This window comes from Nuphar pumila, chromosome 4, assembly GCF_984573655.1.
Source record: "Nuphar pumila chromosome 4, dmNupPumi1.hap1.1, whole genome shotgun sequence".
Classification (NCBI taxonomy): domain Eukaryota; kingdom Viridiplantae; phylum Streptophyta; class Magnoliopsida; order Nymphaeales; family Nymphaeaceae; genus Nuphar; species Nuphar pumila.
Genome location: NC_143252.1, coordinates 7,748,053 through 7,892,231, shown reverse-complemented (window position 1 = coordinate 7,892,231; position 144,179 = coordinate 7,748,053). Strand labels below are relative to the sequence as shown.

At 36.6% G+C, this 144,179-nt stretch overlaps 6 protein-coding genes across 12 annotated transcripts in view; 4 read left to right on the top strand and 2 right to left on the bottom strand.

The window, feature by feature from the left end:
• Positions 1-31,257, top strand: part of SCC3 (sister-chromatid cohesion protein 3) — a 45,172-nt gene extending 13,915 nt beyond the window's left edge. The window contains exons 17-22 of one of the 2 annotated variants that reach the window (XM_090002395.1): positions 609-718; positions 18,533-18,673; positions 18,856-19,121; positions 19,207-19,331; positions 20,660-20,980; positions 31,121-31,257. In XM_090002395.1, coding sequence (XP_089858521.1) covers positions 609-718; positions 18,533-18,673; positions 18,856-19,121; positions 19,207-19,331; positions 20,660-20,970 — 953 coding nt within the window. In that variant the 3' untranslated portion in view covers positions 20,971-20,980; positions 31,121-31,257. Of the gene's footprint in view, positions 1-608; positions 719-18,532; positions 18,674-18,855; positions 19,122-19,206; positions 19,332-20,659; positions 21,088-31,120 lie in introns of those variants that run through there. The other variant, XM_090002394.1, reaches the window with a different exon arrangement.
• A 3,033-nt stretch (positions 31,258-34,290) lies between these two features.
• Positions 34,291-36,882, top strand: LOC149839237 (uncharacterized). Its single transcript, XM_090003953.1, has one exon. It carries the CDS (start codon positions 34,291-34,293, stop codon positions 36,880-36,882), a length of 2,592 nt encoding a protein of 863 aa, XP_089860079.1.
• Positions 36,883-40,754: 3,872 nt separating this feature from the next.
• On the bottom strand, positions 40,755-42,042 carry LOC149839236 (uncharacterized). 2 transcript variants are annotated; one of them, XM_090004049.1, is made up of 2 exons: positions 41,952-42,042; positions 40,755-41,184 (listed from the first exon to the last, which is right to left on the bottom strand). In XM_090004049.1, the coding sequence occupies exon 2, from the start codon at positions 41,146-41,148 to the stop codon at positions 40,975-40,977; it is 174 nt and encodes a 57-aa protein (XP_089860175.1). In that variant the 5' UTR covers positions 41,149-41,184; positions 41,952-42,042; the 3' UTR covers positions 40,755-40,974. The 2 variants fall into 2 exon arrangements, with proteins under 2 accessions (XP_089860175.1, XP_089860176.1); XM_090004050.1 differs by having other exon boundaries at positions 41,940-42,025.
• Positions 42,043-43,549: 1,507 nt separating this feature from the next.
• LOC149839235 (vesicle transport v-SNARE 13-like) lies at positions 43,550-50,411 on the top strand. 4 transcript variants are annotated; one of them, XM_090004048.1, is made up of 6 exons: positions 43,550-43,828; positions 45,869-45,991; positions 47,899-47,957; positions 48,054-48,239; positions 48,472-48,642; positions 49,981-50,089. In XM_090004048.1, exons 2-6 carry the CDS (start codon positions 45,898-45,900, stop codon positions 50,002-50,004), a joined length of 534 nt encoding a protein of 177 aa, XP_089860174.1. In that variant the 5' UTR covers positions 43,550-43,828; positions 45,869-45,897; the 3' UTR covers positions 50,005-50,089. The 4 variants fall into 4 exon arrangements, with proteins under 4 accessions (XP_089860174.1, XP_089860171.1, XP_089860172.1 ...); XM_090004045.1 differs by having other exon boundaries at positions 43,567-43,828; positions 50,011-50,411; XM_090004046.1 differs by having other exon boundaries at positions 43,567-43,921; positions 50,011-50,411.
• A 17,656-nt stretch (positions 50,412-68,067) lies between these two features.
• On the top strand, positions 68,068-115,380 carry LOC149839234 (NADH dehydrogenase [ubiquinone] 1 alpha subcomplex subunit 8-B-like). 2 transcript variants are annotated; one of them, XM_090002393.1, is made up of 3 exons: positions 68,068-68,279; positions 68,767-68,870; positions 68,972-69,325. In XM_090002393.1, the coding sequence occupies exons 1-2, from the start codon at positions 68,077-68,079 to the stop codon at positions 68,819-68,821; spliced, it is 258 nt and encodes an 85-aa protein (XP_089858519.1). In that variant the 5' UTR covers positions 68,068-68,076; the 3' UTR covers positions 68,822-68,870; positions 68,972-69,325. The 2 variants fall into 2 exon arrangements, with proteins under 2 accessions (XP_089858519.1, XP_089858518.1); XM_090002392.1 differs by lacking the exons at positions 68,767-68,870; positions 68,972-69,325 and adding an exon at positions 115,063-115,380.
• Positions 115,381-116,262: 882 nt separating this feature from the next.
• On the bottom strand, positions 116,263-121,685 carry LOC149839233 (alkaline ceramidase-like). Its single transcript, XM_090004044.1, has 3 exons — positions 121,508-121,685; positions 121,090-121,378; positions 116,263-117,006 (listed from the first exon to the last, which is right to left on the bottom strand). The coding sequence occupies exons 2-3, from the start codon at positions 121,344-121,346 to the stop codon at positions 116,493-116,495; spliced, it is 771 nt and encodes a 256-aa protein (XP_089860170.1). The 5' UTR covers positions 121,347-121,378; positions 121,508-121,685; the 3' UTR covers positions 116,263-116,492.
• Between the last annotated feature and the right edge of the window lie 22,494 nt (positions 121,686-144,179).

Below are 144,179 nucleotides of genomic sequence, written 5' to 3'. Positions count from 1 at the left end.
CTCATTAACTGGGGCTTCTTATGGCTACAAGAGTCAAGCCAAGCTTGAGAATGAGCTGTCTGAGCTACGCACGTAAAATGCCAGGTTCAAGATGGAGCTGAACTTGGCTCACTCGGAGAGAGAGAGACCCATCACCTCTTCCAAATGAGAAACTGTCCTTGTGGTTGCACCAAAACATCCACTAAAGCCCATGGAAATCGACAACACACACACAGAGCCACCATGATTGAAATGAGAGACTCATGTGCAGGTGCTACTTCCTCTATGTTGGGAGGTTTCTTGTCAGTTGCCATCTGTGAGTGTCTGCATGCATGCCTGTGAGTGTGTGGTGGATAACAAGAAACTACCCATGTTTTGCTTACGCTTTTGCCACTGCTTTGATCATCGCTGTTTCTGGAAGGTTTTGGCCTTTCTTCTTCCTTTTTTTCTTTTTTTACTGCAGCACATTTTGTGTATATTAACATTGCACGTGTGGGTGCATGCTTGTATCAGTGTTTGTAAGGATGCATTTGTGTATGCTGAAGAAATGGATGTGTTACGTGCAGCTTCTCATTTCTTGCCTATATCTTTTGGAAGGACTAATTTATAGTCTGTCTGTGTCCTTTCAGATGATTTGGATGATGAAGATGCAAATGAAGAATCAATTGATGAAATTAACCGGCAAGATGCAATAATGATTGCAGCAGCCAAATTGGTAGCCAACGATGTGGTTCCAAAAGTAAGAGTTCTTTCATTTGATATGCTGATGATGATGTCATCTAACAAATGATAATTTGTCTTCACATTGTGGTTTCTATCAATTGTGATCCAAAACCAAAACATTTGTTTGTTGTGGACTATGGGTATGTATGGCCATTCCAATAGATAAGCTGGAGCTCGCAAATATATATATATATATATATATATATATATATGATAAAAAGTTGTAAAAAGCATATCTTAACTCATATTGGTCCAGTTCAAAATAAGATACCTATCGTATCGTATAGTACAAAATCGTATGTTTTAGATACATCTAAAAATAAAAAAAAAATCAGGAAAATTACTAAAAATATCATAACACAAGAAACACCGAAGAATTGTATAAGATGAGACTATAATATCACACAACAAAACAATTATATGTTATAAATGGAGTGCATACAACATCAAACATTAAATAATCAAGATAATATGTCTATGAATAACATGCATATCTCAAAAGAAAAATGCAAACTATGACATAATATGCATATTAAACAACAAAATTAAGCTAACAAGTCACAAGATTCATAGTAGTGTGTGTTTATATAAACAAAAACAATATCATAAAGTGTTTTTCAGTACTTACAAATTTTACATAACTGAGCTTTTTCAAAATTTAAACAAAAATGAACTAGATAACGTAATCAAGTTTATCCTCATCAGCTTCCTTTTTTTTGTAAGAAATGGTCCCAAAACACTCTTAAGCTCTTTATGAATGAGCATAAACTGGCTCTAACATGCCTTATATGTGAAAAAATTCAAAACAAGTGTGACTTGAACAACATTTATTGTTACCGTAAGATATGCTCATAAGCTATGTCACATGGGTGCGAGTGCGGGTGCGTCACTTTAAAAAAACTTGGGTGCGGGGTGTGGCAAAAATATAAAAAAATTATATATATATATATATATATATATATATATATATAATCCAAAAGTTGGACATAAATGACCCTGGGTGCGTTGACTGCACCCAGGGTCAGGTTGACCGCATCGGGTGCGGCACCTAGTTGAAGAGTCCCTGTGACATAGCTCATAAGATATTGGGAGTGTATCATAAGATACACCCGATACGGGTCGTATCAAGATATGGTTGTGTATCGTACGATACACTACGGTACTTACAACACTGATATGATATACAAATATAAATATATAAGTATATTTGTGTGTGTATCCTACACCCGATCCACCGAATGGCCAATGGATATCACACAAGCATGAAATTAGGGAAATTTCAATGAAAAGGAAGAAAGAGGGGAGAAGGAACACCAAAACTTCATTAGCAGGAAAAGATACATCTTAAAGGGGGACACCCCTCATGGCTAGGCTACAAGACAAAATTGGTTAACCCTCTACCTATCATCTAAAAGACAAGAATGCCCCTCGTAAATAATAGTATATACAAGAATAAGAGAGGATAGCATAAAGAATACAAATACAAATATGATACAACCATATTACACTTCTCAACACTCCCCCTTAAACTTGGGATAATGCTAACAGAATCATCCCAAGTTTGGAAAGAAAGGACTGAAAATGTGTAGGAGCCAAACTTTTGGTCAATATATCAACAACTTGCTTCTTTGAGCTCACATGCTCTAACGAAATAACTCCATCTTCATAAGCTTTCCTTGTAAAGTGACAATCAATCTAAATGTGCTTGGCTTTCTCGTGAAATTCATGATTTTTGTCTATATGGATTGCACTCATGTTGTCACAATACAATGAGGTACTTCCACAAACTTTCACTCCAAGCTCATTAAGAAGCCATTTTATCCAAACTGTTTCTACAATAGCTTGTGCCATGACTATGCATTCTGCCTCGGCAATAGACCAAGTAACACATTGTTGCTTCTTGCCCTTCCAAGATATCAAAGTACTACCAAGAAAAACACAAAGATTGGTAGTTGAAAGACAATCCTTATTTGATCCACCAAAATCCGAATCACAGTATGCTCTGACATCTGTAGTGGATGAAGCTGAAAAGAACATGCCAAATTGCATAATGTCTCACATACCAAACTATTTTGAGCACAACTGCTAGATAAACTGAGGTGGGGGCACTCATAAACTGATTAACTGCGTGCACTGCATATGTAATGTCAGGTTTAGTGAAATAGTTAAGTATATCAAACTACCCACAAGTTGTCTGTAGAATACAAGATCGTCAAGTTTGTTACCATCTGTAGCTCACATTCTGACACTTGCTTCCATAGGAGTAGCCACTCTCTTACGGTCATCTGCAAGTCTAGCCTTCATCACTGGATCTGTTGCATACTCATATTGAGACAAATATAACCCTCTTTTTGAGTATGCTACTTTCAAACCTAGGAAATACTTCAAATATTCCAAATCCTTCATCTTAAATATGGTAGTCAGGTGTCCACAATTTTTTGCACATCATCTCGAGTGATTATCATATCATCAACATACAAAAAACAGTATACATTTCCCATGCTTGGCAGAGGATATAAACAAAGCAGAGTTTGTTAAAACATAAAATGTATCATATATATATAATATGATATGTTATTATTATATATATTTTTTATATTATTATTTTTCTTTTCGTTATTTTTTGGTTTCTATTTTCTAGTTCAAATTGAGCTAGAATTAGAAACTAGTCAAGTTCCAACTAGGAACTTGACTAGTATTATAGACGTAGGACTGTAGTCCAACGGCTATAATAAGAGCCGTTAGACTAGATTCCAACGACTCTTTTGAAGATAGCTCAAAGTGAGCTCTCTTCTCTCTCTCTCTCTTGTATAAATTGTGGTGATGCCCTTTAACATTTGTATCAATGCTTCTTAAGCATTTTTGTGATAAATAAAGGTTCATTTATTTTATTTGTGTTCTTTTACTTATACCCTTTTATGGGTTTTGTTTGAAGTGTTTTAATAGACATTCTTTTGAGAGATTTGTGTGCTTTGTGGAAGACCACCATTTCATTACATAGTATCAGAGCCATGTAGATTCTAGATCTTGAAGAACTTTTGCCTCTTTTGCAAAAGGTATTTTATCACCTTGTTCATGACTCAAAAAGATTCTTTTGAAAAAAGAAGGCAATTAAAGGATTTTTTTGTGGCGTTTCTCATTCATTCCCTCTCTTTTCTCTCTCTCTCTCTCTTTTCTCTTCTGTCATCTATTTTTTTCTTTTCTCACCCTTGTAAAAGATGGATGCCCGCCCATGAAATTAAATGATACTAATTATGTAATGTGGGCTTCGATTATGAAGTACCATATTTGGGGAAAATGGTTGTGGGGTATGGTGGATGGTTTCGATTCGGAACCTAAACTAGCTCTCACAAAATTTGCGGGTGATAAAGAAGTTCCTCTAACAGGAGAGAAGAGTAAGGATTTGGCCACTTATGAAAAAAAGTAGAAAGAGTGGAGGATAGGTCATGCAAAAATTATGTCGTAACTAATTAATAGTGTGAACATTAAGAAATGCTCTAGTCTTGCTAAGTTTGAACGTGTCGATAAAACTTGGCAATACCTTAAAAACATGTACTCCCTTAAAGATATTGCACATGTGTGCAATTTGCAAGACAAAGTTCGAACAATGACTAAAAAAAAACTATTAGAGAGTGTTACAATGAGTTGTCCGAACTTTGGGAAGAATTAACTCTTCTTGAACCCAAATGTCATTGTGCCGAAGATATCGAGCTTTACCAAAAGCAACTCAATATGAAACATTTCTATTAATTCATAAATGGTTTAAGGCTAAAATTTGAGCCCACCAAATCGACCCTTTTACATCATGAAAAGGTTCCTTCTATTGTTGATACTATAGAAAAACTGACTATGGAGGAAAATAGACTTAGAAAAAATACTCCAAAAACTTATGATGACTCCATTCTAGTTGTGTCTAGACCGGAAAATTATGTTCGCACTTATAAGCCTCCTCATTTTGGTAAACAGAATGGTGACTTTGACAAAAAAAAGTCATTTGTCACCAGTGTTATAAAAAATGTGCCTTGAGGCGCAAAAGGTGCGCCTCGCCTTGAGGTGTGGCCCTTTGTGCCTCAAGGCGCAAGCATGAGGCGTGAGGCAATTTTTTTTTGTACAACAAGATTTTCAAGACATAATCAACAAAATTTTTGTAAGTTAATCTCATATATTTTCTAGTTATTTCAGTTATGTAATCAATTTCTTAGTATATTTTAACTTTTGTTGGTTAATCTCGTATATTTTCTTGTTATGTAATCAGTTTTTAGTTACTTTTATATGTTAATCTCATATTTTTTAGAATAATCTCATATATTTTTCTGTTATTTCAGTTATGTAATCAATTTCTTAGTATATTTTAACTTTTGTTGGTTAATCTCGTATATTTTCTTGTTATGTAATCAGTTTTTAGTTACTTTTATATGTTAATCTCATATTTTTTAGAATAATCTCATATATTTTTCAGTTATTTCAGTTATGTAATCAATTTCTTAGTATATTTTAACTTTTGTTGGTTAATCTCATATATTTTTCAGTTATGTAATAAGTTTTTGTTACTTTTATATGTTAATCTCATATTTTTAGTACTTATTTGAGATTTTCTATTTCTTACTGGTTGTTATTTCATTAATAAAGCATTTCTTTATTTATTTGTATTTTTAAATATTTTTTTTTAAGTTTTCAAATTTTTTTTTGAAGCTTACGCTTTACGCCTCGCCTCGGTTTTTAGTGGAGTGTTTCGCTACGCCTCAACGCTTTTCACAACACTGTTTGTCACCATTGTCATGAACCGGGGCACTATAGGCCTCAATGTTCAAAGTTAAAGAGAAGAGAAGAAAAGAAAGTTGCATCCGTTAAAACAGAATCAAAAGAACAAGATACACCTGTATCTATGGCTCGATCAATGGAGATTCTTCAACCTCTTCTCAAAGGGGCATCCGCCTTAACTGGAGCGACTGTTGCATCTTTTTCTGATCCCGATAACTTTCCTTAAGACTCTGGTGCTTCGTTTCACATGACCTCGAATGTCAATAGCCTATCTAAATGTCTTAAAATAACTTAAATGTGATAAAGGTTTTTACAGCTGATGGTACATCTCTTGAAATAAAAGGAGTAAGATGTTTTGAAAATTTTCATAAATCTATTTTTTTTATCCCAGAAGTTAGATATATCTTTAAACTAAATATGAATCTTTTATCTGTTTCTCAACTATGGGTGTAATATCTCTTTCTCTTCTTATGGATGTTGGGTACATGATTGTCAGTCAGAGAAGCTGATTGGGGAAGGCCATAGAAGAGGACTCTATTATATGGATTTTTTAGAATTGCCCAAGAATGCATTTTGCTATAATGTTCAGAAAGTAGAATTAGATTTATGACACAAAAGACTTGGCCATCCTCACATGTTTAAAATTCAACATTTTCCAAGTTTAGAAAATTTTTGTAATTCTAAAAGTTTTACTTGTAAAGACTGCATTTTTGGTAAAATAAAAAGATTGTCGTTTCATAGTAGAACTTTTGTTTCTTCTAGACTAGTGAAGTTAATACATTCAGAAGTTTGAGGTCCTGCACTAGTCATTTCGAAAGGTGGTTATGCATATTATGTTATTTTTGTTGATGACTTTTCTAGACATACTTGGATTTATTTTCTTAAACATAAATCTGAAGTCTTTACTCACTTTCAAATATTTCATAAAATGATTAAAAGTAAATTTCAAAATGTTATTTTCATTTTTCGCACTGATTCAGGGGAAAAGTTTATATCTAAAGAATTCAAAGACTATCTTAATTCACATGGCATTACACATCAAAGATCGTGTCTACATACTCCATAACAGAATGACATGACCGAACGTAAACATCGACACATTATGGAAACTATTAGGACTTTGTTAATTGCAAATCAAGTTTCAAAAGGTTTTTGGGCTGAAGTTGCCCTAACTGCTACCTATCTCATTAATTGAATGTCATCTTCCTCATTAAAGAATATAACTCTAATTGAAAAACTTGTCAACTTATCTCATGATTATTCTAGACTAAGAGTCTTTGGATGCAATTGTTTTGTTTTCACAAACAAAAATGATAAACTCTCTCCTCGAGCAATTCCATGTGCCTTTTTAGGATATGCCGATAATCATAAAAGCTAAAGGTGTTTTGATTTTCAAAATGGAAAATTGTACGTGTCAAAAAATATATCTTTTCTAAAAAAAGAGAGCTTCTTTGAATTTGAAAAATCCAAGGAAGTCACTGAATATTCCTTTCTAATTGATCTAACTTCAAAATCCAATTAATGAGATCTTGAAGGTGACTTTGATAATGATCAAAGTCTTATTAATATTGAACATGATGGAGAGCAAACTCATAGGGATGTTAGTCTAAAATATTCAAGACGTAGAGAGCAAAATCTCTCATGTGCATTAGAAAAATATTTCGAAGTTTTACCCAGAAGGACGTTTAGAATTTCTAGAGCTCTTGAAAAATTTGTGTCTTACGAATCTTTTTTACCCACATGTAGGGCAGTCATTGCATTAATACAATCATATATTGAACCATCATCTTATTCTCAAGCCAAAAATCATGTCGAGTGGATAGAAGCCATGAAAACAAAACTGGGTGCATTAGAAAAGGCTAACACTTGCACTATCCAAGATGTTCCTTCAGGTAAGAAGCTTATAGGATGTCGATGGGTTTACAAAGTCAAAACCAAAAGTGATGGAACTCTGAAAAGGTATAAGGCTCATCTAGTGGCAAAAGGGTATGCCCAAGAGTATGCAATCGATTATGAAGAGACCTTTGCTCTTATGGCTTGTATGACCATTGTCAGAACTTTAATAACTTTGGCCTTTATTAAAAAATGACTTATATTTCAAATGGATGTCAAAAATGTTTTTTTTAAATGAGAATCTAATTGAAGAAGTATATGTTGAATTGTAATTTATAAGACAATATATTTTCTATATATATTTTATATATATATAAGAAGATACATATAGATATATATATTTCATATATGTATATGTATTCATCTACTTGTATATATAAAATATATATTTTTTATTGTATTGGCTGTAGGGGTATTTTAGTCATTTCTACATTTTATGCATATTCATGTTTTTGAATATGATTGTAATTCCTCCTTTTTATTTTTTTATTTTTGTAATTTTTTTCATTTCTTATTTTTTGTTTTTTTATAGAGGGTATTTTTTATCTCAAACTAAGCTTGCCTCTGAGATTATTGACCGGTCAGGTATTACAAATGATAAGGTTTGTGAAACTCCTGCTGTAGTTGGAGTCAAAATGAAGATTGATGATGGTATTCCTCTCTCTGATCCCACCCCCTACAGACAACTTGTGGGATCTTTGATGTATTTGAGTATTACTAGACCATATATCTCTCATACAGTGCATACTACAAGTCAATTCCAACATGCACCAACATCAGTTCACATGAGTGCCATCTTGCAGATTGTGAGATACATAAAAGACACACTAAACAAAGGAGTATTCTTATCCTCTTCTTCAGAATTAAAATTAATTGCTTATACTGACTCTGACTGGGGAGGTGACCCAAATAACCGTCACTCCACCACTGGTTTTTGTGTGTTTTTAGGAGACTCGCTGATTTCATGGAGATGTAAGAAGCAGCAAAAAGTGTCTCTATTCTCAACAGAAGCTGAATATCGTGTCATGGCGACTACTACCATAGAAATTGTATGGATTCATCAGCTATTAGAAGACATGGGGATCTCAATAGAAGGGCCCACCAAGCTATGCTGTGATAACAAGAGTGCAATATACATTGCCAAAAATCATACTTTTCATGAGCGGACTAAACACATTGAGATGAACTGTCACTATGTTCGGGAAGCGTATCTGAAAGGAGTTATAGATCTTCCATATGTAACTTCAGAATATCAGTTGATAGATTTCTTCACCAAAGCTTTGTGTGCTCCGCGGTTCAATTTCCTCCTTGAGAAACTTTCGGTCATCTTGCCCTAAGTTTGAGGGGGGGTGTTAAATTGTAATTTATAAGACAATGTATTTTCTATATATATTTTATAGATATAAAAGAAGATACATATACATATATATATTTCATATATGTATATGTATTCATCTACTTGTATATATAAAATATATATTTCTTTATTGTATTGGCTGTAGGGGTATTTTAGTCATTTCTATATTTTACGCATATTCATGTTTTTTAATATGATTGTAATTCCTCTTTTTTATTTTTTTTATTTTTTTTATTTTTGTAATTTTTTTCATTTCTTATTTTTGTTTTTTTATATAATGTTTTTGTACACAGTCAATGGTGACTGTGTACAGTGCACAACAGTCAGCCATTGATTGTGTACATAGTTTTAAAAATATAGACGTTGGGCTGATTCCCAACGTCTCTAATAAGAGCTGTTGGGAATAGCCAAATGTCTCTTAAGTTTGCTTATAAATAAGGGCTATGTGAGCCCATTGTATATATGTATTAGAGTAAGGAGTTGTCTCCTTAAGCTTATAAACACTGTGCATTTATTGCACTTTCTTTGGTGTAAAGCTTATAAACACTGTGCATTTATTGCACTTCTTTTGTGGTGTAAAGCTTATAAACACTGTGCATTTATTTTGTGTATTGAGTATTTGAAGTATCAAGTTATTTGAAAACTTGATTGTTTGCAAGGATTCTTCATAGTATACATGGAAGCTTCGCCTAGTATTAGTATCCCTAAGGGTAAAGCTTTTCGTTTAGTAAAAGCTCTTTATGGTCTTAAACAAACACCAAATGCCTGGTATGACAGGTTTAGTCATATTATGCTTGATATTGGTTTTCAATCGTGTTTGACTGACACTGCTTTGTTTATTAAGAAATCTAATGCAAGAATCATTGTCCTTCTTCTCTATGTAGATGATATGATCATCACCGGAGGCGACAAATAGGGAGTTGAAAATATCAAAATTCTTCTTAAAATTCATTTTGAAATGAATGACTTAGGTTTATTAAGATATTTTTTAGGAATTGAACCTCTCGTGGGTATTTGCTATCTCAATCTAAATTTGTGTTTGATATTGTTTTCAGGTTTAAAATTACATATGATAAGAAAGTGGACACTCGAGAAGTTGTCAATGTTAAAATGAGAATTGATGATGGAGAACTTCTTGATGATTCTACTCCTTACAAACATCTTATTTGAGCATTTTTCTATCTTTCCATGACTAGGCTAGATATATCCCACGTTCACACAGCTGGTCAGTTTCAGCATGCTCCCACCTCTTTACATATGGGAGCGGTTTTGCATATTGTTAGATACTTAAAATCCTCTCTTTCACGAGGACTCTTCTTATCTGTTTGATCGTCATTAGATTTAATTGCTTATAGCTGACCAGGGAAGTGATCCCAATAATAGGCACTCAACCACTATTTTTTGTGTTTTCTTAAGTGAATCCTTAATTTCGTGGAGGTGCAAAAAGTAGGAGAATGTCTCTCTTTCCTCCATTGAAGCCGAGTATAGAGCTATGACAGCCACCACTATGAAAGTTGTTTTGGCTCAGACGTCTACTAGCTGATATGAGAGCTGAAGTGACACACGCTTCAAGAATGTGTTGTGACAACAAAAGTGCGATCTATATTGCAAGGAACCAGACGTTTCATGAGCGCACTAAACATATTGAGATAGACTTTCACTATGTCAGAGATTAATATTTATATGAAACCATTGATCTGCCATATGTTACGTCAAAGTATCAATTAACAAACTTTTTTACCAAGCCTCTCATTGCTCCCAGATTTCACTTCCTCTTAGACAAACTTTCGCTTATTGTACCGTAAGTTTAAGGGGAAATGTTAAAACATAAAATGTAACATATATATAATAATAATATTATGATATATTATTATTATATATGTTTTTTATTTTGTTATTTTCTTGTTTCTATTTTTTAGTTCGAATTGAACTAGAATTAGAAACTAGTGAAGTTCCAACTAGGAACTTGACTAATATTATAGACGTCTCTAGTCCAACGGTTATAATAAGAGCCATTGGACTAGAGTCCAACGACTCTTTTGAAGAGAGCTCAAAGTGAGCTCTCTTCTCTCTCTCTTTTTTTATAAATAAGGGTGATCCCTTTTAACATTTGTATCAATGTTTCTTTAAGCTTTTTTGTGATAAATGAAGATTACTTTATTTTATTTATATTCTTTCACTTATACCCTTTTATGGGTTTTGTTTGAAGTGTCTTTAATAGACATTCTTTTGAGAGATCTATGTGCTTTGTGGAAGACTACCATTTCATTACTGAGTTATCTCAAAACCAAAAGATTTTACTGCATTGCAGAACTTATCAAACCAAGCATGTGGTGCCTCTTTGAGCCCATACATAGCTCTTCTCAACTTGCACACATGACCCTGAGGGTCTAAATATTTGAGGCAATTCCATATAAACCCCCTCCTCCAAGTCCCTATTTAGGAAAACATTCTTTATATCTAGGTGCCAAAGGTCCCACTGGCCAATCACAACAACCACAAGCAAAGTCCTTGTAGTGGTCATGTGAGCCACTGGAGCAAAGGTCTCTGCAAAATCAATCCCAAATTGTTGGCTATAACTTTGTTACAAGTCTTGCCTTATATCTCTCGATTGACCCATCAGCCTTAGTCTTGACTTTATATATTCACTTGCACCCCACTACGCTCTTGTCAGGACGAAGATCTACAAGGTTTCATGCATGCACATCCCAACTCCTTCGTCGCTGCGTGCTGACATTCATCTCTTAAAGTTTCCTATGCATACAAAGTAGGCTTGACATAGGAGTAAATCAAAACAAGAAAAGCACGATGCTAAGGAGAGAAAGATTCATAGGACACAAAACGGTTAGGGGGAACCAACACTCTAGAGCTACGACGTAAGGTGTTGAGGGAGAAGACTCTTGACTTGTGTGATCCGAATCAGACAGAAGATCTAAATTGGCCTCTTAATTTCCTGTTTCCCCTGATAATATTTGATCTAGAAAAGGTATTTCCACCACATTATCTTACCTTCTGGAGTAGGATCGACCAAATCTACCACCTTTCCCTTAAGTTATCTCCCCCTGAACTCTTATGGTCCTTTTTGTCTCCTTTGTCTGAGGAAAAGGTATCTAGAAAGAAAAATCACTAATATCCTTTTCCTTAGGTTCCAACTTACTGAAATAGGGTGCATTTTCGTAGAAAATCCCATCCCTCGAGATCCATACACACTTCTGTATAATAACACTTATATCCTTTTTGTTCATGAGAGAATCTCAAGAAACAACACTTTATAAAGTAAAGTGAAAGTTTATCTTTATATCTACTAGGCAATAGAACAAAACAAGCACACCAAAAACTTTTATCATGCTATAATTAGACACATATCCATTTAACCTTTGAAATGGAGATATACCTTAAGAGCACTTGATGACATAAGATTGATTTGATATATCGCCATAAAAACTGTATCTGCCTAATACTCTTTAAGTACATCCCCATAAAAAAATAATGCTCTAGTGGTTTCTAAAATATATCTATTCTTTTTCTCCGCCACACCGTTTTGCTTAGGAGTTTAAGAACAAGACTTCTAATGCTCAACTCCTTTGTCCTACCGAGAAACTTTCAAACATGCCACTAATATATTCTTCATTAGAGTCAATGCTAACCTTGATTACAATAGTGATTTGATTTTCAACCATAACATAATTTCTTGAAAATGTCAAACAATTCATTTCTATTTCTCATGAATAAACCCATATAAATTTAGTATAATCATTTATAAGGGTAACAAAATATGATGAACCACCCTTAGACAAGACAGGATGGTCTCTATTCGAGTATATAAGATCAAATAGATTATTTGATTCTCTCGCTCAAACCAAATGACAAGAGATAACCATTTGTCAATTTACAACTTTCGCAATTATGAACATGATAAAAAACAACAAACTTCAAATCTCCTAAACATTCTGAAGTAATTAAGTATTTCACCCTAGAGTAGGAGATATGACCCAATCTCTGGTGCCACAAAAAAGACTCATCTAGACTAGTTGCTCCTAAACCAACTTCATATTTTCTTTGAGCCAATCCATATAGTACAAATCACCCTTCATATGGCCAAATCCAATCCTCCTCCCTGATAATTGATTCTGCACGATACAATCGATAAGGAAAAATGTACATCGCAATTAAATTTGGTTATTTGACCAACTAAAATGAGATTTATAGCTAAGGATGAAATATGATAAATTTGAGTGTAACAACCCCAACTCATATTTCTTGAAAATGCGGATTTATTTTTTTAAACCATTGCGGAAACATTCTCAGAGACCTGGGGTCTTTACAGTTCCACTCCCAATTGGATAAAACAACCAACCACGATAAAGCTTACAATTATCATCCATACCAAACCAAACCTTTATTTAATGAATAAATGATAAGTCTCAAGACAATTGCATAAATGAAATTTAGAGTGCATAGAGGACCAACTATAAAAGAAAATAAAGAAGACTGAGCCACGATGTTCATTTGTGATCTGTCTAGCAAGTGTGTGACACCTGTAACTTTTCTAAAAGCCAGTCGTTTCACTGATCACCTGCGGCTGCGAAAAACCACAAAAAAAGTGTCAGAAATCCGAAGAATTTTGCGTACGAATCCCTCTAATGAAATAAATGAACATAAAGAACACATATATGATTTCATACAATAATTCAGAGGAATGCAATTATGATAATTACATAATTCAACTAAGCATTCATGCAACATAGAGCACTTATTAAGCATGCAGAAACATTAATCAATAACAAGAATTACCATTTAAGTAAGCAGAATATTTAACATGCATTAGAAACTAAACATCATGCATCCGCTAACATGTAACAATTAAGGAAAACATGTAAGATATGCATGTTCTAATGTTTAGCAGGATTATGCATGAATCATGTGCGATGCATGAACACTTTATTATCTTTCATTAAAGTTTCTCTTTTTCCATATGCATGCTCTAATAAATGCATACAATTTAAGTTCTTCTTTTTAATTACCGTTGCTCGCGGATACACCAAACGAGTTAAATCTCCGAGGTTAAGTTAGGTTCTCAAGGTAGCTTAACACACAAGTTGTATTTTATTACTGGGTTCCAAACTTAGCTCTCGACCGAGTTACCTTCGGAATATTAGACCTTGTCATCTAATGTCGGGGACACTAAGGACACTCTACGTCCACAAGTGTCACTTCCTTGCTATACCAAAACAATAGTTTTGTCGAACACACAGTCTTTTTTTGTATCTTCGTGGTTCTCCAAAACCGAATATCTAAGATTCTCATTCTTCCGATGAGAGATCTCATAACGTATATTACACTGTTCTTATTCATTATCTTTTTATTAAAAGTCAATTATTGAGTTTTGCAATTCAGCATGCAAAAAAAGAAAGGCAAAAGCTCGCATCTATCCCTGCGAGAACCATCACGGGACTCTCGCCCGTGGAAACACATAGAATAGTGCAATATAGTGAAATCAAAATGAATGTAATTTTTGCGATGCATTTAAAATACGTAAAGAAAGAGCAAACCAAAGCTCGAGGCCAATCAGGCTCATGATGATTCATTTCGAACATCGATGCATCGTATGCAAAAATCATAACAATAAGCAATTTATGCAACGATACCAACATGATTCCAAATGCACATTCATTCATACCAATTTAACAATGTGCATGAGCTACCACAGTCATATGCACGTGTTCACCTTTCATGTGAAATTACTTTCATGTAATTACTTAACACACATGCATTCATTCATGATTCATAAGTACATGAGAACATTTATGCAGGATTGTACATGCTAAACACACATTGATTTCATATATGCACATGTACTTGAAACCAATCCATAAATGCACGATAATTAAACATGTCCCATAAATGTAGGCACATGAAACTTTTCATTCATAACATGTGTTAACACACACACACATAAACATAAGTCGGATCTAGAAATTGAATTTCGGGGTTGCACACATTCATATCATGTATGCACCTGTACCAAAACAAACTTTGCAATAATATGTTAACATGCATGCATTCATATCCAACATACTAAAATCAAACTAAAGCATAAGAAGAATTTCATTTATCAGATTAAGTCCACCGTACTTATGTCACACGCCAAGTTTACATTCATGGATCTCTTTAAACATATGCCCCCTTGTGCAACTAATACATATGCAACATAAATCTAGAATTTCAGATTTTACACATGCTCACAAAATTCTCATATAGTTGATGTTACATTTGGACATTGGTCACACATCAATAGTCAATCACACGCATGTGAAAAATCTGTTCTAGCATGCACATGGCTGAAACCTTCATAATGGCAAAATTTTGGAGATATGCAAAGGCAACACAAAATACAAGATTTGTTTTTGTAAACAACACAAGGATTCAGCACATCTCATCAATTCAATACCCAAAACATTGATCTAGAATTTAACATGCATACCAGATGTAAAATTTCATATTTAAATGCCAACAATTAATATATAGAAATACCCCTTTTTTTTCATATGCCCAGCCAACTACTCGGCTGGGCTCAGATACCCACATGGCCCGTCCTGTCAGGCCAGCCGAACTGGGTTTAGCTGGTCTGATAGCCAGCCTACAAAAAAAAGAAAACTCTTCTTTCTTTCTTTCTTTCTTTTTGCAAGGTACTACCAGCAACCAGCCGACTGGTGGGGCTCTGACCCAGTCCAGCCGATTGAGTCGGCTGGGCCTGCGCATCCCCTGTCTCTGGCTGCCAGCCTACTTATGCCCTGGTATCACTTTTTTTTCCATGGATTCCATCCAAACAAGGCATAAAATTGAACCGATGTTCGATTTCTCATCTAATTTCAAAAGAGGAGACCTGTACCTCAAAATCGACGCGGGGGCGAGCGTGCTCTGTTGCGCCAGTGGTCTGGATGTTACTCTAATGCGGGATAGTGAAGATTGAGGAGAATGAGAAAACTCTACTCTTGAGGTGGGCAGATCATCATTAACAGAGACTTGTCTAGAAAAGTTTTCATTCCTAATACTTGAAAGAAGCATCATGATAGCCTTTCTGAAAGCCTTTGGATGCACAACCCCTTGAATTTGAACATCATCACTGGCTGGCTGTCGCACACCGAAGTTCTCAAATCTGATGGAAATAGATACCATACAAGGACTGCAGGTATCCTCGTTCAACTACAACATCTTTCAACAAAGGGAGAACAACATGTTTCTCTTTCCTCAAGACTCCAAAGAAGGAAATGAACACTGGCTTTATGACCTTATAGACAACAGCATTTGATGTGACATACAACTTTCTGGACTGAAAGTCTCTTCTCACAATCCGTCTCCTCACAGGAATGTAAATCAACATGAGTAATCCAATTCCACAAGCTAGAATAAGTAGTAAAGAAGAAAGGATCCACAAAGCAGTTTGATACTTGACAAAATTCTCTTCCATCTCTTGGAATGAGGCCCTATATAAGACAACTTCATTGCTGTCCTCCTATTCATCATGAGAAATAGGAGGGTCTCGTCGCTAAAACTTGCAGGGGAAGGGCTGCGGTGGAGGAGGGCGAACACAGAGAGAGAGGGGAGGCGCGGTAGGGGTTGTCGACCTCCTGTCTTCCTCCCGACGATTGCAGAGAGGGAGGGGAGGCACAGCAGGGGGTCGCCGGCCTCCTGCCGTCCTCCCAACACACGCAGAGGGAGAGGGGAGGCACAACAGGGGGCCACTGGCCTCCTGTCGGGCTCCCGACGCACACAAAAGAAAGGGGAAGAAGGAGAAGGCACGACAGGGGCCACCAGCCTCCTGCTGGCCCTCCGGCAGCAAGGAGAGGAAGAAAAGGAAAAGGAGGGCGTACCTAGAAGGGGCTAGCGTTGTCGGCCGTCGTCATCGATGCTGCCGCACACAGGGAGCAAGAGGGAGAGAGCATGATCAAGAGGGGGACGGGAGGAGAGGGTGAGGATGAGCAGGGGAGAGGGGGCTGCGAGGTGAAGGCCTCCCCTTGCGTGTTTTTTTAAAGCACGGGGGAGGTGAGCAAAACGGGAAACCCTCAAAGGGTTTCCCTTTTCTGCAAGGGAGGAGGTATGCAGCGGCGCGGGGGAGAGGGTTTAAAAGAAACCCTCGCCTCTGCGGTTTTTAACCCTAATGGGTTGGTGGGTCCGGGTCCATTTTTTTTTTAATTTCGTGGGTTTTACATTGAGAGACATTAAGTTTGTTTACAGTAAAAGAACTAGAAGAAACAATGCCAACTTTAGAGATAGTCATAGAAGACTCATCATCAGTGTGAAACACACCATTAAAGGGATAACAATCAATCAGGATGCAGGGCCATGAGAAAATCAATCACCTGCTTTTGATCTCCGGCCTCTACATCCCGATTCTTACATTCTACACATTCACTACATTTATCATACTTCAAAATGACCATCATAGAGGTCAAGGCATATGATGTCTGCTAAAAAAGAGCATAAAAGTCCTGAATGGACTCATTTCCTTGCATCAAGGACTTCAACTCCTGCTCTAATTGGTATCTCTTTGCCCAATTATATTGCTCATAAACCTGCTTCAGATATGCCCATGCATCCTTGGCATTTTCATATATCATAATATTTACCGAAATATTATGCTCCACAGAGCCCAAAAGCCATGACTTCACTTTGGCGTTATCCCTCTCCCGATCTGCAATATTTGTCTCATAATTGTCATCTCCTTGCTTGGGCTTGGCTTTTGTGCTATCCAAGATCCCAATGTATATGTTCCCCTTAATAACGGTTCGCATAAACTCCCCCCATTATGCGAAATTAGTCCCAGCGAATTCGACAGGGATAATTTGAATATTTTCTTTCTTCTCTATACTCATCAACAACCCCCAACTACAATATTCCTGCACAAAAGTAAGCAGCCAACAACATAGAAACACCAAGACTCACAAAAACTAGCACTTCTATATCAAAGGGCTCACACCAACTACCAAGATACAGCCCTCTTGCAATCTTCCAGATACATGCACTAGTAGACCAACCCAAATATCGCCTACAATGACCTCAAAACATCAACATGCCACCACCAATCCACACGATATGCACAAATTTCACCAAACAGTAACAAAAGCAACAAGAAAGCAGTCACTACAACAAATAAAAACGCTACAATAACTCCCAGCACAGTTGACGTCACATATAGAAGCCCAAAACTTCAACAAATCTTCTTAAAAATCAAAGGCAATGCTCCAAAAATGGTACCAGACACTAATCTGAGCAAAAACGATCAGAATGGAAACAAACCCAATCCAAGAAACCTACCAATTCAGTTGGAATCTATAGATTTCCCAATTACGGCCATAGTTACCTTTGATTGGTGTGCCATTAAATGTCCTTTCCCCTTTTTACCATTGATTGATGTGCCAGACATGTTCGTTGCATTCAATGTATTTTGGCGTTAGGCAGCTACCACCAATCCTCCATGTGTGTGTCCATGATGTTGCATTATGATTTGTTGTTTTTTGCAACTCCATTATGTTGCACAACCAACCACCGCTCCCTCTCCTAAAATAAAAGAGGATAAAAAAATAAAGCTCATTGGAAGCCTCTAATGCTTCTTGTCTGTGAATCTGAAAGGACAAAGGTAAAGACTGATTGTCTTTAGGTTCATTTGGTTTTGTTCTCTTCTTACATTCAGTGTAGCCTTATGTAAAAATAATTGTTTGTAACTCTTGAATTACTGTTTCGTCTAAACCTTGATTGCCCTTTTGTCTATTGTAGCTTTCTATAGTTAAGCAGTTCTAACGTTAAACATTTATGCAGGAGTTACTTGGACCAGAGATTATTTCGCATTTCATTATGCATGGGCCAAGTGTAGCAGAGATTGTTAAGAAATTGATCTCTGTGCTTAAAAAAACTGCAAGTGATGATATCCACAAGTTGTTTCTAGAAGCGTTAAAGAGAGTATGCACATCTTATTATTGATTTTAATTTGGATGTTCTGTTGTTAATTATCCGTATTGAATCTTCCAGTCCATGCAATAATCTCTATAAGCTACATGAAAGATTTCCTTTTGTCAATGGTCAGACTTTCCTTGTTCCAAAATAAAAAATCTTTTTAGCTGTTTCTTCTGTGATTTCTCTAGGCCTATCGACGGCATGAGGTGGAACTTTCTAGAAGTGACGATGATTACTCATCAACCAAGTCCTTTTCAGAATGCAAGGACCTTTCTGCTAGGTTGTCTGCTACATTTGTGGGTGCTGCTCGCAGCAAGCACAGGCTAGCTATTCTAGAAATTGTTAAGAATGGTATATCATTTGCTTTTGAGGATGCACCAAAGCAGTTATCATTTTTAGAGGGAGCTGTGTTTCAGTTTGTACCGAAACTTCCTGTTTCGGATGTCCTCGGCATGTATGTGTCATCCTCTTTCTGCATTCTTTTATTTCTTCGTATAGGAAGCAGTTTCATGATATTAGCCGTTCTTCTTTGGACTTAGTTTAAATGACATTCAGAAGAGGGTGGAGGACATAAACACAGATGAAGACCCCAGCGGCTGGCGACCTTACTACGCATTTATTGATAGCCTTCGTGATAAGTACGCAAAGAATGAAGGCCCTCAAGGTAATTATTGGACAATTTGTCAATCCTGTTTTTTGGACCATTTTATTCGCTATAATTTTTTATTTCTACCTTAATATGAAGATCTCATGTTCGAGGTTTGCATGACCTCTGTAATTCCATTACATCTTGAAAGATGAAGATCACCAAACTGTTAAACATTTCTGCCCTTGGGATCCAGAAATGCACCATCTACTCTATTGTTAAATTAGCCTATCACCTAAAGTCCTCTGCGAACCCCAAACTTCAAAATAATGCCCTACTCCATTCCCATGTTAGTCTCAAAATTTTGAAACCGTATGCTGCAAAAAGCTGCCCTAGTTATAAGACATTTACAAAGAAATGCTCACTGTTTTGGTTTTTGCATTAAACCATCTTTTCTTTTTCTCAAATTTCTCTCTCACACGTTTGGTCCTAGAATCACTTAGTTTACCCTTGGTTGGTCAACAAATGATTAAAATGACCTCAGTATTTGTTTTAAGAAAATATGAGATAAGTTACTTTATCTATAAATGATAAAGTAATTTTATACCTCGTAGCTGGTACTTAAAATGCATTAAGAACAAGTAGGCAGTTGAATGTAACGGCCAAAAGATTGTCTTTTTGTGATTTACTTGGGGAAAAGAAAGGATCATTCTCCTCCTATGCTTGAGAACATTAATCACAAAAGCTGGGCTGAGGTAATCTTGGAAACAAGAGATAATGGAGAACTTACAAACCTACCTGCTAGGATAGGAGAGAGGTGTTGGTGTAGTTTTCTTTTTTTTTTTCCACCATGTTTTATGTGCAACCATCCAGGTAGTTTGTGAACCTGCTCAGTTTGGCTCAATATGGTTTTTGTTCAAGCTCGTTTATTTACTGAGCTTGACATGCTTAGATTTCACTTCGTCTATGAACATGAAAGGGGATGTGAATCTACACTCTTTGAAATAAGTGCTTGTTCTATCAGTGCAAAATATGTTATCCATGTCACTGTATCTCATCAGTCGGTACTTTTTTGAGGAGCCACTAGACCCTATTACCTGCTTAGTACTTTTTCAGTTTCCGTGAGACCAATTCCTTACGTATTCAAATTGGTTCAATTGTCCTTGTTTCCTGGCCTGGGTTCCCTGCTCCGTTTGTTTGAGCTTTCTCCTTGATATACTTTCTAAATGTTGCCTAGAAATCACATGAAAAATGCAGTCATGTGTTGATCTTTTTTTTTTTCTAATGAACATTGCCATGAGGTTGTGTGTGTGGATTTTGATTTTGCAAAACTCCTTGACAGTGTCTTTCCTCTAATTTCTTTCCATAGTAGCAAGAGTGGTGATGTTTCATTTGGTTGATTTCAGGTGAGGAAGCGCAGGTCCAAAGGCGCCGAGGGCGTCCACGAAAAGCAAACAACTTACAAGGAAGAAAGCTTTTTGATGAGCAAAACTCAAGCGAGGAAGATGAGGACGACTCTATTAGTGCTTCAGACCAGGATCATGTAGATGACGAAGATGACACACCACTTAGGGAGTCTCTGAGATCCTTAAAGTTAAGGTCCTTGAAGCTCGGAAGGTCCTCACAACCGGAAAAGTCAAATGATGGCAGAAGTATTCCTCAATCAAGGCGTGCTGATTCTGGAAAAGCTACACTAGATAACGTGCTAATTTTTTGATAACAAGTTGGTATGGCTCACTACTCTGGGTTATAGAAGTTGTATGCTTGTTGCACCCTACATTTTGGAATTTTAGCAATAGCAAATTTAACTAGCCTAATATAAAGCTATAACAAAATCTATAATGCTATACTTGGACTTTTAGGGGGTGTTTGAATCAAGGCACACCCCACGGTGGAAGCAAACAAAGGGCAAATGAGTCAGGACTGTTGCATCTTCTTCTGCTTCCCCACTTTTGGGACAAAAGAGTCGCACCCCTCCAGGACAAGATGTTGTGGACTACGAGTCTGGTGCATCAAATACACCCTATTTGGAGGCATTTGTGGTTTTATCGAGGGGTGTTGCAAGCTTCTTGATTTTCCACGTTGTACTTTTTTATAGCATTTTATATTTGTATCGCCCCAAAAATTTGTTGTAAAATTTAAGAAAAATTTATATTTTTTTTAGAGTACAACAGAATATTTGTTTGAAAAGATCAACTTAGCCACATGCAAAATATTCAGCCAAAGGATTGGGTCTTCAAATGTCTCAAATTTGGGACTGTAATTTCATAATCATTCAATCCCATAATGATTCAAACCAAAGATTTAGATTCAAATAGTTTTATACCAAAGGTCTATACAAAAACACAAAAATATGTTACGCCAATAAATAGAGAAAGCATGAATTATTGACATTGTTGAGCTATCGCCTATAACAGTTGTATAACAGTTTACTAAGAGGACAAACTATATCCAACCTTATAGGTATAATGTTGTTACATAGTTGTACAAAAGTAATACATGTATTAATCATGCTTCAATAACATTATAACACATACAATTGAACGATTCACAAATTTGTATTTGGGATATCATTTTCATTTCGATTAGTAGTTTGAATATTATGTCTTTCTTTCGATATTAACTTACGTGTGGATACTCACAAGACAAAATCATGAAGATAGATTGAGATCATTTGAGGGTTTATTATTTCATATAAATTGATACTTTGAATGACTAGTTGAATTCACTTCAAAGGTAATAGTACGATTATCGAGACAAAATTCTTCAGAGGTTGAGATGAATGAGGAATCTTAAACCTCTGATTGGTGATATTAAGTTATTGTCACTCAAGGAACATAGTTAACAATACTATTCATCGAAGCTTGTACCTCATATCTTCTTTATTGTTAGAAATTATGTGAATGAATTATCAGGTCTTCTTTTATTAAGAAAATTTTACTATTTTTTGTAAATGCCTTATATTTGTAGGCACCATCTACCTCTTTTGGATATTTTTCAAGTTTATTTATTAAAGTAACCTATTCACTATGTTTTGATCTTTTAAACTGAATCGAGCATCCTGCTTATAAAGGCTATTTCAAAATTTGCATGTGATTTTTCATAGTATGGTACATTGTTGCACTGTGAGGTTTGCCATAAACCTTAACTTCTTCATCAGTATATGGACATGTCTTATAGTACAATAGTGGTGATAATCAACTCGGTTTTCAAAAAGATTAACCCTTTTATATTTGAAAACCAACAGAGGTATTTTAGAAAATTATCGTTGTAAAAAATGATATCCCTAAGCAAAAGTTGAGGTAAATCTAGGTTGTTCCTAGATGCATCTTGGAACATTTGATGTGTGTGTGACCGAAATTCATGTAATCGAAGTTTTGTATTTGCTTGTTCAAAAATAAATTAAGTTGTGTATTTCTAAAATGTATCAAACTTATTCTTTTTTAACAACCTTTAAAGTTTGAACCACTTAAGGTTAATGTTTCATAAAGTCTAACATTTAAAATGTCTTATGCATGCGAATGTAGAATCTCACACATATGCTTTTGAAAAGTGAAAGCATGTGTACATTAAAGTGTGCATACGTAAGTAAATCATGCATAATTTAATAAAGCAAGCATACACAAAACTATGTATGTTAATAGATACATGCATAATTTAAATAAAGCAATGTCTGCATAAATGCCATCTTAAATAAATGCGTGCATGATTTAAATAAAGCAAGTGTATGAAAAATTATGTACGTAAATAGATGCACACGTAATTTAAATAAAGTTGCATGCACATAAATGTAATCATAAATAGATGCGCGTGCAATTTAAATAAGCAAACATACATGGTTTTGTGTACGTAAATAAATCACATATATACATATTTATATATATGCAATACATATATCAAGACCGCACATATACAATCATCACATATATTTTTTCTACCTTAAAAAATGTATGATCCTTTAGTGAATATGAGCGTAGGTGATAATTTGCCCGTGTCTTGATATTTGTGTTTGAGGTACGAGAATGCATGTATATGTGTGTGTTTAAAGCATGAAAATGTGATAAGAGGTGGTGGTTAAAAATATATTTTTGGTGGAGGTGGTCACTACGGTAGCATCGGAGTTGAACCTGAACCAAGTTTGAGTAGACGGGACTGAGCTGGGCTCAGTTAGTCAAAACTGAGTCAAGCTTCGCTGGGTTGAGCCGAGCTCAATTTTGGTTAAACGAGTTGGCTCGGTTAGGAACTAATTGAGTTAGCTTGGTTGATATTGAATCAAGATTGGCTCGGTTGGTTTTGAATCAAGGTGGTTCAGTTAGAAATGAATCGAGTTGAGCTTAGCTTGGTTGAGCTCAAATGAGCTCGATTGGAGTTTTGAATCGAGTCAAGCTCGACTTGAGTTGAATTGAGTTAGGCTAGATTAAATTTAAATTGGGCTTTGATTTAGTTAAGCTCAAGGCAAAACAACTCGACTGGGGGGCTTAACCAAGTTGGGCTCGACAATTCGGTTGAGCCAAACTGACCAAAAAAAACAAGAGACGACAGTCGGGGGAGCGTTGGGGCTCGACGAGCTCCAACAAGGGCTGTGTGGGAAGGCAACAATAGCTGCTACCGTGGTTCACTGAAAAATAGAAGAAAGAAAGGAAGAAGAAGACGGCGTTGGCTACGCCACTGTGAGCTAGAGAGGAGGAGGAGCTCCAGCCATAGCAGGCAGTGCTAGGCACCGAAAGAGTAAGGGAAGAAGGAGGAGCACAAGAAGAGAAAAAGCAGGTGAGGAAGTGGTCTCACTTGGTACTTGATTGGGGCTAGGCGCTCACAGAGAAGTGCATGGAGACAGAGGAGGAAGTGGCAGGGAGCACCACCAGCGGTGGTGGCTCACCAAAAAATTGAGCCGAAAGAGAGGAGTGGGTGGTGAGGGTCGTGAGTGAAAAGAAAATGGTGGGGGTGGTTTATAGCCATTGAGTGCGATGCAGGTTATATGTTTCCCCATTGAACACACAGGTGCATCTTCGAGGGTCCGAATGAGTGCCACGTATGTAAGCACGTGGGGCTCGTATCTTCGTGTGTGTCGGCATCAGTTAGCATCGGAGTTCGGTGTGGTTGCAAAGACTTAAGTACCCTTTTTCGCCATTTTTGTCATGAAACGATAATTCTAGAAAAGGATAAAAATGTCCTCCATCCAGAAAAGGAAGGATGATCTTAACTCTTTAAAGTCCAAATGTTTTGTTTTCGCCCTAAGCAGTAAACTCCTCTGCTCTAACAGGATCTCCTCACAATATTTTGCTCTAAACGTTCTGGATCACCCTTTGACAACACACAATCTGCTGTAACAGGAGCTCCCTTTGACAACACACCTTTTTGTCGTCGTCTACTGTCGTCAAAGCACCCTTTGCCATCATCTGCAGCGGCTGGAGCACCATTTGTCGTCGTCTATTACCGCCAGAATACCCTTTGTCATCGTCTGCTCGTGAGAAATAGTTGAACTACTGGAGGAATCAATATTCTATCTATTGTTCATCATGATACCAGGGTGCAAACGTCGAACTGAGTAGACAGAGAATAACGATTTACAACATAGATAATGGTGATAGCTTCGAAATGAGTAGATAGAGAGCAACGATTTACAACATAGATTAGATCAAGGAGTAGCAATTTATAGTAGAAATCAAATCAGAAAATAACGATTTACAGTAGAAATCAGTTAAGAGAGTAACGATTTACAATAGAAATCAGATAAGAGAGTAGCAATTTACAGTAGAAATCAGATCAGAGAGTAACGATTTACAGTAAAAATCAGATCAGAGAGTGGTGATTTACAGTAGAGATCGGATCAGAGAGAAGCAATTTACAGTAGAGATTGAATCAGAGAGTAGCGATTTACAGTAGAGATCAGATCAGATCAGAGAGTAGCGATTAGATCAAACAATAGTGATTTACAGTAGAAATCAGATCAGAGAGTAGTAATTTACAATAAAGATCAGATCAGAGAGTTGCGATTTATACTAAAAATTAGATCAGAGAGTAGCGATTTATAAAATAGATCTGATTTCTACTGTAAATCGCTACTCTCTGATATGATTTCTACTGTAAATCGCTACTATTTGATCTGATCTCTACTGTAAATCACTACTCTCTAATCTAATTTCTACTATAAATTGTTACTCTTTGATCATATATCTACTGTAAATCGCTACTCTTTAATCTGATCTTTACTGTAAATCGTTATTCTCTGATTTGATCTCTACTATAAATCGCTACTCTCTGATTTGATTTTTACTATAAATCGATACTCTATAATCTGATTTTTACTGTAAATCGCTATTCTCTGATTTGATTTCTATTGTAAATTGATACTCTCTAATCTGATTTATATGGTAAATTGCTACTCTTTGATCTAATTTCTACTGTAAATTTTTACTCTTTGATCTGATTTCTACTATAAATCGTTGATCTCTGATCTCTATTGTAAATCGAAGCTCTCTGTCTACTCAGTTCGACACTACAACCATTATCTATGTTGTAAATCGATATTCTCTGTATACTCAGTTTGACGATTGCCCCCTGGTATCATGATGAACAATAGACAAAATTTAAATTATTCTGGTAGTTCAACTATTTCTCACGAGCAGACGACAACAAAGGATGCTCCGACGGCAATAGACGACGATAAAGGGTGCTTCGACGACAGCAGACGGCGATAAAGAGTGCTCCGACGATAGTAGACGACGATAAAGGGTGCATTATCAAAGGGAGCTCTTGTTACAGCAGATGGTGCACTGTCAAAGGGTGATCCAGAACGTAGACTCGCGAAAATGTAGAAACCTATTTATAAGAGGACATTTTTGTCAAACACATATCAATCTTTTAGAGACTCCCATTTTTACAGAAGAGATCATCAAAACATCCATATCGTTCATCGTCAAGTTCAATTTCTGATGTAAAGCGATTCTATGTACAGCTAAGGATACATCCTCTCCAAGCAAACAATTTCATTAGTAATAACAGCCTACTGCACCATTTTCCGCTGACTGAGGTTGATTCTTAGAGACTCTAGTAATTGTGCACTCTTGAGAATATGCTTCACAAACTTCAGCTCAGGCACTGTTCCCTTGAAGGAGACGATGGGCTACATGATAAATCACTTTTACGATGTAGGAACGAACCCAAAAATATTTTGTAACACAAGGCAGAAATGAGAAGGCTGCAATGTATTATAACACAAGCTAAAAACCAAGGCAATGATAAAAGTCACGGGAATGTGCAAAGCTATTTTCAAGAGGACATTTATGTCAAACGAATATCTATTTTATGGAAGGACATCTTCGTCAAACACATATCTACCTTTTTTATATTTTATTTTATTATAAAATTGTTATGGGTAACATTGGCATATGAATTATCATGGATCCCAAGATATTCCTCCATACACACCAAAACATGTGAATTTGTCTTCAGGGGAGAACACACAACACCCTCGAGTGGAGGTGGGGTGAATACATTTTGTATTTGGATTGGATCTATTTGAGTCTAACCCTAATCCAAAGTGTTTGAACACTTTTAAACAAAACTAGCGATTGGGGTTTTGGTTGGATTGGGTTGGGTCCATTTGGATCCAACCCAACCCTTATTCTAATGTCTAATTTCAAAGCATACTTATGGATTTGGTTGGGACTATTTCAGATCCAACTCTAATTCATGATGTTTTAAACATTAAAATAGTATGATTTTATTAGTTGAAAATGGACCCAACCCCTATGTTGTTTTTAAACAGGACCCACCTTGGGTCTTATTTAGATCTTGGATCCAAAATAGCTATGCATACGTATCTATATTCTTACACACACACACACACACACACACACACACACACACATATATATATATATATATATATATATATATATATATATATATATATATATATATATATATATATATATATATACACTTAAAAAATTATATATATATATATATATATATATTTATTTATATATCTATATATCTATTTATTTCTATGTTACTATTTATACATCTTGAGGGTGCGTCACGGAGAAGCAACAATAGCTGCTACCATGGTTCGCTGAAAAATAGAAGAAAGAAAGGAAGAAGAAGACGGCATTGGCTACGCCACCGTGAGCTGGAGAGGAGGAGGAGCTCCAACCATAGCAGGCAGTGCTAGACACCGAAAGAGTAAGGGAAGAAGGAGGAGCACAAGAAGAGAAAAAACAGGTGAGGAAGTGGTCTCACTTGGTACTCGGTTGGGGCTAGCCGCTCAAAGAGAAGTGCGGGGAGACAGAGGAGGAGGTGGCAGGGAGCACCACCAGCGGTGGTGGATTACCAAAAAATTCAGCCGAAAGAGAGGAGTGGGTGGTGAGGGTCGTGAGTGAAAAAGAAATGGTGGGGGTGGGAGTGGTTTATCGCCATCGAGAACGAAGCAGGTAATATGTTATTTGATCTGATCTCTACTGTAAATCACTACTCTCTAATCTGATTTCTACTATAAATCGTTACTCTCTAATCTGATATCTATTGTAAATCGCTACTCTTTGATCTCATCTTTACTGTAAATTGTTACTCTCTGATTTGATCTCTACTATAAATCGCTACTCTCTAATTTGATTTTTACTATAAATCGCTACTCTGTAATATGATTTTTACTGTAAATCGCTACTCTCTGATTTGATTTCTACTGTAAATCGATACTCTCTAATCTGATTTATATGGTAAATTGCTACTCTTTGATCTGATTTCTACTGTAAATTTCTACTCTTTGATCTGATTTCTACTATAAATCGTTGCTCTCTGATCTCTATTGTAAATCGCAGCTCTCTATCTACTCAGTTTGACACTACCACCATTATCTCTGTTGTAAATCGATATTCTTTGTATACTCAGTTTGACGATTGCCCGCTGGTATCATGATGAACAATAGACAAAATTTTAATTATTCTGGTAGTTCAACTATTTCTCACGAGCAGGCGACAACAAAGGATGCTCCGACGGCAATAGACGACGACAAAGGGTGTTTCGACGACAGCAGACGGCGATAAAGAGTGCTCCGACGATAGTAGACGACGATAAAGGGTGCATTATCAAAGGGAGCTCTTGTTACAGCAGATGGTGCACTGTCAAAGGGTGATCCAGAACGTAGACTCGCGAAAATGTAGAAACCTATTTATAAGAGGACATTTTTGTCAAACACATATCAATCTTTTAGAGACTCCCATTTTTACAGAAGAGATCATCAAAACATCCATATCGTTCATCGTCAAGTTCATTTTCTGATGTAAAGCGATTCTATGTACAACTGAGGATATATCCTCTCCAAGCAAACGAGCTCATTAGTAATGACAGCCTACTGCACCATTTTCCTCGGATTGAGGTTGATTCTTAGAGACTCTAGTAATTGTGCACTCTTGAGAATATGCTTCACGAACTTCAGCTCAGGCACTATTCCCTTGAAGGAGCCGATGGGCTACATGATAAATCACTTTTACGATGTAGGAACGAACCCAAAAATATTTTGTAACACAAGGCAGAAATGAGAAGGCTGCAATGAATCCATATATATATATATATCTATATTCTTACACACACACACATACTATATATATATATATATATATTTATTTCTATGTTACTCTGGTTTGGTTCCATCCAATGAATCCAATCCAATTACCAGATCCTTAGTACTGATCCACAACTATATATATAATTTAGCATGTTTAGAATTGGTGTGTTTATGTGGATCCAATTTTAGACCTGATGTGTTTAACAATTTGGATCTCTTCTCTTGATCCAAACTCATTTAACTATGAGATCCAGTGGATCCTAAGCATCTCAAATGCACATTTTGAACTGGATTTCATGGGGATTGATCCTCGTGGATCCTCCTTCGAGACACAAATCCAAAGATGCTTAAAAAGCTCATAAATCTTAAATAACTTGATAAAATAAAAAAATCTCATCGACAATTAACTATCAATCAAATATTCAAAAAAATATCAAGATAACTCATTATTTATGAAAAATCGAAAAAAAAAATCACGGACTTTACAATGTCTAAATCACTTTCATCTTCATTCATTGGCCTGCCATTTAAACTCAACTAGAGGTTTTAGTAAACAATGTGAAACTTCATCTATGCAAGAATTCTGCAAATTAGAATTCTCCTAGCTCATTTTGGTTTAGATTGTGTTTTCATATCATTCTTAACTCGTGCTCCATGCTTTCTTCTTCTTCTTTTTCAAAATATTGGTAGAACCATTGTTATAGTTTGGACGTCTCATTAGGGCTTGTTTGGTGGCTTGTCCAAGACTGGACGAAATGAACGAACAAAACAGACAAAATACATGTTTTGTTTGTTCTGTAACAACTGTACTTCATCCAACTTTCGGTGGTCCTGTATAAGTTGTGTTCCAAAGTTTAAAGTTTGTTTTATGCTATGCAGACAACATGGATAATGAGTGAGATAACTTCATTTTGGATAGTATGACTCGATCCACCCAACCATATGAGTGTTTTAACATGTTTATTATAAATTTTAACTTCAAGTATAGATGTTAGATTGGATCTAAAAACTAAAAAATGTTTTAAGCTTTTGGTAATTTGAGAAAAATAAGAATTCATATTTTTTATATATATAAATACTTTAATCGGTGTCATATTGAATCTAATTATGAAAGTTTATAAAAAAATTATGGGTTTCAACCATAAATATGGATCTCAAACCGAATCCAAGTACAAAAAAATTGTTTAAATTTTGAGAAAAAAATCATCATCAAAACCATCATTCTTAATTTGAGAAAAAAATAAAAATTATATTTTTTATATACAAATGCAAAGATCATAAATAAATCATAAAACCCTAAACTACAAGAAAATAAATCATAAATAAACCCAAAAACCCTAAACTACAAGAAAAATAAACTATAAAATAAAAAACCATAAATAAATCATAAAATTAAATATAAAATATTTAATTCCAACCCTAATGAAAGAAGATCGAAGAAAAACAACCTTAATCAAGTTACAAGAAGCCCTAATTAAAAAAATTTGATTCAAAACCCAAATCAAAGAAAATATAACAAAAATTATAATCAAATTAAATATTTAAAACCCTAATTAAAGATATTTGATTCAAAACCCTAATCAATGATTTAAAAATCAAAGAAAACCCCATTATTCAATGAAAATCAAAAGAAAACCTAATTATTTAGAAGATCTAACATAATAAAATAAAATCAAAGAAAAAAAAAAGCCCTGAGAAGAACAAGAATGAAGAAGGGAGAGAAAGAAACCAATAAGGAAAGGGAGAGAGAGAGAGAGAGAGAGAGAGTTTCCGCCCGATTTTTTCTTTTTATTTTTTGCTCAACACCATTCCCGGTGTTCTCAGCGTAACAGGGGGTGGAACAGTGTTGAGGCCTTAATATGTGGATGCAGCGGACGGCGTTCCGCGCATCCACTGCATCTAACGGTTGTTAGCAACAGCGGCCGCGGCGCCCCACGCGACGCCTGACCAAACAAACCCTTACAGTTCGAGAGGTGTCGCCTTGACGGTGGCGCTGTTTCAGTGCCTACAGTGCAAAACTTCATGAGTACTCTGCCCTGCACACCAGGGATAGTTCCTTATTAGCTTCAGTCTTGCAGCAAAGGATGTTCACCCTGAGTATCGAACTTGCAATGTCTTTCAACTTGAATGCCTTAAGCCGACCCTCTAGGCAGGTGTGCAGAGCCCTTGTGGGCTGACCGGTCAGTTCTTTGGCTTACATGCATTCTACAGATTAGATCTTTATTTTGCTGAGATATTGAATTGAATGTTTCGAGTGACAAGGGCTTACATTGCTTTCATTTGCCATTCTATATTGCAGGAAAAGACTGAAAGTTGAGCTGCAGGCAACAAATGCTGAATACGTGTGGCTCAAACAAAATTTCAACATTTGGGATACAAAATCCCATGCACTTGTAATGTATGAACATCACCTGTGGAAGTTGTGGAGTTGGTGGTTCTTGGGATATGAGAGCATGAAGATGTTTGGAAGAACCTCGTTGCTGGGTCCTGTAATTTGTATCCCTTGTAAAGCAGCAATTTCTGTCTCATTTCTTTTCTTTTTTAGAACCTCTGCCTTGTAATGTTGGCTGTTCATGTTCTCAGTAGCTCCTCTTATCTTGGGTTGTTCAGCACTTGACTGAAGGTGTTCAATCTGGACCCACATGGAATGCTTGATGATGCTTGATGCATGCTGTCACGACCTGCTTTTCCCTATCGTCCGAGGCTCCAACCCATTCCGAAATGGATTATTGTTAATTATGGAACAAAGGGAGAAATGGAGGTGGGGAAAATCACCTTAACCTTGAGCTTGATGTGAAAACCCCAGGTCGCCTGTGCTTGCTGGGGGTATCATCCATGGGTTTTGAACTTGTGACTGTCTTTTCAGCTTGGTGTCTTGTATGAGTTGCCCCTACCAGATGAGCAGAGAGCCCTTATGGTGTGTTTTTCAGATTTTGAGAGTGCGAAACTCCGAAAAAAAAAAACATGCAACAAAGTAGTATGAGATGAATAAATAACCTTCTGCATTGGCATAAGCAGTTTTTTTGGGGTTGTCTGGTGGGCTTTGGTTGATACAAGTAGGGGTGGGCAATGCCCACCATGGGCCGGGTTTGGGCCATGATTTTAGGCCCAGGCCTGTTAGGTACCTGGCCGAAATGCAGTCCATTATATGTGGGCCGGGATCAGGTTGGCACGCAGGACAGCGGCCTGATGGGCCTGAGTTATTTATTAATTTTTTAATAATATAATTTTTTTAAAAATTAACTATTACATAGTAACTTGAATGACTTATTATTTACCTAATTAATTGTGTGAGAACTTGCTATTTGTTAATTATTACTATTTGCCTATTTAGTTGCATGAAAACTTGTTATTCTCTCAATAACCCATAATTTCAGTCAACCATTTATGCATTTTAAGATTGGGCCAGGTCAGGCAGGACCCAGCCTACTTCACATTGGCCCGTTGGGAATATGGGCTGGGTCATGGGCTTCTCTTCAAACCCGAGCCCGTTAAGAACCAGGCCAAAACTCGGCCCATTAGTAAATGGGCCGGGCTGTTGCCCGGCCCAATGCCCACCCCTAGGTATAATGATCCAGCCATTAGGTTGAGCGACCCATCAATTTGTGGCAAGCGTTGAGGGGCCTGTGACAATCAGCAAATACCTGTCCCAGATACACCACTATCTATCAAGATCAAGTCTAATTTGTTTACATGGGTTCCGTCCAGGAATATCTGACCAAGTAACAATCATGTTTAAATTTATTGTAATTGGCATGCAGGTTTGGGTTAGGATCAGTTCAAGTATCGGGTCCATTTTAGGTCAGATCAGGCACATATTGTATAAAGCCGTATGGGTCGGCTATGAAATGGATTCGGGTACATACTGAGTTTGGGTTCAGGTATAGATTATATAGATCTATTTGGGTCAGGTACAAAAAAAAGCATATCAGGTCTGTTTCATATCGATTTTCTGCCGATACCTGATTTGGGTAGACGTATTTTCTTGAAATTGAACATCTGAAAGCAATATTTTCTGAATCGGTTTGAAACTTGAATTGATTTTTAAAAAGACTCAGACAATTGGCTGCTTTAGGCTCGATCCCAGTCGAGATTTATTAATCTAATTTTGTTTTCTAAATTTACAAAAAATAAAAATAAAAGATATGAAACAAAAGGCCTGATCCTGCCTGATTGGAGTATAAAATTTCATGCCTAGACAACTTTTCATGTTGGTTGGTAAGTCTCATTTAATTTCTGTTGACCAGAATGAGTTTGAAAATTTGGGTTCCAATAGGACATGTTCGAGGACAGGATTTGGTGGGTCAAGGAAAAGTGACAGTGACCGTTATAGGCATGAAATTTTAAATCCGGGTCTCCATATGAAACTAGTGCAATTAATGAAGGATGAAGTTGGATCCATAATAGCAAAATGTAAGTGGCAAAAAATTCATCATGTAAATTATATATCTTTTTCTTTTTTTAACTTCTTTCATTTTTTGAACTTGTTAAGTATATTTTTTAAGGAATTTTATGTTTAAATATAAAAAAACTTAGAAAAAAAATGAAGCATCCAAGTTAACTCACCCAATAATGAGTTAGACCCCCAATCTGTTTTTTCTCAAGTCATCTAGTGGGCCAGCTATGCTGATAGATCCTAAAATGAAAAAAGAAGCAAGAGTTAATTTAACAACGCCAAACATACAAGCAGACGTAGTGGAAGTCAAATGCTGAATCAACGTGATGTATACATGGAAAAGCAATTTCAAAACTTGTGACAAAGATACAAAAAATCAGAATATTTTCTTGTTATTCCAAACAGTTTTCTCAACTTGTGTTCTCTGTAACAAATATCGCGAGATTTATAATAATATAGCGATAATATCGGAAGAAATTGCCATTTTAGCAGACATTTATCCTGAGATTTTCATTTTTAAATGTGTTTTATTTATAATTTCTTATAAAATTTATTTTTTATATTTTTAATTTGTTTTTTATTGCCGAGATTTTGCCGAAAAAAAAATGCAACATTTATAAAAAAATTTAAAATCTCTGGAGTTTTTGACTCCCGAGATTTTGCCGTTCTTAACTTTTGTCACCATGCTTGCGTTGTAATTTTTTCCATAAGGACTTGACCGCATGAGGGAACGAGATCCACTCGTCTCTGTCCTTCTGTCCTTATAATGTAACGTCCTACTTCTTGTAAGATCTCTTTGATTGAGGCTGCTGAGATTAAGACATTAAGATATTAAGATAAGAATAAGACATATATATTATAAGGTAGATATGGACTTTTCTCAGTCCTCGAATTTTATAAGATTCGGTCTACAAGGGCTGCTTATAGTACGGGGCAGATTGGGTCTACCATTAGGTCCAAAAGCAGGGACTTGACTAGTGGCATTTGGCAACGTATATAATATCCTCTTTTCTGCAGCTGGATAGAGAACCCATTTTGGTGTTTGATTGGGGGTTGGGGAAACGATCGACGATATGGGGTACGGTGTCGTCCAAGCGAGTCCATTGTTGCTGCTATGGGCGTTATCGTACCACGTCCTCTTGATGGCCTCAGCTCTTTGCTTCTCCAACCAGAGCTCAGCTCTGCTCCGATTGAGGCAAGGCCTGGTGCTCAACCCAGTCCCTTCTAAACACCCACTCAGTTCATGGAAGAATGGGACTGACTGCTGCGAATGGGAAGGCATCACCTGTGATGATAACTTCACCGGGGGCTTCGTAACAGCATTACAGATCTCCTCTGTTACCGTCGGAGATCCGTCTGGTCCCTTCAGCGCCATCGACCCTTCACTGTTCGAGCTCCGGCACCTCCGCATCCTCGATCTCAGCAACAATGGGTTCAAAGGTTCCATACCGACGAGGCTGGTGGAGCTCACCCAGCTCAACCTCTCCTATAACCACCTCTCAGGGCAGATCCCTCCAGAGATATCGCACATGACGTTGTTGGTGTCTCTCAAACTCTCTGGTAATGATGGGCTGCGACTCCAGCACCCTAGTTTCCCACAGTTTGTTAAGCGCTTGGGTCGCTTGCAGAACCTCAGCCTCGGTGGCGTCAACATCTCCATGAGTGGCAAAGCGGTTAGCCTGGCTGCATCATCATCCCTGCCAAATCTACAGGCTCTTCATTTGCACAATTGTTCCATCCACGGTCCCATGCATGAATCCATTCTCCGTCTGACATCGCTCTACTCTTTGCATTTGAGTAGAAACAACTTGGGGTACATACCCGATTTCTTCTCGAATTTCACCTCCTTGCAGGAACTTCGCCTGGCGGATGCACAGCTGAAGGGGAAATTTCCTTGGGGCATCCTGCAACTTCCCCATTTGCAAACTCTTTATCTATATCAGAATCCACAGCTCATCGTGTCTTTGCCATCTGGGAGGGTTCTTCCACAAAGCAGCAATCTTGCGATTTTGCTACTGTCTTCAGTAACAGTACTCTCCGCCAATAGCCTTCTTAGGTTCAGTTCAAAACTTACCCACTTGAACTTTTTAGACGTATCAGCAAACAAACTAAATGGGATGATGCCATCATCATGGGCCTCTCGAAATATCTCACGCATCGATCTCCATAATAACAGCTTGTCAGGTCCCATACCCGAAGCTTTGGCTAAGCTTCCCAGCCTCTACTTTTTAGACCTTAGCAACAACCTTTTCAGTGGAAGTATCCCTCCCGGCCTTCTCAACAACCATCCTTCTCTAAAGTACTTAATCCTCGGCAACAACAGGTTGAACGGTTTGCTCTCTCATTTCTATGCTCAGTTTTCAAACTTAATCTGGCTTAACGTCAGCAACAACTTATTGAGCGGAGAGATCCCCTCTTCCATAAGTAGGCTATCTAAACTCAGATCCCTCACTCTTTCATCAAATAACCTGACAGGATCAATCCCAACTTCTATATGCAACTGCAACGTGCTCGGTTACCTTGACCTCAATAATAATAGCCTCACAGGTTCCATACCAGGTTGTCTCACTAGCCTAGATGGGCTGATCGTGTTGAATCTAGGTAGGAACCGATTGCAAGGCTTAATTCCAGAAGGGTTCACGAACCGTAGCAGCTTAAATGTGATGCAATTGAACAACAATCTACTAGTCGGCAAAATACCAAGGTCTCTCACTAACTGCAGCAGCTTGCAACTTTTAGACCTAGGAAACAATAAATTGGAGGATAAATTTCCCTCTTGGATAGGGCATCAGACCCAATTAAAGGTGTTGGTGTTGCATTCCAACCGTTTATATGGTTCCATCACATCCTTCGGCTCTGAAAGCGCATTTCTTCTAGTACAAATCTTTGATATTGCTGATAACCAATTTTCAGGAGCCCTACCCTCGAGACTATTTAAAACTTTCAAGTCCATGATGGTAAATAATGAAATCGATAATGGCCATCTGGTCATCAATACTTATACATATCCATCTATTTATACTCCAAATGTCATATTGACAATTAAAGGAGCAAATATGTTGGAAACCAAGATAATTGCTGGTCTAACCACCATTGATCTTTCTATCAATATGTTCACCGGTAAAATCCCAGAAGAGATAGGGGCGTTGGCATGGTTACATGCACTAAACATGTCACACAACCATCTGAAATGTCCCATTCCAAGGTCATTGGGAAATTTGCATCAAATGGAATCTCTGGATCTTTCCCACAACCAGCTAACTGGAGGTATACCAGAGGACATGATAAAGCTCACATTTCTCTCCACATTAGTCTTATCATTCAACAACCTCCAAGGAAGCATACCCACAGAAGGCCAATTCAGTACTTTCAGCGATACTTGCTTTGAAGGAAACCCTGGGCTTTGTGGGACAAAATCAAGGCCTTGCCCTGCTTCAAGTGCCAGTGACACTCCTCCCGTTATTTTTCGTAACAAGAAAAATGATCAGGATCCTGAATGGGAGTACATAGCCCCAGGGTTAGGCTTCGTGTTGGGACTGACAGCAACCATTTTGCCTATCTTGTGCAGTAAAAGAATGGGAAATTGGTATTGGGACCTTGTAGACAAAGTGCTGGCATCAGTATTCCCACGACATTGGTGTTTGAGTGGGGGAGTAGTGACTTAGTTGGTTCTGTAAGAGAGTCTTGCAGTTGGGTTGAGTAAAGTATTGATGGTTTGTTGTGCATGATGTTGTCAAATCCATTATGGTTGGGTCTTTGGAATGAAAGGAAAATACCAAACATGTTTATTATACAATATCCGCAATATATAAACAACAAAACTCGATGATAGAATAGAAGCACATGAATCATCAAAACAAATGAAAAAAAATCAGTGTTTAAAAAAAAATAACCGATTCAGCATAAAACAAAAAGATAACTACTGAAACATGGAAGAGTGCTTCGCATGAAAATGAGACGGTTTCATAAAAACATGCAGAACCCGCCATATTTTCTACATGTCACATGCACAATGCCAACACATTCATCCCTTCATTGATTGCCCAATGGGTAGTTCTCCCCATCGTTCCGGCCTCGTGGCAAGGAAAGCACCCCAAATGCCCATCGGTCATCACAAGCAACACACATACAGATAAGTATTACTTTGTTTTAGAACTGGAAGCCTGGAATGGTTTCCAAACTAGAATCAATAGAATTTAACTAAACCTATTGTTTGCAAACAAAATGCTTCAATCATTTGTTTTATACTATATTATATGGTGTAAACTATATCTAAAACATATTTATTCCTACTTAAACGAGTTTATATGAGCCAAACTGAGCTTAACACTTATTTTCCATCTTTCCCTTGCTGAGTTTATTTTACGAGTTGGAATGAGCTCTTTACAAGCTGAACGCTTGTTTCCCAGCCCTATCCGCAGCAACAGTATGTGCAAACTTTCTGCGGAGTGTTACCTAGCGAAGCAAGGTACCCCTTAGGGCATGTTTGACTCTCACAAAGCTTGTACCATGTTTGAATCAGTAGGACAATCACCTTACCCTTGAGCTTGATGTGAAAACCCCAGGTCGCCTTTGCTTGCTGGAGAATGCACCCTGCTTTGGCCTTGTAGCAAGGGAGCGCATCCATGGGTTTTGAACTTGTGACTGTCTTTTCAGCTTGGTATCTTGTATAAGTTGCCCCTACCAGATGAGCAGAGAGCCCTTATGGTGTGTTTTCAGGTTTTGAGAGTGCGAAACTCCAAACAAAAAAAACATGCAACAAAGTAGTATGAGATGAATAAATAGCCTTCTGCATTGGCATAAACAGTTTTTTGGGTTGTCTGTGATGAGTTGTGGAGTTTGATTCATAGTTTTTGCCCTTTCATGAAGGGGGGGGGCTCCCCCCAGTGCGGGTCTCGAGGGGGCATGCCCCCAAGAAGATTTTTTTTTGGGGGGCCTTATATTTGAGACCCGGTTTCTTATGAATCAAACCCGATTTGGTTTGGGTTAGGGTTGTTGCCCTTATATATATTCTCTCTTTTCTTTCTCCCTCTTGTAACAGTTGAAAAAGAGTAATAAGATTTCTCTCTGGGCGGCTGTAGTTTTTTACTTTCGGATTTGAGGAGAGGTTTTTTCACGTAAATTTGTATGTTTTTCCTGTGTTTTGTTTGATCGTTCTTGTTCTTTGTTTCCTTTTGGTTGTTTCTTGCTCACGGTTTTCCTAACAGTATGGTGGGCTTTGGTTGATATAAGTAGGGGTGGGCAATGAGGGATGGGCCAAGCTGACCCGGCCCAGCATGGGTCGGGTTTGGGCCATGATTTTAGGCCCAAGGTACCGGGCCGAAACTCAGCCTGTTATATATGTGGGCCAGGATCAGGCTGGCCTGCGAGCTACCAGGCCAGCCTGATGGGCCTGAGTTATTTATTAATTTTTTTAATAATATAACATTTTTAAAAATTAACTATTACATAATAACTTGAATAACTATTATTATTTACCTAATTAATTGCATGAGAACTTGCAATTTGTTAATTATTATTATTTACCTATTTAGTTGCATGAAAACTTGTTATTCTCATTAACCCATGGTTGCCAGGGGTTAGACCTGTGTGCAAGAAGGCTTCTTAATCCATGTTGTTTCCAGGTCTCTCTCTCTCTCTCTCTCTCTCTCTCTCTCTCTCTCTCTCTCATTACTGTAGTACAATTATTTTTCATCCCCCAAAATGAATCAGCCCTGAACGCTCTCATTTTAGTGTGTAGGAAATCGGATACTTTTCAGTTTGCTCTTTGCTTTTTATTTCAGAAACGCCAAAATAAAACACTGTCAAACCAGCTTTTGGAAACCCCAAAATCAGCAGGACAACTCAGACGTAGGGATGGCAGTAGGGCGGGGGACAAGGCCTCCACCCCCGCCCCGCCTCAAGATTTTATCCTCCACCCCCGCCTTCATCCCCGTTTCATGTCCTCCATCCCCGGTTCAAACGGGGATGAGGTGGGGATATTGCGGGGAAAAGTGGTCGGGGCGGGGTTGGGGCGGGGATCGTGGCGGGGAAAAGTGCACGTCCATCCCCACCTCCACCCCCGGACGGGGATGGATTTTAACCTTCGTCCCCGCCTCCATCCCCGTTTCATACCCTTCATCCCCGGTCCAAACGGGGCGAGGCGGGGAGGGGCCCCGCTTTCCCCCGGTCCACTGCCATCCCTACTCAGACGGCACATTTCGGTGACATTTGCATATGGGCCACAAGTTTCGTGGGAAGGAGAAGGGAACTGTTTTCGAAATCCCCAACATTTTCATTGGCTGTTTAATAAAAAAAACTCATTTGTGATAGCATTTCTCTTAGTAAAAAAAAACTTTCTTGAATGTGCAATACTGATGATGAGGCTGGTGTGGACATTTAAAGATAATGATTTTGCAACCGGGTGTTTCTCCATAGACCATAGCTCCTTTCCATTGTCTGTTTGAGTGCCTCTGACCTCAAATCTGAGGATCTCCCCCCATCAGATGAGAGATCAGATCTGGGTATCTCCTTGAGATCTGAGATCCAACAGACTAAAACACGCCCTCATAGTTGCAAGGCTAGGGATCTTTCACTTGCTTGAGTTCGTACTGAGAAAGATGAAGATCAGAAGTCATTGAGGGATCTGGTGTCATCTATAAGCCCCTTGAAGTTCATGAAGACTTGGCAGGAAAGATGATGTGAGGTCAGGTCAGAGGTACCGCCCAAGCAAGGACCGTGATCTAGACAGTGGTTGGTCATTGCCGGTTCTTTTTATATGAGATTAACAGATAGTGATTTTGGGAGATAAGTGCGGCAATTAGTTCAATGAAGGTCCTATCAATCAATTTACTTTATAACATTGAGTGCTCTGGAAAAATTTTATCTTCACTTTTCTTCCACTGAGCAATATGTGACTACACTTTGCACAAACTGATCACTTTAGTTGCAACTTTTGAACAAACACATGCTTATCAGTAGATACATTTAGCTTTTTCCACATAACATTATTAACTGTATTAAAAGCTAAGTCTGACAAAAGTATTGGCTCCCATGTTTCCAGCTTGGCATGCCTCCTGCTTTTTCTTTAGGCCCCGTTCTGAATGTAGGATAAAAAGTTGGATAAACTTTATCCAGATAAAAAAAGTCTGATGACTGACTTTTTTCTCCTAAAAAAATGGATAAAACTCATCCAAAAAGACAAGTTTTTTAAGGGAAAACATTCCCCATGTCTGGTTTGCACTTGGTGAAATGCATGGGTCCCACCTATTTTGGGAGAACTTTCGCCTTTCCCAAATGGAGCCTTAATGATAAACAAAATATCACAAGGGTGCCTCTCTCCTACCAATAGGCTAGCTCTTGCTAGTATGGTGAAATACAGTGGATTCAAGCACCAACAGTCAAGGAAGTGTTTAAAGATTTTTATAATGTTAGCATGCTTGATGAATGCATTGATAGGTTGCAATACACTACAGGACTCATGATTCTCATGTTAATGTCCTAAATGACTGACAGCATTCACATGATATAGCATTTTCATGGTGCTAGACAAATACCATCACAGCAACAACATAGTTTTGGCAATCCATTCATCATCAAAGAACAAGCACTGCTAAACTGGGAGAAAGGGAAGTACTTGTGCTTTAGTTCTGATTTCTAGAGAGCATAAAACAGCGAACCTCTTTGCAGAATTAAAGAAGGGTGAAAATTCAGGATTGAATCACCTATAACATTGTATTGAAGAGAGAAAAGAGGTTTATGCAAGGCATGATCAGTTCTCACTTCATCTTTGCCTCTGTAAAGAGAACATGCTTGTTTACCCGGGGGTCGTATTTTCTGAATTCAAGCTTCTCAGTGATCTTTCGTGGATTCTTCCGCTTGACGTAGAAGAACCCAGTGCCTGCTGCAGAGACGAGCCTGATGAATATGGAACCACCCTTTGCTTTGCCCATCCCTTAGTAGCAAGCCTCAACTACAACCACTAAAATCTGAACAAAGCAAGAAACAGGAAAATAATGTCATTCCACATCCAAGTGAAGAGATGCTAGAATTACCAAGCATGAATTCCTTCCATTCTTGCATGAGCCTACTTCTTACAAATGCAAAGACTCCAAGGGGATATTTGGAAGCACCCGCTCATCCGATGAAATGGGACAAGGCGCAGGGTGCAATATATGAGATAAGAGGGTGCAACTGATCACATGTATGAGATATGAGGGTGCAAACAAACACACCCCAAACTACAGTTACCATGCTAAAAAGGAAAAATTCCATGGCTAGATTAAAAAAAAAAACCAAAATTTCTGGTATATAAAAGATCTGGATCAATAACACAAAATCAATCTGGCTGTTAGAATGCATAGCTACTGCATAGGTTTGGTGCACACATGTAAGAACTCGGAGGAACTCAAATATGCAAATAATATGAAAAAGTAAAGAGATCAATTAAAATACATCTATAAGGCATTTAGTCAAACACATAGTGGGCATAACCGAGTTCCACCACAAAACAAGAAAGAACAATAACCAAACATAGCGAGATTATAAGAGTGGATTAAACATAAGGTTAACATAAAGATCTGACAAAGGGGTATGAATCTATGATTGAGGTTTACCATCAAAAGAGGAATAATCAAGTATCAAGACCCCCACCATTTTCTAACACAAAACACGAAGGAACCAATGAACCAACACAAAATAATTGCATAAAAGAAACGAAAGCACCAATCAATCAAACCCTTACCAAAAAACATACCTCTACCGGAGGCCAGAAGTCGGTTCACACACACACAGAGAGAGAGAGAGAGAGAGAGAACTTTCCTAGTATTTCAAACACTGTTTTCAAAATTCTATACACAGATGCAGCTTTTAGTCATAATTCCACTGCAATCAACTTATTTCTTGAAATTCCTAATTCAGACTTATTTTTCTATAAAATATCAGAAACAAATCTAAAGTGAGATGGGTCATGGGTGCAGGTAAAATGGAACAAAAAAAAGGAAGTTATGAAAGTTGTTTCAACAATAAGGGAAAATATGTTATTTTGTAGAACAAGGATAAAATCTAAACTTCCAAACTTTTTCCATCTACTTGCCTGATCGAAGTTAATTAATAACTATATGTCTACATGTTTATTTTCTGGGTATGGATCAAGAATTTAATAAAAGATGGTACTGATTGGTCAAAAGTAGTTCGGTATATAAATTTACCTTGAATAATCCCATAGTTATTTTGAATTTGAACCACCTCACAGCCTTACATGCTTACTTTCCAAGAACTCTAAAGTGTGATTTTTTTGGGCTTCCAAAACTTGCTTGTAAAGGGGCATTTGTTACAAACGGTCAGGATCCAGAACAGCTAAATACATGGAGATTCAGGTAGAAATTAGATGAGGAACAACCAAAATTTACAAAACCTCCATCTGAATCGGACTCATTTGCATCCCTATTACCCACGCACTCACATAGACACTTTCTCATGAAAGAGGCACTTTTGAAAAAATGAACTTTTTCATGAGGGGAAGTGTGATACCGTTTTTATAATAAAAAAAAGAGGCACTGAACTTTTTCATGAGGGGAAGTGTGATACCGTTTTTATAATAAAAAAAGAGGCACTTTTGAAAAAAAATAACTTTCTCATGAGGATGTTTGTTTTATCCAATGTGAGAAAGAGAGAGATTGCTTTCTTATGAAAGAAGGCAGGTTATACAAGAAAGAGATTGAAACAAATGCCCCCCTAAAAACTAAAATAAGAAAGAGGCCTCTTTCATAATGAGATAAGATCGGGTGCAATCACATGGCACAAAATTTGTGCATTAAACACCTGATTGCCCTTCATCGGCCATTGAGCCCCACAACTGACAGACCTGTCCCCAAGATGGAGGGTGATCAGGTGCTTAATGCACAAATATTTGTGCAATCATATTGCACCTGATCTTTTCACCTTTCATAATACAGGTTGAAACAAATACTCCTAAAAGTCCAATTAAGATCTGAATATAAATACATGTAAATGGCAGATTTTAAGTTAGTCAGTTCCGAATTCAGTTTTAACTGGTCCATCAGACTCCGATTAGGCCGGGCTTAGTGTTGCCTAAATCTGACCCGACCCATTTACATCCCTACACTTAAGCAACACTTCTTCCATTAACTTCTTGCTCTTGTAACTATGGGTGACATTCAGGAACTGTGAACTTATTTTTCCGAGAATTTCGTGATTTTTCTTGCTTTATTTGTTATTTCAGTTTCAGTATTTGGGGGAGCTCCGAGTCGAAGTACCAAACCAGATCCGAACCTTCCTCGTATCAATCGCCACCCGGTGACTCGTCTCGGTTTATCAGTCTACCAATCATTCGTCTCAAGCCGTTCCGGTCTTTTCATAGGGCCATCATCTCCCCTTCTCTCGGTATTCTTCTTCTGCCGGAATCCGCCCTCGCCCTCAAAATCCGGCTGGTACCTCGCCGCTGCTCTCCGTCGGCCTCCCCATATTGTGGGGTCCGTCTTTCCCCTTCCTTTTTGGTGCCCTATTTCATGAAGGGGGCGAAATTCCTTCTTTGTTTTCTTTTGCGTTCTTAGGGATCCAATTCTTCTTTGAAGACTGTATTTGGGTGTTGATTCTTTTGGATTCCACGTGGTTTGTGTTTCTTTCTTGTTTTCCCCCTTATTTGGAATTGTTGGTGATCGTGGGTTTCGATCTTTTATTGATGTTCTTTCGGATGATTGATTGGTTGGTTCTGATATTTCTTGTGATTTTCTTTTCCTGTGTTTTGTGTTCAGAAGATTGACACAAAAGGGCTTTCTTTAGTTATTGTTATGATCCATGAGATTAGTTGGTTGGTTGACTCATTGGTGTTATGGCTTTGAAATTTGGGTGGGTTCCTGTTTGTTGGTTCATCTCATAGTAACCACGATTCTTCTGTTTTTGGTATCACGATGCTTGCGGATTTGGTAATTCATAAGGGCCATTTTTGCGTTCACCACGAATTTACATCACTTCAACCACAATGTTTCAATCATCGTTGCAATTATGCATGAAAATGAGAACCTTGAGTTGCATTGTCGAGATTCTGCTGCATAGACCACATCAGTGTTTATTTCGTGCAATTTGTTCCGTTAGGCCTTTATTTGTGATTAAAGTGGATCAACCGTGGCAAGATATATGAAAAACTTTGATAATTCTAGTATTTGTTGATTAATTTTGCTTTTGGAATAGTTTCAAAGAACTGTGCTTTTGACAGTGTTATTTCCTACACCTATTTAGATGCAATCTTGTGTTAGTTGTGTTGATATTTTATATAGTTTGTCTATGTAGGCATTTGGACATGTAATTTTGTAAGTGAAAGGGGTGTCTCGTGTTACATTGTGATGTGGGTACTATACATTTGTTGGCTGAAAGATGTTCATGTGTTTTTATGAGGAATTGATAATAAGAGATTAACTAATTTTGTGCAACTCGAGCTATTTGATTCACATACTGAGCAGAGCCTTAAAAAATATACGTTATTCTTGAGAATCAGAATAAGTGCTTGTTGCTATTGAATTGAACTTCTTAGTTTGCTATTTGGCCAAAAATAAATGGGCATTCTGGCGTAGTAATTTATTTTCTTTCAGGATCTTGTGCGGTCATGTTGTTGGCAACCTTCACAGGTTCAGGCAAAGTTGAGGCCTCATATACTCTTTGGGTCTTGTAATATGCTATTTATGCTTAGCATATTCTATTGTAACTGATTGACCTGCTTGCATGCATTTATCTTGTATCTATGTGAAGTAACTCTTTTATTTTTGTCGAGCAATAATGGGTATTTCCTGATTCTGTGTTCTCTTATTAGTTACAAATCTCTCTCTCTCTCTCTTTTTCTTGGTGGCATAAATCTCAATGACAAACATATTTTTGGGGCAAAATGACTTGAGACTCTTAGTACATTTACAAGTATATACAAAGTAAGGAATGAATATGAGAGAAACTTAAGATTGGGGTACAATCTTGATATTTTGAAAATGAATTGATCATGATTTTCACTTTTTGCGAATTGATTGTGTTAAAAACCTCAATAAATCCAAATACTGGCGATATGCATGACTATCATTCTATTAGGCATCACAGAGCATGAACTTGTCTTTGGGGATATTGATGATGACAGTGGAAACATTATATTATGGTGTACTGTTATGTCTGCTAAGTGGTATGCCTTTCACATAGTATTGCATTTAATGGAAATGCTTTCAAGGTATTTATTTTAAATGTATTTTATGTGTTATTGTTTTAAATGCAAATTTTGTTGCATTCTTTATCATACATTGGCAAGAATGCTATTTTCCTTGCTTCAATGACATGAATGCAATATAATGAAAAGGAAATGTTGTTTCTCTATAATGTACATTGTTCAGTTCTCCTTTTCACTTCTTTCATTTTCTGAAAAATGAAAATCTGAGGCATCCTGCTTTTGTATAATTATCCAGACCTTCAGACAATGTGTAAGGTCGGATATAACAGAGAAGCAAATTCATTTCATTCTTTTTCTGACAATTTTCAAGTTGTCTGCAAGTACTGGTATTGATAGCAAATAGATATCCTTTTCCTTAAATAGATGTATCATGTTTCCTTAAAATTTTGATGGCATATCATCTTATTTAATTTAATTGATTTTCTGGTGCCTGTTGATGGGTCATCCAGGGCATCAAGGATTAAGACTATAAAGCACAATGAATCAGGTATTTGAAGGATATGAACGCCAATACTGTGAGCTGTCTGCAAATCTCTCTAAGAAGTGCACTTCTGCTGGTGTCCTTGATGGAGGTGGGTCTCGCCTATGTTTAATTTCCTTCTCTGTTTTGGATGAATTGTTTAAGTATCTCAAGAGAAAATAAAAATACTATCATGGACATGTCTTTTGCAGATGTTGGTTATATGAATTTTGTCACTTTAGTTTGTTTATTTATTTATTATATTATGGCCATGTATATTCTTAAATTTGGTTTATTTAGGGATTCAGGCATGTTTTTTTTAAGTTTGATATTTTCAGTTGTCAGGTGCTTGGTTTCCATTTTTTTCCTTGATATGAGCATTTTGGTTTCAAATGTATGACTTTATGAGAAATCCATATTGTTGATGAACATTTTAAATAATTTAGTATCCTTTTTTTCTCCAAATTGCAAGATTATGCACAAGAGTGTAAGCCTATTGAAGATGTTAACATAAACCATGAATTTGTAGCTTCAATATTTTAATGATTCATGGCCCATCAATTATTTGAGTCCACCCTAAAGCTGTATATATTATGTAATGATATTTCAGTTGGAGATCAGTTTCTTTTTTTGTAAATGTTTCATGTTTGTTAATTTCTTTATGCTCACGATGCCCGTGTATTCATGTCTCCTGTGCATGTGCCTAACCGTATCCAGGTGATGCTTCATGTTCTTTCATCTTGACTCAGCCAACTTAATTCTCGACCTGGCCTTAGCTTATTCATTCACAAAGTTTGTCCACCAACTGTGTTCTCATTAATTCTTCCCCTTTTTTTATATTTCCAACCAATTAAGTTGACACTGTTTTTTTTAGTATTGAACGTGGCATATGTATGCATAATGTTGGCACTTTTGGAGCCATTATGTACTCTTTCTGGAGAATCTCAAATTAATTGGTAAATGGACATTATATGATTTCATAAATTTTTTGCTAGTTTTGATAGGGAATGGAAGCTGCTTAGTCTTCATAGCTTTAGGTAACAGTTCTATTTGCTAAATTGTCTCTCAGTGATAGGGTTGAAAATTTTCCTTTTGTTTTGACCATCTTTAAATCAGTGGTTTGCTTGTCCATCTTTTGCTACACCACTTTGATGTACGATGTGTATGGTTTGAGGCCAATTCATCTCTTGTATGGTGTACTCTTAACCAAACTAGGTGCTCAGTTGCTTTCTTTGACTTTTTATGGAGCTTTAGGCATATTTCCCTCAACGTGTTCTTTAATGAAGACTTTATTATTTTTGCTTTCTTGCAAGCTAACCACTACATTTTAGTTTCATGAGTTCCAAGAGGCTACCTTGTGTCAGTCAGGGGTCTTTTCTTTTTCTCTGTGCTTGTTTATGTTTGTCATGTCTTTTCCACTATTTAAGCTCTATCACATAGGCACTTCACTTATCCTATGTGTCTATGTCAATACAACTCAACATCCGAGTGGACATCAGACACATCATGCCTCTTCATTCTCAATGGCGATATGTTGCATATTTGCATGTGCTCACAAACACTTGTCCTCGTGTCCTACTGTTTTATAGAATTGATGAGTCTATATCCTTTGTTTGTCATGTCCATGTCCATGTCCATGTCCATGTCCATGTCCATGTCCATGTCCATGTCCATGTCCATGTCCATGTCCATGTCCATGTCCATGTTCATGTCCATATCCATGTATGCTTATGTTTCTAGGCTTCTAGCAAATCATGATAAATCTGTCTTGATTAAGTGAACTTGTGAACTAAGGATCGATTGGCAGAATTCTTGAAATATATAGCAATGAACGTCATTTTTACCTTCATCAAATTTAAGTAGGACTTTTGTGTTGAGACCATAAATGGTGCCAATCATTGGTTCTTCTTTGAATATGGCCTTGATTCTTCTGTCGCTATGTGGAATGTCAGGTTTTTGTTCTTCTCCTTAGTGGGATATATTTGCCCATTCTCTAAATCCTATTATTTGTTTTTTCAGAACAAAAAAAGCAGAAGATTTCTGAAATAAAAACTGGGCTGGATGAAGCAGAGGGCTTGGTACTGTGTGAATCAAATTTTATTTCTGGCATCTCTGTCTAGTAGCTATAACTATATTTGCATCACATCTTTGATGGTTTTGATGAATCTATGTAGATCCGCAAGATGGACCTTGAAGCCAGAAGTTTACAGCCAAATGTGAAAGCTATGCTTCTTCAGAAGATCAGGGAATACAAATCTGATTTGAGCAATCTGAAAGGTGAAGTTAAGAAGATCACATCAGCTAATGCTCAGGCTGCAAGAGATGAACTTTTGGAATCTGGAATGGCGGATACACTTATGGTAATGCACTGTGTGGAGCATATTCATTGACTCATAAGTTTTGCCGCTAATGCTATTAATCTTTAGAGATTTGGACCTAGGATAATTCATCAATTTTTTAATGTTTGCGAGGATGCAGTTCTACCCATTTCCACTCCCCATTCTCCAATAGCTTGCATTGATCTAATGCAACATTGTTAGAAGTTCAGAATTTCTCAAAATCCCTATTCTCCTTTTGGGATTGATGACGCAGGTGTCAAGCGATCAGAGAAGTAGGTTGCTTACATCAACAGAGAGATTGAATCAGTCTACTGACCGTGTCAGAGAAAGCAGACGGACAATGCTAGAGACCGAGGATCTTGGTGTTTCAATTCTTCAAGACCTTCATCAACAACGCCAGTCACTTTTACGTGCTAACAATACGGTAAAAATGAGATTTTTTTTTTTGTTCAAGCTGTTCTTCATATAACTGGATTTGAAAACTGGATGAGTAGGGATGTAAACAGTTTAGATTTGGATCAGATGTGGTCAATGCCATATTCGACTAATCAGATGTTGGCTAAATGGATTCGGATCGTGACAAGCTCATACCAGATCCACTTTTTTACATGTAAACGGATTTGAATATCTGTCTAATTTGGATATTTCTCAGATTCGGTAGGAAAAAGTCAAAGCCATATCTGCATCCGATTATAATCGGATATTGTTTTGGCTTAACAAATACAACTAAACAGAATCTAATTTGGTCAGATAAGCCTCTTATCTTACTGGTATTTAGTGGTATCATGTTAGCCAGTCTGCATTTTCTTGTTTGGTTCCTATGACTTTCAAAACTAAGTAGCATGAACAAGGTAAGCATGATCCTGTGCCATAGTTCATTTGCGATTTTTAGGTGCTATCTATTTATGGTTGTGATCCTAATTCCATTTCCCATCTTCCTCTGGACTCTGTTGTCTCAAGATCTTCATTTCCTACCCATAATTCAGCAAGGTTTTTGGATCATAGAAATGAAATCATAGTCCAGTGCTTTAACTGGCCCTTTTTGGACATCTTTTTTGCTAATGTGCCCCTAAAGCACTACTTTTGCTTGGTTTATTTTCCCCAACCGTGCTTGGGAAGTCACAAGGTGCATTCTTTACATCCTCCATTTCAGTGTTTTCTGTGAATCACTAGTTTTGCTTTTCAAGGCATTGCATGTAATTTCTAAAGCAAATGTACTCTTGACGTTTTCGATCATCACATGCTCCAAATTCAATTTTCACTCTTCATGGTTCGTCTTTTTATGTTTGACAGTTAATGAGCTCATCATTTTCATTGAACTTAACAATACATGCTTTGACTATTCAGTCTTGATTGATAAGTCGGCTTTCTTTTGTTTTATTTTCTCGTTTTACATTCTTAACCATCATGCATGTCACATAAACATTCAAAAGTTCAAAACTGTACATTGGACCAGTACCTACAACGGGCAAAGGTGGATGCTGGGATGAGCTCTTATCCAGATTTCTTGCTCAAAAAGCAGAACATAATAGCATAACCCAGAACCCGGAAAGTAAAGAAAGAGCTTCTGTGGACAGCAATCTCGCAGAAGAAACTCAAACTTTGAAAAAGAGTATCCAACATACACTAATTTTCCATTTGCTACAAATAACATGGAAAATATGTGACTGCTCAATTGACTGGGATTATGTGATCCTTATCCATTTCCTTGTTTTGTTATTTATTTATTTATTCATTTTTCTTCTGTTTGAGGTACCTCAAGCTCCTGATTTTCGTTTTTACATAACTTCAGCTTCATGGTGTGGATGACAACATTGGCAAGAGCAGAAAAATCTTGACTGCCATGTCAAGGCGAATGGACAAGAACAAGTGGATCATTGGCACCGTAATTGCTGTTCTGGTTGTCGCAATTATTTTGGTTCTCTATTTTAAGCTGGCCCATTAGCCATCCGACATGGCAGCCTTTCAATGTGCTTAGCATTTTTCAACTGCTTTGAGTTTTCTACTGTGTATGTTATGACTAAGCCTCAGTTTTTATAGTATCACACATTGCAATCTTGGTTTTGGTCTGGTGGGCTTGGTTGTGTTTGGCTTTGGCTTTCTCTCATGATAAATAATGTTCAAATTCTAATGTCATTGTTGTTATGTCCTGAAACTTGATTGTGTTAATATCTTATTGTATCTGTTAATGGGTTAATCATGCCTTATTTTTCAGTATGGCCGTTTCTCATTGACTTCCTACAAGTTTTTGGTAGCTTATCAGTACAGGGAATTTGGACAAGAGATTGTCCTTAGTAGATGATTGGGAAAATCACCAATCTTAATGATGAAAATCTCCATTTTTTGGGTAATATTCATCCATCTTGTGAAATTTCCAAATTATATAGATATTTTGTGGCTGATAATTAAATGTTTTTTAATTCCTTTTTCTTAGGATGCCGAATAAAAGAAAATATATTGACAACTTCAAAGGAATCTGATGGATAGGAGGCACCAAGGAAGTTGTTATTGAAAAGATTGATCCATGTCGTTTTCTTATGTAAGGAGTGGCTTGCTCGTTTAGGTATACTAACAGGCTGTTCATGGAATTAACAATTCCCTGCAACTTAAGGGAAAAATGAGTCGTGACAAATATGCATCTCTACTTGTATAAGTAATTTACCAAAAGCTGGCCAAGTTTTGGACTATTACATATAACCGCTCTTTTTCATTACTTTTTCCGATGCACGCTTGGTTCTCAGCGCGCTAAGTTGGCCATTGTCTAGACAAACAAAATGACTAAAAATGGTTCCAATATTTACTTCTTTAACAAAAGAGAATAAGATGAGTTGTTTTATCAGAACAACTAATTTCATACTTGAGAGGGGCACTTGAAATTGATTAAGAAAAAACAGGTCGTGTAATGGAAGAGCCCGGAAGTATACTGATAAGCTACCAAAAACATCTTATTAAAATTAGTATACTGATCCTAGCTTTTACACTTTTCAAAATATTCCCCAAAACTTTTGTACCTTTAAGCAAATGCCTTACCTACTCTAGTTTAATGATGAAGTTTTTGTTGACCATAAAGTCATAATTACTCTATTGCCTCCATTAAGATGGATGTAAAGTTTTTCTTTATACTTAATATAGATTTATTTTTACCATAAGATGATTAGAATACCAAAATTTGTAGCATGTCAAAGATTACTAGAGGAAGGCCTTTATTTGTCCACAAGTTTTGGTTTTTTAAAACGAAGAAGTGAAGAAAAGGAAATTTAATTAATTTTTCAAAGTAAATTGGTCCTTTTCTTAGAAAAAAAATCCTTTCACGGACCAACTTTTTGCCTCTAATTTCAAATATGGGCCTCATTTTTTTACAAATATGAACCAAACTTTTCTTGAAAACAGTCAAATGAGGAACTAGGACACTCACTTCAGCCTTGTGGTTGATAGGAGATCTTAGTGCACGTCTCCTTGTGGTGAAAGTTGCATGTTCAAACCCCAGTGGTATGTTGAATAATAATGTTAAGACAAGGAATTTATACACGATAATTCAAGTACGATATTTTGATGATAAACAACTGGATTTTAGTTGTGTCAATAAAGAAAGAAAAAAGAATTGAAGAAGTTTACAAGTTCTACCTTGAAGAATTTGTGCAAATGTAAATCTTTTTGAATTCTTAAATTCTTTTAAGAGCCTTACTTTGATTGCATATATCACTTGCATTACACCTAAAAATACTTAGGAAAACTTTCCTAAAAAGAACCTTTTGCAAAAAATAATTTAGAAAGCCTTTTACCTATATTTTTAGTTTTATCAGTCGACCAATAGTCTTATCAGTCGATCGATTTTCTCGCATCTTTGTCAAAGTCAAATGTTTATTTTCTGATCAGTCGACTAATCTACTCTTAGTCGACCGACCCGAGAGTTCGATTTTTAAAAAATTTAACATAAGTCGATTGAAAGCTTTTTTCAGTCTATTGACTGATGAAAATGATTTTCATCAATCGACTAATTTTTCTTTAGTCGATTAATTTTCAAAATCTCAAATTCAATTTTTTTTTTACTAGACACAATAGTCGACTGATTTAATAATCAGTTTGCTAATATTTGATTTCAATCGTCAATGTCTGAAATTCTTTAGCTATAAATAGGATTGAGATCTACACTCAGAACCAATGAATTAACGAATTCTGTGTTTTTCACTCTTATTCTTTTGAGCATTCATTTTCTCACTCACTAAGTCTTTTCACTCAAGTTCTTCACTCCAATTCTTTTTATAAGCCAGTGAAATCGTGAGTTGAGTATTTCTGAAGCCTTAGAAGCCTTTGCAAACATATTTTCCTTTCTTGACATTCATAAGAAAGGCTCATAGGCTGATTGTAAGTTGTTTATTTCAAATTTTCTGTAAAATGCCAGAGTCTTCTTGGTTTAAAGGAGAAGTTTGCTTTCAGCAAGGTTGTTGCTGAAAGTGAGACCAATTTTGGTATGTTTGATCTTGTGGTGACACAAGTTTGATAGTGAAAATTTCAAACAGGTTTTGCTTGGGAACTGGATGTAGGTTTGGAGGACCGAACTACGATAAATTTTGTGTTCCTTATGTGTGATTGCTTTGCAGAATTCAAAATCTTTCAAATTTCAAAGACGAAGTTTAAAAGCACTATTCACCCCCCTCTGGTGTTGGTTGCATTGATCCTACAAGACTTTCATTTGGTATCAGAGCAAGGTTTGCTATCTTTTGATTTTAACATCATCTAGCATGGCAACAACATCGTCTTCTCAGCACAAAGAAAAATGCTTCTCAGTTCGTGCTCCTCTCTTTAACGAAACAAACTATGGATACTGAAAAGTAAGAATGACAATATTTTTACAATACATGAATCTTGAAATTTGGAGGGTTATTTCTAAAAAGTATCAAGCACCATTAACAGATTTCAGCGTATGGACCGATGAAGCAAAGAAAATTGCTTCACTCAACGCCAAGGCTATGAATGCTCTATATTGTGTCATTGATAAGGTAGAGTTCAATTGAATCTCTTAATGTTTCTCTACAAATAAAATTTGGCATACTCTTCTTGTGACTCATGAAGGTACGTCAAAGGTCAAGGAATCTACAATTACTTTTTTAGTTCATAAATTTGAATTATTTAAAATGAAGCAAAATGAGTCAATTTTTGAAATAATAACAAGAATGACTGACATTACAAATACACTCAAATCCATTGGGAAAAGATATTTACAAATAGATTTGGTTAGAAAAGTCTTGAGGTGTTTAACTCTAGAATGGAAGAAAAAAATCACAGCAATAGAAGAAGTCAATGATTTGAACACCCTTTCTCTTGAAGACTTGGTTGGTAATTTGATGGCATATGAAGTTCAACTTCAAGATAGACAAGAAGAAGAACGAAAGCAGAAAACTCTTGCATTCAATGTCACTTCAGATTCTGAAGATTCAGATGAGGATAAAGATATTACCTTTATCACTAGGCAATTCAAAAGATTCGTCAAAAAGGGAAGATTTCAAAGAAAGGTAAAGAAAACTGAACCATCAAATTCTGATAAAGTTAAGTGTTTCAACTGCAAAAAGGTTGGACATATTAAAAGAGATTGTCATCTTCTCAAAGTCAAGCCTAAGGACCAATTCAAGAAGAAAAAAGTATTTCAAGTAAATTGGGATGAAATTGACTCTTCTTCCGACGAAGAATCAAATAAAGAAGTCACCAACATGTGTTTTTTAGCACAAGAAGAATCAGTAAGTCAATTTGATTATGATGAGTTATTAGAAGTTTTTAATGAATTATATGCTAAATTTAAGGGTCTAAGTTCTAAAAACAAAAAGTTGAAAACAAAAAAATTGACTCTTGACTCTAAAAACAAAGTGTTAGTTCAAGAGATTAAAGATCTCAAGAAGGAAAACTTTTCTCTTGGCATTAAAACCAATGCTTTACAAGAAAAGATATCTAGTTTGAAAAAAAAATCAAATGATCTTCTATCAATAGTTACTAAGTTCACTAATATGGTCACGAAAATCTAGAAAAACTTCTTGGTTCTCAAAGATGCTCGGTTAACAAAACTAGATTGGGATATAGTTTCTTTGATACTCAAAATAGATTAAACTATGTGGTAAAGAATCATCAAAGTCAAAACTCAAAATCATTGGTTGAAAGAACTCAGTTTTCTAGTTATGCATATCATGGCAGAAGCATACCTCATCATGGTACTTCCAATGCATATAAGCCTAGACATGTTTATCCATTTTATCATGCTTCTTTCTACAATTTTAAAATGCTAAAACATTTTATGATAGAAAGAGTGATTATTTTCAAAGGAAACCAATATCCAAATGGATTTGGGTTCCTAAGACTAACTCTCATGGACCTGAAAATGAAAAGGGGCAAAATGTTTTGTCTTCCAATTTTGTTGCAGGTACACAAAATATGGAGCAAGTGGATCTTGGACAACGATTGTTCCAAATATATGACTGAAAGGCCAAAGTTATTTTCTACCCTTCAAAGTAAGGATGGAGGAACTGTCACCTTTGGTGACAATAGCAAGGGAAAAGTAATCGGTATTGGTAATCCAAAATTTTTCTTGATAGAAAATATTCTTTTAGTAGATGGATTAATGCATAATTTATTATCTATTAGTCAATTATGTGACAAAGGTTTCTCGTTTCTTTTGAACATAATTTATGTTTGATTTCTGATTCTTGTTCTAAAAATATCATTTTTAAAGGAAAGAGAAGGGACAATGTGTATGAACTTTATTTTGATGAGTTACCCACCTTCAATGAAAAATGTCTCATTCCTTCAAATGAAATTCAATGGTTATGACACAAGAGACTTGGACATGTTAACTTCAAATTAATTTCTAAGTTATCCAAGAATGATCTTGTTAGAGTCTTACCTAGAATATCATATAAAAAAAAGCACTTATATAATGCGTGCCAAATGGGTAAACAAATCAAGAGTTCTTTCAAAGTAAAAGATATAATTTCAACAAAGCGTCCTCTCAAACTTTTACATTTAGATCTTTTTTTACCGCCAAGAATTCAAAATTTGAATGGTACTAAATATGCTTTTGTCATAGTAGATGATTATTCTCATTTTACTTGGGTAATTTTTCTGAAAAAACAAAAATGATGTTTTTTTCTAAATTTTCTAAACTCTATAAAATTATAAATGAAAAATCTACCTCTATTATTACTATTCATAGTGATCATGGAGAAGAATTTGAAAATGATTCTTTTTTAAAGTTCTGTGATTTACATGAAATATCTCACAACTTTGTTATTCCTAGAGCGGCTCCCCAAAATGGAGTTGTTGAAAGAAAGAATAGAACATTGCAAGAATGTGCTAGAACTATGCTTCAAGATAAAAATTTACCAAAATACTTTTGGGTTGAAGCAGTAAATATAGCATGTTATGTTTTAAACCATGTTCTTATTCGACCATTTTTACATAAAACATGTTTTGAATTGTATTATGATCGTAAACCAAAGATCTCATATTTTAAAAATTTTGGTAGCAAATGCTTCTTGTTAAATACCAATGATAATCTTGACAAGTTTGATTCAAAATCAGATGAAACAATATTTTTTTGATATTTTTCTAAAAGCAAAGCTTATCGTGTTTTTAATAAAAAAACTTCTTGCATTAAAGAGTCTTTACATATTGTATTGGATAAGAATTGTGATCAGGTTGTACCTCTAAGCGAAGGAGAATAAGTCATACCTCAAGGAGAACCTTTGATAGAAAATATTTTACAAGAAAACATTCCTCAGAATCTTTCACCGGTTTGGAAAGGACTTCGTTATCATCCATATAAGCAGATTATTTGAGAAATAAAGAGTGGTGTCCAAACTAGAAGACAGTTGGAAGAATATATTACAAATATTGCTTTTATATCAAAATTAGAACCAAAAAATATCAATGAAGCTTGTGATGATGAATTTTGGCTTTTGTCCATGTCTCAAAAACTTAATCAGTTCACTCAGAATGATGTATAAGATCTAGTTGATAGACCAAAGGATCGTCGATAATTGGAACAAGATGGGCCTTCCGAAACAAGCTGGACAAAAATGATGAAGTCATTCGAAACAAAGCAAGGCTAGTAGCATAAGGTTATAACCAAGAGGAAGGCATATATTTTGATGAAACCTTTGCTCTTGTGGCTCAATTGGAGTCAATTCGAATGATGTTTGCTTTTGCTAGCTACATGAATTTTAAGTTATACCAAATTGATGTTAAAAGTGCATTTTTTAATGGATACATCAACAAAGAAGTTTATGTAGAACAACCACCAGGCTTTGAAGATGAGAAATATCTAGAAAGAGACTACAAATAAAAAATAGCTTTATACGGACTCAAATAAGCATCAAGAGCATAGTATGAGAGACTATAAAGTTTTCTAGAACTATTTGGTTTTTTCATCGGTCGGATAGACTCTACTCTATTTATTAAAAATCTAAATTCATATATTCTTATTGTGCAAATTTATGTTGATGATATAATATTTGGTTCTACTAATGATTCTCTTTACAAAGATTTTGCTAAAGTTATACAGGAAGAGTTTAAAATGAGCTTGATGGGCGAATTAAACTACTTTCTTGGACTTTAAATAAAGCAAACTGAAGAATGAATCTTCATCAACCAAGCCAAGTATACAAAAGAACTTCTTAAAAGATTTGACATGAAATCATCTAAATCAAGAAGAAATCCTATGAGCACAACTACCTCTCTTGACAAAGATAAAAACGGTAAAACTGTAGATACTAAGCTCTACAAAGGTATGATCGAATCTCTATTATATTTAACTGCTAGTCGACCTGATATAATGTTTAGTGTATGTATGTGTGTTAAATCTCATGCTAATCTGAAGGAATCACACTTAATTGTTGTAAAACAAATTCTTTGATATTTGAAAGATATTTCAGACTTTGGATTGTTTTACCTGAAGTCATCTTCCTTCGATTTAGTTTCATATAGTGATGTAGATTTTGTTGGAAGAAAATCTGATCGCAAGAGTACTAGTGGAACTTGTCACTTCTTAGGACATTCTTTAGTCTCTTGGTTTAGAAAAAAACAAAATTCAGTATCACTCTCAAGAACTGAAGCAGAATATATAGCAGCTAGTTTAGCATGTAAACAAGTACTATGGATAAAGCAAACCTTAAGAGATTATGGTTTGAATTACTCCACAACAACTATTTATTGTGATAACACTAGTGCTATAAATCTTTCAAAAAATCCTGTTCAGTACTTACGAACTAAGCATATTGAGGTGATACATCATTTTTTATGAGATCATATTTTAAAAGGTGATATTTCTTTGAATTTTATACCCACAAATGCACAACATGCCGACATTCTTACTAAACCACTCAAAAATGAAGATTTTATGAGAATAGAAGAGAACTTGGTATTTGCTCGTTATTGGACTTATAATGTTTTTTTTTGAAATTTTTGTTTTACTTGAAAAATTTTAAGACTGACCTTTTCAGTCGACTAACATTTGTCAATTAATCGACTGGTAGTTGGTTAATTTTTTTTTTAAAAATGGAACCAATAACTTACTTGTTTTAAAAACAAAGGGCGAAAGGGCAGTCGACCCTTTTCTTTAAAAAGCCCACGTCGTCGTCTCTCTCTCTCTCTCTCTACAGTAGCCACTCTTTCCCTTTTTTCTAAATACCCTCGGTGAATCATCATCCCTCTTCCACTCATCGGATGACAACCCTTACAATGTCGGACGACATCATTGCAGCGCCGGACGACGACATCCATTCCAGCGGCAACATCATCTTCAGCATGTTCCATTTTCTTTGCCCCTTTTTTTGAAAACGATGCCTCGTCAGAAAACTGCTTCCGAGCATGCTTCCCCTTCTTCAAACACACCCACGACCAAAGCACGACATGTTTTTTCCCTTAGCCTTCTTCAAAATCCTCTTTTTATGACAGGTTTGGATCTATATCTACCCTTCCAATTTTACCTGGTAGACGAAACATTTTTTTTTTATGTCTATGAACGATATAATCTCAAAGCATTGTTTAAAAGTATTTCACATCTATTTGACACTGCTTCTGATCATGATTACTATCCATTATTGATTCATCTGTTTTACACAAATTTGCAAATCGATCATGATACTGGGTTTATTTCTTCTCTTGTCAGAGATGTTGAAATAGAATTTGATTACAAATTTCTTGGACAGATTCTTAATGGTCCATCTCCTGACACTCTTTTTAATTTCATTGAACTTAAGGATGAAAAGATTTTTGACCAAATACTACTTTTAGGCGCTCCTCATTGTCCTCCTTTTCAAAATACTAATCTTCAACCTTGCGCACGAATTGCAGGAAGAATCCTTGCTCACAATGTTCTTCCAAAGACAAGTTCTTTTGATTATTTTTTCACAAATCTTTATACTGCTCTATATATCTTATTTGGAAATATATCTGTAAACTGGGCACATATCTTCTTTACTACTTTATGGAAGCAAAAACCTTTTCTTCCATATGGCTTAATTCTTACTCGAATCTTTAAATATTTCAAAGTACTTTTGGATACTAAAAAGTCTGTTACTCAAAAGGAAATCTTTGATGAAACTGTTCTTAAACAAATGAGAATTTCTATCTAGTACCTTCATTATCTGGATCTCCTATATCTCCTGAACCATCACCATCTCCCATATCTCCACCATCTTACGGCAAAAGGAATAAATTTTCTACTGGACAAGATGATGATGAAATCCTAAAATGACTTAAAGCTTTGGAACTTCACCAACACACATTTTGTGAGGATTCTAGTCAACAACTTTTATCTATTCAGTCTGATATAGCTGAACTCAATGAGATGTTAAAGCAACACTTTTCTTGAACTTTGATTGCTATGATAACTTTTTTTGTTTGTAATATTTTTGAACTTGTATCTTCATGTATCTTTTTTATCCTATGACTCAACCTACTCCTTTTGATCATGACAAAGGGGAAGAATATGCACAATATATTGAGAACAATATGCATGTGTGATATATGTTATTTGATATACTAACTTCTTATGTTTTGACATCATATTGATAGGAGAGTAAGTTATTCTATCTGTTTATCAATGCTCTATTTGTGACTAGATTGTCATCATAAAAAATGGGGAGATTATTAAGACAAGGAAGTTGTACACAATAATTCAAGTATGATATTTTGATGATGAACAACTGTAACAATTGGATTTCAGCTATGACAATAAAGAAAGAAGAAAAGAATTGAAGAAGTTTACAAGTTCTACATTAAAGAATTGTTTAAAGATTTTGTGCAAATGTAAATCACTTTAAATTCTTAGATTCTTGTAAGCGCCTTACTTTGATTGCATATCTTACTTGCATTACACCTAAAAATACTTTGAAAAACTTTCCTAAAAAGAACCCTTTGCAAAAATCATTTTAGAAAGCCCCTTACTTATATTTTTAGTTTTATCAGTCGATTGATTTTCTCACGCCTTTGTCAAAGCCAAATGCCTATTTTCTGATCAGTCGACTAATCTACTCTTAGTCGTCCGACCTGAGAGTTCGATTTCTGAAAAATTTAACAAAAGTCCTCTGAAATCTTTTTTCAGTCTACTGATGATTTTCATCAGTCGACTAATTTTTCTTTAGTCGACTCATTTTCAAAATCCTAAATTCAAATCTTTTTGGCTAGACACAGTAGTCGACTGATTTAACAATCAGTCTGCTAATATTTGATTTCAGTCGAATGATAATTTTTTTAGTCAACAACAACTATGCCTTTATCCCAAAATAATTGGGGTCGGCGATATGAACCAAAAAAGAAAATCATTCTGGGTCTTCCACATGAATCCTTCTCCTCCAATCATTTCTATCCAATGCCATGTCCTCGGTGAGGTTCAAAGCATTCATATCCTTTCCAATCATCTCTATCCAAGTCTTCTTAGGCCTACCCCGACCTCTTTTAACTAATATATTTTCCCATTTCTCCATCCTTCTAACTGGAGCATCATTAGGCCTTCGCTGAATATGTCCAAACCACCATAAACGATTCTCTCTCATCTTATTTTCAATGGATGCAACGCCTACCTTCTTACGTATTTCCTCATTTCGAAACTTATCTTTTATTGTATTTCCACACATCCATCTAAGCATATGCATCTCAGCTACACTCATTTTTTTTAGTCGACTAATATAGTTATTTTTTTAAACTTTCCAGAAGTTGCGTTCTTTTATTTTTCAAACATTTTGACTGTTCAAATCTGTTAGTTTGACACCCCTCAAACCACCAACATCTGAAATTCTTCAGCTATAAATAAGAGTGAGACCTACACTTAAAACCAATGAATTAAAACATCGAATTCTATGTTTTCCACTCATATTCTTTCAAGCATTCATTTTCTCACTCATTAAGTCTTTTCACTCAAGTTCTTCACTCCAATTCCTTTTACGAGTCAGTGAAATCGTGAGTTGAGTATTTCTGAAGCCTTAGAAGCCTCTACAAACATATTCCACTTCCTTTGCATTCATAAGAAAGGTTCATAGGCTGATTGTAAGTTGTTTATTTCAATTTTTCTGTAAAAGGACATAGTCTCCTTGGTTTAAAGGAGAAGTTTGTTTTCAGCACGGTTGTTGTTGAAAGTGGGACCAGTTTTGGTCTCATTGATCTTGTGGTGACACAAGCTTGATAGTGAAAATCTCAAGCGGGTTTTGCTTAGGGACTAGATGTAGGTCTGGAGGACCGAACCAGTATAAAATCTTTGAGTTCTTTGTGTGTGATTGCTTTGTAGAATTCAAGATCTTTCAAATTTTAAAGCCAAAGTTTAAAATCACTATTCACCCCCTCTAGTGTTGGTTGCATCAATCCTACAGTACTTTCAAATAATTGGTGGGGTTCTGCCTAACTCTAGCTTGCGTTTCAAAAAAAAATTGAATGCACCTTGTTGGGTTTCAAACTCATGATGTCCTTTCAATTTAGGCTCTCTTTGGAACCACAGTTAGGAGCGACAGTGGGGGGTTCACATAATCCAACTCATCTCCATTGATTAGTCACCTTTTTGAGAGGCAGGGCCCGTTGGCCTCTTTGATATTAAAAAAATATAACGCTTATGTTTCACATGCAGAGAGCCTCCAATGAAACATGGCACATACATGTGCCTCATGCTGAGGGCTTCCAATGAAAAAAAGTATATAGAGAAATATGGGCCCCCAATGAAATATGCTTAGCACTTCAAGTTCTCTTGAGCAGCCCCTGTTGAGAGGACAGATGAAGATGGGAGTAGTGTTGCGAGCGGCGATGATGTTATAAATTGGTAGATTTCTTGTGAGGACTATGTTGCCAATTCCATCGATTTCATCATCGAACATCGGCTCCCAAACAGAGACTTAGTGATATTTACAAGTCACTCCTACCCTGTGATTTGAATTCTCATGCATAAATTGGTCATGTTCATATAAGTTTGATGGTAGTAGTTAACCTTAGGGATTATTTGCTTTAACCCAGGTTAAAAGTTTGGAGAGCATTTGAAAAATAAGAAAAGCTTGGTAGATAGATAAATTAAGACCAAACATTTACTGATCATTTGAAAATTACACCAACTTTTGCCTTGGTTACACTTAACCTTAATTTGTGGTGTTGTTTGTTTCACCACTTGTTACGAAAAGAACAAGAACGAGAGAACATTTTTTTTTTAAAGCATCAACAGACAGTGCCGATCAATGTGTCTCTTTCTCTCTTCTGTGCAGAGACGGCTGACAGAGGGAGAGGCGAGGCCGGCAAGATCCCGACAACAGGTGGAGGGGGAGGCGAGGCTAGCGAGATCCTAACAACCAACAGAGGGGTGAGGCAAGGCTGTTGGTATATGGCCATAATCCATATCCTTCTTGTATCTCATAATCATGGGTGGGACTGCTCACGGTTATGAGTTTTACAGATCTTTTCAAAAAGATAATTCAAAATCAAATTTTATGTTTTATAAAACTGTTTTAATAGAGATCATGTGTCGCTTTTCTCTCAATGGCTTAACTGCCAAGACTAGGCAGTAGGGAATCCAAGAGTGTATATATATATGCCCAGCACATATACAAAAAATATATGAAATACACAACACTCTTGAAGCAAACCTACAGAAGGCATATACATTCATATTCTTCTTCTACTCTCCATCTTCTATTATTGTAGCTGATGAATTGAATCCTGGTTACTGCTCTTATTGCTAGCCATCAGTGGTATCAGAGGCAGGTTATCTTCAGAAGCTCTTTGTGTGCGTGAACCGGTCCTTAGACTGCAATCGAGGTAATCTTCGAAATCTATCCTCTATTGTTGGTCCGACGCCAATGATGAACTATTTGTCCCATTGAAGCTACATCATCTGCACATTGACGATCACTCAGTAAATTCAGGGCTTATTGAGAAGGTTTTTTTACATCTGATTGTGTGTAAAGAAACACACACACACACAAAATTTTAAATAGTGTTCAGTTTTGCCTTTACAAACTAAGGCCTGATATACTCGCATTTGTTATAGATGCTAGCTTAGTCTAGTATTAGATTTCTACCGTGGATGTGTGCATGATTAAATCTATGTTTTTTTTGTGTGCATATACCTTTATAAATAAAACATAATAAGTTTTAAAATCAAATAAAACAAAGGGAAGGCAACTTTCTGAGTTTCTGGGTCTTCATCTGTTCAGTAAGCTTCTGATCTAGGGTGTAGTGTTCCTTGTTTATTTTCCTGTCGTAAATATCTCTATGCATCTGGTTATAATTTGTAATATAACAAAGAAAACATAGAGTAAAGTTAGAAATAGAAAATAAAAAAAAGAAAAATGTTGCTTATTTATTTACTCTCTTTACTGTGACTTATCTATGCATCTAGTTTGTGTATTTATTGCCGAAAACATCCTCTGGTAATACTTAGATTGAGATTAAAAGCAAAGAAAGGAAGAAGAACTGAAATAGGGAGATTGAAAGAAGGGTCTTCATTTTTTTTGTTCTCTTTGCCTTCTTTATCCCTCTGTAACCGCAATGGGCCCTGTATAGCTGTATCAAAAAAAGAGGGGGGGGGGATAGAAAAAGTAGAAAGAAAGAGAAGAAGAAAGGGGCTTGAGGCAGATTTGGCCATTTTTTTGTTTCATTTTTTCTTCTTCCAACAACAATCAAGGAACAACAACTACTCTTCGGTGGTCTCCTGTGACTGCAGGCATTGTCACCGACCCAACAACATATTCGACAGTATTTTTTCAGCCGTTCGAACACCGACCAATGTTCTCTGTTTTTTTTTCTTCTCCTGTGTTGTCGATCGACCACCGATCACTCTGACGGTCGATCTCCTTAAGTCGTGATTTCTTTTTTGCAAAAACCTGAAGAAAAAAACACACGGAGAGAAGCTTCGTGAAGAAGCCTCGAGAAATGCATAGAAGCTTCGTGAAGAAGCCTATGGAGAGAGAGACGCGTCTAATAAAAAAATTTGGGTTTTTATACCCGTCTTTAGAATTTTTTTAGTTTGCCCCAGCAATTGTTCATTTTTTTTTAAAAGGGGGTTCAATTGTGTTTTTATTTAAGCCGCCAACTTTTTATGTTTTCAGTTTTGCAAAAAGAGGTTTGCGTCAGAAAAATTCTTGTAAAAACTAAAACTTATAAAGAAATTCCATTTCAGTACCTCTGGATTTTAAAATTTAGCAGGAAACATTTTATTTTATATTTTTAGTCGTGGACCATTATTTCAAATTAAACATATTACTAATTTATTTATTTTTACCCTTCAAGAATTATTTTGCGTCATTAAGTATCAACCATCTTGGTTTCTTCAAGTAAAACTAATATAAATTTTTTGTTGTTGTTCTGTTAAAGTTGCTATAATAATAAAAATTTAATACTCAGAAAATGGCGAGTAGGGTGTGTGCGTCGGAACTTGCTAAGACCGATAAGCTAAATGGGACCAATTTTCCCATTTGGAAGTGTAGGATTCCCTTGGCCCTGACTCTAGAAGGCCTGGAGTATGTTCTCTAGGAAACCATGATTCAACCCGGGGAGACTTCCACTAAAGAGGAGGAAGAAAAATATGACAAATTTAAAAAGGATGACCATATGACTAGGACCATCATGTTAACGTATATGGATGATGATTTAATTAGAGTCTTTGAGGATTACAAAACTGCAAGAGAAATGATGGATGCTATAGCTGCCAAATATGATACAACATCCAAAGTCCATATCCAATTGCTCCTTGAACAATACAACTCATATAGAGTGAAGAAGCCTGATAATATAGTTGATCATGTCAACCAAATGTTGGTAATGGCTAAAGACCTAGCCATAGCAAGTAATGTTATACCAGATAGGATGCAAGTATCCACTATTTTGAATAGTTTGTCAGCTTTCTGGATGATGGTAACCATTGCTCTTAGGCTAAACTCCAAAAGCCTTAACTTGACCGAACTACCCCTTCAGTTGGCCATTGAACAAGAACATATGGCTAAAGATAAGAAATCAGAGTTAATGGTAGCCCAGGACAAGCCCTCCAATAGACGAGTACCCTTTAAAGCCAACCAGTTTAAAAGAAAGGGTAATAAAAATAGCAAGTTCAACATAGGTCAAAATGCAGGTTTTCGAAGGCCTCAAGGGAACAACGAATCTCAAATGAGGTGTTATAAATGTGGAAAGCTGGGACATGTCCATAAAAACTGCAGGACAAAGTTCTCCAACAATGGGAACCATGGAAACTATGGGTATAATGGGAGAAACAACAACAATAACAAGAGAAGAAATGACAACAAAGAAGTCATATGTGTAGTGTCTGAATGTTTATTTGCAAATAAAGAGCTGTCTGGATGGTGGGTAGATTCTGGAGCTACTCGACATATATTTAAGACCGCAGAAGGGGTAGTGGATATGAAAGAGCTTGGTCTTGGTGAACATAAAGTGTATATGGGAAATCATTCCTACTATGGTGTAATGGGTATTGGGTCTTATAGACTCAATGTGGGTGGCACTAGTGTTTTATTAAATGAGGTTTTGTATGTACCCTCCATGAGGAGGAACCTAGTGTCAGTATCAACTTTGACTGGTAAAGGTTTTGAAGTCAGGTTTGTCCCTGGTAAGGGCACAGTAAAAAAGCATGGCAGGGTCCTTTTCGAAAGAAAATTTGTAAAAGAACATAGTATGTTCAAGTCATGTGACAATAAATGATCTTTTTCTGCTTATATTGACTATGCATTTAATGTTGGGGTCTGGCATAAAAGGCTAAGACATATAAGTATAAAGAAAATAAAGAAATTAGCACAACAAGGGGTAATACCTGCCTTTAATGAAACTCACTTTAAAAAATGTGAGTCATGTATTTATGGTAAGATGGCAAGAAAACCTTTTCCATCCAATGTGATACATGCTATTGATTTATTAGAAATTATTCATACAGATATTTGTGGACCGTTTAGAGTCCAAACCCATAGTGGCATGTTATATTTTATAACGTTTATTGATGGTTTTTTCAAGATATGGATATTTGTATCTAATCAGACAAAAGTCTGAGGCTTTTGAAAAATTCAAGGAATAAAAAAGTGAAGTCGAAAGACAACTCAGAAGATATATTAAAGTAATAAGGTCTGATAGAGGAGGTGAATACACCTCAAATGAATTTTGTGAATACTGTAAAGATCTTGGGATAAATAGGCAAAGAACAATGCCTAGAACACCACAACAAAATGGTGTTGCCGAGAGGTGCAATTGAACCCTCTTGAACATGGTGAGATCCATGTTGGCAAGTGCATAATTACCCAATGTATTTTGGGGGGAAGTTGTAAACATAGCTATGTATACGTTAAATAGAGTGCCGTGCAAAACAGTTCCAACTACCCCTTATGAAAGATGGACTGGTTTGAAACCAGATTTGTGTCATCTCAGTAGATGGGGATCTCTAGCACATGTGAAAATCTTAGATCCAAAGATGGATAAATTGGATAATAGATCTGTAAGATGCATATTTATTGGATACCCAAATTGATCCAAAGGCTACAGATTATACCGTCAACATATGAGACTGATTGAGAGTAGAGATGTAGAGTTCCTAGAAGAACTCAATAATGAATCCAATGGTCCAGTGGAAGACCAATTTGATTTACTGGATTATCTTGATGACCTAAATGAATAATTAGGCAATGGACCAACTGTAGAACAATTAGAAAATGAACCAACTGATTCTGATGCCTCTACTTCTCAAAATCGGGGTGGTCATAAAAGGTCTAGAGCTCCCCCATCATATTTGGATTATTACTATATTTATTTAATTGAGGAGCTTTGTTATTTTGTAGACCTGGATGAAATGATTGATAATCTGACATACAACGATGCAGTAAATTCACATGAATCGTCAGATTGGAAGGAATCCATGGATGAAGAAATTGAATCCATTGAAAAGAACCAAGTTTGGGAGTTAAGAGAGCTTCCTGAAGAAAGAAAACCAGTTGGTTGTAAATGGGTTCTAAAGAAAAAGTATAAAGCTGATGGAACAATTGATAAATTCAAAGCAAGACTGGTAGCAAAATGTTTCTTTTAAAAGGAAGGTATTGAATATACATAAACCTATTCACCAGTAGCTAAGTTTGCCTCCATTAGGATAATTCTTTCCATAACGGCTTTCTATGATTTAGATGTATGGCAGATGGATGTAAAAACTGTCTTACAGAATGGTGACTTAATAAAATAATATTAAAGTATTGTTTGTACGTGTCAGTGTGACTAAAGTGCACCATAATGCGTGTCCCTATGACCTATGTCTTGACCCCATAACTTCCGAGTAGGGATGGCGGTGGACCGGGGCGGGGGACAAGGTCTCCACCCCCGCCCCATCTCTAAAATGTAACCTTCATCCCCGGTCCACCCCCGTGACAGGGGAGACTTTGGACCTCCACCCCCACCCCGTCTCAACATTCTAATCCCCGCCCCGCCCCGTCCCCGCCCCGCCCCACCCCCGTCCCCGTCCCTGCCCCCTATAAGAAAATCATATAGTCTTCACCATTCACAAGAATACCCACTTCATGCGATTACTGATAGTAGAATCATAGAAAATCCTCATAATGGGCAACCAAACAGTCACATTCCTCTAAATTTGATAGAAAAATAGAGACATTGTTGATATATACGCAAAAATGATGACAAACACAAAGCATTATCCACTTACAATTCAAGTTTATGGAAAAAAAACCAAGCCAATAAAATTTATATTCATAACAGAAAATCAATAATGAAAACAGATCAATCATCTTCAATGGCAACCATAAAGGACCAAATTTGGGTTTCAAATATGACTACTGTTAGCATCAGAACAGCCCAAATGGTACTCCAATTTGAAAACCCATTAAACCATCAGAGAGAGAGGGAGAGAATACCAGAGATGAAGTAACAACAATATGACAAAAAATCCAAGTCCTCCACCAAGAAAGAGGGACTGCAATATGACAGCAAACTGAGATCAAGGCATTAAAGACGGTGAGGTGCTGTGAAAAACTCTCCTCCGTCGCACGCGTGAGAGAGAGAGGCTTGGGGAGGCAGCGACAAAGATGGAAGGAGGGAGAGATGGCGTCGGCCAATGGTGGTCGGTGTCGGCTAACGGTGGTCGGCGACGGCCCGGCTCCAACAATAATGCAGATGGGGAAGCCGGAAGGGAAAGAGGCGACGGCCCGGCTCCAGGGTTAGGATTTAGGAACTTAGGGAGTTAGGGTTAGTAAACAATAAGAGAAAATATAAAGGGGATGGGGGCGGGGCGGGGTCCCGCTTTCCCCCGGTCCACTGCCATCCCTACTTCCGAGTCGCATCGCTCAGAAATGAACCAATAAAAACAAGCATTCCGATCTCCTCTTTTCTCCAGAGAGAGAGAGAGATGGGGAGAGAGGGAGAGAGCTCGGTGGTGGACGCTGGAGGGAAGCCGATCCCGACGTCGGCGGTGTTGATGGCGGCGTCGAAGCACATAGCGACGCGTTGCAGGGAGGAGAACCGCGCATTCCTCGCCTGCAAGAAGAAGGACCCCAACCCAGAGAAGTGCCTCGACAAGGGCCAGCAGGTTACCCGCTGCGTCCTCTCCCTGTGAGTCTCTCTCCCTCTATCTCTCTCTTTTACTTCTCCTCTCTTTGGGTGGTTCCCTTTTCCTTCTTTCTTTCTCACGCACCTTTTCTTTTTTCTTTTTTCTATCTGCATTTCGTTGCTTATGATTTGTTACTCGATGTGTTTCTTCTTCTTGGATCTTGTTTTTTCTTTCTTTCGAATTTGAGATGGTGGTATTTCTCAGATGGTGGTTTTGGTGTTGAGGAACGTATATCTGTTGTCTCTTTGTGGCGATCTTTGAGTAGTCACTGCAGAAAAAGCTGTTCACTGATTTTCTTTATTCTTTTATTTTATTTTCTTCTCTTCTTTTTGTATTGCTGGAGGATGTGAAAAAATGGTAGAATGGTCGGTTGGTATTTGGGGATTCAAGGAAGAAGTACTTCTAATCTTGTTGAATCTGCAATGTTGTTAGAATATGTTGGTTTGCTCTTGTAGTCCTTTTCGTAATTGATCATTACGTGCACTTCAGTCATGGAAAAGGTCTTGTGTGGATTGCGGAAATTGCACTGTTAATTGGGAACTGATGCCAGTTACGAGAAAGCCATAGAAACCCCCATTCAACTGCATTGTTTGGTAAGAATTGTGTTGCTCTCATCGAATGAGCTTCTTGCTTTTTGTTGATTGGTGTTCTCTTTTTTCTCTTTAATCTGATTATGGTTTGTTTCTGTGATTAGATATGAAGTCCTCTTAGGGGAAAATGGTTGGAATTTCTAGCAACCATGTATGTAAAGATGATTGGTGACTTGATAGCATAAGCAATAAGGCTAATCTAAAAATGATGAGGTTTTACTTAGCACAATTAACAGAGGTGAGAGATATCTGCAAACAACTCTTGATGGCATTCAGGACTATATTCTCAAAAGCATGGGCACAATTAAAACAGGTGCAACGTGGATTTTTCCTTCTGAGGAAACATGCGAGAGATGTTTCCAAACTACTCTTGATGGTTGAACCCATCATCTAACTAGACAATATCAAATACTTAACGGATACATGATAGAAGCCTACTCTTGATGATATTATATTATTTCAAACTATGTTTGCCTCAAGACTCGTTTCTTACCAATGAATCACTAATACTAATAAAAGAATAGTTGGCAACTGAATAGCCAACTCAATGTTCAAATACTTGTGGATGGCAGGCCTCTGATAAAGCATCTTCCAATGCTTGGCACTTTGGTATTTCTCAAGATTGCTTTCCAGATGTTGTTCACATTGTACACAATGTATAAGGTCATACACATAGCTTCCTCTGGAGCCTGTACTATCTCATGGGCCTTCTTCATCTCCATGTTGTACAACAAACCAGATTAAGTTGTAATGCAGTTGAATATGTATCCTAATACCAAATTGGCAACAGCTGTAGGTACCCCATACATCCCCATGATGCACGTATGCAGTTAGTAATCTCCCAGGTTAAAACAAAAATGTCAAACACAATGACTTACATTTGACTAATAGATAGGACCCTATCGAAGCAACTTCAAAAACAAATAATCATTCTACTAACCCCCAACTAGTATGCTCCCATTTTTGTTTAGACTCCAGCTACAAGCAGACATGTACTGCAATGTGCCTTTGGGTTACCGAAAGTGCCATAGGACATAGGAAAGCACACTTCCTCGAAGTGCGTTTTGGAAGCGCGAAACGTGGTGCTTCCGAAACATGTTGAGAAGCCAAAAATAAATAAATTGGGAGCTTCCTAATTTAGGGGAAGCTTTCTTTCCCTTCTTTTTTTTTAATTTTTTTTTGTGTTTTCATTTTTGTTTTTCTTTCTTTTTTCTCTTTTTTCACTTCCCCCTTACTTCCTAGATCGCTTCCAGTTCGCTTCCTAAATCGTTTTCAGTTCGCTTCTCTTCTCGCTTTCGAGACGATTCCTGGTTCTCTTCTAAGTTGTCCCACGCTTCCCGCTTCTTAAAATTTTAGAAGTGCCTCGCTTCCCGCTTCCGCTTCCTGAATCGCTTCCCCGACTAGCAACTCTAGTTTAGATCGATATGAAATTATTACTCAATGCCCATTCCATATTTTCTCCTTGGTTGATTGTAGGAACTATTAAAATAATATATGCAGCTTCAACTTCTCTCGGTCAATGTAATTTGAAAAAGTGAATACCCTATTCTTCTATATCTTGATTGTCTAGGAAAGCATTATTGTGCAGGGGTATTGGTTGGGTCCCCATATTGCCTTACTTAGATATTGGGAAACCTGCAGTTTCGGCATGAATGTGTATCGCCTGTGAGCTCTCCAAATACTGACTATCTCTTCAGGCATCTCAAGAAATACTGTGGAAGATAGAGCAAAGAAGAGACTTTAGCTTTGGATTGGTAGATATCTTTATTTTTGATAGGCAGAATTACCTTATTAAGACATGTTTTAAACAACATCCATCCTACTTGTTTTCCTTATTGCTTCTTCTATCAAAAACTGAAAAGAGGGGATTGGGCAAGTTTTTGTGACCTTCCTTTTGCTAGGTGTGGGTAAAGGGAAAAAGATGCACTTGATAAAATGGTGCAACATTACATTTCATCTTGATCATCAGGGCCTCGGAATTAGAAGGTTTGCTTCCCTAAACAAAGATTTTGTGATTAAATGAGAGAGGTGTTGTCCTCTGCTAACAATTTCTGGTCGATCCTCATTAGAAATAAACACAGAGTTCAAGGTCACCTTTTTCGATGGGACTGAAACTCTAACTAGCTTCAAATACTAGGGAATATTGGAAGGCTGGTGCAGAAACTTACATGATTTCAAAGACAAAATTCAGTTGTGATGCCAATAAAACCTTACTCTAAATGGATCTTTGGGCTATTGATGGTACCCTAAAGACAAAATTCCCTAGCCTTTTTCACCTTGTGGTTTACAAGAGTAGCACAACAGCTGAATGCATGTCATACGGGACATTACTTTTAGGAGTCTTTCACAATTTGAGTTTGATGACTGTATTTCACTAAACTAGATTCTGGGAATGCACATTCCCAATGATATTTAGGACTATGTTACTTGGAAATGTACATTGGATGGATGGTTTACTATCAAATCTTGTTTCCAGTCATTGTTAGAAGTAAGCATTGCAAATTTTCCAAAAAAGAAAATATGGGGTTATCATCCTGGCCCCACATCAGTTTCTTTTGCATGACTGATTGCTTTAGAAAATGTGTAAAGGCAACACAATCTCAAGAGGTGTGGTTTCCGCCTTCAAGTTAGTGTTACTGACTGTCACCGATATTGCCGATATTTTGAATATATCGCGATATTATAGGCAATTTCAAGCTTGCCGATAATATCGGGAATATATCGTGATATCTTCAAAATATCGGCAAATAAAAAAATATTGTGATATTTTTTGAGTTATTTATTTATTTTTTTAATTTTAACTTTGCATTTCCTATTTTTTGTTTCTTTTATATTTTAAAACCTTTAAAACACATTTATTTATATTTTTGAATGAAAATTAATATAAAACTTATTATTTTCTTAGATTTTTTGTTGTTATTTATATTTTTTTCAATTTTTTTATCAGCTTTTTGAAATTCTCTCAAAGAAATACCCTCACCAAAAAATTACCTTTAACGATATAGGTGACTATGATGTTACTTGTGTGAAATGAGTGGGAAAACAGTTTGGCACGTACTCTGATCATGTGACTAGCTTGGAAGATTGCTTCAACTTGTCTGGCTAGATTGGAACCTGCAACAATGAAGAATTAATTCCTTCAGGCAAATATTTGTGGCTCATTGGGCCAGGGTTAAAGGGAAGATAAAAGCAAATTTGGATGATGGTTTTTTTCTAGCTTGGTGGTATCCCTGGATGAATGAAACAAAAGAATCTTTTATGGGGTTCAGGAAGATGCAAGGCTTTTACATATTCAGATCCAAGCTCAAATCCTGTTATACAAGCAAAACAGATGGAAACACTCAGATATTTCATGGATTGGGTGCAGCAGATTAGGGGATCTTGCCATCCTTTCTAAAATGCTATAAGCTGATTTTATTTATTTGTTTTTGCATCATTGCATCTTTTTTGTCAACTGTTCTCTTTTTTACGACTCCTTGTCACCTCCTCTTTTTTAATGAAAGTCTTTACTTTCCATGCGGGAAAAAAGAAGCTGCCTATCCCCAATTTACTAGCCATTCTCATCTCTTTCTGTTCAATAAGTGAAAAAATGGAAAATCTTAACAGAAAATAATCCTTTCGAGCCCATTAAAAGGTGACACATCATACCCACTACCTGATACCATCCTGGTTCTCTCTTGAACTCCCCCAGCACCTGAGCTAACCTTTTCAAATACCAGAAACCACCCTCTAATGAGAACTCTTTATGCAATTACTCTGCATCCCATTAGTACATTGCCCAATATTGATTCTTGTTAAATTTTCCAACCACTTGCAAGGAAGGCATTGTTCATGAGACCACTCCCTTTAATCTCCAAGTATCCTAGGTTGATAGGGCTAACATCTTTCTCTTGCGAAGCAAGATGAGCTGATGATTACCCCATAGTTACCAGGAAACAAAATGGATACGAGAAGTGATGCGTGATGTGGAAGCGAGTGTTAAAAATTAATATGAAGCGGCATGAAAAATGAAAAGGAAACACAGAAAGAAATATGAAACACTAGCGGAAGCAAATAAGAAATGACATGAACACAAGTATGAAACAATATAAAACCGACGTGCAAGCTTGTTGTAAAAGGTTGTATTATTTTTTAATATGAAAAACATAGGAAGTGAGGGAGAAGTGAGTGGGAAGTGACTAGAAGCGAGAGGGAGACATTAAGGAAGTGAAAGGGAATCAATTTGGGAAACGAGGAGGAAGCGAGCTCCTCACTAAAAAGAATTGACTTTCCCATATTTCGGAAGCAAAATTCCAAAGTTTCCCCTCCTTTCAGGGAAGCGAAGAGTTTCCCACTTCCTAAGCGAGCTTCTCCATGTAGCAAAAAGCTTCCGGTAACTACGGATTACCCTTCTAAAAGAAGGATTAGAGGACTTTGGTGAGGCCCTTCTTTACTCCTCTCAGAATGCAGTACAACTCAATAACATACAAGGGATGCTTAAGAGAACATGCCTAATAAGCATAACCCAACCAACCATGGATAATCATTTTGCATACCAGGGCTAGGTCTCCATACAAACTCATTCTTCAATTGCTAACGAGCCTCCATGGAAGCTGCCTCTGATAAGGCCTTGATGTGAAGGAATTGTCGGAATAACTGATGAAGATAGAGAGTGTGTGTGTAAAGAAACTTGTATAGTGGTTGGTAGGTGTAACCTAATGTGCACTTAGGTCTACGACCTCTGTCACTCAATCTGGCCCCATAGATGTGTTCAGCTTGTTTTATTTGCTAAGGATCACACCTTGGATTGTGTCTGTTGAAGTAAAATTATAATTTTTTGAGTCATGGAATTTTGGTACATTGAGGGCCATTGTTTTTGTAGCCCTTGAACATCCTTCTTACACATAGCAACCACATGATCCAGAACTTGTTTTTTTACTAAACAAGCCATGTAGATCATATCTATAGGTTTTTTTTCTACCATCTGAATATTTGATTGGACAGTCCAAGCACACAGATGCACATGCACAGTGAAGGCTAGGTCTCCATACAAACTCATTCTTCAATTTCTAACCAGCCTCCATGGAAGCCGCCTCTGATAAGGCCTTGATGTGAAGGAATTGTCGGAACAACAGATGGAGAGAGAGAGAGAGAGAGAGAGAGAGAGAGAGAGAGAGAGAGAGAGAGAGAGAGTAAAGAAACTTATAGAGTGGTTGGTAGGTGCGTATTAATGTGCATTTAGGTCAACGACCTCTGTCACTCAATCTGACCCCATAGATGTGTTCAGCTTGTTTTATTTGCTAAGGATCACACCTTGGATTGTGTATGTTGAAGTAAAATTAATAATTTTTTGAGTCATGAAATTTTGGTACATTGAGGGCTATTGTTTTTGTAGCCCTTGAACATCCTTCTTACACATCTCAACCACATGATCTAGAACTTGTTTTTTACTAAACAAACCATGTAGATCATATCTATACGTTCTTTTTTACCATCTGAATATTTGATTGCAGTCCAAGGTAGATGCACACAGGTGCACATGCCCAGTGTGTTAAAATACATGTAATCAATATATATATATATATATATATATATATATATATATATATATTCAATCATACCCGATAAGGGTATTCCTGTAATTCTGTCCAATAGGGGCATTGCAGTCTTTTTTCATTTTTCATTTTTGTTTTTCTTTTCCTTTTTCTTTCTTTTATTTTTTTGTTTTCTTTTTCCTAAAAATGCATTTAATGCATTCACATTGGGGGTCCCAACTAAGAGTTGTTGGGCCTCCCAATGTGGTCTCTCTCTCTCTCTTACTTTTCTCCCTCTCTCTCATCCCTCCTTGCCTATAAATAAGTGGGGTATCCCCTTTGTAAAGTATTGGCTTCTTCAAGCCCTTTCTTGCATTTATAAGAATTTATGTTTGCAAGCCATTGTTGGCTTTTGTGTATGTCCTTTTTGGACTTGTTCTTTTGCTTTCTATGCGTGAATGTCCATTGTAGGACATTGTTTTTATTTTTGCATATTTCATTACATGGTATCAGAGCCAAGTGTATGCTCTTGATTCTTGATATAGCTAGTTGACTAGTTATATTTTTCATTTTGTATTTCTCTTTCTTGGTTTCTTGAGTTTTAAAATGGAAGGATAACAAAAGATTGATCTCTCCTTCAAACTTAATGGTTCCAACTACATGATGTGGGCCGCTGCCATGGAGAACAACCTCAAGGGTAAAAAGCTTTGGGGATACGTCATGAGCACTATTCCGGAACCGCAACTCCAACTCACCAAGATGGATGGTGATCAAGAAAAAGCTCTTGAAGGAAATATCCGCATGAAGGCCATTGAAGATCACCAATCTAAAGTGGAAGATTGGGAAAACAAACATGCAAAAATTCTTGCTTGGTTCATGAACAATGTGGAGTTCAAAATTTGCGCCAACATTGCTAAATTTTGGATGGCAAATGAAGCATGGTTCTTTATGAGAGATATGTATACTAAAAAAGACCTTGCTCGTCAATTCTTTCTCCAAGAAAAAATCTGGACCATTAAGCAAGGGAAAATGAGTGTAAGTGATTACTTTAGCACCCTTGGACCCTTATGGGATGAGCTATCTCTAGCAGAACCAAAGTGGGTTTCTAGTGAAGATGTGGAACTAAGAAGAGAACAAATGAAAAAAAAAAACATTTTTTTCAATTTCTACATGGGCTTAGGCCCGAATATGAACAAGTTAGATCTTCCCTACTTCATAGATCTAAGTCTCTTTCTTTGGAAGATGCCATAGCCGAAATATGCCAAGAAGAAACTCGTTCTGGCATGATTAAGGGAGGAGATGAGGTTTTGGCCGTGTCTAAACCCGACAATCATGTGAAAACCTATAAGCCCCCACACTTTGGGAGGCAAAATAACTATAATGACAACTATAGAAAAGTCATTTGCCATCATTGCCAAGAACCGGGTCATATAAGACCTAATTGCCCTACTCTAAATGAAGCACCAAAAAGTAAAGTTGCTTCCGTTGAAGAAATTACTCAAAAGAAGGCGGAGACTATCAAAGGGAAGGAGTCCTTCTCTCTTGCTCAACTATCGAAAGCACTTTAAATTCTACTCAAATCGCCATCAACTTCGGGTGCCGCCATAGCTTCTTCTTCTCCTCCAGGTATGTCTTCTTGGATTCTTGATTCTGGAGATTCCTTTCATATGACCCCTCTTGAAACTGGGCTTTCCGATTTGTGTAATAACTCTAAAAACTCTTATGTTTCAACCGCCGATGGTACATCTTTACAAGTAAAAAGTTTTAGAACTTTAAATTTTTTCAAAGATTTCTTTGTGCCAAACGTAAGAGTGGTGCCTCAACTTAATTTAAATCTCCTTTCTGTTTCTCAAATATGTGATCATGGATGTGAAATCTTCTTCTCAACTAATGATTGCTCTATACAGGATTTTTCGGTCTGGGAAGCAGATTGGGCAAGGCCATAGGAGGGGAGATCTCTATTACATGAGCAACTTGAAACTTTCCACTAACTCTTTTTGTAATCATGTCCAAGATAAAAATATTGAAACTTGGCACCAAAGACTTGGACATTCAAGTTTCTCAAAAATGTACTCCTTTCCTTTTAGAATTTTTTTTTGTAATGAGAAACATTTTGTTTGCAAGAATTGTATTTTTGGAAAAATGAAATTCACTCCTTTTCCAAATAGAACTTTAATGTCCAAAAGACCTTTTGAGTTAGTCCATTCGGATGTTTGGGGTCCTTCTCCGGTCATATCGAAAGGAGGATACTCCTATTATGTTATTTTCATTGATGACTACACTAGATATGTGTGGATCTATTTTCTCAATTTAAAATCCGAAGTCTTTGACTTCTTCAAGAAATTTCATATGATAGTCAAAAATCAATTTTCAAGTAATATCTCTACTCTTAGATCCGATTCGGGTGGAGAGTATCTATCAAATGAATTTCAAAATTATTTGGAAACAAATGAAATTTGTCATCAAAGATCATGTCCTAGGACTCCTCAACAAAATGGTCTAGCCGAAAGAAAACATAGACACATTTTAGAAACCATTAAGACACTTCTTATTTCCAAAGAAATTCCAAAAAGTTTTTGGGCCGAAGCCGCTTTAACTTCAACTTGATAAATAGAATGATATCTTCATCCCTACAAAATACATCTTCATATGAAAAATTATTTGAAAGAACACCCGATTTTAATGGTTTAAGAATTTTTGGGTGTAAATATTTTGTTCTTACATATAAAAGAGATAAATTATCTCCTAAAGCTATTGAATGTATTTTCTTAGGATATGGAGAAAATCAAAAGGGTTTTAGATGCTTCGACCTTAAAAATAACAAACTATATGTGTCTAAAGATGTAACCTTTTTAGAAAATGAAAATGGTTTTGACAAAACTAAAGATATTGACGAAAGCAAATATGCTTTCTTATTTGATCTTCTCTCTCAAGAAGATGTGACTCCTCAAGAAGAGGAAATCTCTAATGATTTGTTGAATGATCTAGAGGATATTCTTCTTAGCAATGTTGAAAATGAAAGTGATAGACCCATCCAAACCTATGTTAGGCATGGTCAACAAGTTCCCATGAGTGCCTTAGAAAAATACTCTCAAGGGTCCAATATAGAAGAAACCTCTTTAAGGAGATCCAGTCGAATCTCCAATCCTCCTAATAGGTTTGTTTTCTATGAGTCTCTAACACCAAAGTATAGAGCGTGTCTAATTGCGTTACACTCTTTTCATGAACCTTCACATTATAATGAAGCAAAAAACATTCCCTAGTGAGTTGAAGCCATGAACTTAGAACTTAGTGCCCTTGAAAAGGCAAAAACTTGGGAAATAACCTCTTTACCCACTGGAAAAAGATCTATTGGATGTAGATGGGTCTTCAAAATTAAAACTAAAAGTGATGGGTCATTACAACGCTATAAAGCCCGGTTGGTAGCAAAAGGATACGCTCAAGAATACGGTATAGACTATGAAGAAACCTTCGCTCTAGTAGCTAGGATGACTAGTGTTAGGACTCTCATTGCGGGTGCGTCGGTTAAAAAATGACTTATTTATCAATTAGATGTTAAGAATGCATTCCTAAATGGTGAATTAAATGAAGAGGTTTACATGGATCCTCAACCAGGAGTATGTATTGGTGAAAATAAAATTCTCAAACTTAAAAAGGCATTATATGGTTTGAAGCAAGTTCCAATGGCTTGGCATGATAAATTTAGCAATGTAATGACAAGTTTGAATTTTCGCTCATGCTATACTGACACTGCTTTGTTTGTGAAAAGTAGAGGGTCTTCAGTAGTTATTCTACTACTTTATGTTGATGATATGATCATCACTGGAAGTGATGAGCAAGGAATCAATGATATTAAGAAAGTTTTAAAAGAAAATTTTGACATGTCTGACCTTGGTTTCTTAAGATATTTTTTAGGAATTGAAGTAGCGTACTCTCCCCGAGGGTACATTCTCTCTCAAATGAAACTTGTTGCTGACATTTGTTTCAAGTCTGGCATCTCCGATGATAAAAAGACAGAAACCCCTGAAGTTATCAATGCAAAGTTAAGGTTGGAAGATGGAATGTTCCTCGAGGATCCTACTCCCTACCGCCAACTTGTTGGGTCTTTGGCCTACTTATCCATCACTCGGCCAGACATAGCTCATGCAATTCACTCAGGCAGTCAGTTTCAACATGCACCTACAACTGTGCACATGAGTGCAGTCTTAAGGATAGTCAGATACATCAAAAACACCATAACTAAGGGAGTTTTTCTTTCCTCTTCGTCATCACTTGATTTAGTTGCTTATACCGATGCTGATTGGTGAAGAAATCCCAATGATAGAGTTTCAACTACCGGGTTTTGTGTTTTCTTAGGTGACTATGATTTCTTGGAGATGCAAGAAGCAACACAAAGTATCATTGTCCTTAACAGAAGCGGAGTATCGTGCAATGACCACTACAACCATGGAGCTTGTGTGACTTAGAAGTCTTCTCAGTGATATGGGCATAAACATCTCTATTCCTTCGAAGATGTGTTGTGACAACAAAAGCGCAATCTATATCGCAAGCAATCACACCTTCCATTCGCGTACTAAATACATCGAGATGGACTGCCATTACGTTCGTGATGAATACCTAAGAGGAACCATAGCTCTGCCTTACGTTACATCCGAGTACTAGTTGGCGAACTTCTTCACTAAAGCCCTTCTTGCTCCTTGTTTTATATTCCTTCTCAATAAGCTTTTGGTTATATCCCCGTAAAGCTTGAGGGGGGTGTTAAAATTGATGTAATCAATATATATATATATATATATATATATATATATATATATATATATATATATATATATACCCGATAAGAGCATTCCTGTAATTCTGTCCCATAGGGGCATTGTAGTCTTTTTTCATTTTTGTTTTTCTTTTCCTTTTTCTTTTCTTTTTTTCTTTTCTTTTTCCTAAAAATGCATTTAATGCATTCACATTGGGGGTCCCAACTAAGAGTTGTTTGGCCCCCAACGGTCACAATTGTGACCGTTGGGAGCCCAACGCCACCTTGTTGGGCCTCCCAATGTGGTTTCTCTCTCTCTCTTACTTTTCTCCCTCTCTCTCATCCCTCCTTGCCTATAAATAAGTTGGGTATCCCCCTTTGTAAAGTATTGGCTTCTTCAAGCCCTTTCTTGCATTTATAATAATTTATGTTTGCAAGCCATTGTTGGCTTTTGTGTATGTCCTTTTTGGACTTGTTCTTTTGCTTTCTATGTGTGAATGTCCATTGTAGGACATTGTTTTTATTTCCGCATATTTCATTGCACAGTGCACTCCCACCAATTAACTGGAACCCATGAAGGAACTGCTGAAACTAGTCTTTGGTAAACAAACTAAAATGCGTCAGATATAATATAGTGTGATGGATGATGGACGTAGAACTGCCAGAAGTCTAATCAGGTAAAAAGGTACCAATTATTCTACTAGGCAGGTCCAAGGTTAGTAATGATAATGAACTGGTGGTTGATACAAGGACATCAACCCTCTTTTGCTTATTTGTACAGATGAAGCTTATATCTTGTCAGAAGCCCATTGTGATAATCATGATGGCAACATTAAAACAGGTGTGCAAAAGCAGATAGCATGGTCAGCTGCAGGTGGAGACTATGTGGAGAACTCAGGCAACTCTCTTAACCATACTTTCCTGACTGTCTGGGTTGAGATGAAAAATGAGAAATGCCACATTAAAATCCTTCCATTAACCTTTCCGTGTTAGAGAATTATGGTGCTCTTAGTTTGCTGCTGATGTACTTCAATTGCGTGAGCTGCATAATTGGGAGTTACAGGAGACAGCATTCCACAAACCTGAATTTGTTATCCATGCTAAAATCTTGACATGATTTATTTTGCGTGCCGAATTTGTCAACATCTACTACATCATGTATAAGAGCTTGCTTCATCCCTCCTCATCTGTGAAGAAGCATTTACCCAGACCTTCCCTCTTGGCGATACAAGTGATACTGACATGATTAACTTTCATATTTTGATCAACAGATTATCATAGCCCCTAGGATACAAAAGCCGATAATATTTTAGTGCAAGTTTAGAGATGCTTTGCCGCCCCAAGGAAATTTGGTGAGTTCTATCATATATAACATCGGCAGTATAACGTACCAAACACAGTGCGGGTATGCCTTGGGTCGGGTCCAGCTCAGACCCGACCTAAACTCAAATTTCTCGACTTCCCTCTTTTTCTCTCTTTGGTCTCATCTCGTGTTCCATTTTTTGAACTTGCCGTGTTGTACCTGTTAAGACATATGTAATAATACATCTATATATATAAATATAGATGTAAATTCACCATAATACCCGATAGGGGTATTATGGTCTTTTCACAAGTACCCAATAGGGGTACTTGTTTTATTCCTTTTATTTTTCTGATTTTTATTTTTTGTTTTTTTATTTTTAAATGTTATTTGGGATACCGAAAAGGGCCCCCACAATGGAGTCGTTGGGGCCCCCAACGGTCACAATTGTGACCGTTGGGGGCTCCCAACGACTCTATTGGGAGCCCCTTTGGTCTCCTTTTCTTATAAATAGGGGGAACCCCCCTTGTATGAAATATTGCTCTGGAGAGCTCCTCTTAAGTAATAGTGATATTATTTTTCATGTGTGTAGCCTTTTTATAAGACCCTTCGTATATCCCTTAGTGGATTTCCTCTCTTATGCTTGTTGCATTTGTCCGTGTGGGACATAGTAAATGCTTTAGCATTCTTGGATTCTTCCGCATATTTCATTACATGGTATCAGAGCCATACGATCTTTTAAGGTAAAATCATGTATCTCTCTACTTCCTTTTTTTTCTCACACCTCCATTTTGTAGCAATGGAAGTCAAGATCGATCTATCATTAAAGCTCAATGGGAAAAATTACATGATGTGGCATCCACAATGGAGAATAATCTCAAAGGCAAGAAGCTTTGGGGTTATGTAATGGGAACCGTTCCAGAACCCCAACTTAAGCTCACAAAGATGGAAGAAGATCAAGAGAAAGCACTTGAAGGCGATGCTCGTCTCAAGGCTATTGAAGATTATCATCACCAAATGGAAGATTGGGAGATCAACCATGCAAAAATCCTAGCATGGTTTATGAATAATGTTGAACTTAAGGTATGTGCAAACATTGCAAAATTCCGCCGGGCAAATGAAGCTTTGTTTTTTATGAAGGGTATGTTTACCCAAAAGGATCTTGCAAGAGCTTATTTTTTGCAAGAAAAAGTGAGAACCACAAAACAAGGTGACATGAGCATACAAGACTATTATAGTGCTCTAAATCCTTTGTGGGATGAATTGGCTCTTTTAGAGCCTAAATGGGTGTCTATGGAGGATGTGGTACTAAGACAAAAACAAATGGAACAAGATAGATTGTTTTAATTTTTATTTGGGCTTCGTCCCGAATTTGAACAAGTTAGATCCTCACTTCTCCATAGATCTACGTTTCCTCCCTTAGAAGAGGCTATTGCCGAGATTACTCAAGAAGAGACTAGGCATAATATAGGTAAAAGCATAGATGAAGTTCTTGCCGTATCTAAACCCGACAATCATGTCAAAACATACAAACCACCTCATTTTGGTAAGCAAGGGAGTGGTGGAAGAAAAATGATTATATGTCATCATTGTTATGAGCCGGGGCATATTAAACCCGTTTGCCCAAAGCTAAATGGAGCATTCAAGCCAAAGGTGGCTTCCGTTGAAGAATCATCCACCAAAGAAGATGACGGCAAGAACGGGGATCTCAAAGATACTCTTGGACAAATCTCCTTGGCTCTCCAACAAATTCTAAAGGCTACTTCTTCCACTTCCGGTGCCGCCATTGCCTCATCATCACCTCCCGGTACGTACTCTTGGATTTTAGATTCCGGAGCCTCTTTTCACATGACTCCTCATGAAAATGCATTAACCAATGTGCACACCAATTCAAAAATATCTTGTGTCTCTACGGCCGATGGAACTTTTCTCAAAATAAATGGTGTTGGAACTCTTGATTCTAAAAATGTTCAAAATTTCCTTGTTCCAAAAGTTAGAATAGTTCCAAAATTAAATCTTAACCTCTTTTCCGTTTCTCAAATAGCCGACCATGGATGTGAAATATCTTTCTCATCCCAAGGGTGCTTTGTGCAGGATCTCCGGTCCGGGAAGCGGATTGGGCAAGGCCATAGGAAGGGAGACCTTTATTTTATGGATAACTTAATGCTTCCAAATACCTCATTTTGTACTTATGTCCAAGACAAAAATATTGAAACTTGGCATAAAAGGCTTGGACATCGAAGTTACTCTAAAATGTATCTTTTTCCTTTTGGACACAAGTTTTGTAAAGAAAAAGATATCAATTGCAAAGATTGCATTTTTGGAAAAATGAAGTCTACTCCTTTTCCTATCAGAACCTTTATGACAACAAGACCTTTTGAATTGGTGCATTCCAATGTTTGGGGACCATCTCCGGTTCTATCCAAAGGTGGTTATTCGTATTATGTTTCTTTTATTGATGATTATACTAGATATGTATGGATTTATTTTCTTAACTTTAAATCGGAAGTTTTTAACTTCTTTAAAGAATTTCATGCAAAAGTTCAAAATCAATTTCAAAGTCAAATATCCATTCTTAGATCCGATTCAGGTGGAGAGTACTTATCAAATGATTTTCAATCATATCTAAAACAACATGGCATTTGTCATAAAAAATCTTGTCCAAGAACTCCTCAACAAAACGGTCTAGCGGAAAGAAAACATAGACATATTTTGGAAACCACTAAATCCTTACTCATTTCTAAAAATATTCCTAAAAGTTTTTGGGCCGAAGCCGTGTTAACCTCCACCTATTTAATCAATAGGATGCCATCTTCAAAATTGAACAATATCTCTCTTTATGAAAAACTTTTCAATATGACACCCGACTACAATCGTCTTCGTATTTTTGGGTGTAAATGCTTTGTTCTTTTACATAAAAGAGATAAATTGTCACCTAAAGCAATAGAATGTGTATTTTTAGGATATGGTGAAAATCAAAAGGGCTATAGATGCTTTGACCATAAAAACAATAAATTATTTGTCTCCAAAGATGTGACCTTTTTAGAAGATGAAAATGGATTTGAAATATTGGAAAAACCAAATGAAATTGAATATATGTTTATCAATGATCTTTTAGAAGATTCAAATGATGACTCTTTGAGTCATCCGGAAGTTTTAGAAAATACTCATGATTCTCATGATAATGATGTATCACCAACTAATGGTGACAATCTCCAAGTATACACTCGGCGTGAGGAAGTCCAACCTATTAGTGCTTTAGAAAAATTCTTGCGGCTTAATGAACCCCTAGAAGAAACCTCCCTTAGGCGTTCTTCTAGAGAATCAATTCCACCTAATAGGTTTGTCTCATATGAAACTCTCTCACCTAACTATAGAGCTTGTCTAATAGCCTTGCATTCTTACTATGAACCTTCCCATTATAATCAAGCAAAAAATATACCTCATTGGGTTGAAGCAATGAAAGTTGAACTAGATGCTTTAAATAAGGCTAAAACTTGGGAAATAGTTCACCTTCCTCCAAATAAGAAAGCTATAGGATGTCGATGGGTCTACAAAGTCAAAACAAAAAGTGATGGTTTCCTAGAACATTATAAAGCTAGATTAGTTGCTAAGGGATATTCACACAAATATGGCATCGATTATGAGGAGACTTTTGCCCTCGTGGCTCGCATGACAAGCGTTAGAACTTTAATAGCGGTAGCATCATCTAAGAAATGGCCTATATTCCAATTAGATGTTAAAAATGCCTTTCTTAATGGTCGGTTGAATGAAGAAGTATATATGGACCCTCCGCCGGGAATTAGTGTTAACCAAGGTCAAACTCTTCAGTTATTAAAAGCTTTATATGGTCTTAAACAAGCCCCTAAGGCTTGGTATGATAGATTTAGTGCTATCATGTTATAATTGGGATTTTGCTCATGTTATGCTGACACTGCTCTTTTTGTTAAACGTGCAGGTAATAGTATCATCATCCTTCTGCTTTATGTTGATGATATGATCATCACTGGCAATGATGAAGTGGTATTCTTAATGTTAAAAATATGTTAAAACATAATTTTGATATGTCTGATCTGGGTTTTCTCAGGTACTTTCTTGGTATAGAAGTAGCATACTCTCCTCGAGGGTATATATTGTCACAGATGAAGCTTGCTACAGACATATGTTCCAAATCTGGGATTTCAGATGACAAAAAGGTGGAGACTCCCGAGGTTATCAATGCTAAACTACGACTGGAGGATGGAGTTCTGCTGGATGATCCTACGCCCTACAGGCAACTCATAGGCTCCCTCACCTATCTGACTATCACCAGGCCGGATATTGCTCATGCTGTGCACTCTGCAAGCCAATTTCAGCATGCTCCTACATCTGTGCATATGAGTGCTGTGCTCCGGATCATTCGATACATCAAAAATACTTTGACTAAAGGGCTATTCCTATCCTCACTCTCTTCCTTAGACTTACTGGCTTATACTGATGCTGACTGGGGAGGAAACCCAAATGATCGAATCTCAACTACTGGCTTTTGTGTTTTTCTAGGAGATTCGCTAATTGCTTGGAGGTGCAAGAAACAACAGAAAGTCTCATTGTCTTCTACTGAAGCAGAATACAGGGCTATGACAACTACTACAATGAAGCTTGTGTGGCTTCGAAGTCTTCTTCAAGATATGGGAGTCGAAATTACCGGTGCTTCGAAGCTTTGTTGCGACAACAAAAGTGCCATCTACATTGCCAGCAACCACACCTTTCATGAGAAGACTAAACATATTGAAATGGACTGTCATTATGTACGTGATGAATATCTTCGTGGGACAGTTACACTGCCATATGTCACTTCAGAATATCAACTTGCAGATTTCTTTACCAAAGCCCTGCCCGCGCCTCACTTCTTGTTCCTTCTTGGCAAACTTTCGGTCATTCCCCTGTACAGTTTGAGGGGGGGTGTTAAGACATATGTAATAATACATCTATATATATATAAATATAGATGTATATTCACCATAATACCCGATAGGGGTATTATGGTCTTTTCACAAGTACCCAATAGGGGTACTTGTTTTATTCCTTTTATTTTGCTGATTTTTATTTTTTATTTTTTTATTTTTAAATGTTATTTGGGATACCGAAAAGGGGCCCCACAATGGAGTCGTTGGGCCCCCCAACGGTCACAATTGTGACCGTTGGGGGCTCCCAACGACTCTATTGGGAGCCCCTTTGGTCTCCTTTTCTTATAAATAGGGGGAACCCCCCTTGTATGAAATATTGCTCTGGAGAGCTCCTCTTCAATAATAGTGATATTATTTTTCATGTGTGTAGCCTTTTTATAAGGCCCTTCGTATATCCCTTAGTGGATTTCCTCTCTTATGCTTGTTGCATTTGTCCGTGTGGGACATAGTGAATGCTTTAGCATTCTTGGATTCTTCCGCATATTTCATTATAGTACCCTCTGCACCCGCACCCATACCCATACCCATACCCATGTGACATAGATGGGGGTTTTGATATTTTGCCAACTCTGGTTGCATCTCTGAAGTATATGCCTTTCTTGTCTCCTGGTGATATGCCTTTTTTGTTTTTTATGGTCGCTGATAAAGTGAAAATGAAGAGAACTATACCGATATTAAGAACCTATTATGTGACTGTAGACATGCATCTGCTGAAGTTCAAAATTTTGATGGTTTTCTATGTCAGTTGGTATGTTATTTTTACTAAGAATATCTCACTGGATAAAATGAAACATGATTCTAGGAGTCAGAGGTAAAAGATGCACTACTGAAACTGTTGAAGTCTGAGCTGACTCATATAGTTCATGGACAAATTTGTGCCAAAAAGAATAGTGACATCTCTTATTTCTCCTTTCCATGGGCTGCACCTCTCTCTCTATCTCATGGCCTGTTTAATGCATGACATTTGATTAGTTCTACAGGTAAGGAAACAGGTTTAACTGCTGACCTTTCCTACTCGGGCTGATCTTCCTATTTAAGAGTGTTGGAGTTACATTCAGGTACATTTAGATACCTCAGATTCTTCTAGAAAGGCCTGAATTCTTGCAAAGGTTATTGACACTGCAAGACTGAGATCACTTGGTAGTTATTTATGGACTCACAAAAGGATGGAATGGATGAGTTAACTTGGTGGGAATAAGAAAAACTTCATTTCCTAGGATGAAACTGCATGTATTGTTGGAATGTAGATTGCTGATGTGGTGTGAAGGACTGGAATATTTCATGGCAGTTTCATTAGTTTGGACCAGTTACGCATTCAGTAGATGATGTCCTTTGGATCTGGATCCATCCAGATCCAGTGTGATTCAGATCTGGTTTTACTTTATAAACTTGTGGGCTGTGTATTTGATTTACTTTCATGTGTTCCTTTATTGCCCCTCATCAGTCATGTACCTTTTGTATATGCATGGGGGCTATGTTGTAATCAGTCGAGAGCACACAAGTTCCCACATTGGGAAACGTGAATTAAAGGCCAACCCTATTCCTATCCTCTCTTCTTTTCTTCAAGTGCAAGAGAACTCTGATAAACTTGTAGATACCTAAATCTATTGTGGTATCGAAGGGCCGGATCGATTGATGGGACCTCTCTAAGGTATGTGCTAATAGATCTTGAAGTGCCTTCTCCTGAATCTTTTCTCTCTACCTTTTCTTAATCTCTACTTTTTCTGTTCACTGGCTATTTCCTGATCAACATTTGGTCTTCTTTGTCTTATTTCATTGTTGCATATTCTAATTTATTGTATCAGTCTGATTTGCCTATACAAATAGCCTTTGGCCACGAGTCGTGCCTTATACCTTCCGAGGGTCCCATCACTTTTGGTTTTGACTTTATAGACCCATTGTTATCATCGCAAAATTTTACTTTTGCAAGTCAAACTGACCTTTGAATTTTTTTTTAAAATAAATCACCTCCGTTTTAAAATGCGGAAAAATTCTGAAGAATGAGACTCTGTTGTCGGTACGAGGTTCAACCGTTCTTGGTACCATAACCAGGGGTAATCGAACCAAGGATCAATTATGTGCTTTGCTTTGCTCAACTTGTCTAAATCGATGTTCTATTTTCTAAATGCACAAAGAATCAAGCATGTGTTATGAATTTTGAAGAATTTTGACTAAAAACATGATGTATGCTTCAAATATTAGAAACTATCTAAGTCACAGGGACTCGGCAAAGCAGGTGCCGCACCCGCGTCAATGCGACACGGGTGTGGTCAACACGACCCTGGGTGCGGTCAACGCACCCAGGATCATTTTCGTCCACGTTTCGAACGTTTAAAAAAACCCCAAGAAAAATAGGATTAGGGCAATTTTTTTTTGCCCTAATCTCTCCTCTCCTCTCTTGCGCAGCTCAGCTCGAGCTCTCTCCTCCCGATGCCTCAACGACACCTCCTAGACTCCTCTCCCTCGTTGCAGGTATGTACCCTCTGGCTCCCTCTCACTCTCTTCTTGTGTCGGCAATGGAGGGGTCAAGCCCCCTGCTCCCTCTCGCTCTCTTGTTGGGTCAGCAAGGGAGGGGCTGAGCCCCCCTGCGCCCTCTCGCTCTCTTGTTGGGTCGACAGGGGAGGGGCCGAGCCCCCCTGCTCCCTCTGATTTCGGCAAGGGAGGGGCTCGACCCCTCCCTGTTTTCGGCAGGGGGGGGGCGATCCCCCTCTCTCGCTCTCTTGTTGGGTCGGCAGGGGAGGGGCTGCGCCCCTCTGCTCCCTCTGTTTTCGGCATAGGAGGGGCCGAGCCCCCCCTCTCACTCTCTTGTTGGGTTGGCTGGGGAGGGGCCGAGCCCCCCCTTGCTCCCTTTGTTTTCGGCAGGGGAGGGGCCAAGCCCCCCCTCTCGCTCTCTTGTTGGGTCGGTAGGGGAGGGGCTGAGTCCCTCCCTGTTTTTGGCAGGGGAGGGGCAGATCCTCCCTCCTTGCTCCTGATTTTATTATATATATTATATATATATATTATATATATATATTTATATCAAGATAATGTTTGTATAATTGATTTGAAATTTTGAATGTATTTTTGTTTTCAGGATAAAAATGATGGATAAAGGGAAAGGTCTTGCATCATTCTCATCCCAACATGTGAGTTCTGTTGTTAGTTGTAGTAGGATTGATGATGTGGGGCCACTATGGGTACATGTAGATAAACTTGCAAAAACTGGAGAAGGAAGTGGTGGAAACAAGAGATTTCGATGCAAGCTCTGCGAAAGAGATTTTGTTGGGTCTTACATAAGAGTGAAGGCTTATTTGTTGAAGATACCAGGACATGGCATTTCAGGATCCAAAAAAGTTGATGAGGCAATGCGAAGATAATACAAGAAAATATATGACGAATATGAAAAGAGAAAGACAACAACCGATTCTTATGCAGTTATTGTGCCATTTGCAAGCCACCAAGAAGATGATGAAAAAAAAGAAAAGTTAATGTAGGAGGTAGATGAACGATACAAGCAACATTCAATAAATATGAAAGAGACGAATTGGATAGAAAAGTTGGGAGATATTTTTAGTATAGTTCACTCCCATTTAATGCGGATAGAAATCCTTATTGGAAGGATTTAATAATATCCTTGGCAAATTGTAATTTGAGTGACTATATGCCTCTAAGTTCAGAAAAAATACCAACCACACTTCTTGCAGAAGAGAGGGCAAATGTGGAGAGGTTGTTGGAGATAAAAAAATATTCATGGGAGCAAAATGGAGTTTCTATTGTGTCTGATGGATGAACAGATATTCAAAGGCGTCCACTGATTAGTTTCATTGCTTGTTCGCTTAGTGACCCAATATTCTTGAAAGTAGTTGATGCATCTGGGGAATATAAAATTGCAGAGTATTTGAAGGAGTTGTTTATAAAAGTCATAGAAGAAGTGAGTGATCAGAAAGCGGTATAAATCATTACAAACAATGCTCCAGTTTGTAAAAGTGCAACGTTGAGTTTGGAGAGTAAGTACCCTCATATTTTTTGGATTTCCTGTGTAGCACAGAGCTTAATTCTGACCCTAAAGACCATATGCAACCCCAAAGAAGAAGAAAATTCACAAGCATATGCTTTATGTTCATGGATTGAAGATTTAGAAAGAAATGTCAAAAGCATTAGGAATTTTGTTGTTAACCACCATCGTGCTAATGCTATATTTAATAGGCATTCTGACCTGGAATTATTAAAGGTCGTTGAAACACGTTTTGCATCCATCATTGTGATGGCGAAGATGATTAAAAAAGTGAAAAATGCTTTAGTTAACATGGTGACTGATGAAAATTGGACATTCTATCATGCTGATGATGATATCAAGGCTCAAGAAATTAAGAAATTCATTCTTGATGATGAGTTTTGGGACAGAGTGGTATACTTCCTTCAATTTACGGAACTTATTTGAGAAATGTTAAGAGAAGTTGATAAGGATGAGCCTATGCTTCACAGAGTTTATGAAATGTGAGATAATATGATTGAAAAAATACAAGCTATAGTTTTCAAGAATGAAGAAAAAAATCCTGCATTGAATGATTCCAAAATTTTTAACCATATTTATTCAATTTTAGCCAGAAGATGGGATAAGAGCAACACGCCTTTGCATTGCATGACACATTCTCTTAATCCAAAATATTATGCAAATAAGTGGCGGGCAGGTGGTATTGGTCATGTCTCTCCAAATTCAGACCCAGAGCTATCAAGACATAGAAATATGTGTATGACAAGACTTTTTCCAGAAGCATATCTTCTACATCAAGTTACACAGGAGCTTGAAAAATTTTCATCTTTGAGATTATATGAACCAGCATTATTCGCGAGAGAAGAAAATAATATAAATCCTATCACATGATGGTCAACATTTGGATCGGAAACACCTTTTCCAACGTCTTGCATTAAGATTGCTATCGCAGCCTGCTAGTTCATCTTGTTGTGAAAGAAATTGGAGCACATAGTCTCAAATCCACAACATGAAGAGAAACAAACTCACCAGCAAGCGTGCAGAGAATTTAATATATGTTCATTCAAATCTTCGATTACTTTCGCGAATCAATGACGAATACAGGTACTAATTTGCTCTCTTAGTTATTTGATTATTTCTTAGTTTTTCATTTAAATATACTTGTATTGTATTTAACATTTTCAAATTGGGTTTGTAACGCAGACAAGGAACATCCAAATTTTGGGATGTAAACCCAGAAGAGTGTGACTTCGAGGGAGAGCATGATTTCAACATAACAGACATGGATTTAGTTGAGCCCAATATTCCTTCTAATGATGCATTTGATGATGAAGAAGAAAAAGATCCATTACTTCATCAGGATATACTTTGGTATGTAATTTAGTTATTTTCTGCTTTATTTATTTGATTGATATTTAGGTTGATTTATGTAATTGCTTTACTTATTTGATTGATATTTAGGTTGTTATATTGAATGATATTATGACAATGTTAACTGTTAAAATTTCAAATATATATATATATATATATATATATATATATATATATATATATATATATATATATATATATATATATATATATATATTTACATTTTTGCCTTGCCGGACCCCCGCACCCAAGGTTTTTGAAAGTGCCGCACCCTCGCACCAGCACTTGCACCTGCACCCAAGTGACATAGGAAACTACTTTTTGGAAAAAGAGGATACTTTGAAAATCGTGAATCACATGGGAAAATATTTTTGAAGAAAAGAAAAATTGATTTATGAAGAAAAGCTAAATGTTTTGAGAAAATTGATTTTGAGAAAAAACTCGGACGACTTTGAGAAAAGTTGATTTTTCTGAGATAGGGTCTTTGAATTGTTTAGAAGAGTGGGCGTGTGGCCCTGTGAAATCCTTTTATGATGTCATCTAAACCTAAGTGATGCGTGAATGCACTTTGAGAAAATATTTTCTGAAGAAAATCATTTGGAAAAGGATTTTTGTGTTTTATAGAATTTAGATGAAATAAACTCAACACATATTCCTGACTATGGTCACGAATATGCATTGAATGTATCTCATTTAGTTCTAAAAGGGGAAAATACTTAGAAAACTTTTGAGAAAATGAAATGATTTTTGAAGATTGCCTAAGAGTGTAGGCCGCTTGTAACTTAAAAAAAGATGATAAATCTGGGTTTTGTTCGTATTCTAACTATGGCCACAAATACGAAACCCACCGAGTTTATCAACTACTTAGAAGAGGTGCACGTGCCATTCGTGTAGAACATTGTGAGTTTGAACATTCATGAATCATCATCCATCACACATTGACATTATTGAAAATAAAACTATATGCAATGTGGCCTTATCTGAGCAGAAAAGTAAATTCTTATTCCAATGTTTAATTACATTTTACATCAATAATTGAATTAAAATAAAGGAAAAAAATAAAGAAAATACAATCTTAAATGTCTCTGCAAAATTAGCAAAATCATTAGTGGAAATATGTCAACTTTTCGGGATTTATCCAATAATATTGGGAATTGCGGGATTTATCCGGATATAAGCCCTTTTCCATGCTTCCCTGAAATAAAACTCACTAAATAACCTAATGGATGATATAACATTAAATAAATAATAAAAATAAACCACTTTGAAATTCAAAATTTTGAGAAAATGACAAAAATACTCTTGAAAATTGACCTTTATTGCAAAATAGGGTTAAAAACAGGGTTTCTCAGAAAATATTTTTGGTAAAATGCTTAATTCGAGGATCAAACGAATTCAAAACGATGCAAAATCAGGTGGAGCGCACCTTGATATGATTATGAACATGATTAAACCCTAAAAATATAAAACTTTTCATGAAAAATTTAAAATATTACAAAAAATATCGATTTTTTGCCCGTGTTTTAATCGAATTAGGACTCTACAGGCATCTTGTTTTCATGATTTAACTAAATAATGCATCAAATGAATGCCAAAATTCACAAAAATCGACAGGGACACTTCTAATAACCCTAAAATTAAAATACAATCAAAGAAATATAATTTTGGTATTATTTAAATATAAAAATTAAATAAAAAAAATATGCGTTTTTGCCCGCGGTCACATATCTGTCTCAGTGTCAGACCCGAATTAGGTATCAAACAACAATGAAAGTTAATGAAATTTTATAGGAAAAAATTAAACAAATGAACAAAAATATTCCCTTTTACAGATCGAAAAAAGCATCTCCGGTTAGAGAGATATCACTCTGGCAATACGTACCTGATTCTGGCCTATGTATAACGATATGAAACAGACAAATCCAATTTTGGGTGCAGAAAAATATAGCAAACAGTCTTCAAAATGTATAAAATTTTACAAAGACTTAGTAGATGTTTTGACAAAAAACAACCATTTTTACGGATCATCGATCAGATCTCCGGTTAGTGAGAAAACATTCCCAGCAAGTTGGCTTTGATTTTAAATAATGATTAACAGTTGCAGAAATACAGATCCGATTCTGAAATAAAATAAAATAGCAATCCACTATAGAAATTCATAAAAAATTCACATAACAAACTAGGGATTCATACAAAAACAACCCTTTTTACGGATCGTCGATCAGATCTCGGACGAAGGAGATATCACCTCAGAAAGGTACTCTTGAATTTCCATAGTGTTTTCCTGACTCAGAAAACAGGTTTCGACTTTGATTTTTGAAAACGGGGTTACAGACCTCTAAAAATCCCGATTTTTTTATTGAAAACCGTAGACATATGCATGATTTCACCATAAAAAATTTGGAATTTTCTAACGAATATAAACTGGTGAAATAAATACATTAACGGATAACCAGAATCGCAAATATCAAATCTAAAACCCTAGAATGAAATAACATGGATTATTTATGCTAAAAATATAAAAAATGTGCAAATAATGCAATGAATCATGATTTGATGCTTGAACAACTAAAATAAACATTAATATGATGAAATAAACAAAAAAAATCAGGGAAGCACGGTTGAAAATTTGATTTAGCGATTAAAAGAGGGATTCGACCTATCGAAAGGTTGAATCTCGATCTTTTTGGGGCATTTAGCATAATGAATGGACTATCAATGATTCCAACGGATCAAAAACTTGTAAAACCCCTTGGATGATCAGTAGATCATCTTCTTGGGTCGTGGAGCATGGATCTTGAATGAAAGAAAACGAAAAGGGCTCATGCATAGGGGCGGTAATGGCAAAAACACAAAAAATAGAAAAATAAAAAAATAAAGGAGAGAGATAGGAAGCTCACATTGGGCTGCAGCAATGGAGGAAGGCTTGAGGGAGAGAGAGCCACAAATTTGAGAGAGAGAGGAGAGAAATGCATGTGGGGTTGACCCCCACGAATTTATAGGCTTTTATTAGGTTTAATTAGGGTGTTTGATTTTTTTGAAATTCTTTCTAATTAATCCAATTAAGGGGCGCAATTTTGCTTGGGAGACCTAACTTATCAAAACTCTAATTAGTCAACCTTAATTAAGACTCCTAATCAGCTTTAAGAACTCTCAAATGTGGTGCCACCCATGTGGGCCCACATTTGGTTTTTAAAACCTCTAATTACAAGTTTTAAAAACAAAATTTTTGAAAGGTCAAAATAAAGGTTGAATTTTAAAATCGATTTTGGTTTTTTTCAAAACTTCTAATCTAGGTAGGACACTACCTAAACCCTAAACTAACTTAAATATCCTCAAATGTGGTGCCACTTACTCTGGGCCCCATTTGTTTTTTTTTTCAAAAAACAATTTTAAAAACTTGAAAATAAAGAATTTTAAAAATAAAGTTTTCAAAAGAAGTTAGAATAAAGATGAGTTTGAAATTGAAAGTTTTGAATCAACTAGAGTCCTAAATGGATTGAAAGACTCTCAAATGTGGCGCAACTAGAGTCCTAAATGGATTGAAAGACTCTCAAATGTGGCGCCAACTCTGTGGGCCCTATATTTAGGTTTTGGAAAAGATTAAAATAAAGGTTAAAAAGGTTTTTTTGAAACAGATGAAAATAAAAGCAAAGGATAAAATCAAGAAAATTAGAGTCCTAAACCAACTAAAACTCCGAACTAGAGTCCTGAACCGACTAAAACTATGTGACAAAATCCTAAAGCTTTAAAATTTGGTTTTTGAAAAATAAATAGAGGTTTTTGAAAGATTTTCTCAGAAATGAAGTCACGGTTAGAGTCCTAATCCAACTGAAACTATGGAACAGAGTATTGATCCGACTAAAACTCTAAAATTTTAATTTCTTTTGAAAGATTTTCTTGAAAACAGGTGAAAGTAAAAATGAAAGATAGAGTCCTAATCTGACCGAAACTCCGAACTAGAGTCCTATTCCGACCGAAACCGTAAAATTTTGTTTTATTTTGAAAGATTTTGAAAGATTTCTTCCAAAATAGGTAAAAATAGAAATGAAAGATAGTGTCCTAATCCGACTGAAACTCTGGAATAGAGTCTTAGTCCGACTAAAACTTTGAGATTTTGGCCAAAATGAAAGAAATGGACGAGGGATAGGGCTATTTCTGGTTTAAAACCAAAAAATAGAATTTTGAAAAAGGTTTAAAAAGATGAAAAGACAGTCCTAATCCGACTAGGACTCTGAAATTTGAGAAATCCGGATGAAAGAAGTGATCCAGAAGCGACACCACCTAAATGGGTCTCATGCAGGAATTGAGATCAATTGAAAATTGGTTTTAAAAGGAATCCAGATCACTTTCTAAGGAAAATATTTTAAAATATAAGATCCCGGGGGTTGACAAATGACAAATGTCAATCTAAAACCTAGGTTTTTGAAATTGATTTCGAAAGAAAAGTTTTAAAATCGAATTTGGATTTGATATTTTGAAAAACCATAGTGCTGGATCTCGAAAATGACATGTAATGGCATGCAATGCGACAAAATGACATGAAATGATACAAAATGATAAGAAATGATTATAAAGTGTAAACCCTGGATGAGGGATTTGAAGTCCCGAACCCCTGGCAGAAGCCAAGAATTGAACATTTCTGTTTGAGGATGAAAATTGAGAATTGGATTCAGATCAGACACTGGATCCAATCCAAATGTGAATTGAATATCGGATATAACTAAAATTTTCAGGAAGGGAACTGATCCGAGCCCATATTAGCAGTTGTACCAGCTTGGGAAATGACAAAATGATATTTCAGACAAAATGAACTGAGAAATGATTTTGCCCTGCAGGGCATAGAGTGACACTTGAAATGAGGTTTGAACTGGTCTTGACGGGTTTAAACTGAATACTAAGGTTTTTGAACTCAGGTGAACTAAAATGACACTGACTCAAACAAATTCCTAGACTCAGTGATCGAAAAATGATACAATTCTTAGAGAAATTGTGAGAAATGACCACTGGAATGAAATGGGTAACGTAACTGCACTGGGTTTGAGCTGGAATAAAGATCAGTAATACTGAGATGAACTAATTTTGAAGCTCAAACACTAGCTCAACTGACTAGATTTAGCCCAATTTCAGATAAAATGGGCTAAAATGGACTCCTAGACTGTGGGAATGAAATTTGAATTGGAACCGAGTCACTTGGACTCCTGGTGAGCTCAAATTAGACTCAGGGGAATAAGGTCAACATGAATTGACAGACTCGGGAACAATTGGATGGGATTCGAGCTAGAAATGAGCTCATTTCTTAGGAAATGAACAAATTTTAGTCAAAATGGTCGAAAATGAATAGGATTTGCTTATCGTAAGCTCAGGTGAGCTAGAAATGATTGATATTCTAACCGTTTTGAGTTTAAAAATGAGCTTGGTCGACTCTGATTGACTAGGATCTAAGGTGACCTAGGGGTAAAATGGTAATTTTTGACAAAATAGGGTGAAATGACACCTAAACTGGACAAACTTAGGGTTAGGCTCCTACACTGACCTGTAGGGGTTGGCATCTGTGAGAGGAGGTGTTCGAGAATGGATGAGAAAAATTTGGGGTGTTGACACCCATCTACAACTTATAGATTTCTTTCCGAGAGGCAAGTCTTGGATGGAAAGTGTTGGCCTTCTCTAATAACTCTATTTTCATAGCTTCAATCGATTCTTCATGATTTTTGGCTTCAAAGTATGAGGAAGGTTCAACATAGGATTAAATTAATGCAAGGGCTGCCCTATACGAGGGTGAAAAAGATTCATAAGAGACAAATTTTCTAGGAGGTCTAGAGATTCTAGAAGTCCTGCGAGGAGGAGCTTCAAAAAATCTATCTAACACACATAGAAGTCATTGCTCTCCAATTCTTCATCTTGAATACTGTAATCTAACATCCCTACTGGTTTGGTCTTCACTATTATTTTCATAGATAGTAGGACTTTGATCATTGTCAGAGTTACATTCAATATCCTCTTCACTGGATTTTGAAGTTAAATCAATTAAAAAGGAATATTCAGTAATATCCTTGGATTTTTCACTTTCAAAAATTTTTTTTTTTCAAGAAAGGTCACATTTCTTGACACATATAATTTACCATTTTGAAGATCATAGCATCTGTACCCTTTTTGATTTTCAGCATATCCTAAAAAACATATGATATTGCATGAGAAGAGAATTTATCGTTCTTATCTGTAAATACAAAACATTTGCAATCAAACACTCTTAGTCTGGAGTAATCTGGAGCTACAACATAAAGTTTTTCAATTAGGGATATGTTTTTTAAAGAAGAAGATGGCATTCTATTTATGAGATAAGTGGCAGTTGGAGCTGCTTCAACCTAAAACCCTTTAGGCACTTGACTTGCGATTAACAAAGTCCGAGTGGTCTCTATAATGTGACGATGTTTGCGTTCTGCAAGACCATTCTGTTGAGGGGTATTTGGGCAAGATCGTTGATGAATAATGCCGTATGAATTAAGATAGTTTTTAAATTCTCCCGACAAATTCTCCCCCTGAGTCGGTGCGAAAAATGAAGATATTGTATTGAAATTTGTTTGCGACCATTTTATGAAATATTTGAAAGTGGGAAAAAACTTCGGATTTATGTTTAAGAAAATAAATCCAAGTATATCTAGAGAAATCATCAACAAAGATGACATAATATGCAAAACCGCTTTTAGAAATAACTGGTGCAGGTCCCCAAACATCTGAATGTATTAACTCAAGGGGTTTTGTAGAGACAAATGTTCTACTAGAAAATGATAATCTTTTCATTTTACCAAGAATGCAGTCTTTACAAGCAAAATTTTCAGATTTAGAAAAATTTTCCAAACATAGAAAAAATTGGATTTTAGACATATGAGGCCAAGTCTTTTGTGCCATAAGTCTGTTTCCAATTTCTGAACATTTAAATAAAAAACATTCTTTGGTAGTTCCAAAAAGTCCATGTAATATAACCCTCCTTCTCTATGACCTTCCCCAATCAGCTTCCCTGACTGACGATCCTGTATCCAGCAACCATCAGAAAAGAAGGATATATTACATCCATAATCAGAAATTTGAGAAACAGATAAGAGATTTAAATTTAGTTTTGGGATACATCTAACTTCTGGAATACAAAAAGTTTTGTTTATTTCAAAACATCCAACTCCTTTGATTTCAAGAGATGTTCCATATGCTGTAAAAACTTTTGAAATATTTGAGTTATTTTTAAGACATTCGGATAAACATTTATAATTTGGGGTCATATGAAATGAGACACCAGAATCTAAAAGCAAGGAAAGTTACCTGGACCGGATACAGATGCGACTGTTGCTCCAGTTGGGGCTTCAGCGGAAGAAGATACCCCTTGGAGAAGAGGCTGAAGAATCTTTATAAGTTGAGCCATAGAAACGGGTGCATCTTGATCTTTTGGCTCGACTTCAACTAATGCAACCTTCTTTTCATCTCTTTTCTTTAACTTTGGACATTGAGGCCTATAGTGCCTCAGTTCATGAGTGGTGACAAATAACTTTTCTTTTGTCAAACTCGCCATTTTGCCTCCCGAAATGAGGTGGCCTAAAAATGTGAGTATGATTCCCAGGCCTAAATACAACTAGGACGGTATCATCATCAGCTTTAGAGAAACTTTTTCGAAGATGATTTTCCTCTATTGTTAATTCTTCAATAGTTTCTACAATAGAAGGAAATTTCCCCCAGTGAAGGAGGGCCGATTTGGTGGACTCAAATTCCCACCTTAACCCAGTTATAAACTGGTAAAAATGTTCAACATCGAGTTGCTTTTGGCGAAGCTCGATGTCTTCGGCATAGTGCCATTTTAGTTCCAAAAGAAATAGTTCTTCTCAGAGTTCGGACAACCCATTGTAATATTCGCGAATTGATTTATCTCCTTGGGTCTTCATTCGAACCTTCTCTTGAAGATTGCACACATGTGCAATATCTTTAAGAGAATACATATTTTTAAGATATTTCCATGCCTTATCGGCATGTTCAAACTTGGCAAGGCTGAAACATTTTTTAATGTCAACACTATTGATAAGCCATGACATTATTTTCGCATGTCCCATTCTCCACTCTTTTTACTTTTTTCAATAGGAGGCGAGAGCCTTAATTTTCTCTTCTAATAATGGGACCTCTTTATCTCCCTCTTTCTTAGTAAGGGATAGTTTAGGTTCCGAATCAGAACCATCCACAATCCCCTATACGCCTTTACCCCATATATGGTGCTTCATGATTGAAGCCCATGTTACATAATTTGTGTCGCTTAATTTCATAGGGATGATGGTGACTTTATCATTGTCATCCATCGTTTACAATAAGCGAAAAGGAAAAGATAAAAGAAAAGAAATGAAAAAATGTGAGAAGGAAAAGAGATACAATACAAATGATGCGTTTTGCAGCAAATAATGAAGTGATAAAACACTTCTCTCTAAGTGACGAAACACTTTGTGAGAATAAGGTGATAACACACCTTTTGCACAAGGGGCACGAAAATTGAGGCAACCTTTCTCCAAGATCTAATAATCCTGCAGCTCTGATACCATGTAATGAGATGGTGATCTTCCACGAATGCACTTGGATCACTCAAAAAGGAAGTGTCTAAAAGACACTTTAAGCAAAGCCCATAAAAGGGTAAAAATGAAAACACACACATAAATAACACACTTTTATTTATGTAAGAAAATGCTTAAAAAGTATTACAAGTAGTGGTTTTACAAGAGGGGGCTGTACCCTTATTTATACAAGAGCATTGGGGAGAGCTTATAAGGAGCTCTCCCTTCTAGTCGTTGGCCTAGTCCAACGACTAGAAATCTAGCCGTTGGACTAGTTCCAACGACTAGATTGCTTGGTCAAGTTCCAACTTGAACTTGACAAAAGCCCATTATCTAGTTCTAAGTGAACTAGATAATGTAAATAGCATAAAAAATAAAAATAAAAATAAAAATAGAAAAATATATCTACAATATAATAATAATATATCATATTATTATTATATTATGTATATATTACATTTTAACAATCATATCATCAATTCATCATGCATAAATTCATGCAATATATCAAATTAACAATCTACATTTGCTATTCCTTATCAATAAAAAATAACACCACAATTAAATCAACCTAATATATTATGGCCGCTAAGTGAATTAAGAAAACAAGAAACAATCAAACAAGTCAAGCAAAAAAAAGTAAATTATGCTAATAAAAAAGCAAATAATGCATAATTGCATACCAAAAGTATATCATACACATTATTATACCTGGGTTTGATTTTGGTGAACCCAGGATTGAGTTCGATTCTGGTGAACCTAGGCCTGGGTTTACCAGAGGTTCTACCCTTGCACCAACGAGGGGAGGAGGAGAAAGAAGAAGAAGAAAAAGATGAGGAGGAGGAGAAGGAAGAAGAAAGAAATGAGGCAGAGGAAGAAGAGAGAGAGGTACCTTTGGTCATCGCTGCTATCGTCGTCACCGCCGCCGTCGAAAGAGGAGGGGGGGGCATAGTCGTTCCCTAATACCTTCACACCCACACTTTTTTTTGGATCAAAATGGACTTGGTCAGAATTGACTAAGTCCATTTTGGACAAACGTAATCTTGGGTGCATGTTGACCGCACTTGGTGTGGCAAAATTTCATATTTGCCATACCAGGTGCCGCACCCACACTCGCACCCGCATCGCATCGACGGGGGTGCAACAGGATCTAAGGAGAGTCTGTGTGACATAGGTCTCTCCTATGCTTATTTCAAAATAGCTTAACAATTATAAGTTTTTATATGAAAAAGGCAAATTACTCCTTTCATAAGGAGTCAAGATCTATCAGGGCAGGCAAATGAGTCAGTCTCGGTCCCGTCGAAGTTTATTGTACTGGAGGATAAAGATGAGAAATGGCAGGTAATTGCAACAAAGCATATCAAGAATCTAGAATTTGTTAGTTTGATGAAAAAGGATCAAGCGCTTATGGCCTACATCACCTCCACTCTTTCTTAGGAGGTGTTGATTGGACTACTTGATTACAGACGCTCTCACTTCTATTCACGAGAGCAAATTTTGCTTTTTTTTGATATATTAAGACTTCTCTTTCTTGGTGCCTTTTTCTGTCTGCTTCATTTTTTTTAGATTTAATTGCTTATACTAATGCTGACTAGGGAGGCGATCCCAATGACAAACACTCAACTACGAGTTTTTGTGTTTTCTTAAGTGAATATCTAATTTTGTAGCGATGCAAGAAGCAACAGAAGGTTTCGCTTTCATCAGCTGGGGCTGAATATCGGGCCATGACAACTGCAACGATAGAGTAGTCTGACTCAAAAGGTTGTTGGCTGATATGGGAGTTCAAGTGACAGGAGCCTCCCATACATATTGTGACAAGAGTGCGATCTACAATGCCAACAATCGTACTTTTCATGAACGTACTAAACATATTAAAATGGTTTGTCACTATGTTCGAGAGGAGTATTTACATGAGACTATCGACCTGCCTTATGTTACATCATAATACCAGTTAACCGATTTATTTACCAAATCTCTCGTTCCCTGTTTTCACTTTCTATTAGACAAACTTTCAGTTATTATACCGTAAGTTTGAGGGAGAGTATTAAAATTGTATATATATATATATATATTTCTTTATTTGTAATTGAACTAGTCAACATATGTTGACTAGTTAAAAATAAGAGTTGTTGGGGTCCCAATGGCTCTCTATGGAGTCCTCCTCCTTGGTGTATAAATATGGGGCAAAGTCCCTACACTATGTATGCTTCTTGCATAAAGGTTGTCAATAAAATATTATTTATTTTAACCTATTGTTCTTGTCTCTTGTGTGGGTTTTGTGAGTGAGCCTATTTGTGGCTTTTGGTGTGTTCACTTTGGCATTGTGGTGGATCTTGTTGGAGGCTTCCATTGCTTTACAGTTAAGATCCTTTAGAATGGATATCGCAGAATGTGGTGTTTGATGAGTTTTAAAAATGTGTCTAGCGATATAGATAAACAGGTTGTGGTTAAAAATGTTGTCCAAGCATTGTTTGCACTTCCTAATTCTGGTCAGCTTTCACATAGGAAAATGGGAAGTCATCTGAACTAAACATAGAGGCCTTGCAGAGAATATTTAGCAGGATAATGGAGAACAAGAAGCTGCTGATCAGTCCATAGCTGAATTTCAGATGTACAATAAAGGTGCAGTATATAACAGAAGATAAAAAATTTCACAAACAAGACCAGCAACCCAAGAGGTTTAGCATGCTGAAAATAGTATTGTTGAGCCAAGAAGATGGCGGATTTGACATATGATAGAAAGATGAGTAAGTTATGATAGCTTTTCCATAGATCATCAACTATTCTTAACTGAGATAACTAAGCATGATGAGCCCAGAGATGGGTGAAAGCTATCAATGATGAGATAAAAACACTTCATGAGTGTCAAACATGGGAGATAGTGCCAAGACCCAAAGAGAGCAATGTGGTTGTATTAAAATGAGTTTATAAGATAAAGTATAAACCCGATGGCTCACTAGAAGATACCAGTGTTGTGAAAAGCATTGAGGCGTAGCGTGGCGCTCCACCAAAATCTGAGGCGAGGCGTAAGCCTCAAAGTTTAAAAAAAAACTATAAAAATATCTAAAATTATAAATAAATAAAAAAAATCTTTATTGATGAAGCAACAACCAACGAGAAATAAAAAATCTCAAATAAATACTGAAAAATATGAGATTAACATGTAAAAGTAACATTAATGCAACAACTTGATCTATGTAAGTATCTAAAAAATAAAACATGGGCATTCATTAAATTAAAAATTAACATTAACAACGAAATGCATCCTATCATCAACAATACAATGTCATAATTAGAAAATGCATGTTAGCATTAACAACCAAATGTTAATATATTTGTCCAAAACTCTTCAAAATGAGAGTGTTAACATTCACAATTGCAATTGAAAGACCTAAAAAACACATAAATGGTCATAGCTATATGATATGAATTAGGGCTTAGGCTCTTCTTGTGTCTCATCATCATCAATATCTAAGTCTTCAATGTCATCATTTGAGGAATCCATATAAATAGGTTCTCCTTCATCTTCATTATCTGACTCTTTATCATCTGCACTTTCTTTCTCCACATCCTCGGTCACTTTTTTTGATTTTCTTTTTCTTGCAATAAAAAATCATGTATTAAATACTTATTTTATGTAATTAAAAAAATATATTTATATTCATAGCAAGGTAAAAGAAATTTAGCTTTACCTTGATCTCTTGAAGACCTGTCTTTCCTAGAACCAGTTTGTGAATCATGAGGTGAAGTAACTTTTTCAATAGACATGCTCAATGACATTTATGTCGAAGTTCGAATCCAACCATGAATCCTCCAACCAATTGGGATCACTAGGCAACACTGGATCTTCCTTCTCCACAATCCACTCATCGTCTGAGTCTATATGATCTAGACATATAGGGTCTTTGGTAGCCTTCCTCCTCATATTTCTCTCTCTTAATTTCATATTGTACATTACAAAAACCAATGCATTCATCTTTTCTTGCTTAAGTCTATTCCTCCGTTTTGTATGCACCTATAATTTCAAATCATTGATAATCAATTATAAGATAATTATACTTATAAAAATGTATTTCACAAATAAAATATAAAGTCACAAACCAATGAGAAAATACTCCAATTTCTCTCACAGCCCGATGCATTGCATGTCAAACTTAAAATTCGAATTGCAAAATTCATCAACTTAAGATTTTCGTGCCCAAATGAACTCCACCAACCAGCTTCATTCAAATAAAACAATACAAAATTGATAAAAACATTAAGAATGTCATAATTAACCAAAACATAAAAAAGTATTAACAAATAACAACATAATTACAAACTTACTAGGACTTTTTAATTTTTTTGTTGTAACGGCTGCCTCTCTACCAAACAACCCCTTTGCCTTTTTAAATGCATCAATTTGTGTTGTAATTTTCAACCGAACATTTGCATTAGAAACCAGTTTTTTAATACATTCATAAAAGCCACTCATAACTTCTATCCGGATTGAAGTTGTCAGCATAATGAAAATGTGGATTTAAATAATAGGCAGCTGCATGCAAAAGCTTATGAAGTTGCAAGTCCCATCGTCTATCAATGATATTCCAAATAAGTTTATATTTTCTTTCAACCTTGTAAGGTTTGAAGCAATTTCCTCATTTGCTCTATCCATTGCCTCATACAAAATCCCATAGCAGGTTCATCTGCATCAACTAATCGCAACACTTTCACAAGAGACAATGTAGCTTTAATTGCATATGATATGACAACCCAAAACTTATGATCATTAAGAACAATATAAGAAATGTTCTTTAGCATCTGATTTCTTATAGTAATTAGATCTAAAATTTGAAGATAAGAACATCGACTTCAACTCTTTCTTATAACATTTAATACTATGAAGCGTGAGATATGTTGTGGCAAAACGAGTGACGGCTGGACGTAGAAGTTTTTTCTTTTTTGTAAACTTTCTCATCAAATTTTATACCCATATATGACTATAAATATATCTTGTAATTTTTTTGCCTTTTTCACTATATCTTTAAAAATTAATATCTTTCCAATATCTTCTAACATAAGATCCAAGCAATGCGCCGCACATGGTGTTCAAAAACATATTTTTCCTGTTAACATATTCCCAGCTGCCACATAATTTGGTGCATTATCTGCAATGAATTGCACCACATTACTTTCACCAACTTCTTTAACAACTTCTTCAAACAACTTATACAAATTTGCACTAGTTTTTTCCATGTCGCTAATGTCAACAGACTTTAAAAATACTGTCCTAAATGAGCTATTCACAAGAAAATTAATTAAGTTTCTTCCTTTTTTCATCTGTCCAACCATCTGCCACAATGCTACAACCAACCTTTGGCCATTCTTTTTTAAACACTTTTAAAATTTCGTGAGTACAATCTACCTCATCCTTCAAAATCCACGTTCTGATCTCGTGATAAGAAGGCGGCTCACTCATAATTTGCAATAGCTTCTACCATTGCACCAAAATATGGACTGTTGCAAAGATTAAATGATAAGGCATTTGAATAAAAAGATCTACCAATGGCACAACATACATTTTTTCTTTCATCCCTTTTGAAAGCAGTGTTTATTATGGTTTGCCGTGCTTCTTTGTTCACAAAGAGGTCCATAGGACCACCTGTGCTTGCTTTTGCATCACTACATGATCTACTGGGTTCTTTGTTCATATTATCGCCTATTGATGATCCAAAATAAACACTCCTTCCGATATCCAACTTGTTTTGTTCTTCTTTTTGTTTTTTTTGCTTCTGATCTCTTAGATGATTTTGAAAAAATCTTTTCACATCAGGTGAAATTGATTCGTACATGCTTACACCATGTTTTGTGTCAGCTAAGTGATGCTTTAACCTATAGATGCCTCATGTAATCTGTTTATGACAATAATTGCAAATTATATGTCCTACGAGTTTGGGATCTTTAGTGAGATTTGAAACTTTAGTTCCATGATCCCATCCCATTGTTCAACTGCAAAAAAATAAATAAATAGACCCAAGAATTATAATGGTTAACTATGATACATTCATATGGCATTACCGAACAACCAAATTATCATTTTGAAGCAAGTTTATTAACAACAAAAGTAGAATCGTTCCACTTTCTACAGCTGCATGCTTTCTTGAATTAAAAAAAAACAGAAAAAATCTAAAAAAAGATAAACATCGTACATCTGTGCATGAACTGCAGCATAGAATATCAGTAAGCATCCTTGTGGACAAAAAACAAACTGCTTGTATAAAAGCAATTCGCTGCTGCAAACTGCTCAAAACCATAGATAACACACTCATGGGCTCTGATGATGAGCTGCAACCTGCTCTTCTTGCAAGTCTCTCAATCTGTCAGTTTGCATTCACAAAAAACATACAATCTTTTAAGAGGCAAAAGGTGCAGCTTAGCTACAATTTCCTCACGCCAGAAATCAAAAGCCAAGAAAGTTTTTAGGAGACAACACCCAATTCCATTCTCAGCAAAGTAAAAAATGTTCTGCACTTTGCATTCACAAAAAGCATCGAGGAAGCATGTCAGAAGATGGATTCTTTACAATGAATTGTACAAAAACCACCTTAACCCATTGAACTTGAGCAACTGCTATATACACAAGCGACTCTAACCTCTGTCTTTCAAATGTAAACTCTCTACAAAGCACGATCAGGGATATGAGGAAAACAAAAACTTTGAAAATATCACGAGAAATTAGCAGTTGAATGATCGCTGCTCTAAACTTTTGTCACTAAGATAACTGTGATCAGCGAACACCCTCTCCACAGCAGAATTCTTGTCAATTTTTAAATAGAATGTAGATGGGGCAAGCTCATTTAAGGCCGTACGGTCTAAATTCAGAACATTTTGGGAGCAAAATAACACAAGGACTTATAGGCAGTAACAGCAGCTGCAATCTGCAACTAGAAATGCACCCACAGAAATCGAGAAATGTGTTAATGAAAAATTATTCTCATTTACAAGCCAAAGCCTTCTCTTATCCTACATTATATTATCACAGTCATATAACACTTACTGAAAGCATCGCCAAGAAAATTGAAAGTAGAATAGTCAAGGCTAATGTAGCACAAAATAGAAACCAGTTATGACAAATTGACGGTCAGAATGGAGACTGCAACCTAAGCACCAGGTGAGACACCTGAAGGATCCTTCGATGAATCGACAAGAGCCGGTGGCAAAAATTGCCACATGGGTACCCCAACGTAACCCATAAACAACATAGGTTTCAGGGTAACCCATCCTTCGAGAGAATGTTGTATCACGCAAAAGACGAGCGAAGAGATAAGAAGAAGAAGAAGAAGAAGAAGAGGAGAACGAGAGAGCAAAAAAAACCCATACCTGTTTCGGGGCTCCACCACACGAGAGAGAATGCTGTGAGCCTGTGAGAGTCATGAGGGAGAGAAGGCTGTGAGAAAAAAAAACAGAGATAGGGGGTGAGAAAAAAAATAAAAGCACATAAAGGGGTCGGTAGGGCTTTGTTTAAGCCCTAATTTTTTGGTCGAATGAGGGTTTTGACCCTCATTTGACCAAATAAATTGAGGATTGTACGCCTCAGTCCGAGGCGCGCCTCAAGGCCTATGAGGCGCACGCCTCAAGGGTATTGCGCTTTATACCTGCGACTCAAGGCACAAAGGCCCTCGCCTTGAGGCGAGGCACGCTTTTTGCGCCTTGAGGCACGTTTTTAATAACACTGGAAGATACAAAGCCAAATTTGTAGCAAAAGGTTATATTCAAGAGTATGACTTAGTGATAAAATTCATGCGTTCCTTCTGTCATACACAAGAATGAGCAATGAAGGGAGAATGCGTGAGGGTTGCTGCAGAATCCTCAAATCAGAGGCTGCGGTATTGGGCTTCCCATTAAATACACACTGTTATAATTACTAGGGTACGAAAATACCCATCATACAATAAAGGTAATTTACAATATGCCATTAATAATATTAATGAACATGTGCATAAATCTGTAATTAGATAAACATGGATTGGGTTTGGATAAGATCCAAACCCAGTTCGTGAATGATGGCTTCTTTTCATCCTCCATCAAGTTGTACATGGTTTTGAACCATGAACAACTTGCCTTTCAACATCCAGAATTTGTCCTTGATAAGCCCTTTGGTAAACAAGTCTGCAACTTGATCAGTGGTCCGAACAAATTCTGGTTCAATTTCCTTCTCTTCGACTTTCTGTCTTACAAAATGTTGATCAATTTCAATATGCTTGGCACGACTGTGGTAGATATGATTGAAGGACATGTTGATGGCACTTTGATTGTCACATAAGAGAATACATTTAGATATCGATTCTCCTATTTCTGTCAATAGATGTTTGATCCATGTCACTTTAGCTATAGCAGCTGCCATTGACCTATACTCAGCTTTTGTGCTCGACTTGACAATAGCCTTTTGTTTTCTATTGCTCCAAGAGACAAGATTTAGGCCAACGAAAACACAGTATCCTGAGACTGACCTACGCTCATCTGGATCTCCTGCCCAGTCCGCATCTGTGTAAACAAGAAGTTCATGCATGTGATGTTCACTCATACTCTTTCTGTACAAAAGACCATCCCCAATAGTTCCCTTCAAATATCGGAGAATACGTTTAACAACTTCCATATGTCCAATACGCGGTTCATGCATGAACTGAGATACCTGATTGACTGAATAAACAATATCAGAGCGAGTAAAGGTGAGATATTGAAGCATCCCTACTATCCTGCGATATCCTATAGGATCCTCATACAAATCTCCATCTTGGGAACTGAGTTTCTGATGAAGTACACTAGGCGTGCTTAGAGGCTTGCAATCTTTCATACCTGCCTTGCTGAGAACATCAATAGTATACTTATGTTGGGTAAGGATCATGCTTTCCATAGTTTTGTCAACTTCAACTCCAAGAAAATATCGTTGTTTGCCAAGGTCCTTTATCTTGAACCTGTGGTTCAGGAGTTCTTTGACCCGCTCAATATGTTCATTGGAGTTACCTGTAATGATTATGTCATCTACATATATCAATAACAAGGTAACTGTGTCTTTACATTTGAATATGAAAAGAGAATGATCTAGAAGAGATCGACTAAAACCATATTTCTCTATTTCAAGAGAAAAACTATCAAACCAAGATCTAGAGGCTTGCTTCAAACCTCCATGTACACTTCCTCCTTCAGAGTTCCACGTAGGAATGCATTTTTTACATCCAGTTGACTAATAATCCACTGATGTTCAATAGCCAATGATAGGATGATGCGAATAATACCCATTTTCACAACCGGACTGAAGGTCTCATCATAGTCTTGTCCTTGCTCATGAGTGAATCCCTTGGTAACCAGTCTAGCCTTATATCGCTCAATAGTACCGTCCAGTTTATACTTTATTTTATACACCCACTTGGACCCAACCACGTTTCGATCATGTGGTCTAGGAACAATCTTCCAAGTCCCACATTCATGAAGAGCCTCCATTTCTTCATTCATAGCTTCAATCCATCGCTTAGAATTTGCGGCTTGATAAAATGTTGTGGGCTGATCTTTCTTACCTAAAGAGGTTAAGAAGAGTTGAAAATTCATAGTGAAATTCTTATAACTTACCCATCTATCAATAAGATGTTGAGGTCGAGTGGATCTTCTGGGAACAGAAGAATGCATCTCCTGATTAGAATTGGGGAGAATTCCCTTCTCACGTCGAGAGTAAACAATGTCTTTATATCTTTCGGAAGGCAAGAGAGGATAAAAAATGACACTTTCCTGAGTTCTTTGTGTATCATCAGATATGTTTTCCTCATCTTTGTGATTACATTCTGAAGGACAAACATCATCAATACTAGAAAAGAGATCAGAGTTCAACCATGGATAAACTTCAATTGCAGGAAGGGTGTTAGCATTGTGGTCAAAATTCAATTTATCAAATACAACATTCCTGGATATTTTGATACGCTTGCTCACAGGATCATAACATCTGTACCCTTTATAATCATCAACATACCCCACAAATCTGCACTTCAAGGCCTTATCTTGAAATTTGTGTTGCATTGAACTGTCAACATAAACATAACATACACACCCGAATACTCGCAAATCATGATAATTTGGATGAACACCATGTAAAGAAAAGTATGGTGATTTGTTTTCTAGGATATTCATGGGCAATCAGTTTATGATATGGACTGCTGAATGAAACGCCTCTACCCAGAAAGTAACTAGAAGGTTACTATCATGTATCATGCTCATTGCACTCTCGACAATATGGCAATGCTTTCGTTCAACAATCCCATTCTGTTGAGGTTTATGAGGGCAAGACACCTGCCTACGTATTCCATTTGTCTGGAGAAAATTAAGTCATTTGAGGAGAATTCACCGCCTCCATCACATTGGAAACAAAGAATATTATTAGAGAATTGATTTTGAACAAATGAATGAAAATTTTGAAATAACTTGAATGTTTCAGATTTATATTTCATAAAGAAAATCCATGTATACCGAGAATAGCTATTAACAAAAATAAGATAATATTTGATGCCAGACATGGAGGAAACTGGAGCCAGACCCCAAACATCAGAACAAATAATTTTAAAAGGTCTTGAAGCTCTTTTATTAATAGAATGAAATGGAAGAACATGACTCTTACATTGAAGACAACTAAAACATTTTTTGTCATTGACACTTAAACTTAGACTTGACTTGGGAATAAGACTGCTTGAAACAAGCTTTTCAATGAAAAAACTACTACAATGACCCAGACGACTATGCCAAAGATTCAGCTTATTACACTCAGAAAGACTAAAAACATTACACTCAGAAAGACTAAAGACATTCTCAGAAGAAACTGAATAAGATGATGGTGTGAGCTTCAAGGTGAAAGGATTTTCTTGAAACACATACATATTCTCTTGTTGTTTTCCTTCAGCGAACGTTTCTCTCGTGTAAAGGTCCTTGACACGAACAGAAAAAGGAGTAAACTCAACTAAAGCATTGATGTCATCTACAAGCTTAGAGACAAACAATATTTTTCTTGATATTCGGAGCATAAATGACATTTGAAAGAGCAAGAGAAGAAGTAGACATAGGAATGATACAATTTCCAATGTGAAAAATACGATGGTGAGATCCATCGCCAATGACTATACTATTTCTACCAGCATAAGGAACAAGAGTTATGAGCTTACCAGCATCACCAATGACATGAGTGGTTGCACCAGAATTGACATACCAAGTGCCCTGATCATTTTGTTTTAAATTCAATTCAGCTAGAGCAGATAGTAACAACTCCTTGACTTCGGCACTATTCTTCAATTTATCTGACCCCTTTCTTGTCTCTGGTTGTTTGCCTTTATTTTGAGGATTAAACCAACAATTAGCATTGATATGCCCCCTTTTATTGTATAGAAAACAGGTGTGTATTGATCTTTGTCTCTGACCATTTAGAGGAATATTGGGTATAGGTAATATTCCACGACTTCCTTGTCCATTTCTTTCTTGACCTTCTCTTTTCCGAAAATCATACCTACCACGTCCTCGCCCATAGTCAACTCCTGTGGCAAGGACATCGTGAGCTCCAACTTGGACATGAGTATTTTCAAAAAAGTCCTTCAAGGTCATCTCATATTGTAAAAGCTTGGCACAAAGATCTTCAAATGTAGGTAAATCTGGCAAACACAATAAAGAAGTAACTATCATATGATAATCTGATCTTAGCCCACTCAAAGTTTGTTGCACCATATCTTTGTCACTAACTGTGCATCCCCATGATGGCCAACTAATCTGTAATGGTCTTCATTTTGTTCAAGTACTCCATGATGGTCATGGAGTCCTTCCTCAGCATTTGAAACTCTTTCTTTAAAAATAATATTCTGGCCTGAGAAACTTGAGAATATGTCTGAACCAGTTGATGCCATAATTGCATGGCAGAGCAGTCATCTGGAATTGCCACAAGTACTTCCTGTGACAACGTAGAAGTGATATATGCAACCAGTGCTTGATCTCGCTTCATCCAGGATACGTACTTTGGATTTCTAACATAGGTAATCGAAAAATCTCCCTCACCATTCTTTTCTTCTTGTGGTATGAACTCTAGAGGAACATGAACATAACCATCCAGATGTCCAGAAAGATCCTGACTTCTTATGAATGGTATGATTTGTCGCTTCCAAGTCAAGAAATTGAAATTGTTCAGTTTCTCGGACATGAGTTGACTAAGGAAGTTTGAGGAAAGACCAGACAGAGTGAGGAAATGAGTCCATACTCTATCAAAGCCAAAAAGCTAAGAAGTTGCCAAAATAAGAAGGAATAAGAAGGTTCAATTACTATTGAATTCTTATAAAATTCAGAACAAAAACTTAATTTCTGCTACCATCGCCTTTTTTTTTATAACCTCGAGGCAGAAAAACAGAACTACGCAGTAAAGATCTGTTCTGAATTAAAAATTTTAATCAAAGGCGCACATTATTTTGAAAATAACGTGTTTCCTATCAGAATATGTGATAATGTAGGCAAGCAGTATAAAACAGAAAGGAATATAGAAAATGAGTCCAAATCTATGTCACACAGACTCGGCTAGGGAGGCGCCGCACCCGAGTCGACACGCCTCGACACGGGTGTGGCTTAGGAAACGGCCTAGACTCAGTCAACGAATCGAGGCTGAGTCCGTCTTCGTTTTGGACTCGGTCAATGTTGATCGAGTCTATATTCGTCTATTTTAGGGTGAAAAAACTAAAAAAAAACAAAATTTTTATATTTTTTTAAATATATATATATATATATATATATATATATATATATATATATATATATATATATATATATATAAAGAGACCGCACTGTGCACTGTGCACAATGCACAGTCATGTGCACAGTCACTGCTGTGCGCAGTCATAGTGACTGTGCTGTATGCACAGTCACGCACTTTTTTTTAAATAAATAATATATATATACATATAGCCGAGTCCCCGTGTCCAACATTTTTAAAATTGCGCCGCACCCGTGTCGCACCTGCACCCGCACCCATGTGACATAGGTCCAAATATTGACCAAGACAGATCTGGGATCACTTGCAGATTTGAATCTAATGTGTCGTAATGGGCAAAAGAATTTGACGTGAACCTATTCAAGCTTTGTAATCACACAGAGAGCAAATGATTCAAATTGTTAATATATAAGATCACGTGCAACAACATGGGAATATGAAAACTTGAACTGAGAATCAACAATATGTTATTTAAGCCTTGAAAGAAAGAATATTAGGCAAACAGAAAATCAGAAATGTGCTAACGTGAACAAATCCAAGTTTTGGAAGAGAAATACGTTGGATTTTAATATCAAGAGACAAGAAGAATGTAGGAGAAAGGAAAGGAATAATACGTGACAGATGATCAAGAAAGAGGTAAGAAGTGGTAAGAAGAAAGAAGAAAATCTTGGAGATGGAGAAACTTTACCGGATGAAGGAGCGTTACCGAATGTTCATAAGAAGATCATGATCCTTAAATGTGAACCTGTTGCTCTGATACCATGATAAAATTCATGGGTTCCTTCTGTCATACACAAGAATGAGCAATGAAGGGAGAATGTGTGAGGGCTGCAGCAGAATCCTCAAATCAGAGGCTGCGGTATTGGGCTTCCCATTAAATACACTGTTACAGTTACAGTTACTAGGGTACGAAAATACCCATCATACAACAAAGGTAATTTACAATATGCCATTAATACTATTAATGAACATGTGCATAAAATCTGTAATTAGATAAACACAAATTGGGTTTGGATAAGATCCAAACCCAGTTCGTGAATGATGGCTTCTTTTCACTTAGATTATGATGAGACATTCAACCCTGTTGTCAAGATGTGCACCATCAAATTGCTTGTGGTCTCTAAATCAGTTGGACGTGAAGAATGTGTTCTTACATGATAAATTGAAAGAAGTGTATATGGAGCAACCCACAAGATAAAATGTTGAAGATCCGAGATCATATGTTTGCAAACTGAAGAGAGTAATATATGGTTTGAAGCAAGACTTAAGATCTTGGTTTGAAAGTTTTTCTTCAAAAATTCAAAATCACGGTTTTCAACGATCTCCACTTGATCATCCACTTTTATTCATAGGAAGAAAGGAATGATGTATTTACTTATTTATGTTGATAACATCATTGTAACAGAGAATTCAGAAGAGCATATTAAATGTCAAGGCTTTCCTTGCTATGAAATTTCATATGAAAGATCTCGAAAAGTTGAAGTATTTCTTGGGAGTAGAGGTAGATAAAACCTAAGATGGTGGTCTTATCCTAACTCAGCATAAGTATACTATGGATCTCCTTGTTAAAACTGGTATGAAAGATTGTAAGCCAGTTTCCACACCGAGTCCGATATACCAGAGGTTGAGTGGTACAAGAGAATTATATGGTGATCCAACTGAAATATAGAATTATACGGTGATTCATCAAAGGTTCAATACCTCACGTTTACCAAACATGATATTGTATATGTTGTGAATGAAGTGTCTCAATTCATGCATGAGCCAAGAGTTAGTCACATGGAGGCAGCAAAAAGAATATTGAAGTACTTGAAGGGTACAACAGGAGATGAATTGCTATATAAGAGATCACAAGAAGATGATATGTTAATGCTAATGGCATATTTGATGCAAGCTATTGTGTTTACATTGATAGATTTGATATCTTGGAGTAGTCGGAAGCCAAGGGTTGTTTTCAGGTCAAGTATTGAAGCTGAGTATAAGGCTACGACAACAATCACATCGGAGTTGACTTGGATAAGATACCTTTTGACTGAGTTAGGATAAAAGTGCCAAGGTCGACATTGTTTTATGATAATCAAAGTGCTATCAGAATATCATTGAATCTGGTTTAACATGGTAGGACGAAGCATATGGAGATTGACCAACATTTCATCAGGCAGAAGATTGAAGATGGAGAATTAGAGGCAAAATTTGTAGGAACAGAAAATCAGATATAGGATTTGTTTACAAAGGGCCTAACAATGTAGAGATTTTGGTATCTAAAGAACAAGTTGTCCATGGTGAAGTCCATGTACAACTTGAGGGAGGCTATTGAGACATGATTAAGGATGTCCTTTGGATCTGGATCCAGATCCAGTGATTCGGATATGAGTGGTGTTACTTTATAAACATGTGGCCTGTGTATTTGATTTACTTTCATGTGTTCCTTTATTGCCCGTCATCAGTCATGTACCCTTTGTATATACATGGGAGCAATGTTGTAATCAGTCAATATTGGGAATATATCAATAGAAAACATACCCACATTGGGAAACGTGAATTGCTCCATTCCAATTTTCTCTTCTTTTCTTCTAGTGCAAGAAAACTTGTAGATACCTAAATCTATTAATCAGCTCTCAGGACTGGGACAGAAAACAATGTAACTCTATCCAATTTGAGATTGATGACCAATATAGCATTTTTTAGAAAATTGTTGGACAAGATGTGTGGAAATGGGAAGTGATGTAGTTAAAAATGAAAAGAGCGTGATCGTGTATTTAGTTCCTGAAAATTTTAGCAGGTTATTTCTGCATGCGAAACCAGTTCATTTTACTGTATCATTTTTTGAAGGTCCAATATGAAGCTTTGAAATGGCTTACAAGCTATGTGACGACAGTTGCTTTTGTATTTTTCTGCCTGAATTTTAACTCCGAGTTGTTTTTTAGCCTTTCTTCTTGTTGGTTAATTTAGGACTCGATTTATTCCAGGCAGATGCATCACTTGACAAGCTTCATTTTGCAGGCTGAAAGGGCTCCATGAAAAGTGCCCGCAGGAGATGGATGCATATGCTAGTTGCATGTATTACCATACAAATGAGTTTGAATTTTGCCGCAAAGAGCAGCAAAAATTCGAAAGTGCCTCTTCTTTGGCTGAATGATCAAGGACTTTCAATAGGGAATCTGTATGAACATGTCATCCCGCTTTCAACTTTGTGTTGCAATAAATTTTGCTATAATATGCTTGAGAATGTGACATTTTTTATGAATGCCTTCTTGTTACGTAGTCGCACCAATGCAGTTGGCAAATCAAGTTTTAGTATTTGAGATATTCTGCAAGATGGCTAAAGTCGTGATTCATAATCCTGAATGTGGTAAAATTTGCTCAGTTGTAGCTTCGGAAAAAGGAAGTCTTGACAGCTTAGTGCTGTCACAAGCAATCTAATGAAGTTTTCAGCAAAATCACATTAACATTTCCTCTGAGAGCATGTTTGGTTGAGTCCCATAAGATTTGGACTCATGCAGATCTTCTATCATTTGGGACCCCCTCTCTCTCACACACACAGGAGGTTAATATTGGTTGCATCGTTCAAGATCTTTGTTCCAATCATTTCTGCTCTATTATAGGGGCGTTTGATTCGCTGGACAAATGTCACCCAGACACACTGGGCAGTGTTTGTCTAGAACTCATGCCACATCCCTGGAGATGGAACTCGTTCAGTCACCCCATTTATAAAAATTAGGGCCGGGGGGGGGGGGGGGGGGGGGGGGGGGGGAGAGCAGTCACCACTGGGGCCCTGCATTCCAAATGCAGAACAAGTCCTGTGCAGGGCCACTTTTGTCCTGCGAATCAAACGCAGGCCTAACGCTGGTTATCCCCCCTAGCTTCTGCTTCTTTTGCAATATAAGAAGGCACTCAAAGTTTAAGACCCAGCTCAGAGGAAGCGGGAGAAGCAGAGCATCTCTTTAATGATCCGGCCAGACAAAAGAACTTGCTGGTGGCTTCTGGGTGTTGCAAGACGATAGCCTGTTTTGTCCCGCTTGCCCTATCCTCACAGCCAAACAGGCCTAGTTTGGGACAACTATTTTGCCATGCTTAATCACTGTGCTTAATCGAGTGCCTCTTAGCTGCAACAAGAGAAAATATTGCCTGTCAAACCAACAAGGAATTGAAAAGATCTAGTTAACCATGCTCTAAGGCAGTAGGGAAAAAAAATTCAGTCCCTGCAGATTAAAAACATTTATAATAATATGATACAGCACAAGCAACAGTAGCTTACAGGGAAACCTAAAATGAACAATCAACCATGTAAATATTCAGCTTCCTTACACCCACTTACAGGAGAAAATGCACTTGCTTGCCAAAAAGACGACCAAAAGGGAAAGGGGAAAAGAAATAAGAAAACATTAATCCCAAAGCTTTAATAAGAATCCAAGGTTTGATCCTCTTCACAATCACTGTGTCTTGGGCTTGCTGATTTTGACATAGGGGAGGAGCCCCAAAAAGTAGCGCACTTGGGGGTTCCAACCCAGTTGCTGCGCACGGCAGAACATCAAGAATGTGTTTGCAAAATAAGAATTGAAGCCCATAAAGAGATGCCACAGTGCATGACCCTGTGGATTGATGTACCATGTTGAAATTTCCTTGCAGAAGGTGCGATCGACCAACCAACATAAGCTCCCCATGCCTAATGTTGCCACGTACAGATGTGCCAGCCGCTTCGCTGGTAATTCTTTTGTATGTATGTAATACTTGTACACCCGAGGAATGCACAGTAGGCAGACGAATACGTAGTGCACTTTAAAACCTATATCGAACCGCAACAGTGAATGGAATATGGCAAAGGCAACACCATAAATAAAAAGGAAGGTTGGCATTGTGCTTCTGTAGTGCCAATCTGGAGAATAAAGGACATATAAGTAAAGCAACATCTCCCACACCATGGGCGTCTCATCACTCTGCTGTTGTCTGAAGATATGGTTTCAAATCATCAGGTGACAGCAAAAGTTATATACTTGCACTAGACTGGAAACAGAAGTGCAATTACAATCCATAAGTGCAACAAGGATAGACACACAAAGGGGTGACAACCCAGGATGGTTGCACATCAAATGTCAATGTATGCATAAAGAATACTTATCCAAATAAGAAGGCATCTTAAAATGCAGGTAAATTAAATAATAAGATCAAATAAATACATAAGATGAACTGATGTCAAATTCCAGCAAAATCAAGTTCTTTAAAGCAGGATAAAGAACAATTCTTTTGCCAACAATTTCCGTGAAGACATTCGGCAGAGGTATATGTCAGGCCAATGCCATATACTGGGCCAGGGTCATGATACCCTGAAACCCATCATGTACCTTACCCAGGGTCACATTTAATCATAGGCTAAACATTGCAAAGGACACAAAAACTTGAATACTAGGTTAGGATCATTTCAGTTATTAACATCCCGGTACACTGGGTATCGATTGCAGGCTGTTACATACAGTGATGAACCTGGTGAACCAATGACTGGTTGGTTAGGTATTTCAGATAGGGGAAAGTTGAAAAGAGCCCATTAGGGATTCCAATGAAGAAAAGTGTCTCTAATAGAAGATGATAATGCATTGCTAAAGTTCACAAAAAACATTTACTTCGAGCATAAATTTCTCCATAATCACTACCCTTAGAAAAAGTTGCATGATGAGTGGCATCATAAGAACACCAGTGAGCACATGATAATAAAACTCTATGAAAGCAAGGGCAAAAACTGTAGACATCCTCAATGCAAAAAAACAATGACTAAAAATACCAAATTCAAACTTCAGATGCATCAAATTTTGCCAGGACAACTCCGAAATAGAGAACTGTTTGCTCTCATTACACGAGAAGAAAATAATGAATTATCCAATTGAGACTCCAGATGATCAAAAAATTTTCAGGATAATGTCAAAACAAAACTACTGTATGATCTCACTGTACAAGTTCACAACCCTTTTGAAAAGATAAAAAAATACTATACACATGATAGCAACAATCGTATAGACATCCTAATTTGCAAAAGAGTTAATTGAAGAACAAGAGCATCACAATCAATGCCTTCACCAGTACTAACATGTTACACCTAGCATCTATCATCTGCCCAAACCAAGGCACAAGAACAATTTTATCAGAAAGTACAATGTGCAACATAAATATTTCACTGCCAACAAGCAATAGCTTGAGCATATTTAAAGAGGATAAGTACCAGACAGACACAATTACCCCCTCTAACATTTCTGACTTGCCAATATTTCTACTGATAGGCATAGTACCAAATTTATGATAATGAACACAATTGAAGCTTCATATCAAATAACAACTATGTCACATAGGTGCGGGTGCAGGTGCAGCACTTTCAAAAAACTTGGGTGCGGGGGTGCAGCAAAAATACAAAAAATTATATATATATATATATATATATATATATATATATATATATATATATATATATATAAAGTACAAAAGTTGGACATAAATGACCCTGGGTGCGTTGACTGCACCCAGGGTCAGGTTGACTGCATCGGGTGCGGGTGCGGCACCTAATTGGAGAGTCCCTGTGACATAGAATAGCAAAGAGTTGTGCCACTTTTGGTGTAGATGTCTAGCAACTCTGTCTCTACCTTATATCAAATAACAAGAAGCTAATGCAAATCAAGCAGCATAATACAGTCAAGTGAATGATTTCTGAAACTAGAATCAGATTGAATCTTGTGATCAAGAATTTTCTTCTAACTGCTAAGTACATCAGCAGATTAAATGGCCACAATCTACAAACAAAGATAAATCCTTAGGTAAAAGATAAGTCAAGGTGTGCACACACACACACACACGTGGGCAATACCTTACTGTGGTTCATTCTTGCTTAGCACAGATCCAATCCCTAAAAACGAAAACTAACCCTTCAATCACATTTGGGATGTGTTAAGATAGATTAACCTTAGAACCAACACAATGATATGGGCTATTTCTAAGCCATACTTATCCTCATGAAACATAAGCTGCTGATTTTTTCCATCCTTGCAAATGAATCATCAAACTTAATTGTAATTATTAAGCCTAGGAGAATTAAACCATGTCAGACAATCATTAATACGCCAATGATATGTATATAGAGGCCACCCTTAACAATGCCCTTCAACAGTAAAGTTCACTAGGATGTCTGCAATTCTCTGTCTGCTTTTAATTTAACTATGTACAATCATTTCCAGCCAAATGAACAATCTATCATACTTGACAGAAGATACACGTTAAATCTCATTTCCAGTATAAGCATCAAGTGCTTAATCATAATTTTTATGTTAACACACTGTTTATCAGCATGTCTTGTCAACATCAACAAAAATAACCTCAACAATTATAAATGGGACAGTTGGTTCTACTTCTTCTCATCTTTCTTAAGAACTGTTATCCTAACCTTCTTTCAAAAGGGCGAGGTTATTACAATAGAAAGCAACTAAAAATAGTAATGTTTTAGTAAATACTACTTCTGTTGTAATTGGTCATAACAACTATAGCTCCTTTGGAATGTGGATTATCTAATAAATGCAATATTTAGTATTTTGGATATTAGAATCAAAGCACAAATTCAGCGCACAATATGGATGATGATAGCAATAGTGATGGCGACACTATTTCCTTAAGGGGCATAAAACAATTAAAGCTTAAAATGCCTGATGTACTAATTGCAATAATTAGATGCTCTCTCTCCTACAAACAAGATCCCTAACCTTCAAATATTCAATATATATTGGAGGAGAAAGTAACCAAACTAAAATGTATAACTAACTATGACAAATCAACATGTTCCTTAAAACTAGAAGCTAAAGATCCATAAGGATTTTAGGTTTTGAGAGATGGACACATTTCAAACTTTCATGGGAGGGATATGACCGAAGCAATGTAATCTGTCCAACGTCATGAGTAAGATTTGAACAGTACAATAATGATGCAGGAAAAAGAAACCTCATCACATCTCGAGAGTACCGTATTCTAATGAAAAGTCATGTTTGTAGGTATTATACAGGCAAGCAGGCCTGCAGATGCATTTGCCATGATTTTTTTATTAATAAACATGTTCTTCATCTAATTGTTTTAATGTAAACTTGAACTTTTTGGTGGAGAGAGAGAGAGAGAGAGAGAGAGAGAGAGAGAGAGAGAGAGAGAGAGAGAGAGCATGTATACATACACACAGAGACATACACCCATACATGCAGGAGTGCCAAACTCAAGCAGGCGAAGGGTCAAGCTTGTTCCTTATTCTAACCAGACAAGTGATAGCAGAATAACCCAATTTAGCTTGTTCAGCCATCTGCAAGGCTCTAAATTACGAACTTTCTACTCAAAATAAAACCAAGAATCACCTTTAATACTACAAGGCAGAATCAGGTATGAGAGAAATGCTCTCCAACATTCATATGCAACAAGTAAAGGTCGTGACCAACCATGCCAATATCTCAATGTTAAAGACAGCGAGGCATTATCATAAAAAAGAAAAACACAAAGAAAGCAGAAAAACTGAGTGCTATTTAACAATTCACAAGCACGGATTGAGCCAGAAAGCAAAAAGAGCCAAAAATAAGCGGGAAGAAGAGGAAAGGTGAACCGTGGTTAAAAACCTTTTGAATGAATCAGGCATGATGGTCAACATAAGCCTATGAATTTGAGGCTAAAGAGGACTGCCAACGATTTCAATAACAGAAGACATGAATTACAAAAATAGGTAACACATCACATCACTAAAGAAAAAGATAGCTAAAGATCATCTGCCAACGTCACCAACAAAGAATCCACCAAGAAAAAAGTTAAAAATAATGAAATATACAAGAAAATACTATCATTCGGCAATCACCCAATTAAATAACAAACACCAATAATGCACGCAATAATTAAGCTAGAAGAACGACCAAAAAACACACAAAAAAGGAAACACCCATCAATATCCCCAAATTCACCAAACTCTTTAGCTGTAATCAAAAGGGCACCAAGTTCAGCCCCAAAGAAACCCAAACGAAGCGGGAAACTTACACATGCTGCAATGTGGCGTGGAACAGCATGCTCCCTATCGCAAGAATCATGTTCGAAAGATGAAGAACGCTGAATCTCTTCTCGAATCTCTGCCTCAACGCGTTGACGAGCCCCACGAACGCAAGAAGGATGCACGGTGTGTTCGATATCGTATTGTAGAACTCGGCAATGTATGAAGAGTGGGTGTAGTTCTTCTCGCACCACTCTGTGGTGGACGTGACCGGCCCCCAGAAGCTAGAAGCCGCCTGCTCCGCCATTTCCCCCCCTTTTTTTGAGATTTTCAACGCATCTGGATCGGAAAAAGAGATGAATAGTTCATAAAAATCGATTCTAAGAAACACCGACCGAACTTTTTGGCCTAATAGATCGATTCCTTGGGTAGAGGAAAAGAGAGAAAGCGAAAGAGTCGAAAACCCACCTCTGTGAGGGTCCGATCTCCTTCTTCCGGTGTCCGGAGATCGGTCTCCGGCAGCGGATCGCGCGAATCGCCCGTGGGGGGCTCTCCGTTAGGGTTAGAGGAAAGGGCGAGAGGCGGGAGAGGGTCGAAGGGGAAACATCGCGAATGGCGACAGATGATAGTGATGCCCCTTCGTTTTTGTCAAATTTTGACGGATGGTAATCATGGGGGTATGTATCTGATTAATGTGCGTGATATATATAAGGGGACCTTCCAAAATGTCCAAAATCTACGTTTCATCGATCGGATTCTTGAGTGACATGTTTTGGAACATGATTTTTTTTTTGTCTAGATGAATTTTTTAAAGCACTAAAAATCAACGGCTCACAAATTTTTATTGTAAAATTTTGAATGCATTTAGAGCCATTGATTTTTTATGTTTTGAAAAATGTCTATATGTCATAAAGTCTCTGTAAAACATATTTCTTACTAAATAAATTATAAAGAACAATGTATGAGTTTTGATCGATCAGATGCTCAAGCATTGAATCATCGTTAGTTTGGTTGTAGATTTTGGATCTTCTTTTAGTTGGACACATGAAAATCTTGGTTTGTAGCATAGGAAAAAAATATTAGCTACACTCTAAAGTATGGTACTATCTAGCTGAAGCTCATAAGATGGAGATTTATTTGACCAATTTGTGGTAACCAATGCATTCGTCATTGTCTATTTATTAGGAAACATACTCTGAATAAAGTAATGTCGATGAAGGAGTGATTTTCTTAATAGTAAAAGTTTGGCTTCATTGTACATTGTTGAATTTTGTAGCCTTTGGAAACCTTCTCTTGAGTAGAAATCACAATCTTTTTATTTTTTCCTAGATTGGACATTATGGATGTGATGTGAAATGTTTGCTTTAATAAAAATGAGTTTTGAATAATGTGATGTGACATGTGAGCTTCAAAAAATCAATGACCTACATTATACCAAATTTTTACATATAAAAAAACATGATACAAATTGCTCTTATTCAAATAAATTATGTAGAACACATCTGTGGTCAAATTGAGTCGATACAACCTGAACCTATGATTTCTAGCTTTATAGTTTTATGCATGCATTAGTACCAAATATAAACCCATATCTACGGAGAGAGGAAGAGAGATTAGTGGCTTTTAGACAATTTATATTCTAAACCATCTTAAACATCTTTATAAATCATAGTTGCATGTGTTTTTTAATTAATCCAAAATTGTAGACGTGTTCATGATTGTTTGTATTGTACCTTAGTAAACAAGAAGATAAAACTAGTGTTATTAGGAGAATGTCTCGATGTTTTAAATATGGAAATATGAATCTCAAATCAATTATCATGTATCTCATTTTGGATTCCAAAATCCCTCTATGGTTACTTGGCTTACCTTTTTCTTTTTGACTTTATTTCAACTAGAGAAAACATGTAGTTTTGAAAGTAACTAAAGTTTTGTCAAAAAGAAATGTATAATCATCAAATTACATAAGATGTGTGTGTCATTTCAACTTACTAAAATTCTTTTCTTTCAAAAATTGTATGTGGTGGAAATTGAACCCATGTCATTTCTTAAAGAGTCAACAAACATACCCACTAGGGTAACACTTCTTTTTGTTGTAATTTATATCTACATAATTTTTTTTTTGTATACATTCTGGTTTCCTAATGAATCTCGGATTTAGGTTGGATCACATAATATTTTGGATCTCTAAAAATCCATCTCCAATATCCAACTGGATTTTGGATCTATCCGAGATTCAGATCTAATTACCAAGTCCAAAACTGAATACTGGATCCAAATGTTTTTATTTAGATCCAAGATCCATTTGAATCAAATTTATTTTATTTAAATGTATATCCGCTATGAAGAAATTTCACCTTTATTTATTTCAATAATTGCCAAAATTTTACAAGTTTTACATCTTTTCTCCCTTAAAAAGAATTTCGTCCCCAAAATTTGTTATAAAGACTAAACAAATAGACTGTGGTATCTTCTCTTTACAATTTTTTATACGTTCTCATCACCAAGAACAAGTTTGGATCCATAGTATCTACAACATGCACTTGTTCCACATGAGCTCTATATCCAGCTCAAGTGTGCATATCACCACACATGATTACATCTAGCAGACCACATCTAGATACCCACATTAGCTTTTCGAACAAAAACAATATAAGTTGACCTGAATCTTATTGTCTGGTCGATTATGTGTTGTCCCTAAAAATTTTCTAGGTTCTCATGTACACACAAGGTTTATTTGCTTTGTTTGAGCAATATAACATTAACTCAATTACTATATACTTACAGGGCTCTTGCAAGATCGCTAGAAGGGACATAAACCATAAATTCTTGTCCTGCTTTGATACCAAAGCTATAACGCTTCAAAATATTTAACTCAAAACTTTATGATTTTTTTTTATAGAGAAAGCTGGGGTTAGGCAAATCCCTACGAGTTATACAACCATACCATTTGGGCTTTAAACTTGCAACGTCCCAAGACATGGTGACATGCACTAATTATTTCTGCCAAACAAGCAGAGCACCCATTTGTTTGGTCAACCTCTAGCTTTGCATTTTACCTGAGACCAAACCTCATGTCTTGGAGTTCTAGAAAACAACATATTGTATCTCGCATCAATATAGAAGCTGACTAGAGTTGTTGTAAATGCTGCAACAAAAATTACATAGATTTAATTCTTCTCTGTGAACTTAGCATTCACATGCCCTCTCCATCGGTTGTATGTTGTGACAGTGCGAGTGCCACTTACCTGCAGCACATCCAACCTTTCATAATCACAACAAACATATCAAAATTGATGTGCATTTTGTTCGTGAAAAGGTAGTTAAGAAACAATTGCATGTTCAGAACTTGTCCTCATGTGACCAAATTGTTGACATCTTAGTTAGGGGTGGCAATCGGGTCGGGTTGGCGGGTCAGCATACCTCAACCCGAACCCGGCCCGTTTATTAAACGGGTCGGCTGTGGCAAACACGAACCCGACCCGTTTAATAAACGGGTAACCCGACATGACCCGCCAACCCATTTAATAAATGGGTTGGGTCGGGTAAACGGGTTTTTAGGTTCGCGGGTCAGGTTGGCGGGTCGGGTTGGCGGGTTGACGGATCGGGTTGGCAGGTAGGCAGGTTGGCGGGTCGGGTTGACGGGTCGGGCAGACGGGTTGGCGGGTTGGAGGGTTGACCCACCTGCCTAACCCGTTTATTAAATGGGTCAGCCGGGTTGGCATACCCCCAACCCGAACCCGACCTGTTTAATAAACGGGTTACGCGGGTCGACCCGTTTATTAAACGGGTTGGCTTAAGCCCAACCCGAACCCGCCTAAGAGGCGGGTTGGCGGGTCGTGTCAGAAATTGCCACCCCTAATCTTAGTGAAGCCTTTGCTAGTCTCTCTATTTCAATATTTCAAGTCCAAACTCAATGTCACATATAAGACATTGAGCTTGTGAGAGACGGTTAGAGATCACCACACTTCTCTTGGTGTGACATCCCTAAAAAATCCAACCTTTTAAAAACTTTCCCAAACCCCAAATTTTTAGAAAAATTTAAAACTTTTTATTTATATAAACAATTCACCTGGTTCACAAAAGTAATATGCCAACAAGCTCATCTATGGCCACATTTCAACCATTCTAAATACTAGACGACCCACTTGAGTGCAAGCGCGAGTGTATATTAGCCTTCTAGTATCAGATCCAGTATAAAATTAACCATAGACATAACTTGATTGAGACTATTACTCTAAGGGCTTCTCACATGTGAAAAAGAAAATACGAAAGACAAAATGTATCAAGAATGAAGATAATTGAGTAGTTACATAAAAATTTAAAGTTCTAAACCATAAGAAAGACATAATAGGAATGAAATATCAAAATTTAAAAAATGTTCTCGTTCAAAAAAGATTACACTTTTTTAAATATAAGGATTCTAACAAAAAGTAAAATTCACATAAGTTTTTATCTCTCTCAAAACTTTTGCCTGATCCCTCCAAGAATCGTACTAGGTAAGAGTGGAGCCTTCAGCCATGCAACAACCCACACTTTACTTCAATCCTCTATGAGGTTATCTGTAAATATTATAGGGCATCAACTACATGCCCATAGAAAACCAAAACTAAACTTGAAGAATGCAATTCAGGTTGAAATGATGCAATCAAGTGAAATTTTCCATCATTTTAGAAATGAGAGTAAAGGGAATCCACGACATAGCAAAAACATGATATTCATCCACATAAACCCTCATTCATTTCATAGCATTCATAATTACATCATTTGTGTGCATGAAAACTCAAATTCATTCACATTTAATTCATAGCATTCCATTTCATATTCATTCATATACATGATAATCATTTACATGAATGAATAAAACTAACAGTTTGTAGCATATTCCAAAGTGAAGCAAAAATGCAATTTATCATACAATGCTATCATTCCCCTTCATTATGCTCAAAAGACAACATGCTCATGTCTAACTTATGACTAAGGAATACATTAACTCGAATACATATTCATATGTCATTTATCAGAATATTTATGAACTTTGTAATTCAAATATCAAAATAGAACATGTCTTATCTTGACCCTTTCCATGTGCCTCACACACAAAAGCACCTCAAGTGCACTAACCAAGCCCTTGGCAAATCATATGACCAAGCATAGACATGTCTTTTTCATTCACATGTAACCAAATTCATATGCAATAATCATGCAAACTTAAACGTCTTTACATATTCACAATATATGAGAATGCATATTAAAGCAATTATCCTAAAAATCTAATTAATTGTTTCTCTTGTTATTCAAACCCATCTGGTATAAAAGAGGGTATAAACATCCAGAAAAAACCATAGGAGTATTCATTATTCTATGTATTTTTTATCACCCTCCTGTGACTTAATTGGGTCTTTCTCGAATGATTCAACCCTGCAGCACAATGGTTGGGAGAACAGACTCGTGATCCCAAGTCTTGGCCTGCGTCAAACCAAAATCGTCGATGAAAAATCAGGCATGCATCCCTAACTCTGCAGAGCTGTGGTACTACCACCTAGGACTCACTGATAGACCTGTCACCTAACCTCCGTAGGACGAGGACAAGAAGCACCTTCAGCCCTCGAAACACATGTCCTATGAGTCTTGTACCACCCTTCCCTCTTTCGGGAGGACATGAGATCAGAACGTATCCAGCCATTTCAGAGAGCCTAGCCTTGCCAGCGTCTCAAAATGGACCCATGGTCTGGAGTTATCTTCATTATTAAGTCATAGGTCAGAGCCAAGCATTATATTCTCATAGGATAACCCACTCATGCCCTCATGCATGAATTCAAAAGTCTATGCCACTTGCATAACTTAAACTTACATGCTCTCATGCATGATATCAAAGTCTATGCCACTTGCATAATTAAAATTTACACTCACATGCATGATGTCAAAATCTATGCCACTTGCACAATTCAAATTTATATGCTCATGCATGATATCAAAAATCTATGCCACTTACATAATTCAAATTCACATGCTCTTATGCATGATATCAAAATCTATGCCAGTTGCATAATTCAAATTTACATGGTCTCATGCATGATATAAAAATCTATGACACTTGCATAATTCAAATTCACATGTTCATGCATGATATAAAAAATCTATGCCACTTACATAATTCAATTTTAAACATGTTTGCAAGCATGGTTTAATTTAAATTAGGCTTAGCATCAAATGCAATCATATGAACTATTATGCATGCATTGATAACTCAATATTTTCATATGCAAAACTATCACATCATATTTTCACCCATTACAAGGATATTTTGAAAGACAAAGTCACATTCATAATACAACACATTCATTTAAGCATGTTTTCATAATACAATTTTACATGGAAGGCATAATCAAATCAAACATAACTTCATGCAAGCATGTATACAATCACGTCAAACAGGGCAATACATTCAATTATTCATACCACAACAATGTCAAACATGTACCTGCAACAAACACACTTCAATATTCTGCTAACTACAACTATGACTAGCATGGTCTCCAAACTACAAAAATAAGAGTACTTCTATTCTTATACATTCAAATTATGCTCAACATGATCTCCAAACCCCAACAAAACAATCATAGATATCCACAACTAAGTGAGTGTGTGAACAAAAAAGTGTTGTATCCAGGAAAGTAAATAACCTGTGGTGCGCTTGCACCACTTACTTACCACGGGTATTTACCCGATTTGCATGCTTTTGCATTTACATTCATTTTTTATTTTTATTTTTTTATTTTTATGGCATTTTTAGCAGTATGCGATGCTTAGCACTAAGTATCGCGCAATTAGCTCAGCTACACACTTGCAATACACATTTATATAGGCAAAACAATATAATTCTAACATTTAGATTTCTATCATACAACATGAATAGCATTCTAAAACTTTAGTTTAGGAATCCTTCCTTTTCGATACGATGAAAAGTAAAACAAAGCTTGGAGTCCTGAAAGTCCAGTGCAAGTGCTACAAAATATGGTCTACTCATCCCTCTCACAAGGAGAGAGCGCTACAACTGCACACACAACGACCAACTTATCTAGATACGATCTCGCACATGAGCGATATAAACAAAAATAAACTTTGATAACCCAATTTGCGAAATCCTGAAGCGATACCCTAACAAGTCTAAAACAAATTAAACAACCATGTGGTGCAACTCCATGGGCTGCATGCTGCCCCGTGCATCACTTCAGTGATGGCATAACCATCGAGATAATCGATTTCAACTAAATATATACTCACTGGAACCAAAACCAACACAAAGGAACAAAATAGGAACTGACAACGCAAATGATACCCCCTGCTATCCTGCAACAACAACCCTGCATGATTCCCAATGTTGGGAACTAGTGCACAAATGAGGCATTCACCAAAACACATAAGCAAAAACAAACTCAAAAGAGGTTTAAAGCAGGCAAACAGTAAACAATAATTCAAAACTAGCATATATATGTAGTTCAACTCAAAAAGAAAATGATCCTGATCGATTAGAGACTCAGGTTTTCTAAGCGGGTAACATGCAAACATTCGAGAAAACCCTGATTAGGGTCATGCAACTAAGGACAGAAGGACAATTTAAATTACATTTTATGAAGCAATGAAATCCCTGGTTGGGGCCATTCTTTCATCAAAAACAAAGGTCAAGCCACCTACGGTGGCACGGGTTCTACCCAGGTCAGTGAAATCTCCCCCAGAAAATGAAAATTATGATTAACTAGTCTACTTACGATCATGGATGGAATAAACAACAAGATAAATTTCGCAAGTTGCTTATAGAGAACCACCTTGGTTCTCAGAAATCAAAAGGAAAAAGGGGATCAGTATCCCCAATGCGTAAACCCTATCATAAGTTTAAGGAACTCCATCTGCAATGCATAGAGAGAGGACGTGTTACTTGACAAAAGTTGAGCCTCCCGATAGTGTGGCACTGATGTCCAGCAAGCAGAGGAACTGATGGTGAGGGTGGTCAGCGACGACACAGAACTGTCGCCATGCACCAAAAGCAGGGAAGGCAATGAGGGTTACGGTGGTGGCGCAAAGAGAAGTGAGGGAAGAGGGAAGGAGAAAGGAAGGGAAGGTCGATGATGGTCCGCAATGGTGGTGCCCTTCATCAAGTAGGGGTGTCGGCAACAATGTGGCTCCAGCGATGGTTGACGACGATGGCATCCGACTACGAACAGGGAAGGGGAGAAGGCGTCACGGTGGGTCACGATGGTGGTGGCTTCCAATTGGTGCTCGGACGGAGGGGAGACACGAAACAACATATGAAAGAAAAGGGGAGAAGAAGAAAATGGGAAATGGAAACAGAGGATGAGACAGTGGTGGTCGCAACAACACCACAACTCTGACTAATTGGCAAACGGGGAAGGAAGGAGGAGGAGGTCACGATGGTGACAACCGCACTGGTCTCTGGTAGGCGCCCAAACTGACACTTCATGGCAGTGGCTCACCTGACTTCTGACGTCAGCGGTGGAGGGTTTCAGAAGAAAGGGAATTGCCAAAATGGTGAGGCGATATCACGTGTTTCGGTAATGACACAACTTGCAACTGAGGTGCCCTCAGGTCGACTCCCGAATGGAGAAGGAACGAAGGAGAAAGGAGGTGAGAAGAGGGGTGAGTTGGGGGTGTCAGCGATGACGCTGCTTCGACGAGGCCGCAGATGGGCAAAGGCAAAAGAGAAAAGGGAGGAGGTGGCATCACAAACAGGGCTCTCGACGATGGCACAAAGCGACAAGAGAGATGGAGTGAGGGAAAAAGGAGGAGGTGAAGGAGAGAACTCAGGCGACGGGTGGTGGCTGCGTGCGAGGGATGAAACAAAAAGGGAAAGAAAGGGGCTCACATTAGGGTTTTAATGGCGAGGGTGGTTATCGGGTCCGGATGGGACCCGGTTCGGCCCAATTCGAGGAACTAAAAGAAAAAAACTAACATTAAACTAAAAAGAATCTATATAAAAAAATTAAAGCAATTATAAAAAAAAAAGTAAAAGAAAATAAATTAAAATTAAGTCTATTTATTGAATAACCATCTTTTTTTAGATGAAAGTTTAGGTACTAAACAATATTTTATTTAATTAAAGCGTTCTCCGTAGTTAGTTTTATGACTAAAATACCCCTTTTTATAAAATTATTCCAAAAATCATTAAAATGTGCCTTGTTAAGTTCGAAACACCTCAAACATGCCTAAATGAGTTGGTGATTTATTAAAACACTAAAATTAAATATTTTAATAGTATCTTATTTAAGTAAATTATTAAAATAACCATTTTACCCTTCTTTGTCAGAAAGATAAAATTAAGCATATAAAACACATCAAATTTATAATAAAAGATAAAAATACATTTTTAACTAAAATTAAAGTGATTTTTTATCTATTTACTCTTGAAAATTTACAAGTTTTACACTTGGTGAGTTATCCCACCGTGAGAAGAAGTCCACCAAAAGAAGATGACTCTACGAAGAAGGAAAGCCTATCACAATAGAAAGTTCTAAGAAAGGAATGATTTATTAAGAGAGAAAGTCCACCACAAGACAAAGTCTTGATTCAACCCACAAAGCCCATCTTGTAAAAAAAGAAGAAAAGATCATCAAAGAGAGTTTTGGCCAAGGCGTCACCTTGAAGAGTTCTACAAGAAATAATATATTTGAGTTTCCCAATCATGATAAAAGTCCTCACAATCAAGAAGCATCAAAAAGTGAAAAAAGTGTAAATGTCCTATAAGAAAATGGACTTTGTTATATTTCTAAAAAAGAGGACTCTCATCAAAATGTCTACATGGTTGATCTATAAATAATATAGGTCCTCTCCCTCTTTTATAACATTGAGAGATAGAGAGAGGATCTCAAGACCATGGATGTAGATCCCTGTGATCAAACCACATTGAAAATTCTTCGTGTGAGCGCTTTTGTTTTTCGCATGGTTTGGCAAGTCTGCTACTTTCACACCTAAGAATGTATAACTATTGATGCTAGTGAATGCTTAGGCATACACAAAAATTAAGCACATAAGGTTGCTTGGTGAAACAGATACATGCCACAATTTCATGGTGAGAAGTGCCCATAAATGAAGGTGCATCCTCCTTAAACAACCAAACAAACTCTAGGAAGGACCACTCCCTAGATTGGTCCCCCAGTGAGGGATTGAACATAGTCAGTTGTAATATGTTATTTATATAATTCAATGAATTCTAGTGGGGCTTATCTTTAAAAAAAAGATGGTTAAATAATAAAAATAATAGTCAGGGATTTATCAACACCAAACCACAGAAAATGAACCGCAACATAACTGAAATTGTGTAAGCTATAATAGAAATGTAATTATTAGTTCCACCTATGAAAGACAAAAATTTGGTCCATTGATTCTACATAAGCAGCTTGAAAAGTGCAAGATAAATAATGATTGGTTTTCTCACTATTTGGAGGAACCATAGGATTGGTTTAACTAAAAACCACCTAAAATAGACTGTCTAAAAGATACCTAGATGGTGATTCTTGAATTCAAGAGCACCCAAATAAGGGTTTTAGCTGAAAAAGTAAGAATTCAGAAGCATTTCATGATTGAAAGGCAACCACATGGGAAATTCTTGCTCAATGAATAGATAGGAGACACAAGAGCTCCAAAGAAGCAACACCAAAGACGATTGAAACGTAAAACATATAGAAACTCACCTAGGCTGAAGCCTCTGGGGAGAATTTAGGGTTTACTTTCCCTCTAAGCAGTGACTAGACAAAATTTTGGTGTAGAAGAGAAGGCATGAGGACCAAGAGAACTAATTGATTCCATTGCCCATTTCCGTAGTCTAGCATTATAACTATAATATATGTTGTATGTAGGGGATAATATTGGGTATCTTCGACTATACCATACTCACTAGTAGAAACATGTTCCTTTCACTTTTTTTATTAAGCCTTATAGATATGATATTATTGACACAAAATTTTTTAAGTTCCCAAATGACATAAATGTTGACTCTGGCAGTATAGAGTCACTTCTATGACTCATTAAAAAATGAGATGGTTTGTTCACATGCCAAAGATTTTGGATATAAACATGAAGTATTCTTGCTTGCAAGGAGCAAAATACTTTAAGCGACCTTTTTGTGTAAGGTTAGTAAGTACTATGGGCGCAATTTCTTCTAAAATCATGAGAGAGTGACCTTTTCATAAAACCTCACAAATGTTCAAGTCTATTCCAAAAGGTTTTTGGCCATTTTTTTTTTCATAGTATATGGTTTCAAAACATCTTTATAAACTAGAGGTTTCAAGCTTTCTAACTAAACAAAAATCCCTTTGATCCAACATTGGAGTGAAACAAGTTTGAGTTTTGGAAACATGGTTTTAGAAAGTAAACTTCCTTCAAGTCTATTTTTAACCAACCAAATTACTAAACTATACCCAAAAATGATTTCGTAAAAAAGAATGTTAGATTTGTAAAGCACTAAACCCGTATTGATACGACACACGGTTTGAAAGATATATCCAAAATACCCAAATTGTGCCAAGACTAGGTGTTGCTAGTCTTGCTGCCAGCCCTCCTTTAGGAGTGACCGCAGGAGCCTTGTTGGGCATGTGAAGGGTCATTTCTAGGCTGTGCGGAGGGTCCAAAGCAAAATAAATATGCTTCCCTTCTTACCCTCTTTCATTATCAATGAACTTTAGTTCCTCTTTATTACCTTTGAGTCCCTTGTCCCATCAAAATTTTCAATAGAAACATGATTTTTTTGTGGGTTTTCGTGATTTTCTTTGTGTTCCCAAATCTCTATCTATTTTCTCTACCCTGAAGTTCAATGAGCAACCTATGCAACCTTCGTCATACAGAGAGGGGAATTCAAGGTAATATCAAAAGTCTTCTTCATTTACACTTAAGTTTTAATTTCTTTTATATTTTTCTTGCTTTCTTGAAAATCTTTTCCAAAATTTGTGTTTCTTTTCTCAAGAAACCATCTTTCCTTAGAATTTTGCATCACATGATTCTTGTTCCTACATTGGAAAGCCCATTTTTCCACTAGACAAACAACATCAAGATGCTCAAGATATCGTTATCAAGCCAGATCATCGTGAGGAAGGGGCTAGGGTTTCCAAGAAATCAAGGTAAGTTTTTTTCTCCTTTTGTACTTTCTTTCTTTATTTTCTTGAGAATTCTAGTTGATTGCATATATTTTTGAATTTAAAACACACATTTCTTGTATTGGGTCTTGCTTGAGTAAAACCATCATCCAAGCTTACCTCACATGTGCTCTAATAAGGGTTCAAGAAAGCATAAGAACACAATTTCTCAAGTAAAGATCACAACTTGGTTGAATTACCCCTCACCATTTGGGCAAGAATGGTTCAACCTTGTAATGAAGGGGTGGATCCCATCACCTTTGAAAAGCAAAGGCAAGTTTATAAAATGTTTTTCTAAACAATATTTCAACAATATTTTCAAACCTTGTTGGTGGATTTCCTCATAAAAGGATATATATGGTTTTCTTAGTAAAAAAAATAAATATAATATCCCTTATATATAGGGGATAATATTAGGTACCACCAAATGTACCATATTCACTAGTAGAAACATGTTCTTTCACACACACACACACACACACACACACACACACACACATATATATATATATATATATATATATATATATGACTGTACCATCTTTGCAAAATAATACACTTTTCAAAATGATGTATAATTTGCAAAATTTGCCCTATGTCTAAAATTTTGGATGCTCAACTTTTTTTTTGAAGATTTTTGCTCTTTGCAAATATGGTACCGCCTTCACATATCATTGTGCGAATGACGTTAAAATATGTGAACTTCCTTTAACTAAACACTCTCGACGTACAACCTTGACGAGGATGGTGCAATCTTTGCTTATGCTTGTGAGAGTGTCTACAAAATATGTGAACCACTTTTAAGTAAACACTCTCAGAGTACGGCTTTCGCGAATATGATATGACCTTCACATATCATTATTGCAAATGTCCCAAAAAATGCATGAAACCTCCTTTAACTAAACACTCTTGACGTACAACCTTCGTGAGTACGGTATGACCTTTACATATTATGTAGATAATGTTTAGTTACAAAGGTTTGCACATTTTGGGGACATTCACAATAATAATATGTGAATGTAGTAAGTCAGAAGTGTTTAGTTAAAGGAGGGTCACACATTTTAGGGATATATGATATGAGAAGGTTGTACCATATTCACAAAAGTCATACATTAGGAGTATTTAGTTAAAAGAAGTTCTCGCATTTTGAGAACATTTACAATAATGATATACAATGTTAATACCATATTCGTGAAGGTCATACGTTGATAGTGTTTAGTTAGAGGAGGTTCACACATTTTGGGGACATTCACATAATGATATGCAAAGGTTGTACAATATTCACGAAGGTCGTACGTTGAGATTGTTTAGATAAAGGAAGTTTGTACATTTTGGAGACATTCACATAATGTTATGCAAAGGTCATACATGAGGAGTGTTTAGTTAAAGGAGGTTAACACATTTTAGAGATATTTGCATAATGATACATGAAGGTCATACCATATTCAGAAATATCATAGATTAAGAGTGTTTAGTTAAAGGAGGTTCATGCATTTTGAAGACATTCACATAACGATATGTGAAGGTCATACCATATTCATGAAGGTCGTACATCAACAATGTTTAGTTAAAATTGGTTCATATATTTTGAGGACATTCACATAATGATATACGAAGGTCATACATTGGGAGTGGTTAGTTAATAGAGGTTCACACATATTGGGGACATTAGCATAATGATATGCAAATGTTGTACCATATTCGTGAAGGTGGTACTTTGATTTTTTAGTTAAAGGAGGTTCAAGCACATTCACAATAATTATATGCAAATGACATACCATATTTGTGAAGGGCAAAAATGTCAAAAAAAGTCAGGCATCCAAAATTTTGGATATGAAGTAGATTTTATAAATTATAGGATATTTCCAGAAACATGCCATTTTTCAAGGTCAGTACGGCCATTTTCTGTTTCCATTTTGTAGGTTTGTATTTTCCAAGATTTACATATCCAATTGTATTTAGTTAGTCGGTCTCCACCTAATATTCACCTAAGCCACAAGGCCCAACCCTAACCAAAATTTGACTATTGCTTATTATTAAAACTATTTACATGCGTACCAAATTTACTGCTATCTATCAATAGATTAAGATCATTTACGTCCCTATAAGGATATTGGAGAAGGAAATGCGCGTTGGATCCCACATCTCGTGTCTCAAATACATATACGGTTTTCAAATCCAAATCTTTTTTTGACTACCCACGTTTTCGGTATCAAGTTTGAGGATCCATAGTCCCATGGTGCGTTCCACCAATCAAATGTCCCCTCTTGGTGTTCGTGCTAGATTCATGGGAGAAAAGGGCAGGGCTGTCAATGGGTCAGGTTAGGGCTGGGTCAGGGTTAACTCAAACCCGCCCCTATAACTAATAACCAGGTTTGTGTTTTGTTGTGTCACAAAAATAGAATCTCAAACCAATACTTGCATAAATTCAAAATTTTCATTTTATTAAGAAAATATATAAAATACTCTAGTTGGGTCGGATACCCAGCAAAACCATGATCCAAACTTGGCCCGCATATTGCTTGGGTTGAGTTTGGGTTGACTTGAATATTATTCACGTCGGCACTCTCCATGCCTATGCTCAGGAATTTGGCTCGGTCGGGTTCATGACACAAATTGCACCCGTTAACAGTCCTAGCAAAGGGGAAAATCTTGTTAAAATGTTGATTCAGATTGAACCAACGGGGGGGTTTCACTTGTTTGGTAGGAGCTGTTAGTACCGTCACCATGTGTTGAGAGGTTGTAAGTTCAAAACCCAATTGCATGTTCTGTAACTGGTGGGGTCTGCCTAAACCCAGCTTGCCTATAAAAAAAGTTCAGATTGAATCGGCCCAACATCGATATAAAAAGCCTATTAGATTCAGTTTTTTAATATTTTTAAGGGGTCAAAAAAATGTTTTAAATATTTGACCATGAAAAGTTGACCGATTCAACTCAACTTGGTAAGAATCAATTTTTTTTTTATTTTTTTTCTGAAGAAACCGATTCACCTAGAAATGTTTTTAATATTTGATGGTGAAAAGTTTACCGATTCAACTCAACTTGGTTAGAATCAATTTTTTTTCATTTTTTTTTTTGGAAAAACCGATTCACCTAGTGAATTGAGTTTAACACATTGGTGTGGTGTCTAGCCCATGTTGTCTACGCATGTAATGAATAGAAGTTAATGCCAGTGATAATTTTCCAAAAAAAAAGCCAATATTTTACTCAACTAATAACTGACAGATTTTTTTTTTTTGAATTTATAACCCAAAGAAACCGCACCCAACACGAAGACATGGTTGCTCTGGCTTAACTTGCCATACCTATGGTCATGATGCTGGCAGTGTAAAAACTCCTAGGCTAGGAACACTGCCGGTCGTGGGACCTATGCTACATGTTAGCTGGAGCAGAAGGGTAACACCTATGAGAATGAAACCTTGATTGCAACCCCCTGGAGCTGCAGAATTGTTTGTTTGAATCTTTAATTTTGTGAAAACTATTAATTTATTTTTAATTAATTTTATTAGCAATATCTTGATTACGAAAATACAAGAAAATTTAACAATTACTTTACGACGCTATCTTTTGTACACATAATTAGGGAGAACTAAACAACCACTTTATCATGAAACATTGGAATACCAACTTTTGATTGTTTTAATTCAAATTGAATGAATATCATATTCATCACATACTCTTTAACATAACACATTTAAAAGATATGTATGTTACTTGGAAAGCCTTTTGTAAACCATATCCTACTAAGACTCTCTCTCTCTCTCTCTCTTAACCTCATCCCCTTCTCTACCAACTGAATAAAACTCTCTCTCTCTCTCTCTCTCAAGACCCTTTCCCCCACCACATACACACACACACAAAATGTTCCTCCTTTCTTGCTTGTTCTCTTGAGGAGGTTCCCCACATGGAGAATAGGCACCCCAATGAAACAAGAAAAGGGTTCAAGTTCTATTCTAGTGACCAAGAGTTGGTGGGGTACTACCTGCCACAAAACTTCTTGCTCCTTATGCGGATTCTTACTAATCCAAGCACTTGATTGCCAGCATAGACCTCTACTCTTACGTGTTTGAGTCTTTAGTCCATCTTTTGCTTTTCTTATTTGCATATCACTTTGTGGTATTTCTGAAGGATTCTCCGAGGGCCTTTCTGAGAGTCTGAAGGGCCTTATGCGGGAACCTTTTGGGAACTTTGGAGAGCTCTTTAGGAGTAATTTTGAGGGCTCACCGCACGTCCAACTACTTCCCTGCAAAAATCAAATGATGAAACATAGAAACACGAAGACAAACTATGAGAAAATCATCAGTTAGTACAAGAAAAAATAACAAAAAAAAACTAAACAAACTAACATAACATGACAAACTACACTACGGGACAAAATATCACAACTAATTCTATAACTAATCAAGAACTAATATAAAACTAACTAGCTAACAGTGAAACAACTAAAACAAATTATCAAATAAATAAACTACTTTAACACAACTAGTTAATGAATTCAAATCAAACAAAGTAACCTGAAATGAAATAATGACTAGAAACAACTTAAAATAAAATAATTGAATTAACAACAGGAAAGCATGAATGAAAAAAATGCGTAACTAGTCAATGAACCAACATGATCTAGATGAATTAAATTACTTCAACTATTAATGATATCAGCTACGTGAACTAACAAGAAGAAAATTTAGTAACCAATACATTCGAACTAATTTACACAAGCAACTTGACTCCAAATAAAAAGGTGAAATCAAAATATAATTACCAACAAAAGTTCAAAATTAACCCTAGGCTAAACAATCTAAATACTCACTAGTTAATGAATTATCTTACCCAAACTTTAGCTAAAAGAAAAACGTGCAAATTGCCTGTCTTTCTCCATATGATAAGATTGGTGGAGTTAAAATCCAATAAATGCAATATTAAATGTGGTGAGCAGCAGTATGTAGCAAGAAAAATTAATTGAGGACACAATCCAAGGCATGTCTTCTCTTTTGCACTCCAAAGCCACAGAATTCCAGTCTTTAAAACTTCATGTTTTTTCTGCATTTTGCAGAGGATCATATGAGCGTCTATTGTCTTTTCAAGAGGAGTATAGGAATCACAAATATCTGAATAAAAAAAAACGTCAGAAATTGGGTGGCCGGTTGCCAATATGGTTGCAAAAATTTAGTTTTATAAATTTTCACATTTTTTAGATTTTTTCTTTTTAATCTAACTTTTGGTTGATATTTTGAAATGTGAGGAATTGGGCAGCCGATATTATCGCCAGTTTTTATAATTTTATAAAATTGTCCTTTGTAAAAGTTATTATTAATTTTGCCCACAAAGGCTATGCCCTTGTGGTTAGGGGAAAATAGTAAATTTCAACAAGTTGATGAGACGGTAAAAGGGGTAAATAGTAAAGAGACGTATGTTAGTAAAAGGGCCTTTTTAAAATTTTTAGCATGACACATTTAAAAGAGACGTGCCTTTTGTAATTAAACCATGTCGTACTAAGACTATATATATATATATATATATATATATATATATATATATATATATATATATATATATATATATATATATATATATATATATATATATATATATAAACCTCTTCCCCTTCTCTACCACCTGAATAAAGCTCTCTCTCTCTCTCTCTCTCTCTCTCTCTCTCTCTCTCTCTTTTCAGAGACCCCTTCCCCCACCACATACACACCAAACGTTCCTCCTTTCTTGCTTGTTCTCTTGAGGAGGTTCCCCACATGGAGAATAGGCACCCCAGTGAAGCAAGAAAAGGGTTCAGGTTTTATCCTAGTGACCCAGAGTTGGTGGGATACTACCTGCCACAAAAACTTCTTGCTCCTGATGCGGATTCTTATGAATCCAAGGACTTGATTGCCAGTATAGACCTCTACTCTTACGAGCCATGGGACCTTCCAGTTTTTTTTTTTTCTCTCTCTCTCTCTCTCTCTCTAAAAGATTAGTTTGTGTCTTGTACTTGTATTATATAGACATGAATATTTTCCACTGTAACTTTTTCTTCGAAAAATATATTAGACAAAACAAAACTAATGAAACGATTAATCAAAGAGGTAAGATACTATTAGACAAAAAGACAAGACGCTATTTACTGAATTACTAACCTATACTAATTAAACTGTATTGCTAACCTAACCAAGAAAATACTAATAGAACTGTCCACGCAGCTAAGAAACATATTCAATAGATGCTAAAAAAGATCGACCAAACCAATCATGATAGTCTGCGTGATATACGGCAGTTAAAGTATCTTAAGTTTCACAAGCCGACCCGATGGTTTTGCATGAGTTACACGAATCACACAGTCAGCTAAGATTCCAGCGAAACAAAATATTTTCACACTATTTGTTTAATCACGCTGGTTTCTAGAGAACTGAATAATTTTAAATCAGAAACATTGATCCGAAACCCCAGCAAATCAAAATCAAACAAAAAATCGGGTTCATGTAATTCTTATCAGGTCTGGATATGATTTTTATCGGGTCTGGTTCATGTAATTCTTATCAATGTAAAAATCGGATTTTAAGACCCGCAAGTTTTCAATGTAAAAATAATAACAAAAATATTATTTTACCGGGTCTGGTTCATGTAATTCTTGTCAGGTCTGGATATGATTTTTTTTATAGTGGACCTCATTAAACTCAGGTCCGAACCCAATACCATAACTGAAAATCGGGTCCGTCTGGTTCCACCTGGGTTGGAACCAAACCCGACCGGTTGACACCCCTATCTGTAACCCTTCTTGTTCTTGTTTTGTATCCCTTGATCAAATATACTGCATGCCTCTCTCTCTCTCTAGATTGTCCAAATGTCGGTAGCCCAGTTACTAGATTGTCCAAAACTCTCAAGCGTACACGTGTGTGCAATCTATTGCATTCCTGCATCTTTGCACCACCTTAATTGGATTCGATCAATCCTACTATTGTCAATCTCCTTCAAATAGCCAATCCATTCAAACACTTGACAATTTGGATTATTTGGGTAAAGTTTGAATTATATATTCGGCATTGGGCCATAACAAGGGTACGTTTGGTTACGATTTCAAAAACATATTCTACCATGAGATTTGGAATTACATAAATGTGATTTCAAATTACATTCAGTTTCTTATTTGCATGAGATTCCAATTCATATGTTTGGTTATCTGTGCAAATGAGATTAATTCTCTCATTTGCATGAGATTCCAAATCTCATGTTTGGTTAGATATTGCAAATGAGATTCATTCTCTTAAATCATAGCAAATCATACACTGAATCTTAAATCCTCTTCTTCTGAGGATTTGAGATTTATTTTTTTAGGACGAATTTGAGGATATTTATTCAAATCAGGATGGTCAATCCAAAGATACATAGAGGTCTAAAGAAGGTGAAATTTTGGTTGCAGGATGCAAATCGATGTAAAGGAGCCTTGCAGACAAGGAATGGAGGTTCTGGGGTGAGAATTTGAAAACTGCGAAGGTGAATGGTAAGATGATGTTGAAGACTGGGAGAGCTGATAATGCGAGAGTGGTGACAAAAAAACATGATGCAAGTGTGCTTTTCTAGCAAATCCATCATGCAGAACACATCTGTCGGGTCAGATTTTTGAAAAACAACCTACCCATATATATATATATATATATACCTGTCGATAGGTAGGATCTGGGTCAGATCAGGTAATCTGACTAGTTAAATGGGTAGCCAGGCTGTAAATGGGTTTAGTGCTAATGTAAGGGGTTCGGGGTTCCATTCTTACTATAGACCTTTTCAGTAAAATGGTTTTGTTTTATTTAAATGAGCCAGCTCAGGCTTGGCTCATATAGCTCAATCGGGCTCACATGAGCCATTCGAGCTGAGCCCAAGCTAAGCCTAACAGTTCATATTTGGTTTGTTCGACATCTTTATCCGCCGTGAGTGCAATCCAACCATCCTGCTATCTCATCCAACTAGGGGTGTCAATGGGTTGAGTTTGGTTCGGACCCATGTAGAACCAGACTTGGACCAGATTTTGGGTATGGTATTTGGGTCCAGACCCGGGATTAATCGGGTCTACTATAAGAGAAACCATACCCGTTAAAATAATATTTTGTATCATTTTTACATTGAAAATTTGTGGGTCGTAATTGGAACATGGGTCGGGTCTGGGTCTGGTATAAAATTTCACAAACTATACCTGGGTCTATGTATTAATCGAACCTTCGAGTATGAACCCAGGTCTTAATCGGGTCTTCTTATTTGTCACCATACCCGGACCCTATAGGGTTTGGTCTGGGTAAACCAGACCCGCTGACACCCCTACATCCAAACTCATATTTTTGTCCTTTTATCACAATGCACTCCATCTCGTATGGGGTTGGGAAACAAGATGAGCTGCTCATGGTTTGGCTTGTAAAGAGCTTGTTGGAGCTATATCTCATAAAATATACTCAGTAAGCTTAATTAACACAAACAACTAGTGTTCCGCAAAAAACTATATATATAGGAACGAGAGTAATGCTGGACATGCTGGTCGTCCGACGCAGCCAGTGCATCCATCTCTTTTTTGTAAAACAGATTTGCGGTCTTTAGTGTGTTTGCAAGCGCCACTAAAGCATATTTTTACGAAAAGACATTTTCGCTGCTGATCCTGCACGAGATCAGTGGTGGAAAAAATCTGAAAATCATCACTTTGTGTGTGATGATACTCACTACTATATATACGAAAGTCGCACTCACGGCTTTCTGCCGCTCATCCTTTTTCTTGAAAAAAAATAGTTTTAGTGGTGGTTTTGAACCACTGCTAAAATTTATTTTTCCGTCCAGGTCTTTAGTGACGATTTTGATTGCGCTAAAAACCTTTTTGTGCACAAATTTTTCTGCATGGCTGACCCCACGCGCGATCAGCGGTGCACAAGTGTCCGAAAATCATCAGACAGTTAAGTGTCTGATGATACACCCTACTGTCTCATATATATATATATATATATATATATATATATATATATATATATATATATATATATATATATATATATATATATATATTTCAAGTGTTTGGCTTGCAAGCAATAAGTTCAAAATTCAAATCCTAATGTTTAATATCGTATCGTAATTATAAAATAAAATACATAAAAGGAGAATCAGGTGCAAGGGTATAATTGGGTTGGGTATACCTGACCCAACGCCTCAAACCAATTACACCCGACCTGACCTGAATTTAGTAGACCCATGGGTTTGAGACATGTCCAAAAAATAGACCCGTAATAAAAATGAGTTGGGTCATGGGTATTGCAAATGAAGACTTGAACCCATTTGAATCCAACCCGCTTTTTATACCCAACCGAAATGGTTCTTCATATTGTACAACCAAACTGACCTGGACCCAAAGTAATTATGTACCCAAATCCGTTTTATATGTCAACTGAACCGAACTGAACCCAAACTTATGATACATTTTGAATATGACATATCATTGATGCCTTCTTATTTCAACTTCAATTTATTGATTGATATAAAAATATTCTTTTTATATTTAGATTTTGACATTATTTAGAATAGTTAATAAATTTCTTATTTGCTAGCCAATAATCTTCTTAATGAGAGTTGAATTCATTAATTTACATAAATTTTTTTATTGGTGGAGAATTAGGTCTAGAATACTAATCATGTCAAGACCTGAGCTGAAACCCCACCTCGTAGATCCCTGAACTATTCATACCCAAACCCCTTAACCCATACGGGTTTACTTTTTTCAGTCATACCCAGACCCCAGCTCAACACAAATCAAAGTGGATCAATTAAAGACCTAATCTGATTATACCCGATTTGATACATACCCAAACCCATTATCTCATATGGGTCCACAATTTTTTGTCGTACCCAAAAACCAGAACACGGTTATTAGATTGGGTTAGCTTTGAGTCTTACTTTTAGATCTGATTTGAAATCGGGACTGATAAGACCCGAACCGACCCTGTTATACACCCCCTAATGAGATGCAGTGGGTGCCACATTTTTAACACTTTATTACTCACTCCATATGACATTCACATCATATCTTTATTTGAGAATGTAATTAAAATTTTGTTTAGGCATTTTTTTTCTTCTTTTCAAGATGGTGTTACTTACATTGCACTTCAGTAGTCTTTCAAAATCTGAATGGTTACCATTTACCATTCTTAGTGACAAATATCGTGAGATTTATGAAAATCTCGCGATAATATCCCAAGAAATTGCCTGGAAGTTTAAAATGATAATTTCTCTTGAGATTTATGAAAAAACATAAATACCGTGATTTAAACACAATATTTACGTTTTAAACAACTATTTATCGTGAAAAACCCATGTATTTGTATATTTAAATAATTTTTATAAATATTTTCTTATAAAAATAGTTTTATATTTTTAGTTTATTTTTTTATTGCATAGATTTTGCCAAAAAATGCGAGATTTATGAAAAAATTTCAATTTCTCAAAGTTTTTGAAAAATGAGATTTTGCCGAAAAAAACGTTTGTCACTCTGTTACCATGGCATCCACGAACAGCTACCATTTCTCTACCCTCATCTCTCTCTCTCTCTCTCTTCCAATTAATATCTTTCTCTTAATCATTATAACAATCACTTCTCTCTCTCTCTCTCATGATATAATAATAATAATAATAATAATAATAATTATTGTTATTATTATACATCCTACTTTAGGCACTTAGGATGTTTGCATGAATTGTGAAAGTAGAGGTGGGGCATGGGCTGGGCGGCCTGCGGGCCTGGGTAAATTAGGCCCAAAATAAGCAAAATCCGGCTTTTGGCCTGGCCCGAATCGAGGTGAGACGGTCCAACATGCGTATATCATTTGGATGACACCCAAATGATAACCCGTGTATTCATATTGCTTTGTAAGGTACTGTTTGGATAACACCCAAAACCAAGTTTCTAACCTGGTTTTGGGTGAAAACCAAATTAGCATGCAAAAACCAAGTTTTGGCAGGTTTGAACTTTGGATGCCAACAAC

Coding starts and splice junctions, on each gene's coding strand:
- LOC149839237 (XM_090003953.1), top strand. CDS start 34,291: ATGGGGTACGGTGTCGTCCAAGCGAGTCCATTGTTGCTGCTATGGGCG.
- LOC149839236 (XM_090004049.1), bottom strand. CDS start 41,148: ATGGGCAAAGCAAAGGGTGGTTCCATATTCATCAGGCTCGTCTCTGCA.
- LOC149839235 (XM_090004045.1), top strand. CDS start 45,898: ATGAATCAGGTATTTGAAGGATATGAACGCCAATACTGTGAGCTGTCT. Junction 48,240..48,471: donor GAATGGCGGATACACTTATG/GTAATGCACTGT, acceptor TTGATGACGCAG/GTGTCAAGCGATCAGAGAAG. Junction 48,643..50,010: donor TTTTACGTGCTAACAATACG/GTAAAAATGAGA, acceptor ACATAACTTCAG/CTTCATGGTGTGGATGACAA.
- LOC149839234 (XM_090002392.1), top strand. CDS start 68,077: ATGGGGAGAGAGGGAGAGAGCTCGGTGGTGGACGCTGGAGGGAAGCCG. Junction 68,280..115,062: donor ACCCGCTGCGTCCTCTCCCT/GTGAGTCTCTCT, acceptor TTCATTTTGCAG/GCTGAAAGGGCTCCATGAAA.
- LOC149839233 (XM_090004044.1), bottom strand. CDS start 121,346: ATGGCGGAGCAGGCGGCTTCTAGCTTCTGGGGGCCGGTCACGTCCACC. Junction 117,007..121,089: donor CACGCCACATTGCAGCATGT/GTAAGTTTCCCG, acceptor CCATATCTTCAG/ACAACAGCAGAGTGATGAGA.